The 137,201-nt window shown below is 37.5% G+C and overlaps 2 protein-coding genes across 3 annotated transcripts; one reads left to right on the plus strand and one right to left on the minus strand.

The window, feature by feature from the left end:
- Positions 1–1,164: 1,164 nt before the first annotated feature.
- On the minus strand, positions 1,165–32,800 carry LOC115443542 (guanine nucleotide-binding protein G(I)/G(S)/G(T) subunit beta-1). 2 transcript variants are annotated; one of them, XM_030168989.2, is made up of 9 exons: positions 32,549–32,800; positions 15,276–15,422; positions 14,703–14,848; positions 8,593–8,763; positions 8,081–8,203; positions 7,527–7,728; positions 6,599–6,815; positions 5,160–6,116; positions 1,165–3,945 (listed from the first exon to the last, which is right to left on the minus strand). In XM_030168989.2, the coding sequence occupies exons 2-8, from the start codon at positions 15,330–15,332 to the stop codon at positions 6,010–6,012; spliced, it is 1,023 nt and encodes a 340-aa protein (XP_030024849.1). In that variant the 5' UTR covers positions 15,333–15,422; positions 32,549–32,800; the 3' UTR covers positions 1,165–3,945; positions 5,160–6,009. The 2 variants fall into 2 exon arrangements, with proteins under 2 accessions (XP_030024849.1, XP_030024850.1); XM_030168990.2 differs by lacking the exon at positions 32,549–32,800 and adding an exon at positions 32,243–32,264.
- An 821-nt stretch (positions 32,801–33,621) lies between these two features.
- LOC115443552 (ATP-binding cassette sub-family D member) lies at positions 33,622–119,366 on the plus strand. Its single transcript, XM_037438626.1, is given in 17 exon segments — positions 33,622–33,856; positions 58,599–58,622; positions 93,969–94,228; positions 97,485–97,613; positions 99,479–99,680; positions 99,982–100,213; positions 101,205–101,344; positions 101,715–101,887; positions 102,158–102,329; positions 102,897–103,003; positions 103,478–103,637; positions 105,127–105,280; positions 105,467–105,619; positions 107,296–107,520; positions 114,452–114,577; positions 115,197–115,271; positions 115,273–119,366. Coding segments are annotated over 15 exon segments (2,430 nt in total). The 5' UTR covers positions 33,622–33,856; positions 58,599–58,622; positions 93,969–94,069; the 3' UTR covers positions 115,496–119,366.
- Positions 119,367–137,201: the final 17,835 nt, after the last annotated feature.

Here is a 137,201-nt window from a genome sequence, read left to right on the forward strand (position 1 = left end):
GCTGTTTCGTAATTTGTTACTTCCTGTCTTAAACTGAGCAAATATTTGGCCATATCATCAGCGTTTTGCAGTCAAATCAAAGTTAAAAGGCCAGGAGCTGTCCGCCGTTGATACGGTGTAAGATTTTAATATGGGTACAATGTAGTGACCGTTGGGATAGACGGTAATGTAGCTGGTCGGCCTCACGTTGTCGGTGATTCTAAGGCCGTCCTTCGGATGTGTGGGGCTTTGAACTTCCTGAACTGGAGACGGGCTGCCCCAGGCGACACGGTGCCGCTGCGATAGTTAAACACTTTTGCAACACAAGAACTTCGCAGCCGTCCCTATGCTCCGAAGATGGCCACCGCGGATTTTTAGTTTGTATGCCATGTGCAGGGTGTATAGCGTAACGAACTCGGCCTAGCGGTCATTTGACGTTTTCCCATCTCTCTGGTTGGTCAACGCCGGGTCGTAAGCCCGGTGAACCCAATATAATCGTCCAGTCGCCCCATGGAGACTGGGTAACAGTGGTAAATCACTTTCTCTGCGAATTAGTCTTATGCTGTTAACATGGATAGATTGCATTGTGTCCTGTGCAGCTGTCAAGAAGTGTTAAATGAAACTGAGTGTTAGCGTGAACATACAAGTTAATTGTATTCTAGAATTCCCATCGATATTACAGGGGCGGATGATTTCTGCGCATGCGCCTTCGTAACTTAACATAAAGCCAAGGAATAGGTATTGGTCATAACATGGTACATTCAGCCTATAATTTATCCCATGAAATATATTTGTATGCAACCCCTGGGGGAATATACAAAAGTGTCCCATATATGTAATGAAAGCAATGATCAAAATAAATACTTTGTATAATTTCGCTTTAATACCTACTTTGTTATGTGTTATGTTTGTATAAATAAATGTATGTCGATGATGCTCAATTCCTTTCCCGCCTATAAATGATAGCGAACTCACCCAATCAGATTTGAATAGATAGCAGAGAACTAATGTTGGAATTAAAATGACGAATCATTTATTACGTCTAAGCGAGCGATGGTATCATGGACTTCACCAGTGTCCCAGCCAAAGACAAAAGACGGTTAATTAATTACAATAGCTTTTACCTCACTATAAATAGAAGCCATATTGGCATCCATACCTATACTGGGAAGTCAAACGCAACAATTAAAATAAACAAATTTAATTTATTGATATAATAACTAAAAAAAAATATTTTACACAATACATTATCATTAGTATTACACCACTAAGAATAATTATATTTAAACATACATAGATGTGGACTAGCAAATAAAAATTAACTTATACAAATCATTTATATTTGTTTTTTTTTCAGTGAAAATGTCAAGTTGTGTAACCGGGTTCAATTCAGGTATCATTTTCGAATCTCGTATCGATTTAGGAATCTCTTCTATCCGTCGCCGTTCGCTTTCATTTATCGATTAAATTTCTTTCCACTGTTACACTGTCGCGTCATTCTTGAACGAGAACCAGCATCGCCAAAGACATCTGTATCCCTATTTTCTTTAATTATTAATAAGTTTAAAGTTAACGGTTAAAATATGGCAGTCCCTTCCAATAATACAATGTAAAAGTGAGAAAAATTGGTCTGAATAGACAAAAACAGAATAGGAGCATTCAAAACTATCCATTAAACATTATACATAATGCTAATATTATATTTACGTTATCGTACATCGATTTGAAAAGAAGCCGTTACAGTAGAAAACAATTACTTTTTAAAAAAGTCTCTTATCCTAGGCGTAAAACTAGCAGACCAGAGCTAACTTTATATTTATTTTTTATCTGTCCAATATTGTCAAAATTCGCGCTTTTGTTCTAAGAATGCGCCGTTCGCGCCAAAATCTCAGCGGCCATTTTGTATTGGACAGACAAATCATAAAATATACCCAATGATGCGAAATACCTTACGTATAGATTATATATTCATGCGTGTAGACACTTGAAATTGCTATAGAAAGTTTAAAAATCATAATAATATAGTTTAACCGACAATTTGACGAATAAGTTTTTGCGGGTACACAAAATGGCGGAGCTTTGATATGCCATATAATAAATCATGGTAACAGACTCACGCAAGCTACAAACGTGTACATTGTGATACATTACGGTGCAAAGATACAATAATTGAGCACAAGACATCTGAAATGATATTCGAATGGTCACATTACTGAAGCGTCCACATTACTCAGGCCAACTGTCGCCATATCAAACCTCGTCTGCCTTAATATAAACATCTACGTATATTATAACCTATCTAAGACGAAAAGGCTAAACGAAAAGATACATGTATAAACCGAAATAGCGCGACACCCATCCATCGACTGACAAATTAATAAGCCAAACGAATGTGCTCAAATCCGAACGAATACTGCAACAAAATATATCACTTAGGGAGCTCGTGTTGCCACAAAGAAAAAAATAGCGTTTATCAATAGTTTCCGATAATCAAGTTACAAATGCCTATTTTAATATTGTATATTTTAATCCTTAACTAAAGCTAGCTTACTTCTATTATGAACTCAGTGGGACGAACGTGCTGGTGTTAGCGTCCCTCAATTCTCTTAGTTCGTTATGATGTTAAAGGGTTTCAGTTCGAAAGCGTGTGATGTTTGCACCACTCAGCTCAATACGAACACGTTGCATTATAAACCCACATAGAAACGTCCATCAATTAAAAACGTTTTCTACCATGTCCATACGTAAAATTGGTAGAAATTTTAATTTATACTTTCCTACAAATTCAGAAATATATATGGTGAATGAAATTTTAACTTATTGTTTAAGTAGTGATCGTGTTAAATGAGAATAAGTACTATTTAAAAGAGCGAACGATTGTGCAAGCCTATATAAATGTATAAAAATTAGTGCGTCCCCACATAGTCAGAGTTTCAAACATGCAGTTTCCATACATTGTAACAAATCCGATTTACTCTCGAATTGTTACTCAACTCGGAAGTGCTACAGGAATGGTGAAATGAAATGCATCAATGGTTTCCGAAGGATTGTTGCTGTTCAACTAACTCCTCGTGACTTCCACACTACGTTACCAGCACATTGTATATGTACAGCGTACGTGAGAACTTTCCTTTACATGAAATCAATTGCTTCAACTTTTTAAACACCAAATATTGCTAGCAATATTTTCATGCAAACTGACTAAATTCAAGCCATGTTTAGTGCTGCCCATAATAGTAATTAGAAAATTGGGCACCGATTTCTATACTAAACAGATAAATCGCAGTTTAGTTGGTGTTTAACAAGCCAAATAGATTTTGGTGTGTCGAAGGCGCGATGTGCCCTGAGGCAAGTGTGAGGGTTCACTATTGATACCAGCGTGTGACAGTTAATAATCAATTTATATTGCATTCGTCAAAGTATAAATCACGGTACGCTTAAAGCCTATGATAAATCAAATCCCAGTAACAATGTCAAATACTTTTACACACGAATCGGACGAGACGCGCCGTTATTAAACGAGAAATATTCAATTGTCTTATATCGTATTAGGTTATGAATTAGGCAAAATTTTATACTCAGATACATATCGATATAGCAATACAGTTTCCGCACTAACAATACATGTGGAAGTGACGTCACTCATCAAAATTAATGTGTAAAAGCGTTCACAGTATTGTAACATCGCATTGTAAATTAACCACCGCCACACAGTATGCAGAGATCGCGGGACATCTCACCTAACATTCAAAAATGAATTCTACACACTAAACGTACAGTTACAATTATAAAATCATAAATTAGCTCCAACCGCGTTAGGATTACATTAGATCGACAAAAAAAAATTATAAACAAAAAAAAAATATTCTCATTCAATAAATTACACAAAACACATTAACAATAGTATTTGGTTCTCTGATTATAGGATTTCAGAACTCGTACCACAGTTGTGCGATGATGTAACACCTGGAAAAGGCGGAAAATATCATTTGAGTGTGCACTTATCGACTTGTGTATTGTGTGTGAATAGTGGCCAAATAGTAATAAGTTCATAGTCAGAATTGCATCTAACAAACGCGGAATGTTAACTTTACAGACTATCTTCTCCTGGAACCACTAGTTCCGATACAATCGACAATCCTATTTCCTTCTACACTGAGGCCCGTATTCACAAACGTCACTTAGCTAAGTACGGAGCAATGTTGTGATATTAAATCTGTTTAGTGCTTTTGGCATGACAGCTTCCGCGTTAGGCACAGATGCGCTGTGATTGGCTAATATTAAGATACAGCTATATGTCAACTGGCTGTCAGATAAACAAAGCTGAACAAAGTGAAATAAAACTATGAAATTGCTGACACAAACAGCCTTACTTATAAACTTGTTTTAGCATTAAGAGATGGTTCAGAATTGCTTAAATAGCTGTCAAAAACATCACCGGTTTCGTAGTTTAAACCTTATTAAGAGGCAAGATGGCGGGTTTTGACTTACAGCTGATCGAGCTTTGCGATTTTTTTATAAGACCGTGTGTTCAGGTGCACTGTGCGTCTTCGCTATTGTTTGTGAATACGGGTGTTACATATAGGTTTAATTACACTAATCCTAAACTGCCTCTTTGTGAACGTCGCTAATCTTTGGTGTGTAAATCTCGATTTCATATCTAGACTTAACAAACGGACAAATATCGAAATGGCTTTCTATTTTGGGCTTTACTCCAAATTCATTATTATTTGCGTAAACTATAAATACATAGAACTGGCTTTGAGAATGTGTGATACATTTTCCAAATTTATCGTTTCGTTTTACATTGTATTTTTTATCTATGGTTTGAATTTTCGAGATAGTCGCCCACTCGTCACTGTGCGTATAAATTACGTTCCCGACGTCAAAATACAGGGCTATCGAGGACGAAATCGTCATAAATCATAGACAATAAATATAGTGGTCACAACAAAAATGACTGGTAATATGGCCAATAAAAACTTGGCCCGGTTCGATGTATGCACAGCATGACAATCTTGGCACAAGTTCAACATCATTGAAATTACAGTTATTAAACACACGTGACAAATTTTGATTATATTTAGTCATAAATAATACATAAATCATTTTCGTAACTTAATTTATTTTGATAATTAAACAATATTTAATATTTGCTGTACGCGTTGATAAATACTCACCAAGTAACAGAAACTTATTCCCGCAGCGTGTACCCCTCCAGGGAAGGCGTTCGGCTACGCTATCATTATATATTGTGTACATTATCATATTAATATATAAAGTATGTATACAGTGACAGTGACGCGCACACACATACACACACGCACGCATACAAAAAAATTCTAACATACGCACATACACACGTCGGCGGACAGACGCACACCCCCCTAAGTCGTAACATTAAATGCTGTTCATAATTGTTAGAAATAAAATCTAAAATTAATCATATTTATAAATAAATAAAGCGGTTATGTGCGGACATCGCGTCGGTATCATAATAATATAGACGTACATTTTGTCGCGCTGGGTCATCGGTCGTACCGTCTTTAATCTAAAAACGTGTAAAGCAAGTATAAAAACAATTTGCGCGCTGATTTTTAAGAGGATATTGGCGGCAAAAACGACACAGACCGACAAAATCTGAAATATATTTGTGCTCGTCACAGAATGTACGCAGACTGCGATCACTCGATCACGGAACTGAAAAGAAGCGTCTACTGAACGACACACGCCGGCCCGCGCGCGACACTACACACGATCGACTCGGAGTTACTGTTGCCGGCCATATTGGACACGCATTGACGCGGAAGCAACTGTACTGATCATTGACTATTTTATCTCGCATATTATTCAAACGCTTCTCAATTAGATGTTTGGAAATGCCTTTAAGAGTTATATTGAGGCGATATCGATGTTCCTACACGAGAGCCGAGTACGGATATTCGGAATGCGGTATGAGTGTAACGTGTGTCCTGTGGTTGTGAGTTCGCGCGCGGGGTTGGGTGGCGTGTGTGCGGGGTGAGGGGGGGTTTAGTTCCAGATGCGCAGGAACGAGTCCCAGGATCCGGTGGCGACGGCCATTCCGTTCTCGGTCACGCCGAGGCACGACACGCGGTTGTCGTGGCCGGCCAGGATGCCTGCAAACAAAGGAAAACACAAATTAATAAAAAAAATGTTTTGTACAGGTTAAAAGATAGATATTTTTTTTTTATAAGTTTAAATCTTTATACTATCAGCCCTGTATTATATACTGTCCCGCTGTTAGGCACTAGCCTCCTCTACTACTGAGAGGGACTAGGCCTTAGTCCACTATGCTGGTCTGGTGCGGTTTGGTGGACTTCACACACCCTTAAAATCTTTAAAGGATTAAAAATTTATAATCAATAATATTATTCAAATATTTATACCCAGACATAACTTTTCATACAGTAGTTTGAGATAGTTCCAATCTTTAAAAATACCCCGCTAACAAACTGTACACTATTACAGCATGTATTCCTTATGTACATAGGCCCAGCTACACTCCATATTTACAAAAGGTAATTTCCAATACCAGAAACGTTCAACAACACAAGAGAGTTCAAGATCAAGTGCAAATGAAATATGAGAGTATAGTCACCGGCGCGCTCGCTCTTCATGGAGTCCCACACGTTGCAGTTGAAGTCGTCGTAGCCGGCGAGCAGCAGCCGGCCCGACTTGGAGAAGGCGACGGACGTGATGCCGCAGATGATGTTGTCGTGCGAGTACATCGCCAGCTCCTGGTCGGCGCGGATGTCGAACATGCGGCACGTCGCGTCGTCCGAGCCCGTCGCGAACGCGAACCCGGACGGGAAGAACTGCGGGGGGAGGGGGGTGTTGTAGTGTGGGGGTGTTTATAGCCATTACATGTTAATATATAAGATATTTTCTAAAAACGTCTCACGATACAGGCTTAGCCTAGTGTGAGACGTTTATTTAACAGCTATTAGTAATTAAATATACCAATGGTTACACATATTAATTTTATCGTCGATTAAGAGATCTTGTTTAAAAAAAATCAATTTTCTAACACCTCCTCACTGAGGGAATATTGGTTGAAAACGTGATCCAAGATCATGCTGATTACAGATATCGTTGAAGTTAATGACTAAACCAAATTGTAAACAATGTATAAGTTACTTAATAAAGAAATAAATAAATAAAAATAAATATCATGAGCAGAGTGACAGCTGTTTTACAAGTGTCAGTGTGAAGTAAACAAATTTCAGACTAGTTATGAATTATGGTTGAAGTTATGTTGGCCATTTCGAAGTTAGATACTTCACTTCCTAATTACTTTCCATTAAGAGTAGATGTGATACTGTTGTGATCAATTTTATAGCGCTTTATTAAGAGCATTCGTACTGTAATTAGTATATATTTTATACTGATATGGTAGCAAGACTAATGGTCATGTAAAGTAAATTGATCACTAAAATTCCAGGATATTATATGTCTTCCAATCTTCGTCAAAATTTAAAATGGTTTAAGATATCAGAGTTGCAATAGCATAAGTAATGCGTGCTGACCGTGACGGCGTTGATGTCGCTCTCGTGTCCGGGGAAGGTCTGCTTGCACTGGCAGTCGCGGATGTCCCAGAGCTTGGCGGAGGCGTCGCACGCGCCCGACACGAACGTGCGCTGGTCCGGCGCCAGCGACAGCGACATGACGTCGCCCGTGTGCCCCGTGAACTGCCCGCACTGCTGCCCCGTCTCGATGTCCCACAGGGCGCTGCCACGGAACGACTCGTTATACACTTACACATTTACTTAATTACTTCAACGGGCCAAAAATAGCTGTATTACATCTACACCTAACACTCTTTAACAATAGACAAACCATATTATAAAAAATATAGTACTAATAGATGACAAGAGAATAATTAAATACATTTTTTTTGCCAGATTCAATAATCTCAAAACAGACCAAGAATAAAAATATATTTCAAGTAGCACATAAGTTATTTTATTAATTTATTATAGGCCACAAGCCGCTTAGAGAATTAACTTATCCCTCTTTTATTTCCTAAATCATGATCAATGAAGTCTAAATCATCATTATATGTCATATTTCTCGTACTCACCAAGTCATGTCACCGGAGCTGGTGAGGATCTGGTTGTCGTCGAGGAAGCGGCAGCAGGACAGGTATCCCGAGTGTCCCGGCAGCTCGCGGGAGACGCGCACGTTGCCCTCGCGCGTCTTCAAGCTGCAACACCAAACGCATGGTTCATACCGACGCCGAGACATATTTATAATTTATAGAATTTTATATATTTAGTAAATACTAAGTCATTTCTATACTGCAAAATTTATAAAAAAATGTTTCACCAATTCCAACCTAGAGTGGTATATGAGTTTTTTTTTTACGTTCAAAACTTCCTACTACAAGTGAGTAATAGTGTACACTGTGATCTTCCTAGCATGATAAGGACAATACTATAATACTCATGCTGTACATAAAAGCTAAGACAAAAGTAGAAGTTAAATATAAACTACTTATAGGTATGATGCACCCATATTTAAATTCCAGCACATTCCATCTCATTTATAAACGGATATTTCAAAGAGCAATAATTCCAGCTTATTCCCGCTCACCTGTAGATGGAGCAGATGTTGTCGAGCCCACCGCACGCGACGTACGATCCGGACGGTGCGTACGCGCATGTCATCACCCACGAGGAGCGCAGCGGTATCGCGTGCACCTTGTTCGTCGTGTGGCTGTCCCACACGATCAGCTTGCCGTCCTGGCTGGCGGACACCAGGTTCCTGAACACAGAAAAAAGAAATAGATTTTATTATTAATTAATCCATTCCTATAACAAAAAATATTATAACAGGTATTAACTAAATTCAACAATGCTTAAATTGTACAATAAATGTGATGTCCTAAGTCCTTTTAATAGATATTGTGTTCAAAGAAGACCTAATGAATTTCACAGGAAATCGTTGGTTGCAGACTATTTTTGAAAATCCTTTTACTTTTCTGAATTTTTTGATACGTAGTTTAGTGCGAATATGGCGTGTGCGTATTTCTGACTGAAAGTGTAATGTTGCCGATGCGACAAATTCTCTTAGCGTAACAATAGTGGCACTAGAGCACGTAATTTTTTTTTAATAGATATTAATTTTGTTTGAAACTTACACTTTTTTATTTTACGTCTTCGGCTAGAGTAACAAACTATTGCGTTATTTCCAATAAAATAAGCATGTGGTGTCATTTAGTAATGTAATATCACAATGATCCTGTATAATACACGGCTAATATTTCCCAGAATCTAGTTCGCACGTAGAATCTATTACGCCTTTACCGTACCATCGGCACTTAATAAAATATGGTTCCGCGAACCGCTAGAGCTGTTACAACTGCCAGAACTGGGTCAGTCGATGACTCCCCGCATTAAATATACTCTACACAGTAAATCAATATTTCCATTCAAAGTACACTTCCTTTGTCTGATACTTCAAAGCGGAATTTTAAGAAAAAATAAAAAATTCACAAAGTAATTCATTAGACACGATATTTTTAGCTTTCCATCGTCTTCAACATGGGAAGATGACGTATAATTCGACGTTCATTGCCTGTTTTGTAACGTAAACGAATATTTAACTTCTTTCAGTAAGAAAATCAAATAAGAAAATAGGTTGTATGGATATAAAGAAACACATTACTTCCTTGTTAAAAACTGACCCACTAGTATGACTGAGCATCATGCCTACTCGAAAACAATACCAACCTCAGCTATAATTTGGAATAACCATATATTTAATGGCAGACGACACTATCTCCATAATCCACGCAAAGTTTAAAAATCCCATAATGTCCATTAATGAAACAGTATTATGTTTTTAATTAGACACATAATCACGCAATCATTATCGAAGGTATTCAGAGGCGCCCACTTTTCGCCAAGTTTGATCCGTCCCATGATGTGATGGACGGGGGGGAGGGGGACGCCTATCGCCATAACAGGCACAAATTTACTCCGGGCTGACACTGAGCAGAAAACCCAAATATTCGCCCAACCTAGGATTCGAACTCAGAGCGCTGCCGTACCGCGCATGAAGTACAACTAAGCCAGCGGGGCAATCTTTCATTAATAGACAATTTTTAATTATTACAGTTATACCTACAACCCCAGCAACCTTATTAGTGATTACACCACACACAATTTGTAACCAGCTTTACCAACATAGACTGAAACTTTTCATCCACATGCTCAGCGCCAAACACGGCTGTGAATTGAATCAGTAGACTACGCAATTCATCATGTAATATTCATGCACACCGTCTACGATTGAGAATAACTTACACTAGTTTTTATATCAAACTATTGCGCAAGGCAATGCTATCAGTTTTTACATTTTGGGCCCATTTCTTAATCCGAATTGTCAAAACTCAAAACACTACATTCGTTAGCATTTTCGGGCTTAATTCAATAGGATACCGGAGTAATTTTTTGTTTGCTATCAAATATTCACGTTTTATTTTTTCCTTGCACAGAAGGAATAATGAAGGAATAAATTAAAATTCAGTATAAAAGTTATAATTCTTTGATTTTCGGTAGATGGGGGCAACAAGAAACAGATAGAGTCAATGCACATGTGACGTCATCGGGAATTACGTCGCGTGCGAAAGAAAGCGATGAAGCGATATCTCCACTGCGTCCACATCAATATTTTAAATATGAATTAGTGGATCATTTTTAACTGACTTTTATGCAATTTTACGCAGGACTGCCTTTTCGTATTATTAACCATTACATATATACTTAGTCTGGCCATAAATACTGTTACACTTAATTATAAAAAAATATTACATTTGAATTTCGAATCTGTCATTTTTATACGATTGTTCATTGTGTTTTCTCATTTTGGCGCCAATACATTGTAAAATATTTTGCGATATTAAAATGGTGTGGGGTGATAAAGAGAACCGAATCGCTGTGATAGCATTACACAAAGTAGGTATGGAGCCAAATGCAATTTTTAAAACTCTCCATACACTTGGTATTAGTAAAATGTTTGTGTACCGGGCTATTAATAGGTACAATGAGACCTCCTCTGTTTGTGACAGAAAAAGATCTGGCCGTCCACGTAGTGTTCGTACGAAAAAGGTGGTCAAAGCAGTAAGGGAAAGAATTCGAAGAAATCCTGTCCGAAAGCAAAAGATTTTATCTCGGGAAATGAAGATAGCACCTAGAACCATGTCGCGTATTTTAAAAGATGACTTAGGACTTGCAGCCTATAAGAGACGCACTGGCCATTTCTTAACTGATAATTTAAAGAAGAATAGGGTGGTAAAATCGAAACAACTACTGAAGCGGTACGCAAAGGGAGGTCACAGAAAAATTTTGTTTACGGATGAGAAAATTTTTACAATTGAGCAACATTTTAACAAACAAAATGACCGTATTTATGCTCAAAGCTCTAAGGAAGCTTCCCAATTAGTCGACAGAGTGCAACGTGGACATTATCCGACTTCAGTGATGGTTTGGTGGGGTGTTAGCTATGAAGGAGTGACTGAGCCATATTTTTGTGAAAAAGGTATCAAAACATCGGCACAAGTGTATCAAGATACCATTCTTGAGAAGGTAGTTAAGCCCCTTAACATCACCATGTTCAATAACCAAGTATGGTCCTTCCAGCAAGACTCGGCGCCGGGTCATAAAGCTCGGTCCACGCAGTCTTGGTTGGAATCGAACGTTTCGGACTTCATCAGAGCTGAAGACTGGCCGTCGTCTAGTCCCGATCTTAATCCGCTGGATTATGATTTGTGGTCAGTTTTAGAGAGTACAGCTTGCTCTAAACGCCATGATAATTTGAGTCCCTAAAACAATCTATACGATTGGCAGTGAAGAATTTTCCCATGGAAAGAGTGCGTGCTTCTATTGATAACTGGCCTCATCGTTTAAAGGACTGTATTGCAGCCAATGGAGACCACTTCGAATAAGCTTTTTATATTTTTAATTGTTTTATATTTATGTATTAAACTGACACACTGTAAAAGTAATAAATGTTATTTGCAGTTAACAATTTTCTTTTTTCTTTATTACAATATTTATGGCAAGACTAGGTATTTACCTGTTATGAAAAAAAAAAAGTGCATCGACACGGTTCCAAGACACATACGGTCTAATTATATTTTTATCTGTTTTATAATCAATTGATCTACGACATGTAAAAATATTTGTATCCGTTAACATTAAATTCTGTTACTCATTACTCGAAAAAAAAAAAAAAACTTGCAAGAATATAATGAGAAACAAACATACAAAACGCTCGCTTCCTAGTAAACGCAAACGTCTTGTTATTTTCATTAAACATGTCGTTAAAACCATTTTTCCTGTTGATTAACTGCGGGCGTCCTTTATTCTAAACTTTGTCACGTAATAACAGTCTTTAAGCCAAGGACGTTGGGCGGTTATTCGCTTGATAGTTGGCTCATTTGAGTCACCTGCTGTGCGTATAAGGTTCGACTTCGTGTATTGTCCATTGATCCTAAAGGTTCATGGCTGGTGTGTCAGGATGTGATTTTCCTGTTCTATGAGATGACAGTCCCACTACGAGCGATAAGGGTTAAACTACATAGTTCTGACTTCAAAGTTCCCTCTTTGTTTTTACTTACTGTCGCGGGAATTTAATTTTTGTGTCATAGTTAACACTCCGTTGAATATTGCAAAAACTATAATTCGAAAGCTATAGCTACTTCCCGCTGTAGGACGGCTACCTAATATAGAACTATGTATTTCTAAAAGAATAAAATATATATTAAACTCACGTACGTATTAAAAGTACATATTTTTCTTGTACATAATTTTATCAGATAAAAACAAATACCTTTTCTTTATTTATATTATCTTGAATTAATAGAACGTTTCACACTATCATTAGAAAGATAAAACGTTGACGAGACGCATTATTAACATCGGAAGTTATCAGTAAAGCGGCTACAGATTATTAATTAACTAAAAACAACAACAAACAATATCGTCGCAAACAATCATGTTTATAGCACAGTTGCATTTACGATTTTAATACATTTTTGACCTCAAGAGAGCGATAAAACTAAAAACCGCCTTGGTCGGACGCCAAGCCTAAATATATTTGATATAGCGTATCACGACTAGTCATATAATGAGGAGCAACGAAGAACACGTGGTACAAGTTGCCTTGAATCTGTCAGAAGAGAAAAGAGGTAGAGGTCGCCCGCCGTCGATCCGGTGGTCGAATATAAAGAAAGGCCTCAAGACAGCCCAATTACCGGATTTAAAAACACAGGATAGATTAACCTGGCGTAAACTAGTGACAAGACCCGCCCCAAATAATGGGAACAGGGATTTTTTTTTGATACTGACCCCGTAGTCAACACCGGGGGAAAACAGCGAATGGGATACTATATTCACCGGATTTAGCGACTACAGAGCTCTTACATCATGATTTTGTCATCCGCATTGCTCTGGAGAGAAGTGGACAATTAATATTTCCAACTCCTCCCTATCTTTCTATTTGATTAATTTCGTTGCGGGATAATGACATATTAGTTTTCCCTGAGACTCGCCGAGCTTCACTGCTCGGTGTCATAAAATGCGTGCCACTGCTGATCCTGGCTTACAGGAGTTGTAGTGGTGGGTGTATAGAGTGTATAGTGGTGTGAGTATAGAGCTCTGGAGGAAAGTGGGAAGAGATAGTTGGGAAGGAAGTGTTGGGGAAGGATAAGGAACCATCTTAGGATGGGCGGAGAGGAAAGGGAAGAGAAATGATTGCGAGGCCCTCATAGGCGTCAATGTGAACTTACAACCATGAGGTATACACACACACTTAACTATGTGCCTAGGGCCGCGACAAATGTCCTCTCGTGCATTCAGTGTGGAGACCAAACGTACAAGAATTGCCTCGGGGAAAGGGGGGGCAGGGGTTGGTAATTGGAAATAGGGTTGGAGAAAGAAGAAGAGATAGCGTATCACAGCTAACTTTCAACAGATTTAATTTGTCAAGGATTTTATGGTCCAATTGCAGGGGCGTAGAAACATATTTTGAAAGAGGCAAGTGAATAGTGATATTCTAAAGTAGCAGTCCCCATAACCCTAAATAAAGATCAAATAACCTTCTGGGAGGAGACCAGGTGGGCATTTGTCTTTTTCTTGTCACGCTCATGAACTTGTTCAGGACCACAAGTGCACCTTAACCGCTGTAGTTACAAAGAAACTTTTTCAGACGACTGCCCATCGTTTTTGAAAATATTTAGATCTGGCTTAATATTCTCGTCTTGTTGGAAGGCGGTAGAAAGGTACAAAACCTTATACATTAGCACATATAAGATGTATATGCTCTTCCGGAAAGCATATAAACAAACATCAGAACAAAGCTGTAAAGTATCCACTCTATATCTTCGTGAGTGGTTGAATACAGGTCGAGTTTGATGAAGAAAGGCTTGTCAACAGCTGTGAGGCTTATCAATTGCACATTAGATAAGATAAGAGACTTCTCGTCCTCACACCCGTCACTGCAACTTAAACCGGATCGGCAGTTGAACGGATTTTATAACATTGAGCGTTGAGGCTCGGTGCATCTCATGGAACACTAATATTATGTCTTTTCCAAATTAATTAAATAAATATAGGGAGTTGGAAACATTAATTGTCCACTTCCTTCCACACCATACAAAATAATGAATTAAGGATTAACTAATACAAGTGATGGGTTACCTGGAGTCGCTGCCCCAATGCATTGCGTAGATCTTGGCGAGGTGTCCGCGCAGCGTGCGGCGCGTGCGCATCTGTATGCGCCCGATCGGCTCGAGGTTCGCCGTGGCCTGCGCGAGCGACGTGTCGCACGCCGCCTTGCGAGCATCCTGCACACAAAATCAAGTTGATATGCATTATTTAAGCAAGTTGAGGATCCATGTCTATCATAGCATTAATAATTACATATTTCATTTTAATAGGTACATTCCCGATGCCGATACAAAAGTAGCCATTAGGATTCTTCTTTGAAATCCGCCATTAATCATACTCTCTTTAGTGTACTGATCTAATACTAGGTTTAGATTAGCAATTTCTCACAGCAATATAGTGCGCAAAAACTACGAGATGAGTTTACACTAGCCACAATATTTCAATATACTCCCCGCAAGTCTTGGAACCATCAAAATTTTCCAGAATCCCAGTTTACCATGATTGTTTTACACGACAAAAATGCCTTGCGGAAGTAGACTTCAGCAAGTTTTCTTGCTCATCGACACCTCGTTTCAGTGTAAAAGCTGCATGATTTATACTCACTCTAATAGCATTCTTGAGGGTCTCGGCCTCCTGACGCAAGCTGTCCAGTTCGTTCATGGTGCCGCCGCGCTACCACCGCTGCACCGCCCGATGTGACTCGCAAGACAACCGCGCGCCGCCTCCGCTTAGCACGCACAACGCACCGACCTGCCAACAATGTTAACACACGTTTAGTCTTCAGTTATCCTTATCGACATATCAAATTTTGTTTATACAAAAGTGTAGTATTATGTAATATTGTTTTGTTGATACATATTTTTATTCTGGTATACATAATATAATACCTGAATTTGTTTTAAACTAGTCTCACACATTCAGGTCTTTGGTGAAGTATTTCAAATCATTGTGTATTTTTTATATTTAATAATTAGTAGAAACAACTGATTCGCCAGAATCTTACCTTAACTCTCTAAGACATATTAGTCCCTGACCCGATTTCGTCGACCCAAATATAAGAAGACAACAAAAACCCTCTTACGTCGTCACAAAGTTAGACATAATGTGTATTTATATCGAAATGAGCGGTAAATGATGTTGCATACGTCATCGTCTAGCGAAAACATTAACGTTTCGCGGTTTTTCCTTCACGCACTAAACTTTGCTGATTTACAGATTCTCGCACTATTGACGCTACCATAGACTAGATTTGCTTCTTGACGCTACGTCATGCAATTAACACGATCATCATATTTACCCCCTTTTTAAGTTATTGTATTAAACAATCTAAGTATTTGTAAATAAAAGAGATTTGTATAAATCCTCGGACAGTTACGCATGATATTCTTGTGTCTCTCTCTCGCAATACTTCTTGTATTAATCACTACGTATCGAGTACGTACGTATTTGGGTTTTTCTGCTCAGTATCAGCCCGGAGTCTGGAATTTGTGCCCGATATGGCGATAGGCTCGCCCCCTATCACATCATGGGACGGAAAACACTTGGCGATAAGTGGGTGCCATGGTTAAGCCTCTGCATACCCCTTCGGGGATAAAATACGTGATGTTGTGTGTTGTTGTTGTGTATCGAGTCAGGCATACGTCAACCGCTATGCCGATAGCCGCCCTAATTACGACAGCTGACCGCTAATTAATAGCGTATCATCGTAATGGGAAGTACCTGGGTTCGTATTGATAATAATTGTTAGGTATGTACAAGAGTTGCCATAAAAAAAAATGTCACGTCACGGTAAACCGTGTTCCTTTTACTTATCATTTTACACTCCCACTTCTACGATCGAAATAACAATCTTTGAATGTGTTGGAGAAATTCGGTGTTATTTTTACGATCGCTTGTGACGTCAGATCGTGTCATGATAACAGCTAATACGATAAAACAATGTTTCATTTAGGAATTTCAAGATCATAATATTGACGTGGATAAATATTAACAAGGCCGGTAGAAGAACGAACTCTTGCGACGTGTTTAAAAACATGTTAGGGCTTCACAAAGACGGGCATTAAAGCAGGAGGGTATGAAGTACCATGAATATACAAACCGTTTCAACCTCTAAAGTACAGTATCTGGCGGGTTTATTTCGAAAGCATTATAGCAAAGGGCATACGGGCACAATTACAAACTTAATCCTATCAAAATAGATACCATACAATTAATAATCCACAATATTAAAGTCTTATTTTTAAAATACAAAACATCAATCAATACTCTCAATAATCACTTTCATTAAAATTTTTGTGTAAAATTTCATTTATATAAGTCTTTTAGCAATGCCTCTATATCTGGGTACCAAATGGAAACACAATAGCCTCTTAATAGCTATTGGCACGGTAATATGCACTTCGCAATGATAACTAACCTATTTATACACTCCATAATCTAGACATTTTACTTATACGAGGTTCAAGGAAATATTGTAAGCGAGTTGCCGTGTTTTGATAAAATCGATCCAAACACCGGCCACGACCGCATTAAATATTGAAATATATCAAAGGTAGTGTGAAAGGCGAATGCGTATTATGCCGAGCGACCGTTGTGAATATCAATTGAGTTTCTTATTTATCCCTAGGGAGTGGTGAAGGCGATAGTTTTTACCGGTTTACAGAGCTCGGGGGTTAGCAAGGAATGAGTGTCAGCTACTGTTTTATCACCAAACGTATATAATATGCGTCACTTTATCACTATTGCCAAGACACTTTTTTATACGGGAACCACGAAGTAAACCCACTACAGCTGATGGTTAGTCGAGTGGGGTCCAATACAATGTCGACTCAACAGAGATTACCCCTCGACAGTGGACACAATTATTCGGCATATTGGAATCGGATATAAACAGACTGTTCCCGGAACGCGACACACTTACGTGAGCCACTATGGCGGGTTTTAACGCCCTGTGGTCGCTATCCGGGCGGATATAAAATATATCTTACCACCAGCACACATGTTATTACTTCTAATAGTTAGTAATCACTCTGGATAAGTTTTACAAACCGGAACACAACACGCTAGCGCACAGTTGCTTGGCGACGGTGTTGTCAACAAGGCCGTGGTAACTACACAGGCGGTCTTGCATACAAGAGACTTAGTGCCAAGTTCTTTAAATAGACTAACCACCTTTTCCCAGTCCCTTTTTTCGAACTATTACGAAAATGGACCACTCAAAACTATTATTGTTGATGTACTTATTTGAATTGGTTTATCCTCAAAATCCGATCACAGTTGAAATAAAACTAGTTTAAAGATTTTAACGCGGCTTTTATTATTATTTTTCTTCTTAGGGACAAAATAATCATATAAAAAACCGAAATACATCCAAATAATAGTCATATTTCAATGTCGTAACATTAGCGTAAACATAAGACATTATTATCGGACCGAAAATTATGATTGGGATAGCATATTCAAAATGGCCATTAAAGACTATTTGAAAACATGGTCGTACTCGTTTCAAGATAATGATAGCAACCCTATAATTGTAAGATTATTAGAAACATTAACCTTATCTTTACTAAAGATGTAACAAACTCTGTTGGAACATTTAGTAGACAAGATACACCTACAAATATCTTGTGAATAATTTTCATTACGTCAGCCTAATAATCAGAATTCGTAACTCCAAAAACAAATATTTTTCCCTATCAATGTTATTTCTCGGATAAATTTTGAAAGGCAACCAATTCAATACTTCGAATTTTGCGCAAAAAATAAAATGCAGTGCTCACATAAAGACAATTGTTTGATTAAAAAATCTCAAAAGTATCACAGAAAAGCCGTTTATTATTGCTGTTTAAAATTAAATTAAAAATTCTGATAATTCAACTAAACCGATGATTAGCAAATCTAATATGTGTACTTACGTTTCTCAGAAATTCGAATCTCGCTGTTGCGGCATACGCGTTCGTTCATTCAACTATTTTTTATACACTCTGCTGAAACTAGTAAACCGTCTATACCCGATGTGTGCCGGTTACGCCATAGACACCGGCGAAAATGTGTTCGTTTGTTTGTTTATTGTTAATTCTTTTTCGTACGAATAGCAAGTGTTTTACACGCGAGATCCAGGAATATAAACGATGTAATACTTTGACATCTTGCAATGATTCTTAGATTTCTATAGTTATCTCTAATACTTGAGGGATTGATTGAAAGGGATTTTGTTAATTTAATTCAATAAATTCTCTATAACGTAGCTGGTATATAATTAAATGCCAGTTTTGTGCATTATGAAAATATTCTATAGAAAATAGTTCCCTTAAATTAAACAAAGAAAAGGTGTAACCTATCTCGTTTTTCATGAAAAGATGACTAACTTCAGTATCTAAACACTAGCACAAAACAATATAAAAACAATGGAAGTGTCATGAATAGAAAATGAATAATCGAAAGTGTTCGTCGCCACGGTCTGTTGACGCTAATGTTTCTACACGCCTCGTTAGAACCAGAGATAATGTTCAGATTACCTAAGAAAATATGTATAACCACGCCTATGTCGCGGAAAAAGGCAGACAGAAGTGCAAAAGAATTGCAACTGAATTCGAGTTCTAACGTCGATTGTCAATCCATAAAAACCCTAATCAAAAATGGATAACGATAATCAATAAAAAATCCCAATCTTAATCTTCGATCCAATCCTAAGAATGAACCATCATAATAACTCATTTGTACGCATGTCAAAAAAGCTTTGTTCTGATTGGTCCATTTTCGCTATGTATTAAAAAAGTGATCGTTTATTGGTAACAGCTGTAAAATTATATAAATATATCTGAATATTTATTACAGTAGAAACAACGCTGCTCGTGATCATCTTCCGACTAGGCAACAAAAAAAAAATTGCTAAGGACATTGATATCATAACCCTGACATTTACCGCCACAGTCGACGGGTAATAAATTTTATTAATTTAGATTACTCTGTCTATTTGTGAAGCCTTACAATAGCTGAGACTAGACAGGGATCGGGGAATTTTCCCCCACACCCACGGCCATTTCCAACCCAGCGTGTTCCTTCACTCCACGTGAATCATGTTAGTAGCATAGTGACGTCATCGGATGACCAACTTTATTTTTATATTCACACTATTTTACGTTTACAATTTAAATGTAGAACAGAATACAGCTGTTACTAATCTTTGGTTAGAAGCCTTGTTTTTAAGCATATTTGTATAGTTTCATGTTACAACCTTGAGTGGTGGGACAGAAATGTTTTCAGTTACTGGTCTAAACTGGTATAATTATTCGACATAACATACAACTGTTAGTATTCTAAAAACTCTTTTGAAATTATATATACATCATAATTATACGTTCTACTTCTTTAATTAATAATAATAAAAAAAAATCAATTTATCAAAACTGTAAGGAATTTAAGGAACATATAAACAATTTACACACTTTAAAATTAGCAGTCCTAACTTCGTTTATTTTTGCAACTAAATATCATTGTGTATTGCTGAATTCCCGTTTGGAAGGCACAAAGGAATGCGCACATGAAACTTTAATAACGGACGTCATAGGGTGCAGAACGTGGTGCAATGATTTGAAATTCAAAGTTGTATAGCGTCGCACCCGTTTATGGACATGCGTGGTGATTACCATCTACGACCGACTTGCTTATATCTTCATTTAATTTCGTATAAGTCGCTCTCTTAATAAAATGATGACCTATTCCGAAATTGTTAATTCGTGGGAATCGTCAAAGAAACGAATTTGTATTTGCGACCTTTTTTTAGGTTGCTATAAAGTTTAAAGTATTAAAGATAGGTCAAAAATGAAATGCACGCACCTATAGCACGAAAAAAAGAAAGAAAAAGTAAAAGTCACCAACAGAAATTAACGATTCCCACAAGTTAACAATTTTGGAGCAGGTGATTATTTTATTAAGAATGCAAAGTGTGTTGTACTAATATTAAACTACCTTAAATATGCCTTTTGCAAGACTTTATTTAATATGGTTGATTGTCTTCAATAGGTCATAAATTAGACATTTAATACAGATTTTAAATAGGACCACGTCAAGAGAATTCGCCGTGCTCAATGAATATGACATTTTTCAGGTCAAAATTACTGTCTAGTACGCTGATTAGTGCTTCAATTATGTAGTATGGTACATAAACATAGCCTGACCTTTATATATTTTAGAACTCACTTTTTATCGCGGTTCTGACTGCGTGAAAAGGGATAAAAGTCCCGATTTATATTTTTAACGGGAGAAACCAGACGAAATATTTTAAGTTAAACCTCTCGCAACACATCGACGAAACTTACATTAAATTCCAAGCAGCAGCTTGCGCGTAATGCGTGTACAAACGGGCAAAAAACATTTTTTTTTTTGCTTCTGTTGCTCCAATAAAGATCGGCCAATTAAGTTTTTCTTCAATACCTAATATATAGACCTGGGACTGTTATTATATGTAAAGCTAAAATATTTATATTTTAAAATTTATGAATATAGTATAAAATTAAAAATGTTGCAATATAATTTATAGTTTAAGTTTCTATTTTCAACATTTGAGTACCAATGAGTACCTATCATCTCAATAACATACACACCGTTGATAAATGATCCAAAACTATACTATAATTTCCACATCCGTTCATATTCCACCTGTATACTTGGATAATAAAATGAATATCAAAACCCAGCCATTTCCAATTAAGCCTTATTATTTATCGATATTATATTTTACAACATAAAATGTATTCGTTACAAAATATGACCGAACTGCTATCGACACCCGAGATATGATAATCCACTAGAAAATCTTTAAAAGCTATACCTGGCATCAAATAATAATATTACCGAGATAATCGAATGACGATATCGTTATGGGAAAACCGTGTTCTAAAATTATTATAATACTAGGGGGTACCGGCAGGCGTGGTCCTGTTACGGACCTCATTTTATGTAAACCTTTCATCTTTTAGATTTCGACAACAGCGCCACCTATCGGGTTCAAAATTCTACAATGATTAAAACTAACTAACCAACTAACTCACAGAATTTTTCATTGAAATCGGTCAGGTGATTTCGGAAATTAGAGCGTAGGTACGAACAACATTTTTATACATTGCAACATATCTAGTTATTGATACAAACCTTGCCCTGACAATTATAAACATAAAGTAAAAGGATCAGTCAAACCGTTCCCGAGTTATGATGTTATATACATGTGGCAACTAGTTTTTATGTATATAGATATGTTAATACCTAAATAGGTGTATAATACGTTATTCAAATGTTATACAGGGCTTGTCCAAGGTACTGCTTTAGTTTATCAACTATAACAGATATGTCCATCGCGAAATGAAACATGCGAGAATCGAATCCACGGCCTTTTGGTTTCCAACCGACTACACGCACCTGTTATATGGAACGAGATTAAGGGACCTATTGAAAAGCCACGCGATCCATACGTCATCGATTGTCAACCTTTTTCGAAGAACTCTCAACACTTTCTATTGTTCGTTATAAAAAAATATCTACAAAAGTAAAAAAAATATTGATCAAAAATGTATACTAGAACTGCATAGCAGACATATTTAACCAATCTGCCGATGCCCAGTGACGCAGAGAGATCTATTTCGGTGCCAGCCGTCCCTAAATGGCTATCCCAACTATATTCGGCACATAACAATAGCGTCGCGAATTACATTCATACCAACGCGCGGTGAAATGCTTTAAGGGTATGTGTTTTACGTAATGGAATTGTATTATAATACATGCATCCTACAGTTGTACTCGGTTCTCTATTAATCGTGGGTGGAACACGTTATCGCTGCTGGCCAGCGTCCACCAGTGCGATAAGTGGAAGGGTTATGGTTTCACCGGTCTTTCGACTCGGCGTCATCGGAAATAAATTGACTATCGTCTATACACCCTATACTATACTGCCTGGGACTCGTTTTCGTAAGATCGGGCCTATAAAAGCCAAAAAGAAATATGGGTCTTAGCGTCTACGACAAACGCGTGGAACCACGTATCCGCATCGTCCTTCTCTAGTCACTAAGTTGCTCTCCGTCTTGAAACAACTTATTATTTTCAATAGCTTTCGGTCTGACAGAATCCAAATATTTGTTGGTCGTACAATACTTTGTCTTGCTCTAGATCTAGCTCTCATTTCGATGCACCCTATTGCCCACGGCACAACAAATGTGATAATACATGACTAATTTATGATTAGAAGACATACTCTATATTATAAAATGATAGAAATAATTAATCAGAAAGGTGTTAACAATTAAAATTAATAAAATTACAACCGATCAGAGACGATGTCAGTTTTTTGTCGACATTATACAAGTTTTTATTCTGAATTTTATGTTAATGTTTTGAAAGTGCCATTCGCCATCTTTTATAATTTCCAAACCAATAATAGTTTAAGTATTACTAGAAAATACTATTATTTTAGGACCTCTCACAAGCCACCTCGCTCGAGTCACATTTTCCTCTTGATCATTGATATACGCGATTAAACTATTATAGCACATAATTCCAGCGCAGAATCAGCCATGTAGCATTGTTTATATAACTAAAGAAACAACGTGTTGTTTTTCATTTGCATAACCTATAAACGATTCAAACAACGTTCTAGTACATGTGCGCGCTGTATGCGGTAATATTTAGTTTGATCGGTCATTCAATTATGGAAAATAATGGTGATAGCAATATTTGGTGACACCCGATAATCATTTCAGCCGGGAATCGTCCACTGCTGGACATAGGCCTCCCCATTGAGCGTCATAGGGACCGGTTCTGGGCCGCCCTCATCCATCGGACTCCGGCGACCCTTACCAGATCGTCGGTCCATCTCGTGGGGGCCTGCCTACGCTGCGTCTCCCGGTTCGTGGTCGCCACTCCAGAACACCCGATAATGTTGAATGATTATATTTGTTACCAATAAATGATAGAATATAAACACGATATTTTAGGCGTGTTACGGAAGGGATTGAAATGCGCGGCACTGTATTATACTCTTAATACTAAACTAGCTCTTGGCTGCGGTTCCGTTCGCGTGACAGATTTTGCGGGGTAAATATTTTCTTGTAATAAAAAGTACCTTATAGCAGGGGTAATGTAGCTTCTTTGAGTGACAAAACAAAGTGGTTTATTAGTTCCTGAGATAAGCGTATTCACAAACTCTTCAATTGTATATAAGTATATTTGTATGTATAGTTAATAAGCGTGCTGAAACGCAGGTTATGTCTTTTAAAACGTACGTAGTCAGATAAAATACTTCGCGGGAATACGAAGACTCAGAAGGTAAACTTTCGCAGACGAAAACGAAACAGATTAAAATCGAATAATTTTGTTTGATGTACGCATGACGCTTCCTTTATTTTCATTTCATAGTCTCACAACCAATTTTCGGGTATCGCCTACTCATAAACCAACCGGTAACAAGCCGATACAGCAAATCTCTCACTGCATCACTTATTTCGCACTAGTCGTTCGGCTTGGAAGTTGGTTTCACGGAAACATGTTTTCCTTGTTTTTCTTCCATTTTCAAGATAGTTTTGTTTGTACACCTACATATCTTCGGTTTACGTGGACGAGACAATATTGTAAACAATTCTGAATAAGTTCTGAATATTTCATGGCGTGCAGATTACGTATGTATGTAGGTTTTGCAGATATGAACTACGCTTGTTTATTAAAATGCATAAAAAACGAATATGATTAGAAAATCGACTTCTACAGACGGTATAGGTACGTACGCTCCTTTGCCCCTCCTGCCCCATCTCATTCCAACATACCATTCTACTAAAATCATCTAGTTTCTGCACATGTTATAAAAAAAATTGGCATACTTTTTCACGATCGGCCGTCTGGCTGACGACCCCCAGTGGGGGGTCACGCTCGAAATGAAGTTAACGGATACCAAAGGCGAAAATGCACAATCATGGTCTATACCATTGTCGCTTTAAGTCCAAAATTTGAATACGTGTTTACTATTCTTCGGATGTAAGCGAAAACGGAATGAGATATACACGAATCGCCAAATAATGCTGATTACAAGAATAAACGCAAATATTCCTTTTCATTTGTCTAATACTATTTATTATCTACCATAGTTTTACCGAACCAACATTATCTATACGACATGTTTGCTTTTATTTCTTTTTCTCACTAACCTACTTTATCATTTACTTTTTTTGTACTTTTAACCACTTGACGACACCAAGTCCTCACGTAAGTAATACAATAATCGATCGATACACAGCACTGGTACACGTCTGTAATATTCATGTTTCTATGAAGCGCAATCGATCGTAACCAGTGGTTCCTTCATAGCAGCCATGAAGCCGGGCTAGGTTATGTAATTTTGTTAACAAAGATACAGTAATTTAATCAAACCTACCACCACGTATGATGTTTTTGGAATTAGTTAAAAACTGAATCGACAGATCATAGTTTGCCTACTGGGTAAAAAATAAATTCTGCATTTTACTCATAATGTAGGAAAGTTTTGGCGCCCATTCCTTTTAAACATTTACTGGACAAATCATAGCAAATATCAAAGTACCCTCAAAAATCGACCTGAGCACTAACCAGCTGGTAGGAAACGTACACAACAGAAGACTTATATACAATTCAACATAATTGAGGTATAATAACAAAGCATGAACGTACGTACAAATTGCCTTGGACCGCCCAATTTCCTTTATATTCGGCTATTATTTACATTGTTAGCGTCACGAACAACATAAACATGCGATCAGATCTAGTGTTTATTTTACCGCAGCGTTGAAACGAGATTTCTTAGCGCGCGGCCACTCAGCACTAAACGTTACATTCATTTATTCGCTGATGGTAGGATTTTATATCCGCCCGGATAGCGACCACATGGTGTTAAAATCCGCCATAGTAAGCCACGCAAGTGTATCGCCTTCCGGGATCTGCCTATGTATATCTAGTTCCAACAAGTCGGCATAATTATGTCGACTGCCGAGGGGTAATCATCTCTCGACAGTCGATATGCTATTGGACTCTTCACTTCACTTACCATAAGGAGCTGTAGGAACGCTGTACCGCGCACGTATAAAAAAGAAATAAAAAATCAATTTTACTCAAAAACAAATGAGACTCGACCGGGACTGGAATTTTTTGCTTTATACGGTCAAACTATATCGGTCATCGACAGAAATGTTGCCACTGATTGACACACAGCTGACGTTTCGTGGCAGTTGTGCCATTACATTACATTTTTTACTCATGAGGAGCCTGAAACCCAAATTAATATCCCCAGTTCCTTTACAATGGCCGACAATTCACGACTGAACATATTTTATCTAGTGTTTGTAGAATAAAGTGATCATTTATTAAACGACCTAAATACTCATCCAACAGCGTTATGCTATAAAATAATCGACACAAAAGAATGTCTGCACTCAATGACACGCGCGTATCAACGGTATTGTGTATTACAATGGTAAATAAACGGATAACCGTGGCATTTCACCGGACGCGCGGCTCGTGACAATAGTTTCATGTCGATCGGCATCAGAAAGGACGGGAAGTTATCGTACACGTTACACTATTATTGAAAAGGGATATTGACTTTACATAATGGTCAAAATGTATCTTCTTATCGTCACTTGAATTTAATAGATTGCTTTGGATCATAAACAGTCAATACCAGAGAAATTAATGCAAATAATACTAAAGACATACATAAGTTGGCGACAACTCTAACATACTCATGTTATAATCTAAAATAAATCATCGCACACTAGGTTATCATTATATGCAATAAGAAAAACAAACATTTTACTAAAACCGCAATGACAAACGACACACTGATAACCTTTCTGCTTTAAGTCTAACTAGCCAATATACGCTTTCTTGATAACGAAAGCTACTATATCCTCAAATGGTTAGGCAGAGGCGAAATCAGTGCGTTCTTTTGTCGAAGCAATATTTCATGTGACAGGGAACGAGCCTAAATTTGCAATACCGGACTTTTAGGTATGTTTCGTTGAGTCACGAAACTCACAATTTTTTTGTTCTACCTGGAAATCGAAATCAAATTGATGATTCAAGTGCATATGGATGAGTTGATGAAATAAATGTTAGCAATACAAATATTATTGTCGTCATAACGCGTTGTTGCGTAAAGGAAAATATTAGAATTAAATATAATCAAATAAATATTTATATTTATTATAATATCGTGGTGATAAAAACCGTCATCAAATAGCCCCTTACGTATGTATTGTTTATAGAATTATTTTAAATAGAATTATTTTTTTAGAATTATTTTTTCATGACAAAGTGAAATAAATAAATATAATTATATCTTAAGTTGTATTAATGACGTGTTTAGCAAAAATAAACGTAACATCTGGACTATAGTGTCATGTGTTTCAGATAATCTAAATTAGGAGCTTTATTCGGAGACTTTAACGTATAAACATACATATACGCGTAGACTCACATTTATATAATACCGAAATTGTAGGCAGGAGGACATCAGTCGACCAATACATTCACGACTCATCTTCGATTAGAAAATTGTGATAAATTCATCCAACGTAGACTCAGGCCTACCACACAATTAAAAAGCCAGTAACCTAGTGTTTGGTGGTGGAAAATATCTAAAGAATTCTTTAAAAATATCGTGTATTAGGAACTCCAAGCAACTTTGATCACACAACTTAAACGAGATTGCGTACCATTTATCTCGGAGCAAGCATCGAAACCACGACCTCTCGTTCCACAGACAACTCACGTCCCGCTGCGTCATGGCATGTTGTGGATTACTTAGCATGACACTGCAAATTTTACACTTTCTCTCGTAAATTGTTCGGTACACACACGGCTACTTTCTTTAAACTGTTTAGCTGTTAAGTGCCAGCGATAAGAGTAACTCTCGTGAGTCATCTATTCCTTGTCTATAGGTAGGATTAGTCGGTTTGACCGAAGAGGTCATAAAGTATTATAATAAAATAGAAAATAGACTTACCGTTGTTTTTTTTTAAATAGCACAAGCTGCAAACGGGCAAATTGGCCGATCTCTGCCCTGAACACCAAAAATATTTTAAGCACCATGTGGCGGATTCGAAGCAATGGAATAGATATTGCGAGCTCAAATGACTCATTTGGTAATTTTTCGTCGTTTTCTTTTCTAAATATTTATATCGTTAGAATAGCTCCATTTAAAAATATATAAAAGTCTATTCATATAACAAATGCTCTTATCCACGTTAGATACAAGTCCACAAGTCACATTATGACTAAATCAAGAAACAAAAAAATATTTATTCCAATTTAAACCTTACGACAATACGGTTACGTTTCCACTGGCATAACCAAACGGGCCCTCACCGCCCATCAAACCATGTCATAACGCACTCGCAAACTAATTAAAGTTTAACGCCGGTCGCTCCAAACTGGGCACAATGGAACAATCAACCTGCATGCACACAATGCATTGAACCTTCCTTGAATAATTAAAGCCATCGATTCACGTAACGCACTAGCCAGACCAGCGAAGTAGGGTGGGTGGTTGTCGGGAATACACCCCTCTGCGTGGCGGGTTAAAAATGGGTGTGGCGCCCGCGAACCCCTTTGCAATGTCCGCCACAAATTTGTTTTTCCTCTTTATTTCCATGTTTGACCGGTCGTGTTTTTCTTTGTTTCTGTGGGTTTACGTGAATTCTAATGAATAAAGTTTCAAATTGTGTATTTGAGAAAATAACATTGTTGCAATAAACTTAACAAAATAGCATAGGTATATACCTTATATTAACTAATGTAACCACCAAAATATTTACCACATATTGTGTAGAGAATACAAATGTATCAACATATGACCATAGCTATGCCTAAAACATATTCAGTGTAATCTTATTATGTGATCTGATTTAGCTTATTTATTATTTGTTTTTATGTGTAAATTCAAGTCATATATGATTACTAGACCAAATTAATTTGCATGGCAGCTCAAAGCTGGTAAGAGACCCAGATCTCACCAAAACATCTTTCATTTATGAGATATTTGTAAAATAGATTCATGAGAACCAACATTCCTTATGAGAATAGACAAGTAGTCATATCAAAATTATGTTTTTGTCTAATCATTAAATGAAGACCTAGTTCCTGCTATGGCATATGGCCTAATTAATTTTCTATCCCACATATCAGACATAAATATGTTAACAATATGATTAGTTGAGTGATTAACACTGACAAACTGCCATTAGTCTAACAAGGCAATTACATACATAACTCTACCAGTTTATCACCATCCATATGAGCCTGTGTTTCTGTCCACTGCTGGACGACCTATTCTTTCAACCACTATTCAATCCTATATAAAGCATAATGAGACATACACAAATCATTATTTATCAATGTAATAAGCAATAAGACTGGAAACGTAACTTGAACATCTATCAATACATATTATAAAACAAAGTCCCCTTATCTATCTGTCTGTATGTTGTTAATTATCTCAAAATCTACAGAATGGATTTCTATGAAATTTGCTATGGAGATAGTCTAAGACCCTGGGAAAGTTATAGGCTACTTTATATCCTAGGAAAATATCTAGTGGATGTTTTATCCCGGAAACTCCGTCACGCCGGCGAAGCCGCAAGCAAAAGCTAGTAAACCATAAAGATATAGTCTTATAAGGAAACAGGCTTGCAAGTACTATACTGACTTAGTAATTAAAGCCGTATTAGACTTAATACAGTTAAGGCTGCTGAGCGGGGGCTACATGGTTATTCGGAACACCCCTTGACAGACTCAGCAACCAAAGGTTGAGTTCACAAATATATTTCTCTATATCTGTTAAAAACATTTATGTATGTTACATATAATCCTACAGTATTATGATGAAATCCTTATAGTTTTCACAAGTAACTTCATAACTTGTTAAATTGGTATAAATATTAGCCTCCGCACAATTGGGTCATATTATTCATTACCATTAAAGCTTGTAATACCAGATAAAAAGGATTATCACATGAGTGAATGCAATAGTAAAAATCTAACTAAGAAGATCTTCTCCCAATCATTTATCCTGCTATAAAAGAACAACCATTTTTGGAACACTATTGTCATCTATCATTGACTTGTGAGATGTGTTTGTATAAAAAATATGAGTAATCTCAAATCTTACCTGAGCCAACAAAAATCTATTGCTTTTGGCATAAGTCATAGAAACTGTAACAGACATTCAACAATATGATTATGCCTTTATGTTTTTATTTCATATAGATTTAAAAAAAATATTTATTACTTATGGTAATTTTGCATTAACTTGAAGGTTTATATTTTATAATTCTACATTAGATTTTACTAGTATTACATCTTTAAAATACATTTATGGCTTATTGCAGGCATGTCTATCGTTTCTATAAACTGCCTACCAAATTTGAAAATCTATGGCATAACACAACTAAAAAAAAAACAGGTTTTTTTTTGCTTTTGGAATGTTATTATGGTTAAGCATGATATTATGTCTTAAGCATGTAGGTTTACAAAATGCTGGATCATGCTTGTATTTTGTTGCTATGTGCCATGTTTATTTGTAGTCATCAATATATAAAATTTCACACTGTTAAGATAAATATATTATCTTCAACAGAGTCCAATTATAAAATAAGTAAATACATTTAACAATTCTAAGAACATAATTATCTTTGAACATTTACTAATTCTACATATCTCTTATTTATATGTGTTTAAAGTATTAGAAGCAGCTTTTATTTTATGAAATGAGATCTTTAGAAAGAAAAGTACTTTTTCATAGTGTGAAGTCCTCTGATCCATCAAAATTACAACTTATATTTCACAAAACATTAAAATCAATTTACTTTACAAACATCACAACCACTGTAATGAAACTGACACTTTCTTCTGGTTTATTACAAACAGAATATGCAATTCATTTACTCCCATCAGAAAATCAAAAACAATTTTAATACATACAAAATAAGTACATAATTCTGTCTCGGAATAAACTTGAGATAAAATTATATGTCAGATCCCACTAATGTTGCCATTGACTTGTCAATTTACAACATTATGTGTTGTGATAATAAGGTCATCGAGGACACCTGTGTTCACACCAATATGTTACTGTCGTAAATCTGAAAGTATGTGCGGCTATTCGGTGTAATATAGTTCAATTCTAGCATAGACAAATTTTGGCCTAGATCTATAATTTATTTATAATATTAATATTTAGGCATTATTGTTAAAATTCTATTGAATATAAGAAATTTTTTAGTTACTTTAAGAAATTAAGTAAATTTTTTATATTTTCTAAAAACTGCAAGGTTTTATACTGCATTCACCATCATGGGTCACTGATAGAATGACACGCACATATTTTGTTATAGTATCTGAATCCTTACAAGAAATGGCACAGCTTTATTGTATTTAATTGGATTTGTAATATTGACAAATTAAATGTTTATGCATGAAGTTTTTACTGTAATTTACTTGTAAATATAAGTACTATTATCATATTAAAACCATATGACCACATTCAGGGAAGGAAAACACTAAACTTATAAGTACCAACTTATGATAATATATATTATTTTTGGTGCAATTGATAAACTGTATATTTTTTCCATCTGTAGACACAGCAGCAAATACCTATTTTATATAGGAATATAAAATGTACTCAAAGACCACTATCACCAAGTTTTATAACCTTAAATTTGGCTTATCATTATGATTCAAACAAGCTGCATTATGAAAAAATGATAATTTTACATTGTAATGACCTAAATGAAATTAATGTAACAATTTTTTTTATACATAGCTCAAATGCTGCAAAATGAGAGTGTCATACAATATTTTATATCTTATCAATGCAGTTCCCGTCCAATGTAACCCAGGAATTAGTATACTTGTTAACTGGTTTCTGTAAGGTGTCATGCAATGATAACTATAAATGTGACCTGTAGGCCAATGAAGAAAATTGTAGCTAATCCAACCTTAGTCCAGAGGATTTTGCTTTGTAATGTTTTACAATTCAGTCCACACCCATTTTTACAATGGGCCACACAAACCACAGAAAATAGTATGAAAATGATTGCCTTTACATGTACAGCATTGCTTCCACAAGCGTTTTAGTATAAAAATGCAATGTCGGCCGTCCCTTTTCGGTGTTCGGAAACGACGCTATCTGTCTCCCTCACTTCCACATATCACGACAGGTCAATATTCAATTTCCATTACATCCTCATTTTGTAACACCATTTATGCATAATAACCACTAATAAATGTATTTTAGACAATTATAAAGGAACACACCCGATTACCCGAATGTACCACGATGGGGCGTATGTGTCCGTATCGAAGCCGATTCAAACGGAAAAACACGTTTAACACCAAAAATCACACATGAATCACCATAAATACACTTGAAAACGGCACAAAGGCGTTAACAAAGAATAGAAAAAGCTGATTACAGTATAAATCGATCTACATCTAGCAACAGGGCAGCGCCTAGTACATATCTCTATGTATATAGCTATAGCCACTATACGCACCCAGTTTCCCAATAAATGTTCAATATCCGTGCATCCGGTGGGCAAACTATATCTCCGAACACTTAGTACAACGTATATCTAAGCCTTCAACCTCCATATTCTGAACACAACGCTAATTGGTACGCATTTTACGCAACGATATAGCCGGCGAAGGGTATCACATACACCCTCCGAGTTATACTATTTACGAATATTGCTCACAATATGAAGCTTCGTAATAGCCAGCAACGCTATTTTAAATCAATATTACACAATGAAAGCAAAAGAATAACGAATGATTAGCAGCAAATGAAACTAGAACTTTACCCTTCTGTCAGCAATATCCCGTAGACAGTCGCTCCAGCGGTTTTCGAAGGCTTTCTATACCACCATTAAGACTGGATTCTCACTTTTTGGCACATTTTGTATATTTTTAACGGCACCACACTATAACAAGGATTATTCACAGGTTTTTATCACGGAACTATCCACCATTAGCTTTTCATACACCCTCAAGATCGGTCCTTTTCACGGCCATTTGCAAATTGCGTCAAAGTTCCTAGAACGTGATTGGTGTATTCTGCGCTGGTGTAGTTTGATCACTCTACGCCATCTGGCAAGGAAATCAGGAACTAAAAATTATGCCATACGAAAATAAACTCAAAGCCTTAGGCAGTGGATCTATTTATTAATTGAAATTTAACTACTTAGGGCCTTTTCAGTTGAACCTAATAGGGTGCGGTACGGTTAGTTCGAGAACCCCGTTATGTGACGTCAAACTGGGCGTGAGATGCAAATGGCGGCATATTTAAAATGAGACGTCAAGTAAATAAAATATTCATAACGGATAATCGTATTTATCGGGAATATAAAAAGAAAGTTCAACGTTTAACCTAATAACCCAACTATTTAAAATTAATATAAAAATGAATTACGATAATCATGATAATGATTCGAACTTTTCGAACAATTTACATTTCAAATCACGCAGTACGTTATTACGATTTTAAATAAATTGTTCAAAGATTTTTTTCTACTTATACAATATTCATTTGTCTAATACCACTTATAAATGAAGTTATTTAATAGTTAAATTAATATAATATCAATCTTTGTTCCAATTATTTATCGATTCGAAACAAAACTGTGTATCTAACCTTATAAAAAAATGCTCTTTAGATATTTTCAAGTCTGGCAATTAGAAACAAAGCTCTAGCGCTGATCCAGAGCCGTAATAAATAAATTAAAAAAGAAACGCGAGCGCTGTACTGTAATTGGCGAATACATTCATGCACGAAAATGCTACATTGCGATTTGTTGATTTAAATGATTTGCATACTGCTCTGTGTATACATTGGCTGTAAATAATGTGCAATTTTTTTTACTGATTTAAACCAGTAAAATCTTAGGAAATTGACGGAATTTTCTTCATTGGTGTTTCATTGTGTATTGTGGGGTAGTTGTATTGTTTATTATTTAAAAATAAATAATAAATAATACGCACTAGCTAATGTTTGTGTCGTGGATTTTATATTTGAATTAATCGTGAAACTCGCATTATCCTTTCCTCGTAGGATTTTACTGAAGTGTTTTTTTTTAAACTGCGGAGTAGTGCGAGTGCTCGTCATCGTATCGGTAAGTAATTATTATATTTTATTATTGCAATAATAGTTTTGCCACAAAGAAACTGTAATGTTTCTCATAAGTTTAAAACGTCTTATATATTCTTCTATGAATCTTGCTCCTTTGTCAATAATAACATAACTTTTTTACCCTTCTGGTCTGAACAAGAAGTTGTATAAATATTCTTTGTACTTTTTTATAAAGCAATTAAAATTGTGTCTTATTTAATAGTTTATTTACTTTTTTAAAATAGATTGAAAAATGTAGTAAATCTTAGATATATTCTAAAAATAATGCATTACGCTAACAATTAGGTAAAATAATATTTTTATCTTAGTTTTTTTAATAATTTAATTTATTAAAGTAAGTACCAGAATTCTGTAATAGAATACGGGGCCAATACTTAAAAAAATGTATGCCATTCATAACAATAGTTTTATTATACTAGCATCTATACTTGAGTTTTTTTTTATTATTGTTTGTCTTTTTAAAATTAACTTTTATTAAAAATACTTAGAAAATAAACGCCATTAATTAGCATATAATTCCTTTATAATTTTTTGAAAGGTTCCTTGCTCTATTATAACAAGACAAAATGTAAAGTTAATTGATATAGGAATGTATCACTATTATTTGGCTTTATTATTCTTGAATCATGTTTAATAATTGGTGGATTGAACACTAACAGAAGTTACAGATTGAATTGCTGTACATTGGACTTGCTTGAGCAAATCAGAATTAATTAACTTCAGTTACAACTGTAAAATATATGCTAGTATGTTTATTGATATAAATTGGTGAGGTTTTGTAATGAGAAAGATTGCAAGCAATTTTTGTGAGACATTCAAATGTATTTATGTCAGTCTTAGATTTTTTTGTGCATAATTAAACAACTAAATCTGTCTATATTTGATAAGACCAGTTGTTTTCCAGTTGTATCTTGATGTCTGGGACTTAAATGTATTATTTGACTATTACATGGTCAAAAGTAATAATAATAATTTACAATAATAAAATTTAGTTTGAATATTCAAAATATGGAAGTCTAAGAAAGATTATAGTGTTTTATTTTTCAGTTGATCCAATCTGGTTCTTTGGTCTGATTTGATTGGGTTTGATTTAAAAGTTTTTTTTTTATGAAATAACAATATGTTATGTAATATATATATACCTAAGTTTTAAAAGTCATTGAAAAAGAATTACATATACAAATCATAACAATTATATAATTTATTAAAGAATGTTAATTACTGGCATATCTGATAAAAAGTAATGATTTATTACTCATGTATCTAAAAAAATGACAAGCTGATTAGACAATATAACAATCATTGATATGTAGAAAATAAGAACAATATGTAGACTTGGAATTAAATGTTTAAAGGTTCTTAGGTCTATAATTTAACTAAATCTTGATTAAGTAACTTGAATAATAATTTCTCTGGCAATGTAATATTTGGCAACTCTTGTAAATAAATTTTAATAGACAGACATTTCTTGGTGGTAGGATATATTTTATATCTGCCCGTATAGCAACCACAATAGTGTTAAAATCATAGCCATAGTGACCCACGTAAGTGTGTCACATTCCGAGATCAGGCTATGTATATTCAATAGGCCGGCATAATTGTGTCAACTGTCGATGGTTATACATCTCTCATCATTCTACAATCTATTAGACCCCACTCTATTTACCATTGGTGTATAGGGTCAATTTGCTGTGCTAGCAAAAAAAAATATTAATACATATCAACAATATTGTAAATTTCTTAAAAAATTACGAATGCATTATGGCGAGTCTATTACCAACGGGATAATGCAATCATTATGAATCACTTTCATTTGCCACTTCTTTGTTAGTCTTGGTCCCTTTGTCAGTGCAGTTTTAGTGCATTTTCGGTGCGTGTGCACCGCGTAGTACTTCTTTCGACTGTTCGTCGCAAATATGATTATGTTGTTTGTTTGTAATAGATGTGTAATTACGAGATTTTTCATCACAAGCAGATGTAAATATTATGATTTATGATACGCTATATGAAATAATAATATGCAGTCATTTCATTAAAACAATTCATATTATGTCTGTTATAAATGATGGAACTATAGTACGTAAGTTTGAATAAATTTTAAATTTATACATACACAGACGCACCTATAACGCCTTTATTCCGGATGGAGTAGGCAGAGGTCCAACCAGGACACCCATTTATCGCCAAAATGTATTCAATTCTTTGATGTGATAGGAGGCGAGTCTATCGCTATGTCGGGCACAAATTCCAGACTCCGGGCCGATACTGAGAATAAAAATTCAAATATCAATTCCTGACCCGGGATTCGAACCCGGGTCCTCAAAGCAGTCAGTTAGTCTGTACCTATTTATTTTAACGATTTTTAAGCATAAGACATATTCTATATACAAATTATTAATCGTTGTAATGGCCGGCATAATAATCATTCCCGGAAAATAAAGTGACACATTAAATTATGAATATTATTACAATTAAACCATGTATGGACGTATAATTATATCTTAAGATTTATAATAATAATTTTGTTAATTTATAGATATTTTTATTACACATTAATATGAAATATGTGTTCAGACTTCAGACGGATATTTTACGTATTATAAACGTTGCAGTGTACATTTAAATATACGGCAATTGTAAAGTGAGCGAAGCTTGAACTATAAGTTTGAGGAAGTAGTTTGTGCAATCCGCGTGTTATATCTAGCTATTACTCTGGGTTGAAGAATTTACTTACCGATCCGTGGATTGTACCGGAATGGTCACAATTAACGTTACAGTGAGACTTGTTAAAAGAAGATATTATGTTAAATTAAGCGACATTAAACATACTTTTAATCTATGATAAAAAACATAACTTCTCGTAGCATCCATGTAATACAGCTGCTTATAAACCACGCAAACAAAAAACAAAACCTAAAGCCAATATATCACTGAAATCCTATCAAACATTTCTAAACCTCAGCCCATCATGAAACGCCGGCGACCTTGTGATACGCTCCCTTCACCGCGGTTAGACAGATGTTACAACACTCGCAAATATTTTAACAGCATGTTGCCAAACGACAGCGCTGTCCGTCAGCCCTTTAGTAATGGCTGTCTTATGCAGTTATGTTCAAGTTTTAGTGCCTATCTGATATATAATATATATAATATCAGCCTTGTACTGTCCCACTATTGGGCACGGGCCTCCTCTACTACTGAGATGGATTAGGCCTTAGTCCACCACGCTGGCCCAGTGCGGATTGGTAGACTTCACACACCCTCAAAAAGTCCTATAGAGAATTTCTCAGGTATGTAGGTTTCCTCACGATGTTTTCCTTCACCGTTAAAGCAAGCGATAATTCACAAAGAATACACACAGTCTATCTGATAATATTAGGTAATTCTAGAAATCTTTGGGTAGTGTGTTCAGTAGTGCGTCATTGTGGCTGATGATTGCCTCGGTGGCGTGGATGGTACGAGTACCACTTCCGCGCTGAGGTCCTGGGTCCGAATCCCGGGTCGGATCAAAATAACTGTGATTGAGTTTTCCCATCTTAAAATATTATTCAGTCGCAGTTTAAAGTCAGGAAGTTGGTTGATACCGCCGAGCCTCGGAAGCATGTAAAGCCGTTGGTCCTGCACCTGATCTTTTTCCGGTCATGTCGGAAGACAATCGTCTGCTCACCGGGCTATGTGAATGAAGGAACAGAGAGTGCACCTGTGTATTGCGCACACACTTGTACCCTATAGTATCTCCTGCGTACTTGGCTGATCTCCGTTCAGATTGGCCGCCGTGGCCGAAATTTGGTTAGGAAGGAATCAATCATTGTGGCTGATGGTCTGATAGCATGGATAGCATGCATTGTGAGTTAGACGTTCAAAGTTAAGTTATTTACACGGGCAGGGGAAACTAGCTTCATTGCACCTGATAATAATCGATGTTGCGAAAGATTATCAACTGATCTAAGGTAATTATCCCTCGCTAGTCGACACAGTTTTGCCGACTTGTTCATAACAGGATATACCTATGTACGCTGATACTATGCACTTACGTGGGCCACTATACCCGGATGTAGTCTTGTGTTTGATATTCGCAAGCTGGGTGGATATAAATATTTTACAATAAATAAAATCAGATTGTTGATTTATCATTCAACAGATTATGGTTCAGCGGATATGTATCCTTTTGTACATTTATATGTTGAGGATTTCACTCCCTTTACAGTTACAAATATTTGTCTCGGGTCGGCACAGGTGTTTGCCGGACCGCAGTAATGCCCTATTCATAGCACAATGAGTTATTTTTTAAAAAGCTGAACACGCGCGTTTTTGTAGCATTTTGAGCGCTTTATCTAGTTTGAAAAACATCATGTTCATAAACTCAGTATCATTCCGAATTGTTACTACTTTTACCACAAGACATCCTAGTAAAGTTAGGACTTTGTGTTTATTCGATTTTTTTTTTATTCGTAGTTTTCCCTCCATTACCATAAAATATGTCTAGCTACCGTCTAAAGAGGTTCTCAAGGTAATAGCAGCACTTGGCATAATGTTTCACGAATCACTGTAATGCTATAAAATATGCTATTTTGTGTATTGTCATAGTAGGGTGACAATGCGTATGATATTTGAGTACGCATCATACTGTCTAAATATTTCGTTTCAGGATTTTTTGTATAAAAAGAAGCTTCATGTGAGTCTCCTGATGGTCAATCTAGTTGAATTCCAGAAAAATCATATGCGCCTCCAGAATATACAATAATCATAGGTCTTAAAGGAAATTATACTCTGTCCACGTGTCAGAACTACGTGAAACACCAATCGGTAGTTTTGAAGATGTGCGCTGACAAATAAATTGAGAATTAAAGGCAGAAAGAGGTTTTTTTTAATCAAGTTCTATTATATTTTTTTAATGTGCTAACGCATTGGGTTCTGATGTTTCATTAATTTCATTTACACTTAAAAATATATACTTAACATTAGGTTTTGCCGGCGCGGCGGCTCCGTCCGCTTGAAAACGCTCGCGATAAAATGTAGCCTATAGCACTCGGAGTAATGTTCTTTTCTCTAACTGAAAAAAAATCTAAAGCGGTTTAGTTACTTAGTAGTTTTTGAGATTAGCGCCTTCAAACTAACAAACTGTAAACCTTTATAATATTAGTATAGATTTGCGTGTATTGTTTTGCACAAGAAAGTATGTTAGTAGAAAATATGCTGATAAAACATAGTTACATGAGGTATTGAATATTTCTCGTAATGAGCACGTGTACGTCGCTGTACATTCACCTGTGTTTACTATCGTAGCTGACGGGGCAGGTTTTTTATTGTACACATATTGATTTTATGCATGACTTTCAATCCTATCATGTGATTTTTAAAAATCGTAAATTTGTATATCGAAAAACAGCCTTGGATAGATTACGCCATAGTATTATGCCGAGTAACCTATCAGTCATAGCTAGACTCTAGGTACGTATAACTAATAGATTACTTTAGTTAATTAGTATGAGATATGTAAAAATTGTACGCTATGAGTCTGCGAATACAACTAAAATATTACTTTTTCTTCCCGTGATTTTTTTATTCCCGTTGAATGACGAGACGAGTATGTCGTTCGCATAATTCCTAGTAATTGCACCCTGACACGTATGATATTCAATTTCAAAAGGCCTAGTAATTATGCTAGAATATCTCAAAATAAACACAAACTATGGTGTCAACAAACAGAGTCGCGTGCTACCGTATCATTTTCCGGGGCGTTTCTTCGTTGCGGTGCCGGCAAGTGGACGGTTCCACGACGAACGGATGTACCGCCATTTTACATTGTAACCGAGCATAATGGAGCCGCTTTTACTATTGTGATCACGAGCGTGGCGGGTTTCTTGGGTGGGCTGTTTGTTATTGCTACTGCGGTTGGCATGAATATAAGTTTAGAAGAGCAGGATTCAATGATTAGCAGAAGTTCTACCCAGTTTATGGAAATGAAGAAAATCCATAAAATATAAAATCAGACCTATTGAGGTGAAATAATAATTTCACTCCTAGGTTTAGGGATGCGTAAAGTAATAGAATCCTGAGACATTTTTTGGTATAGGTATTATGTCTAATAGAGTCGAGTATTGTTAATGGCTCGGGTTGACCTGGAGACATTCAACATTAACTTGACCTCTTACTTGTACTGGGTACAATTGTGTTAAGGTATAATGTCCCAATGCTGGGCAAATGCCTCCCCAAGAGTCTTCCATGAATTGAGATCCTGCGCTATAGTGAATAAATTGGTTAGGCTCTAATCGAATCTTTCTAATATTATACTTTTATCACGGAAAAACTTTCTCACGCGGGCGATCCCGCGGGTAAAAGCTAGTAGATAATACGGAAAAAACAAAGTTATAACGAAAAAACTAAATGATCACATTGTAAGTAAATTTGTTTGACGCGCGGGATTTGATTGATTTCACGCGCAATCGGTTGTGAACTCGTAAGCCGTCGACCAGTTATTGCGTAGCTTTCTGTATTGTTGGTTATGTGTTCTAATGCCCTCGTCGCGTTGGTTCGATTTTCTGGGCAGAAATGTGTTAGTTCTTATATACTCGCGTCTTTTACCTCTGCAGGGATGGGAAGGTAATTGTTATACCCCCTGTCGCCATGTTTACTCAGTCCCATGGTGAGATACGGGGCGGGTCTTTCGCCTTAGTCACAAAAGTCGTACTGTAATATAGTTCGATTTTTATATTGGTACGAAATTCGATTCCTTGACACGGTGAGCGTTATGTTAAAGTTCAAAAAATATTATAAAGAAGATTTTATCACTCATCTTAATGACAGAGTTTTAAGTTATCAAACCTTAATGAATGAAGTCGTTAACATAAATACTTTTGTGTTCCAGAGGTCAGAGTTCATGAGTATTAAGAAAGAAATACTGTAATCGATTAGTTATCACTCCATACTCATTTATATGAAATATTAATAAACTACAAAATGGCGGTTTATCATGGAAACTAAAACAGTTTTATAACCCATTTATAGTCGTTTACATAACGATATATTGTTGGGTAATTATTTGTGTGCATTTTAAAATTCTATCATTAGGTTCGAATTAAAAAGTTAGGCGTTGAAGTAATTAGGAAGGGAAATGCGAGTACCTATCGAAAAAGGCAATATATTGTTTATAGCTTTTGCCCGCAGCTCCGCCAGCGTGATAAAGGTTTCCCGGGCTAAAGTTTTCCGTTATGAAAGTCACGCTATGTATTTTTTCGGGATCCCATGTTCTTCCCACGGTCTCAAACTATCTCCATACCAAATTTCATTTAAATCCGTTGAGTAGTTTTTGAGTTTAACGCGTTCACACAGACATGCGACGGGGGCCTTTTTTTTATTATATACATTTTTATAACTTTTTAGAAGGAACAATTCCGTCACATATATTTCTTTCGTAACTTCAACCGTTTCCGCAGCGCACGCAACATAATCTCTCAAAAGTAATAAATTTTCCCGTTTTTGCAACAGTTTTCATTATTGCTTCACTCTTATTGGTCATAGTGTGATCATAAATAACCTATAGGATTTCTCGATAAGTGGGCTAACTAACACTAAACTCACTTCGAACCAGTAGTTCTTGAGATTAGCGCGTTCAAACAAACAAACAAAGTCTTTAGCTTTATATAATAGTATAGATGTATGGTTGTTAAATATAGCTAGCTAGTGCAAACGGCAGGCCACTGGTCTAGACAGATCAAACAAAGAATATTTGCACGGACCCAACCTTTAGCCACCGGGGAGAATCGAACGACACCGTTTCAAACAATTATATTTTAATAGTGCTTGCATAGGATGTTCTTAATGTCGTATGTTTCAGAAGGACTAGTCACAAAGTGTATTGCATGGTTATTTTGTACTTGTTTTTTTCTTTTACTGGGAAATTCACCTACAGATTTTTGTTGAATTTCTGATCTAAAGTCGAAACAGTTCTACCGACTAAAACTCCACCACGTTGCACTTTCACCTTTATTTGTCAAAAGCTAGAGTTCACAGGTCGTGTATGAAAGAAGCTAGATGTATATTTCTAATTCTGTAACTGGTGAATACAGTAAAAGATTAAATACCATATTGACCGTATATTTCTCTTAATTTTTACTTTTGCACATTGGTTCAATACATGCGCAAGGCAGGAAATCTTAAGCAAGCAACACGATGATCCGTGATTCGTATATCCTCATTGCGTACGCTATTGGTCATTATCATGCCCTGATTGTAATGTAGGCAAATATCTAGCTGTATTTTAATTAGCGGATACTTGATAACCTCAGTATCCGATGGTTGTTGGTTGGAAATGGTAATGGAGACACAGTTTCATGAATGGGAAAGTTTCGGTTGCATTTGGCGAAATTGTCTTTTGATAATCTAGATTCCAGAACCATTCCTTGTGGAAGAAATATAATAGTAGTAATACACTTGGCTTACCCGATTTGTTTCTTTCGAGGGCTAAGTTCTTCCTTTAATGATACATCCAACGTTTTGTTCATAGCTCTGTGTTAAAGTCAGGTGTAAACGGCCTATTGAGCAATTTCCCGGTAAAACAGTCGGTATTGTAATCCAGGACGTGGGCCATGCGCATGGTAACTGCGCTTATTTCCATCAAATATTCAGACATGTCACAAAATTTTGCATTTATTTTAGTAGGATGAGCAGGGTATATTGAACGTGTTCTCTGAGAGATGGTTCTGCAAACTTTTGATGTTTACATGTGGTTGGTTTCATGTTTGTCTTATTACTGGCACACTTGACGTGTGGTCATCTGTGAAAGAGTAAATTTAAATAGCTAATAAAGGTTTGTAATATCTGTTTTAACCTTCTAGAAGTTTTTCCTTTCGGTATATAGAAACGATTCGGGGGTCAAAAAGAAATTTTATTGTGTTTTATTGATCAAACCAAACTCTTGACCCTATATTTCGTCAAATACTTTAAGTGTCACTGACCAACCTTATCATTAAGTAAACGAATCATAATAGTTGTAATCGTAAATATTTATTGACAATGTCCTATAAAATTTCTTCATTCACAAACAGGTTTTAGTTTAAATATATACGAATGAGTGTTTCTCACGATAACCTTGGGAGACTTGCCCTTTTGCGACAGATACTCTAGAGTTAATCGGTCAACGCTCGCCGAATTGAAGGGTTACCAATAATATCAATTAATAAAATTTGACTTCCTTAAAAAAATTACATACCGGGTAATACTGGTTACCAATTTTGGAGTAAATTAAATTAAACGTTGTTTCCGTGCACGTGTTTAACTGGCATAGCTAGTATTTTATTAGTCACCGACTCCAATGTTGGTAACACATATATAGGGTAGTATAATATTTTTTTGTTGAAAGCGATTAAATTTTTTGTTAAACTTTTTTTATATTAGTAAGAAATAGACTGTCTCGACGGTTGTGTTGCGTATGTGGTACGCGTATCACGCTGAAGTTTTACATCTTTGCCTACCTTGAAAAGGGAAAAAAAATGATCATATGGGTATAAGAATTATTTTGGTCAAAATTAGTTTGGAGGTATTTTGGTTTAAGAATTTTGACACTCGATACCTACATTAGTTCCGAATATTTCCTCCTACATAAATAACCGTACGAGTATTTTTATACCTTATTAATATTTATCGATTACGGTAATATTTTATATCACTTATAATAAATTTCTTTGAAGAACATTCAATGTTCTTATCTCCCTGCCAACCCTACAAATATATAGCACTATACAGACTTTATTGTATCGCGTGATCACTGACCAAGTTTTCGGAGGTCGAATGTCGATTGTCAACGCATTAAAACGTCGTTAGCGCCTCATTTGGCCCGACGATAATGCTGTAATTCAAATGATGCATAGAAGGAATATTTCCTTCAATACTGATGTTTACATTGCTGGTGGAAGGATATTCATGTACGTATTTGCAGCATACATAGCGCACACCTCATGTGTAAAACCCGAACTGTGTAATGTGTGTATATATGTGTACCTCGGTCCGCCCCGTGACTACTGACCATGAATAATAATAATATCAGCCCTGTATTGTATACTGTCCCACTGTTGGGCACGGGCCTCCTCTACTACTGAGAGGGATTAGGCCTTAGTCGACCACGCTGGCCCAGTACGGATTCGTAGACTTCACACACCCTCGAAAATTCCTATAGAGATTTTCTCAGGTACGCAGATTTCCTTACGATGTTTTCTTTCATCGTTACGTTCCATCATGAAGGCTGGGAGAAAATTAAAATATAAAAATTCGTGATAAAATCCGATAAGTAAAACTAGTTTTATTTCGATGCCTCACATTCGCGTTAACATAAATAATATTACACCTCTATTACATTGAGAAATAATTTTCAAGTTAGAACTACGTTGACTAAAGTTAGATTACAAATTTATTACATATTACTCCAAAAAATGTTACATTCATAGTTACCGTTGTATTAAAACACTATTGTCATCTCTTTAAGAGCGTGCCCAATATCTTCTCAACTCTTGCTCAAGTACTTCGTTCAGGATGTCATCAAGAGCATGCTCGATATCGTCTCAACTGTTTCTCAAGAGCTTCGTTCGAGATGTCAGTTACTGTAAATCTGAAGTACTACCAAATTTGAAAGTAACTAAAGTAACGGATGCTCGTTAATTCGGATAAGGATCTCGAAAGAGCACCGTATGGTGACCTCATGATAAATCTGTCAAGCATTCTGTAAGTGGGACGATATCGTCAAGGTCTCACGTCTGAAGTCCAACTACCAAATAAGAGCATAAAAGGTTAAATAAAACTCTTAAATTCGTTTAAGGTTTTTAATACATTTTCTAACATTATCCAACAATGCATGGATAAGAAAATTATGTCTAATAATAAAAGGGCAACTCTTTGACTAAGGGCTCATTCAAAGAGTTGTGTAATACCCGTGGGTTGCATTACGAAAGATTTGGATACTTGGGAGATTCGAAGTGGTAAAGGCGTGATTCGTTGCGCCTTATTTGTATACACATACACTCTCAATAATGGTAAAAGTAAACAAAGTACTTGTACTATTTGTACCAAGGTACAAATAGTACAAGTACTTAGTATAAATAATTTCGTCATCTTAAATTCTCAAAGCAGGGAGGGTGTCGCGCAAGCGCTCATAGCTTGAATACGACTTAAATTTTGTGTTTTTTTAAATACCGTTTTATGTAATGAAGTGATAGAGAAAGTAAAAACATTAAGTCGTTAAAGCGATAACTGATGATATAAAAAAATGTGCCCGTATTTTTATCTGTGTGTAGAGAGAAGTCGTTACTTAAAAAATGTAACAGCTTCATTATATTTTAATTTATTTTATACTAGTTCTCGCTCGCAGCTTTACCTTCATCAAACGCATTTTACGAGAGTCTAAAATTAACTGTTTTTTCCGAGAAATAAGCTAGGCGATGTCACTTGGTTTTAATTACATATTTTTTATCAATAGAGATAGATAATCATCTTGGTGTCTTGGTGAGAGAAGCGCAAACCAGCAAACAGACATGGACATGAAAATATTATTCATTGTAGTCCAAAAACAATAATGAAACCATAACCGAAATTCCAATCACAAGTCACTGCTATTATTTCTGTCCGATTCTAAATAATTCCCAAACGTTAGTTTACCAAGGTCGTCGTAATGATGGCGATTGTCAAGAAATTTTCACACCGAGACACTAATATTATTCTTGGACAGTTTAATGTTTTATATTTGTCGTCAGATCATAAATGTTCGTATTGTGTTATTTTTAAGATATTTATTTTATTCGGCGACGGCATAAACTTTATTTATTTGTATTCATATATATATATATATATATATATATATATATATATATGGTACATTGGTGCTGGGTCTCTCGTATACAAGGAGCCGTTTGGGTATGTACTAACAATCATCACATGTTTATTTCTACCGCCAAGCAACATTTTGTATGTACTGTTTTGTTCCGGTTTTAAGGACATTGTAGCGTAATTACTGGACATTATGCGACTTAGTATCATATGTCTCTTTGAAAAGCGCACTGGAGTACCAAGCAAAACTTTGTGCTCCATAATTCTGTGTGGTGTTGTTCGTACTGTTTATGGCGGTCGTATCGCCTACATACTATAATGAAAGAAAAATGGGTCATGATAGATTCCTGATATATGAAGGTCCTTTATTCTGCATTACCGTCTACCTAATATTTTGTACAATAGCAGCATTGGTCAAGTATTTGACTTTGATAGAATGAAAGCAGTTAGTGTTATTAAATATTATGTTTTTGTATATCAGGGCTTTATATTTAGACTGGTATTTAGATAAAAAGTATTTTATTATAAGGCAATCATAACGCCTATAATGTTTTTTGGAGTGGTAGTGTCGATTTGCTATTAAATATTTGAAAGGAAGCGTGTTGTGGCTCATATATTAATTAATCGTCTCCGTAAAAGGAATATGTACGTTTTATAAATTTATGAATATTGATCTTTTAAAAACGCTTACTAAAACACACAAACATCTCGCTTTTATTTCGAAGGGTTAAGCAGAGGTGCAACCGGACCCCTTTTAGTCATATGTATTACGAGCCATGATGTGATAGGGTCACCCCTATCGCCATGTCATGGATAAATTCTAGGCTCCGGGATTTTGAATGTTTACAATGTTAGTAATATTAAGGAGTAGTCTTTTATATACGCGTCTTTGGGCCCTGAAAAGACGCCTTTCTACAAACGTTAACGTTATGTATGATATCTTAACGATACACTTAACGATAGCATATTTCATTCCCATTCATTTTTTTTTTAAATAATTGGTAACGATTGTAGTAAGTAATCTTTGCTACAGCCCAGTGGCGAAAGTGAACGTTTCCGAAAAGAAATCTGCCAACTTACAGATATTAATATGCATCAGTTTGTGGTCTAAATATCGTTCTAATGATGGTTAGATTTTACATAAATTCTACAAAAAAGGAAGCCGGCAGGAATCTGGTTATATGGAAATTTCGCTACTTCTATAGTATCTGGTGTAATATCTCTAATTATTGGATATTAAAATTAAACTATTTTTCAGATTTTATCTCGGTTTTTATATTTTAGTTTTCTCCCGACGTTTCGAAGACTATGGAGCCTTCATGGCCTTCAAGTTCCTCCCCGTGACCTGAAGGCTGTAATGTAGTTTAATTTTAATGTCGTAACATTTGCGGAAACATAAGAAATCATTATTGGATATTGTAAGACTAAACATCGAATGTATCAAGATGACGCGCCTAATTAGTTTCCGCGAGATCCTGGCTGGTGTTGCCCCTGTGGCATAGCAGATCTTCCACCAATTAAAGACGAACAAGACCGTGAATATACAGATATAATATAGCGTTTGGTAATTCTTATCACGGGTTAGATACGGAGTCGTCAACATCTGCTCGCGCAATAAACTTGCCGAACGTGTTTTATTATCTTGATAAGCGAATTAATTGATCTGTATGGTTAATTTATTCTTGTAGACGCGGTCAAAATATTTATAAGTACATCGAATTTAGAGTTTGTTGGTTTTTAAGTAAGCGAATGGTGCGTACGGAACCCTGTCAGCGTACGTCATCTGTCTGTCACAATGACTAAATATAAAGAGGACAGGCCTCAAAAATTAGCTATATGAATAAGTTATATATATGTTAGGCAAATCGACGCAGAATTGTCAATATATATGTCTATCTCTTTTACTCAAAGCTTACTTGGAACGCAACAAAAAAAGACAAAAATAATTGCTTTCTTCGCATATGGGACTATTTCGTTTACTTCAACACACTGGGACCGCCTTGCGGCAGAAACGCCATTTGTTGCAGGCGAGTCAGCAAGTACATGTAGTGTCAGACGATGTAAACAAATCTTCATAAATATTGAATTTAAAGTAATATAATCATATTCTCAATTGTTCAGTGTGTTTATTAGTGTATTTGTTAAGTTTCGAAAATGACTCAGTGTTGTGTGAAAGGATGCAAATCGAATTCACGCAAGAAAGACCCCGAAATATCTTTTCATAGGTTAGTAACTGTTTTTACCGAAAATTAGCAAATATTTACTTTGTATATTTACTTTTTGGATTTGTTTTTATCAATTAAAATGATATGTGGATCTGGTTTGTTAAGCTTTGGACCCTTTTGGGCGTGATTTATACACATTAAAATCATTATGTTTGTTTACACACGAGCTTAGGGATGGGTGGATTTGTTTAGAAATTATTGATATCGATATTTTAACAGACGCCCGTTTATTAGTTACGGTTTTTGTCTTTGAAAGAATGTTAGAGCACACATCAATATTGTATTATCCAGAACGACAAACTAAGTGAAATTAGAATATTTTTTTAAGATAACCAAAAAATTTAAAAACCAAGGCAAAATGAATTAAGAATATTGAGCGACGTGATTGGAATCCTACACCAAATACATATTTCTTTACATTTTGAGAAGATATGCATAAACCACACGTTTAATTAACGCGAGTAAAGATAACTGTTTTCCAACAATATTCCCGATAAGTAAAATAGTAATGATTATTATACTTCACCTAATAGTAATATTACTTTAATATATTGCTATGAATAAAATTAGAATTGTTACATAAAAGAATAGATAAACATAAAAGAAACAACATAAAGATGAAATGTAAGATATATTTTTACACTTGGCGGTCTTATGTTTCGAGCAACCTTTGCATGCACGGAAATAGATACATAATCATATTGTTGTTATTGCAAATAATTATTATAATTCATTATCTTAACCACCATCTTTACGCTCATTGATTTTAGTTTGCTGAAACATGGTTATGTTTCTCGATCAAAGAGCATAATAATAAAATAAAATAAAACCAACCAAATAATTGCTGACTACGCTATCTTATTCCATTTATCATGTATTAAGTAAATATGTTAATCTGTAACTTAAATTTTTAGCAAGGAATAGTGCAACATACAAATATAGATCAAACACAACTGGATGTTTGTCACAACAGGTACTGCTTTCTTTAACAATTGTTACTTATAAATCAGTTTCAGTTTGTTTGTTTATATTATGGTTTGTTATATTTATATTATGGTAGAACCTAACCCTTTTCGTATTTGATCTTTTTGGGCTTGTTTGTCTCTCTTTTAATTCTTCGATGTCGATACAAAATTTTCGGTACTAGCATATCACTATTGTAAGGGGCGGAGTCGGCGCCATTTTATGCATTAAATGTGCCGCATGTCACGTGACCATATTACCCATCCTCTATACTCTTTAATCATTGGTCTGTCAGAATTAAGGGCTTTTTATTTTGAATTATAATTCCTTTTTTCTCATTGATTAATTCATTAAATATTCTCAGAAAAATTGGACCACTTCCTCCTTTAATGTTCACGTAATTAACCGATGCTTATAAAGTGAATTAAAATTTAATTGCAATCGTTATGTCGATTGCATCGTGAAAAAAGTTGAATAAAGTATTGGAACTTATGTAAAATCTGGCCGGCCGTTTCCTCATTGCATCGGTTACCACAAAACTGTTACGTGCCAGAACAGTAAAACGATGTTCTTACGGCATTGTTGGTGAGAAAAAAATTATGGATGCTGAATGAATCATCATATTATTAGATTACATTTTTGGGTTTTAGTAGCCTTCGGAGTCTGTATTTCTAATGTTAAAAAGTTTTCTAAAAATAAAGCCTTTCTCAGTCTCAAATCCGCATTTTCACTTCACCTAACTAACTAGCAAGACAAAAAGCGAGTAATTTGCTCGACGACTTTCAGTTGTACAAAATAATGTTTATTATTGATTAGACGGGACCACAATTTGACCCTTGTAGCCTGTTTCAAGTTTATCTGATAGTGCTGGTGACCCGATTTTTATTGGTTTATGTAAGTTCAAATTAAACGCTGGTTGATGGATAAGCAAATACAAATATGGATCGATAAAAGCCATACAAAAGATGAGACCGTTAATAATTAGTTAGTAAAAGTATACAAAAGATTGCTCCTAGATCTGCCCGCATTTTTTTATTGCTTTAATGAGGAGACGAGCTTGCCGGTCGCCTGATGGTAAGCGATACGACTGCCGATAAACAGTAGAAACACCATACATAACCTTGAATTACAAACTTTTGTCCGATATTCCACTGCACTCGCCATCCTGAGACATGAGAAGTCTGATTATGTCCAGTAGTTACACTGGCTAAAATGTCCTTCAAACCGGAAAACAACAGCGACTACACACTGCTGTTTGGCGGCAAAAATAGACATTGCGGTGGTACCTACCCAGGCGCACTCTCACATATGAGAGCCCTACCACTAGTAGTGAAACCTATTTCGTTCAATAATCCTAAATCATTATATTAATAATTAGACAGAAATAGTTAGTTTCTACTAACCGCCATTGCAAATAAATGATCCCAATCGCCGTATCTCAAAAATGTACCAATCAGAACAAATGTCTTTATTGATAAGCTTACTAATGAGTTATTTTGATTGGTTCATACACGGAATCGGATTAAAGATTGAGATTGGGGTCGCTTATTGAAAATGGCTGTATATAGAAAAGTCAATTGAGGTAAAAAAACCTTCAAAGATTTATTTAAATGCATAGTAAATACAAAGTTTATCTGAGTTATGTGCTATATAGTACTGAGTATAAAGTAAATTATGCGCGTAATGTTTACACAAATAGAACCAAGTTATATTCACATGTGTTCATAACATGACATAAGTTATGTTCGTGATGACACCGGCCTACGAGGAAGCCCTAGTAACCGAGTTGCAGTACTCTTGAGCAATACTGCGTCGTAATATAAATATCCTGGAACGGTAATGTGACTGTACTGAACCTGATGGTAAATATTAAAAACTTCATCATTATCAGCTGCATGATATCCACTGCAAATTAGGAACATATGGAAAAATGAAATGAAAATAACAAATGAAAACCACATAGGCCTTCACTAAAGATTTCCGAACGGACCTGTCAAAAGCACCCTGCATTTAACTGCACTGCCCGTGCCTCGGAAAGCCGTGCACGTAAAGCCGTTGGTCCTGTGTCTGATCTCACTTCGCTCAAGTGGAAATGCCGTCTCACGAGACTATGAGAGTAAATGAATAGAGTGCACCTGTATATTGCGCACACACTTGTGCACTATAATAACTCCTGCGACCTTGGCTGATCTCCGTTGAGATTGGCCACCGTGGTCGTAATTCAATTTTGAATAGCTACGGGAACACAGTGTAGGTATTTTATAAGCCTTGAATCGGTGTAAAATTAACGAAACCCAATTAAACTGATTACGACGATCCGATGATGAAGAAAAATCTCGTCGCTGTCCTAAAAGGAATAGTGCTGACAATGTAACTGAAAGTGCTGGCAATAACAAGTTTAATACGTTCAGAATCCGCAAGATGAATCATTAGACCAGTTTACAAGCGAGTTTGTCATTGCACGGTTATTGAACTCCATAACAGTATGATTACCATTGAAAAAATCTGGTCTGTTGTGCAGTAAATATAAAGTATACAGTTTGACAAAGCATATACGGTTTATGGAAATTTTATCTACATTATATAAAGCGGTAGAGTTTTTTAGTTTGTGAATTTGTTTGTAATCTCTGGTGATGAACGATTCTATTTAATTTTCAGTTATAAGTTAGTTACCACTTAGTAGCAGTAAAACAAGGAAAGCTGATCGCACCATTTGGGATGCATAACTTTGGAAGGATACTGTATGTTTGTACACGCATCACGCAAATTGTTTGGAATTACTAAATGTAATCTAAAAATATTTCCATTATAGAACGCTACATTGTTCGGACTAACACGGGTGACTAACGTAGACCACATTTCTTTTTCTTTTGTTTTACTCTGACACATTAATGTCGCGGACAAAACCGCAATAAAACAGAATAAGTAAAAACGCAGCGAACCTTAGAGCCGGGGTTGCACCGATGTGGCAGAGATGCGGAACCGGTCACTACTCCGCTGGCCACTTTCTACAAATGAGAGTATGTCGATGAACTAGCGCTTAACTGGCCTGGACTGCAATCCAACCTTACTGTTAACGAGATAATAAAAAAATCACATGTAAGTGAAATATCGAGAATGATAAAATATATTGTTACGCACTGCTATCCTAGTCGATAACATCGGGCGTTTCCGGTAGTAATCGGCTGCGTGGTCAGGCTGGCAGAAGAGAAGATGTGTCACGCGGCGACTATTCTATTATTCTCTCTGGTTGACGTTGTCAAAAAATGTCTAAAATTGTATTCTGTAATTATTTTTGACAATACATTTACTGTAAAAAGAGCGTTTAACAATATGCCTATAAGTGGTTGGACCGTCCTGTAACCAGTTTATTTTAAACTGATCTTACTCCATCCTTAAGTCACAGTTTCATACAGATGTGAACCTTAGGGATTTATTTTGCATTAGGTTTTCGAAGGTTTCTCGAGCGCTAAATACTCGTTTTTCAATGTCTTTAATCAACGATTGATAGTGATTGAATGAAGTTTTGGAATTGGAGATATCTTGAGCGTAATGATCACGCTTGGATAATCTAAGTCCAAGATGGATTCATTATTATTCCATAAATTTTGTTTTTTATTATCGCTCCCTGACCGCGTTCTACTTTCTGGTTAAATGTCTTGTTCATAGGGGACAATATAGCTTGTATCACTGCACACTCGAAGAGGGGTGTGATACGAACAAAAAGCAAAACTTCTCTTCCCCCTCCTACACCGCCGGTTTATTCACCGAGCCTGATACATGCAATTTAGATAAACATATTGGCGATTACCAGCCCCGGATTTATGGGGGGGCAAGCGCGGGCCCATGCCCCGGGCGGCGAATTCAGAGGGCGGCAAATCCAAACTTGGCAAAGGGCGGAAAATCCAAACTTTGACTACTGAGACATGCAGAACATTACACACATATATTATTTCCTGCGGGGCGCGAAATGATGATGATGATCATGACAAACTTAAAAATATAGGTGGTCAGGGGCGGCATTACCCAGATTTTGCCCCGCCTCCAAAAAATTCAAGAACCGGGACTGGCGATTACCTAAACATGTTCAATTGTGTAAATATCTGTAATATATTTATTGTTTATACTGAGCTGTATCTATTACTTACATCATGCTGTCTTGTATGCAGCCTCTTACCAAACCGGGTCAAAACAAAACAAATATGACGAACCTTTGTTGCTTCACCGTCTAGTTGATTTTCAGAACGGCTTACGCTGATTTAGATCTCAATTTTCTATTTTTATTTGCACAATAGATTGTAGATATTATCTGAATTAAGAAGGAAATGGTCTGGTTGCTTGGCTAAACACATGGTATTGCACATTGCTTGTTACTTTGAGACATAAGTCATTAACATTTAGTAGTAATTTACATATGCTATATTATTTATGGTGAAAACAAAGATTGGTCAAAAGCCGTTGAAATAAAAACGAAGCTGAGGAGAGGATTTTACCAGGTTTTAAAGTATTAAAAAATATATAATTACGAGCAGATAATGTTACTAGAAATAAAATTGATTCTGATAATGGTTTATAAGTTGACATTGCGATGTAAAGCTCTCACTTAAATTATCATTTTGTTAATAATATTTATAAATTATTATTTTGACTTAATTTTTAATGGGATATCTTCTATCAAAAGATTTAGAAGTTAAATAAAAACACTAGTTAAGTTTATATTTGAATAGGTATATGATTATGAATATTATTATGCCTAACCGAGGACATATTTTCAAGTGACATGCAAAAGCTCCGTGCATTTTGCTTATTGCATAAATCTGCCATGTGTTAATTCAAAACACATATTTTGCATTGCAATAGCCATTTGCGTTTATACAGTTGCGCAGTTAATACGTCATGTATTGCGTCGTTCGAGAAAATCCTGAAAACATTCCGATATAAACATCGTAGCATCACGCTTTTTCCTTTGCAGGGGTAGGCTAGGACGCATGTAGTAGATAAGCGTATTGGCATTAACCTTACACAATAATTGTAGATTGCAGGCTTCAGCCTAGGCATATTGAGCAAAAAAATCCAATATCGATTTGACATATTTATCAACTATTTTACTAGCTTCTTCACTTTGGTATTGTTCGTATATTTGTACGAATGTAAATGAGAAGTGCACTCAACCTAAAGGTGCTGCTTGATACATCCGGATGAACTAATTTTTAATAAATATAAATAATAATGTTAGTTATAAAAAAAAATCTACGAAATTTTCTGTGTTATCTATCTTTGTTTGGTTGCCATGATACATTCGTTCTATCAAATAATAATTTCATAAAATGTATTAAGACAAACAAAAAAAAAATGAGAAAAAATTCGTAGTAACATTTCTTATAAACTATATTTTCGTTGTGTACATTTATGAGAACTACTCAGGTACAGATTATGTGTTGTTATATACTGCATGAATTTGCTAGGTTTCGATCACAATTTGATACGTCAGTGTAATTTCTTATTTACATGTGTATTCTGATAACCTTTAACATTGCACAATGATATTAATATGTTTATCAAAAATTACTTGTCGGTTCTTAATTAATACTTACTATAATAATTTGATTAATAATATAGAAGTAGCACCGAGCTTGCCAACTGCCACATGAAACCTGCGTTTATAATTTGCAAATCACAATCGCACTTCGCTATGTACGGAACAGTACCTTAACACTTGTCTGGCTTCAGTGAGTGTTTCGCGAGACCTCAGTTTGGAGGTTTGTTGACACGCCTAGAGTGGGCGGTGTTACTACGAGAATTGTTTGTGGAGTTCATGAAAGAGTATTCGTTTACATTAGGCACTACATCATTGACCTTGTTAATAGTTTACTGATCAATAGACTGGAAATTTGATACTTGTACTGTTACTTGTACTTGTTTTTATTGGCTTTGACTCCTCGGTGGCATAGTTGCAGTACACGGTACGAGTACGACTACTGCGCTGAGGTCCTGGGTTTGATTCCCGAGTCGAGCCAAAATAATTGACTGGGTTTTTCCATCTTTACAAAATTATTCTGTCACAGCTTTGGAGTCAGGAAGTTGGCGGTGTGATATTCCCGTGCTTCGGAAGGCACGTAAAGCCGTTGGTCCTGCGCCTGATCTCTCTCCGGTCTTGATGGATTGCCGTCTCATTGGACTATGAGAGTGAAGGAACAGAGATGTGTTACTGTTCTTTACCGTTCATATATGGCCACAATATCAGAAGGATCGTGGATAGGATGGATGATGGATCATAAAGGGAACACATAGGAATAAGGGAAGGGAAATGGTATGTAGGCTATGATGTTAGCGCCATGTATGTCAATACTAAAGCAGGTTATTAGCTATCCATGCTATTACTAATTGGACGTAGATACGCAAAAATCCAGCCCACAAAATGACACTTTTGAAATAGTGAAGATTGAAGTTTAAATCGTATTTTTGCTCATTGATCTGTTTTATATTTTGTTAAAAAGTTAAAATTAAGATATTTTGACTAAGATGTTTTTACTAATGTAAAATATAGACCTTATAGTCTAGAACTAATTTGGCGTACTCGGCTCATTTTCGACCATATTTTAGAGTACGTAAGAAGTACTTAGATCCTTTTTGTGTATCTACGTCAAATTTTGAAACAGCAACCAATACTGCTAAGCAATCCCCGGCCCTTCGCCATTATTAAATGTTAATAGATTCCACTTAGTACATAAAGTGAAGTATGGCCGTTCGTTGCTGTTTCACAAGAATATTTCAACGTTTATGTTTGCAGGGCCGTAGTTAGAGGAAGGGGAGGGAGGCGGGGATTCCGGATAAGAAATTATTCAACCAATGCCGAGTATCGAATTTATGATGTTGAGATATATTCGTGGTAAAATAACTAACGTAAATAATACACTTAAAAATATAAAATTCCTTATTCTAATCGAAGTTTTAATTGCTCAGGTTGTTGGTAGTAATTATGACTGCTTTATTCTGATTGGCTTGTTCCCGTAACTCAGTCTCTGCAGTAAATTGATGTAACCAAGTCCCTTAAGATTCGATATTAGTTGTCGTTAGTTATTTAGTTCATACATTTTACCGAATCATTAAAACATCATAAAAATGTTGAAAAATTACAAATTGACATATAGGTTAAAATGTTTTTATTGCATAATATCCTTCTTGATGTTGAGTGGTTCTAGACTTCAATGGCACTTCTGACTGCGTCCCTGTATTCGTGTGTTTAGCAAGCAGCCGACGATTGCACGTGACTGTTGCAAGTTTCCGTAAATCAAAATGTGTTTTATATGCTTTTTTTGGGCAGATTAATGCGTTTTATTTTCTTTTGCTGCCTCGGTGGCGTAGTTGTACTGCATGCGCGGTACGGCAGCGCTCTGAGGTCCTGGGTTCGAATCCCGGGTCGGGCAAAGTGATATTTGGGTTTTTCTGCTCAGTATCAGCCCGGAGTCTGGAATTTGTGCCCGATATGGCGATAGGCTCGCCCTCTATCACATCATGGGACGGAACACACTTGGCGAAAAGTGGATGCCATGGTTGCGCCTCTGCATACCCCTTCGGGGATAAAATGCGTGATGTGTGTGTGTGTGTGTATTTGCTTTTGAGACTTCTCGTGTATTAGGGTTTGTTAACATCATTTTCTTCCTTGCTCTATTTCCCTTTCGTTCTGTACGGTTATAATTGCTACCGCCGGGAGGCCAATATCTCCTTACCAGGAAGCTCCTGGTGTTCTAAACAGGTCGATACTCGATAGGATTTTAAAATGTCTCAAAAATATTATCTAAACTTGAACACAATAATCTTCTTTTATGTTATGGCTGCTACCGTTTATATTTCGGTGATTTTGCCAATGTCGAGTAAGTAGCAGATACAAAACAAAAACAGACTATAAAATCAGATCGCCATTTTTGTACCTCTTTATTTATTTTTCAACACAATAATATCTTCGCTTGCACACTGCTGATTGACTTAAGGAGTGACAGTTGACACCCACCAAGATTGACACATCAAGATATCTATCACCTAAACAGTAAATTACGCATGCATCGTCTATGTACAAATATCACAGTAACTTCTCACAAATAGTCATACATTGCACACATTCTAACATTTCAGAATAGGTATTTATCGATATATTATATTACAAAACAAAATCCGTTTACTATCTAACCTACGGCACTATAAGGATGTGGTGTTGTGCAACGCAGGCCGTGTTGTGCCAATAATTATCCACTCAACACTAGGTCTTAGGGTCTTTCAGCCGACTAGTGTTGTAACTTACCCGTTTATTATCGATGCTCGATAATGTCTTGTTAAGGCTCTGTGAATTTTGAAATAAACGCGAGATATAAAGTGACAGCTATTCGAAGTGTCGACAGTTATTAATGATTTTTTTCGTTCTCTGTTTATTTCGTGTAGAGGCTGCTTTCTAAATATAATGATATTTTTTTTGTGATGGCCTCCATCCTGTCAAGCTGTTGGAATGCATATGTGTATGTTTTAATAATACTTTCTTAAAGATAAGTAATGAAAAAAAGGAATATCTTAATATGACTCACGGCAGTTGTAGTAAGCCATTATTATTTATAATTATAATATATTATATATTATCAGTAAAATTATCTACTTGCCTTTTGAAATATTCAACATTTCGCAACTACAGTCTATCAATTTAAAAATGACTGCCTTGATCACAATTCCATCATGGCTCGGACCTGGCATATCTTAATGTGGCTAAATATTTATCAGCAATTAATTCCAGATGCGGAGTTCGAAATCTTTACGAGCAACTTTTGACTGTTAAATTTAATTGCACCTAAATGGTGCCAATTGACTAAAATAGTTAGGCAATTGGTTGACGTTATAATTTTTGCTAGTTAAGTTTACGATAAAAGTGGCGATGGCCTAGCTGGTTGTGGAACGAACTGCCGCGCCGAGACGAATGTCAGCAGGTTCGAAACCCGAGGGCACACACCTCTGACTTTTATACAATTATCTATTCTTTGAAAATTATCGCTTGCTTTAACGGTAAAGGAAAAATGGATACCTGATAAGTCTCTATAGGAATTTCTAGGGTGTGTGAAGTCTACCAACCCGCACTAGACCAACGTGGTGGACTAAGGCCTAATCCCTTTCAGTAGTAGAGGAGACCCATTTCCTAGCAGTGGGAGTATATAATACAGGGCTATTATTATTATTTATTATAAGTTTATAGTCCTTTGCCCAAGGCGCTACTGATAAGCGACTTGATGTCTTGCACACGTATTGGTTCACTTGTTACTAGTACTATTTATCTATGTTTAGTTAATGCGTCGCGTCGTGTGCGGTCATCGGGTCAAACATCAAGTCCCTTATCAGTAGCCCCGTGGACAAAGGACTGAAGAGTGGCAAAATTGGCTGTGGTATACCAAACAATACTTGGTAATTCAAGACGTTAGATGGTGTTTCTACTGTTTGTGGTCAGTCGTATCGCTTACCATCAGGCGAACGGCAAGCTCGTCTCGTCATACAAAGCAATAATATAAAAATACTATTGGCTGGTAAAAAAAAATCCTTGTAATTAAGACCCCCCAGTATAAGAGGCGACAAATGAGCGTTGAGTACTAAATTGGGAGAGTTCAGAAATATGCAGTAATGCACATAAGATACCGCGCGTTTTAATTTTCAAATCCATTATTAACGACATAATATGTATTATTGTTTCAGATATGTCTTGGCGGTTAAAACAATGTAAGTGAGATTGTAGTGGATTTTACAAAAGTGAAGCCTGGGCCGTTTGCATACATCGCTTTTTGAAACCAGCTGTAGTTGAGTTTTATACACGATCTCTGGGAGTTCTTACCGCGAAAATCCATTAAATTACGCTAAAGATATTTTTAATCTCGCAAAATCCATTTTGTGACACTTTTGGCTTCGTCGTCCTACAAAAGCGTTGCGTCAGTGTTATGAGACGTTACGTCCACTCCCAGCACAATGCCCTGTGCTTTCGTTCCGCCACTTATGGACGAGACTGTACGCTAAAGAGATGGGAAAGTATCGATAAACTTGAAAATACTGTAAAACTTTTACACATAAACAAATTTAAATAAAAAAAAATTGAAATTAAAGAACTTAGATAGATTATTAAATTGTATCAAAAGGTATTATAACAATAAATAATTTACTTTCCAAAGATAATACTTTTAATTTAATAGTGTTTAAGGTATCAGTGCATTTTCTAGATGTTTACTGTTTAATATAGTCTTTATCTACTTACAGTATTATTGTTATTAGCAGATAAGATATTTTTCTGTGATTTACGAGTGTTACGTATTTAATGCCTTAACGTGACGAGGTAAGTCGTCATGTTGGATGCATTTTGTTGAGAAGCGACTTGACTGTACTTTTGCCGTTGCCATCCTTTATCATTGCCATTAAAATCCATGTAGTTAGTTACCATCAGTCGGACTGTTATGCCATTCGTCCATTCAGGCAATTTAAAACAAAAAAATCAACAAAAATAAAAACCAATTACCTATTTTTATAATTTTCCTTCAATAACAATTTCAAATAAAAATGTAATGCGTTATCTTATCCTTAGTATTTAAATACGTTATAGATTTTTGATAATTACTTACATCCGTGTGCTGATAGGTACTAATGATCTGTGCTAATCCCGCCTTTGGTGACTATCTACAATATACACTAATTATATTTGATAATTTTACAGTATAAAGTTCATCCGATGAAATGGGATATGTGTAGCTAATAGGTATAATATGTTTTTTATTGGTTAAGAATTATTCTGATGACGACATAGGATCATTCCTTGTTATTTTGTATGAAACCATCATTTAAATTATGTTAATATAATATATTGTAAATGTAGTACACACGTTCAATAAGCAGGTGCGTCGGAATCCAAGAATTCTTAATATTGTAATACGCTAATGTATGTGCTACTGGTGTGCATTTTTAAAAGAAATAAAAAAAAAATTACTTGCAGTGATGGATAAATAAGCAGTTAAAGGTTGTTTCATCAGTTTATTTACTGAAATTGTTTGTTTTCAAACTGTTAAATTTTAATAGCATTATTTTAATATTAAGTATTGCCAACCTACACAATTTAGTGCGATTACAATATGACATTTGATGCATTTCCGTATCCGCAAATTTTGATATTCGCGGACCTTCCTTTATTATGAGGACAAGTGAATTTATATCATTATGTTAATTATAATGCTAATAAAATCGTGTTTTAAATAATTCGACATATATTAGTGAATACTTAACGAATATTTATGTTCGGTGTTTCTGTATGTCACTCTTTGTCTCTGATGAATCGCTATACATAAACTGTTTAATGTATAGTTCAATGGGTTGTGAATACTAATTAATTCATAGCACCCTAGTGTCCTCGTTTGTGAATATATTATTTGCGAATATACGTGATTAAAAGATTGATTTTGGAAGAAATGATGTAGATTACGTTAAAACTCAGGAAACCACAGAGCATTTATAAGCAACCGTCATATTTGTTACTGAATAATAATCATAAAACATTGACCTCAAGACGCGTTTAGAGAACAATATAGCAATAATTTAAATATTAAATACATTCACACTAGTCATATTTTATCTAAAAATTGTGCGCAACACGACAGTGATTATAGTCTGAATAGAATTGTTTATTTATTTTCATATGCAACAATGTCGAACATAAAAAAATATCGATTATCGATGCTTCAGCGTTATCTCTCCCCTACACCTGTCGTCACATTATGAAACGCACTTTAAGTGACTTTTGCTTTCGTTCAGCTGTTTGGTTATTCAATAAGCGTATTTACCGCAAATCTTTATTAAATAGGACAAGTTAATATGTATTTGAAAATAAATATAATAAATGAATTTTGACACAGTTTACAAAACTAAATCCGTTCCGTTTTTCCTGTGTTTACTTCTTACGAACATACAAACATTCACATTTATATTATTAATACTTAAGTAAGACTAGATTGCCCTTTCAAAATATTTTCGCATAGTATATAAATAAAGTTAATTGAATTAAGTAATAAGTAGCATAGAATAATGCACAAAGGTAGGGACGATTTAATATTTTTTTAGGTTAAAAAAACTTATTTTGACTTTAATTACTTTCAACTTCCTCATGTCAACACGAAAATTGAAGTCCGTGATAGGCGAACTAGTTTTTATATCCACCCTCGAACGTTCAAGGCTAATGCATATGCATTAAGGCGATACCTCAAGGTCCATTTTCATACATTTTGTTTCACCTTTAATCTGGGTAACTAAACAAGTATTGACAAGTAAAGAATTTAAATTCACGTCTAGTTAGTGATTAGTTCTCGCAGTTGAAAGAAAAACGTAAAAATAATTAATAATCATGGATATTTCTGCCTTTAAAATTTAATACGACGAAATTTTAAAGGCCGAAATATCCATGCATATTATTTATTTTTACGTTTTTATTTCAACTGCGAGAACTAATCACTAACTAGACGTGAATTTAAATTCTTTACTTGTCAATACTTGTTTAGTTACCCAGATTAAAGGTGAAACAAAATGTATGAAAAATGGACCTTAAGCTATAACCTTAAGACGATTCGTATAAAACTTATAAATATTAACAGTGTGACCTTCATGGATGTAGTGCTATTGTCGGAGTACGAAGCGGGTGAAACCTTTCACAACCAGCTTTATAACGTGGATTATTAAATTCCTCACCTCTTCCATTTACTTTGTAAATGTGGTGGTGGTAGGTCTCTCATATGTGGGAGTCCGTCTGGGTGGGTACCACCGCTCTTTCTCTGCCGCCACAGCAGTGTGTAGTCATTTTTGCGTTCCGGTTTGAAGGACATTGTAGTCAGTGTAACTACTGGACATAAGACTTAGCATATCATGTCTTAGGATGGCGAGCGCAGTGGAATACCGAACAATACTATGTAATTCATGGTGTTGGATGGTGTTTCTATTGTTTATGGGCGTTTGTATCACTTATCATCAGGGGAACAGCAAGCTCGTCTCCTCATACAAAGCAATAAAAAAAATGTGGATTGCGCAAATTGTTTGAAGCGTATAGAGGGAATTTAACGCAGTTTCCATCAGGTGAAAAACTTCAACGTCTTAAGTTTTTTTACGGGAATGGGAAAGTGACTCCACTGCACCTGATGGTTATAAGAATGGCGTCAGAATATGTATTGACGAAAGATCCTTCAGTTGACACAATTATTAACGATCTGTTCGTTATCGGATATACTCATGCTACTCCCGTAACATTTCCGGCCACTATCGGCCGTTTAAACTATTTCAATTTTAATCTTCGATTCGTAAGAATAGACCAATCAAAACTCGTCGTTTCTAACCGTGTCAACTAAAACTTTGTTCTGATTGGTCAATTTCACGACGGATCGAAAAAAGCGGTTGGCATCGTTTAATAATGGCGGTATGAAGTTTGCGTTGGTTGTTATTCGTGCGGACACGATTATCCTACAGTGGCGAAAAGTGTCATTTTTAAAAGGTAAGCCGATGTAAAAAAATGCCTTAGTAATGATATCGAGGCCAAGTTAACGGATATCAAAAACAAACAGACAAACATATAATAATATCAGCCCTGTATTATATACTTGCCCACTGCTGAGCACGGGCCTCCTCGACTACTGAGAGGGATTAGGCCTTAGTCCACCACGCTGGCCTAGTGCGGATTGGTAGACTTCACACACCTTTGAAATTCCTATAGAGAACTTCTCAGATGTGCAGGTTTCATCACGATGTTTTCCTTCACCGTTAAAGCGGGCGATAAATTAACAAAGAATACACACATGATTTTAGAAAAGTCAGAGGTGTGTACCCTTGTGATTTGAACCTGCGGACATTCGTCTTGGCAGTCCGTTCCACGTCCAACTAGGCTATCGCCGCTTTTAAACATAAATAAACCTAAATGGGAAGCCTTTAGGAATCAGGTTGTATAAACGCTTCACTATTATACCAGCAATACACGATAACCAATTAAAAAACAATAGAACGTTCATAGCAGATATTATAAATGCTGATAATTTGTCCAAGAGCTTTGAGTTGATAAACATTGGACGTTGTACCGATGGATGTGCGCAATCGTAGCCAGTGCTGATGTACTTAATTGCGTATAAATTATCGGACATAGAAGTTTGTTCCACATTTTATTGTGTTACAAATGAATTTTGTGGGTAGTTTTAAGAAATTACTGTTTAGTATCTTGTTAATGGTGTTTGGTGATTCTTAAGGAACTTAATAACAATCAATGCTGCCTATAGCTTAATCGTGACGATAAAATTACTCATTTGGCGATACCGTAGTGATCTTCTTTTAACCGACTTCAAAAAAAGAGGTTCTGTTTTCAAACCGTACGTATGTATATTCGTATGTCCGCGATTTTCCTCAATTCATCAAATTGATCTGATTTGAATGGGGTTTTTGAAATTTTATTCCAATATTGATGTTTCTATTTTTTTTTTGCAGCCGTTGCTCGTTGTAATAGCAGGAAAATTGTCTGAATCTAAAATAATTCCAGGTCACTAAATTATTCTCATTTTCATAAACCACACGCATGTCAGTCAAATTTGACGTCACACGCGATAACATTTGAACGTTACCCCTGTGGAATATAGATAGCCGGCGCCCGAAGCCGCCATAGCGTGTGCCGCATACAGACACGGTAATCAGCATGAGATGTAGCTATTGACGTCAGGGATTGACGTTTATAACAATGGTTAAGGCCGAAGAGACCTCCTAGAGACTATGAGGCAGGTAGAGGTCATAAAAACTTACTAAATTTATAAATTTGAAATTGGTCTTTATTAGAAGTTGCAGAAACTGGTGAACGCATTTGGATGAAATAAAACACAGTCCTGTTAAATAAAGCTATGAAATTTCTGTATGCGCAGTGAGCAAACCAATTTTATGCATATGCCAGCCTCACGTGAAAAAATTATTGCGGTTTAATGTTGTGCCAAATAAAGTTCGTTTCAAGACACTGTTTTAGAGTTCTCTAAATATATGGTCATGCCAGCATCCCACAAGGCCTTTCTATAATTTTAAAACTATTATAAAATTCTCACAGTCTGAACTTTACGGCAAACTCTTTGAACCAATGAATGGTGCTGTTTAAAAACAACTTTCTAACAACGTTACTGAAGAAGTCATTGAATTTTCCATTCCACGAAGATGTATAATGGCGGCTAAACGTTAGTGGTAAAGTAATAAATACTAATAACAAACCGAAGTTCTTTTTGTTCATTTTATAGAATATTATAAACGAACGTGAAAGGTACTTTTTTGTGCTCTTTTTTATTTTTTTAAATCTTTATTTAATAATAAAGAGGGTTTGATCAGACATGATCATGCCATCCTCAACGTGAAAGGATATAAATGAGATATAATAATATAATATTTATTGATATTAATAATATAGGATCTTGTAAGTAGGTAGTATTGGTTGGTAAATAAATATAAAATAATAAATGAAATTCTGGTAAGTTCTACTACATATATTCAATACTGAAACCTCGTCATTAAGGTCCTAATTCCACTGGAGGAAGAAGGTTTCCACTACGAAATCGTAGAACATATTAGCCGTTAATAGCCGATTTTGAGACTCGTTACCTTTTTATTCATCTACAATGACTACAGTTCAGTTAATAGTTATCGAATCCTTCAAGGACCATAAACCAAGCATCATTGTCTCACCCATATCTCCGATATCGTAATCCATCAGGACGAGTAAAGTGCACAACCTTGCAACGACCTGTGATAAACGACAATCGTGTTGTTTGTACAGGTGAGTCTCGTTTCTGTTTGTATACAAAGAAGTAGGGCTCGCGTCTGGGTTCGTTAAACCTAGGTTTCCCAAGATGGGGTCCGCGGGTCCTAATGGCCGGTAAACTTATTGCAAGGGGTCTGTGTAAAAAAGAACACATAAGCAATGTAAAGTAAAGCCGGGCATAATTATTATATTTGTCGAGAGACGCAGCTTCTTTGGTAGACCTATATTTTATATGGCTCAATTTGTGTTTACTTACTATAACCATATGAGTGAACTACTGGCGGCAGGTCTCTCGTATGTGATACCACTGCAATGTCTATTTTTGCCGCCAAGCAGCAGGGTGTACTCACTGTTGTGTTACGGTTTGAAGAACATTGTAGTCAGTGTAACTACTGGACGTAATAAGACTTAACATCTCATGTCTCAGGTGTTGGATGGTGTGTCTAGTTTTATGGGCGGCCGTATCGCTTACTATCAGGCAAAGGCAAGCTCATCTCGTCATTCAAAGCAAGTAAAAAAAACTAACTGTAAGACGTAGTAGAATTGGAAATGGTAACCTAAAATAATTGACTCTAATAAAATAAATATGATACTTAAACCATTATTTGTTTATAAACAATTTTGGATTTTCGTTAGTCGACATGTCATTTGGACCCCACTCCACTTACCAGATGCAGTAGGCTCACAGCCGTGGCCGTCTAGAAATATGACGTCATAAATGCGAAAACCTACGTCATTAGATAACGGTACAAAGCTATGGTGACGAATTAAATACAAAAAAGACTTTTAAAACCAAACAAATAAACATAATAATAAAAATCTTTTAGGCGAAAACATATTTGGGCATTAGTCATCAATTCTTCGTCATATGTGTTCGTCAGACGTTCTAAACCGAAATAAGTCGTGCATAAATCCATACTAATATTATAAATGCAAAAGTAATTTGTCTGTTTCCACGGCAAAACATTGAAGCTATTTCGATGAAATTTCTTGAGCAAACTTTAACCTTAAAGAAAGGACATAAGATAGTTTTTTAATATTTGTCAGAAATTGAAATTCCGACAAAGCTGTGTGCTATTAAAAGCTATAATCGTGTAGTTCGGTGCACTGTTTCCTCGTTTTTCTCAATCGTATACTATAAATACATATACAGGTATTGAATGAACTGGTGGCATATTATTATCAGACCTTGATATCAAAAGATAACTCATTATTGTTTGTAAGGTTGTTAAAATTCCAGTTGATAGGGTGTTTTTCTATTTTTTTTATTGCCTTAATTGGCGAACGAGCGAGCGGTCCGCCTGATGGTAATCAGCATCTGCCGTCCATGGACTAAAGCAATGTAAGAGGCACAGTCAAGCCGTTGCTTACCGGAACGTCAGCACTCTTTTTAAACCTCGTTTGAACGGCAAGTTACAGCACTCGGGAAACACCGATGCGGGGAGTTCATTCCAAAGTGTACAAACTTTTCATTTACTACTCAAGTTCCGGCTTTCCTTGTAATGCTGATAATGTTAATACGACCCTTTACCTATGTTTCTGATATCACAATTCAGATGAGAGTGTTCTATTATTTTGATTATATATCGATTTTTAAGCTAGTCAAGTTGCCCTACTTAGTGTCTAGTTTCTAGTTACAGCTGGATAACCTTCAGTTTTAAATCGTTGTTCGCATTATGTTTAAAGCAATCAAGAATATACGAGAATGAATAAGTAAAAACGAAGCTGTAGCATTCACCTTTTGTGTCATCATCCATACCAATGTTAATGTTATCTACAAATAACAATTGTTATTAAATCGGAAGCATAACTTAACCTTTAGCAGTAAAAAATACATACCGTTGTCATCCAACTAAGTATTATCGAGTTTAGATGTTTATTAAGTTTCCTCTAACTCAGCCTTCATTGTGACGCCATGATTGCCGCCGAATTGTGGTAATCGTCATTCGTCAGAATCGTCAGTAGCTCGCGATCAGTCGACAGAAGCGCACGTCCGTTCCTCCGCTGAATTTAATCGAAGTTTTTAGTGTTTGTTTTTGTGTCGTGTCTGTGTGTTTTTTCTTGTGATTTGGCTGTGTCGCAACATGTTTTAAGTAAGTGGTAACTTTTTTTATTGAGTAGTTGTATTTTTAAATTATTTGCATTGAACATTTCTATTCGATTATAATACTTCGAGTGTTAGAATTAAGATTTCTTTTGTTCGTTATTATCTTTGCGTTGTAGAGCTCAGTTATATTTGTGCAGTGTTAGCGATTTAATAAGTTGGTCATATCTGAAGGTGTGATTGAAATTTCTCTTGCCCTCAATAGTTTAATTCGTCTAGCAAATATGAAACATGTTTGTACATTCTCTTTTGAATCTAGCGTACTTGCTTTTACAAATGATATTTCATCTCCAATAAGGATAGAAAAAACGGCTTCAAGTACCTATGTTTTGATAGATTTTTATATCATAAGTTTTATTAGTAGTTCAGCATCTACAACAGTCATGAATGCAATAGACCAACATACCTTATTCAAAATCAAAAGCAAATATTCTGTATTTATACCATCTATCTAATCTATTACATACAAAATTCACGTGACCCCTACATCGTACTTAAAGGATTATTGCGCTGAGTTATTGATAGGATTTAATTAAGGTCCATCGATCAAGTTGATTATGATCGAAGCGAGTCTCCGCGAATGTTGGAAAGTATTTCACATGCTTGTGTAGATCAGATATTTTAATGAATATGTTATCACGATTCGCCTATGAAAAACAATCGGAAATAAGAAAAAAAAACAAATGTTCAAATTGCTATTTTCTTCGCGAATTGTTGATGTTTTTAAAACAATTTATCTTAAATAATTCTCACCAGTTAAGTTTCTAGAAATAATGTAGTTTTGTGTTTCTTTAGTATATTATATTTATTATATATTGCGTCTAATTTTTCGATATGAATATTATATTCTTTTAATAAAATCATAATCGTACGTCAAGAAATAAAATTAAGAAATCAAATCTATCAAAGAAAAACATGACATGGGTTTAACGATGTTTTCAAAATGGGTGCCAGATTTGATCATGGCTGACGGTAGAGAAATGGGTGACTGCTGATTGTGGCTTACACGATTTCCTATGGCATATATGAGAATGACAAAATAATAATTATGGGATCTCGTACTTTGTAGTCTTTCATGCAAAATTCCTCCACTGCATCTGAGATTGTAGTAGGGTTTAGTTATTGACGTTAACGAGAGATGATTACCTCTCGCCAGCCGACACAATTATGCCGGCCTGATCACTAGACATACACCGGCTGATCCCGGAACGCGACACACTTACGTGGACCATCATGGCGGGTTTTACACATCGGTGGTCACTTTCCGGCCGGATGCAAATATCCTATCACCAGCAAAATTTAAATTAGTAACTAAGGTCTTGCACATAAGGCATAATGTTCATGCATCAGTGGTTATCCTTATTCAACGTATATGCACTACGATACAGAATTTCCTTCTACGTTTATCCTCGCTCGAATATTTTCAAGTACGAACGCGAATTTTGTCTTATCTAGTTGAATATCTAGGTTATTCCTTTTCTAGAGGACAACTGAGCAGCCTTTGGTCTTTGATTGAAAATAGTAAAGAATAGACTTATAAATCGTTTATTCACTTGAATGCCAAAAAGGTAATATGAAAGTACCAGTGGCGAAAGGTCCATATTACCCGATTCCTATCGGCTTCCCTTTATATAGAATTTAATTATCATTAGAACGATTTCAAGACCGCATCTATGCATATTAGTACCTATATTATGTCGAGTTACCTTTCGCAAAATTTCACCTTTCGTCACTGGAAAATAAGTCACCACATAATTAAATAATTTAGTCTTTTAATTAACAAAAATATTAGTATTTAAAATACACACACTCACGCCTTTTTATCCCCAAAAGGATAGGAAGAGGCGCAACTGATACACCCACTTTCTGTTGTGCCTTTTCTGTCTTATGATGTGATAGGGGGCGAGCTTATAGTCATATCAGGGGCCTTATTCTCTATCCCGCACGTTATTTTGACAGTGCGTAACAAGCACGTAACACATCGCATCATGTTTAGGACTATAGAAATTTGGCTTACAGAATACCATTCCACGCATATTTCTCGAAGATAACATGACACGGCCGCGTTACGCGTTTACACTATCGTACAGAATACGGTCCCAGCACGAATTCCATACTCAGGCTGATACTGTGTAAAAAATACAAATTTCACTGCCCGACTCGGATCGAACCCGAGACCACAGCATTGCAGTCGTTCCGTATACACCATCGAGGTATTATATTATAATATCTATTACACATTTAGCCTTGCCTTACCTGGCAGTAACAATTGATATAACAGATCTATATTTTGTGCAATTTTTTTTTTTAATTATGATGGTATATTTTATTTACAGAATTCACTGAAATGGCTCATAGATGTATTGAAATAAATTGTTAAATTTAAATCTGTATAACATCGCATTAGTATCAACTGTTATGGTGTTATAATATGTATAAATGAATAAAATAAAAAAAAAAATATATATAAATCGTAGAACTCACAGGAGGTCGCTGGATGCGGGCCCCTTCCAATAGGTTGATCTGGAAATCTTTTATGGGCTATGTTCAGCATTGTACATCCTGCTGCTGATGATATTTAATTTTTTGATAAAGATACATATTGGTTTCTATCATCCAATGCCTAATACCTGTATAATACGTACGTATTTTTCCTTTTCGAACCGGTACGCGGAATAGATTTGTTAATTTTGATGACAATTATGTATGCGAATACAGCTATTTACATAAAAATCGGACCAACGGCGACTCCTTTTGACTTTTAAGGCTACTTGGAATAAGAATTGACGTCAAGCGCTTATCGGAAAACTAAAGACGAATTACTATGTTAAGGACAGACGTTAACGGCGAAGATAAATATCGTGGGAAATCTACATATCTAAGAATTCTATATAAGTTTTTCAATGTGTACTGCCCACCGTACAAAGCCAGCGTGTGCTAACCTAAACCTTCTCAGTAATAGTGATGGCCCGTGCTCAGCAGTAGAATAGTTCTTCATATCTTATTTGTTACTAATATTATAAAATAAATTTTGTAAACATGTTTGGATATTTGTTTGAACAACGTAACGGATTTGGATGAAACTTAGCACATTGGTAAATCATGTCCTGGATTAGGTAACACATAGGCTACCTTTTATCCCGGTAATTTGCTCCCGTGGGAAGTAATTGTTTTTTTTTAAATGGCGCTGGCGTCATATAATATTTTAGGGACCTGTGTAGCGAGAAAGGCTTTTCAAGCGGGTGAAGCCGCGAGCAATACCCAGTATATAATATAGGAATGGAAACTGGATATTATATAATGTTAAATTATATCTATTTATTACTTTAGATATAATTGGAATAAGAACCGTAAAAAACCTTCGTTCTAATGAATACAATGACTCAGTATTTCTCAGGCATCATTAATTATAAGTATATGTTAATTGAGGACATATATTTAATTTAATACAAAATAATCTTAGTCGTGAATATACATATTTCGAAATTGGAGTCTTGTATTGGTAGCCTTACGGTACCTACTCCATTTACATGTATAGCATAATCTATACTAATATGAAATTGAAGAGTTTGAACGCGCTAATCTCAGAAACTACTGCTTCGAATCGAAAAATTCTTTAAGTGTTGAATAGCTCATTTATCTAGGGAGGCTGTAGGCTATATATCATCACGCTATGGCCAATAGGAGCAGAGCATTAATGTAATATGTTTGCAAAAACGGGGAAAATTTATTCCTTTTGAGAGCTTCCGTTCCGACAGAAGTGTTCCTCTTTAAAATATTATAAAACAAAGTCCCGTTGCATCTGTCTACTTGTGTGAACGCGATTACTTGAAAAGCTACCTAATTGATTTTGATGAAATTTGGTATGGACATTGTTTGGGACTCAGGGAAGGATATAGGCAACTTTCTATCCCGAGAAAATATTTAACGGGACTTTTATCCCGGAAAACTCATCCATGACGGCGAAGCCACGCGCAAAAGCTAGTACATATTGAGCGGAGTTTAACTTAGAGGCGGTAAGGTCGATAAAACATGACTCGATCAATGCAATGACAAATAAAAAATGTACTGGATACCTAAAAATTCCAGTTTTTTGCAGGTTGTTATACATACTAGCATGGGTATTGAGCATACATAAACTGTGAACGATGAGCCCTTGACATCAAGCCATCAATATTGCTTGGCACTTTTTTGAAATGAAAAAATATTCAATTATGTATGAATAATGATAGTTTTTATTATAGTTTTCAAGCATTTTTACGATTGACTTATGGCATGTCAGTTATGCTTGGAGTTAATTCGAAAATTATAATAGATTTAATTGCGTGGCTCAATGAACTGTACAGAACTCCACCTTTTTTAATAATTAGTGTTTTTTGTTTGATTCAATTGTTTCAAATTGATTTTCATTTTGAATATGAATAAAGTTTTTATGACCATATAACCCTTTTTTTATGGCATAGGCTGGCAAATTGACATTCGGCCATCTGGTGTCTAGCGATCAGATCAGAAAACAGTTGTGGATGCGCGGCTTTTATATGATAAACATTGTGGACTTTTGAAAAGGTACATTAAGGAGATAGACTCTTACCCCCTTATTCATAGACGTTTTTTATCGAACGATCGAGTAAGGCTGTGATAACAAGTCTGTTTCTCAGTGCTGACGGCATGGCAGTCTTCGCAGTGCGTAGACGTAGGGCCGTTGTGATTGGCTAATATTGAAATACAACAATAATTACAAATCACAACGGCCCTATGTCTATTTCTCAGTGCCGTTGGGCACTGAGAAACAGGCTTGTTATCACAGCTTTACTCCGTCCTTAGATAAAAAACGTTTATGAATAAGGGGGTTAGACTGTTAATCATATTTGTGAACATTAAGATCTGAATTCACAGAATTTGTTAACGATTAGTGCCAAGTAATCCTGTTGCTTATAAGGATTGAAAGACTCTATGCAAATAGATTTGAGTACTTTAATAGTCAGAAATTGCAAAAAACATTTAAATTTGCAAAAAAAATAAATCGTAAAGAAAAATTATTGTTTGTCATAAATTTCAGGTTTCGTACCAATAGTTTGTAGTTTAGAACCATAGGGCACTTCCTATACACTTGGTCTAGGGTGCTGTCCGCCGTAGGTTTTGAAAAAGGAAGGAGTTTGTTCGAGCTCCGAGAAATATCACTCGGCATATAGAAACCAACAGCTTTATTTTTTTTTCTATTTCTATGGTTTTGTGTAACTTGTTAAGCCAGCATTCATCCTATAGCCGAAGATGAATACAAACTGTAAAAAGCGGGTGACACAGAGGCTGGCATGGTGGCAAAAGTTTGCGCCTGTTAAAACCAACCTAAACCTTGATAAATATAGTTAGACCATAATAATAGCTCACATTATTGTTGTTTGCGTGCAAATCTTAAACGGGCCTTGGTTGTAAATGCACAAGAGTTTTCTAAATGATTACCTAACGTTACTTGACCCGGTTTCGGTAAGTCGAGATGCAATCTCGCCGTGATTACTGTTACCCGACGGTTACTGCGCGAAATAGCCGGGGGGAGGGAGGGAGGGGGGGGTTAGTTTTGTTTTTACCCCTGTAACGTTCAAATAGGCCTTACGTTAAGAACGGTGTTATTCAATTACTTTATCGCGCAATGTGTTGAGCATGCAGGCGTTTGTTGGCGATATCTACAACCTATTTAGAATATGTACCTGAATTTGTTTTTCAATAAGTTAACTTTTTTGTCAAAATTTAAAAAATAAGTATTTCCCAAATAGATAAGTCACACGTTCTATGGGAATAATTTAGGCTTGATTTTTATTTGAAATGAAAGGGTTTTCACTAGCAGTCTGATCCCTTTGTTATGACGCGATATAGGAAGGCAGGCAAAAGGTTCGGTAACTCATATCAATGATTTGCCAGTGTTCCCTTCTTATAACTTTGCATCCTTGAATCCGTGAATAAGCAATTATGCAGGCCGCCATGACTGTGCCGACCGTCCGGGGATGCTTGTATCTTTGGCCGGCACTCTATGAGCTCCACTTCGCTTAACATCAGGTACAGTGAAGCCACTATAAAAAAAAGGCGGACAAAACCGCGGATAAAACACTGTGATTAAAGTTTCCGCTGTTGTTTCCACTACCGTAGCGTTACTAATATTTTTGATACGCATTGCGGCAAACAGCTGCTACAACCTTGACTTCCTACGGCATTCGCTTAACTTTTTACCAACAATGACTCCGCCATTTGGGCATAACGGCTTTGTCATTAATCAAAGTCAAATTAATGAAATACTTCGAGTCTGGGCGTATTTAGATACGTTTAATATTTTTAACGACGGCAGTAAGCTATAAGTAATGGGTTTGTTAGTCCATTATATATGTACCTGATATATGAATTTGCTATCAGAAATTATATATACTGATGTATAAAGCTGAAGAGTTTGTTTGTTTGAACGCGCTAATCTCAGGAACTACTAAACCGATTTTGATTTTTTTGTCACTAATATTATGTCACTAATAGCTACTTTACTATAAGCTAATTTTTAATTTCGAAAAAACTAATTCATGCGAGCGGAGCCCAGACAAAGCAAGTAGTAATATATGTTTACTGTTGGTAAGATATTTGTAACTGCTCGGATAGCGACCACCGTACACAAGGTGCAAAACTCGTCATAATGATCCAAGTGTGTCGCGTTCCGGGATCAGCCTGTGTATATCCAGTTACCAATCAAGCCGGCATATTTATATCAACTGGCGACGGATAATCGGCTCTCGTCAATCGATGCTTTACCTGGAGCCTACTCCACTTCAATAAGGTGCATAAGGTTTCCTTTTTAAAAAAAAAATCTAATATATTGTGCAATGTAATTCCTTTCTAGATGGATTTTATAATTTTAAGTTAGGCGTGAAAATGAACGGCCGATTTCAATAAACGTCCCATTCACTATTTACGTATCAATGGTGAAAGTAAACCAATCAAAATGACTCATCTGTTATGTCAAATAAACTTTATTCTGATAGGCTCATTTCGCATTATAAGCCGAATAATTAATTACTGGTGGTAGGTCTCTCATATGTGAGAGTTCGTCTGGATAGCTACCACCGCAATGGCAAAAAAAAATAAAATAAAAAAAAACAATTTATAACTTACTTTTTACTAATGTATTTTTAAACTGATTATCGCAGGCTTGAGATTTTTTCATACTTATGACTTATAGACGTTTGTTGCTTCTTTGTAAAGTTTTCTGTTAAACTGTGAACAGTGTTGTTGGTTACATGTTTATTAATGCAGTACATGTGTAATTTTACCCGTTACTTATTTAATGTGAAACTGTTTTCTGTTCCTTTTGAATAAAATAAAATAAAATAATATGTCTATTTCTGCCGCCAAGCAGCAATGTGTAGTCACTGTTGTGTTCTACTATTGTTTATGGGCGGTCGTATCGCTTACCATCAGGTGAACGGCAAACTCGTCTCGTCATTCAAAGCAATATCTAAAAAATCTTTCTGCAATATATTGAAAATTTTGCGTCGACCATATTTCAGCACGTTATATCCAACCTGTTGTATAGAGACGAACCACAGTCCTTTAATTAGCTGTCCGCATTAATTATGACCTATGGGCAAACTTAACAAATGAGACTGTGAAAGTTTAATTAAATTTTAAGTTCTTGATTGAAGTTTCGCAGGTTCAAAGGGTCAAATTAATGCAATCTCATCGTAATATAAGGTCACGGCGATACCTCCGAAGAGGTCAGAACTCAGAGGATGCCATTGACGTATATTTTTTCAATTCGGAAAATTTATTAGTTGCTAATTGCGTGGCGTGGTTGAAATATTGCCACAAGTCGCTAAGTATAATATAGCACACAATGTATTGAAGTATATAATATAGTACATTTGCTGTGGTATCCTGGTCAGGTTAATTGATAGCTAGAGGGTCAAAGCCTATTCCAAATGTTTTCTCTTCTTTAATTTGCTAGTTAGTACTTAATTCATGTCGTTTGTTTTTACACAACATAACGCATTTATCCCCAAAAGAGTATGCAGAGGCGCAACCAGGGCACCCACTTTACGCCGTGTGTGTTCCGTCACTTGATGTGATAGGGGGCGAGCCTATCGCCATATCGGGCACAAATTCCAGACTCCGGGCTGATACTGAGTAGAAAAACCCAAATATCACTGGGATTCGAGCCCAGGACCTCAAAGCGCTGTAGTACCGCGTATGCAGTATAACTACGCCACCAAGGCGTTCGTTTTTGTTGCTATAATAAAAAAAATGTATACTCAACACACGTGACCGACTAATGTGCGTGAGCAAACACTGACACGTGACAATAAATATGCTAAAGTAGTTACGGTAGTGGAGTTTTTTCCGAGCCGGCGTTTTTTGTCTGCATTTTAAACCCTATTTTTGATAATTCTTTTAAGTATGAGTGAACAGCTATAAATATATCTATAAAAACGAGCGTATTTTTCTTACTATCAAAAATCAAGGAAGTCCAATATAAAAGCAAATATGGACATATCCTCAACTTTCTACTGTCGAGTTTCAAAACATGTGAGAAAAAAAGCAAAATAAGATTTGCATGGTAACACTCACCACGAAAGTGGCCGACCGTTGGTGATCGCGGCCCTCGTCTATTCAATGGTGAAAGTGAATGTTCGAATGTATTTTGGTGAGCAGTATTTTTTTATATATAGGCATTATAAATTATACAGATACTAGCTGACCCGACAGACGTTGTCCCGTCTTAACTATGAATTTGCAGCGCGCATTCTGTCAATCGCTGACAGTTATTTCAAACAATTGACAGTTATATAAAATTAATATTTTCGTTAAGTTTTCTTAAATTTTCTAATTATCCGCGCAATTTTTGAATGTTTTCTTTTATAATAACCTTTTCCTGATAATAACATACACAACAAAAAAAATAGTGAAATCGGTCCAGCCGTTCACGCGTGATGGTGTGACCAAGGGAAATAGGGATTCATTTTTATATATATATACGTAATAAATCATTAATATTTATTGTGCGCGAATGTTAGACATTGAAATAAAATTATTTCTCGGATTTAATTGTGGTTTTTTATATTACAAGTTTCTCCCCTGTCGAAGACTTTTCAGTTTTATGGTCACGTGGGGGACTGAGGTATTGGTTGTCCGAGAAGTCAGTTACAGTATCTACCTACATTTACCAAATATACAAATACATATGTACTTATAGATTTATACGGCGAATGTCGAGACGCACTAGTCAGCGTGGTGGAATAAGGCTTAAACCCTCTTAGCAGTAGATGAGGTGTGTTACATTAGGCAATATATTCTAATACAGAGCTGCTATTATTATACAGCCAATGTTCAGATATAGCCATGTTGTAGACATTGGTATTGTATGAATGGACAGCTTCAACAGAGGTATTATCGCTGGATTAAAACGATCATAAATCGAAAGCATGTTGATATTTGTAATTAAGTAATATTTTCAGAAGCCAAACCATGATGCGATATTAAATTTTTTCCAGTTTTTAATATCTATTCCTTCGCTTTAAAGTCGCTAGCGGACTATAGATTCCTCTCATATTACGAATAATAACATAATATAAGCCATAATTACCATCAAATGACCTACTTGATCTTACCATTCTTTTTTAAATATTCTACATTAGTTTTATCTAGATACTTTCTAATTACTAGTGCTGTTTATGGTTACCTCGCTCAGCTGTTGTACGGTAAATTTTTATAGCGTCCAGTCCCGTTGACTTTCGTATTGCTGTGAAGTTTCGTTGCGTTTTCTAACTTTAGATCTAAGTGTGTTAATGAAAGTAGGACATAAGTGTTGGAGGCTTGGTTAAGTACTATTTGAGAGAGTTGATGAAGTTTGACATACTCAGATTCGTCGGGTTCTGACAAATTCAATACATTAAATTTAAAAAAGGTACGTTCACGCCTTTAATCTCTAAAGAGGTAAGCAGCGGCACTGGTGCATCTACTGTTCACCGTGTGTTCCGTCCCATCATGTCATAGGGGGCGAGTCTCGTCATATCGGGCACAAATTCCAGGCTGAGGGCTGATACTGATTATAAAGTCCCAATGTCACTGCTCGACCCGAGATCGAAGCCAATACCTTGGCATTGCCGTCGTACTGTAATACATCTACGCCAGCAGTCGAATTTAAAGAAAAAGGACTTACAATAAATTACAAAAACAGTTTCTATTTTATTACACCAATGTTTTCATACATTTAAAATTCCGCAGTTATATGTATGGAAAGTAAACTAAGGTAGCTTATCTCGTGGTGTACAAATCGTAAAATCAAACCAAGACAAATAATGCTGGTCCGATACTTGTATCTATCAGGATAACGTACACACGGTGTTAAAATCCGCCACAGTAGCCCACGTGAGCGTGTCGCGTTCCGGGATCAGCCTGAGCATACGCGGTTCCATCAGACCGGCATAATTGAGAGTTGTCACTCCACTTGGACCCCGCTCTACTTAGTACTTACTGTCAGGTGCAGTAGGAACCAAGGGCAAAAAGTGCATAAACTCCGATTCCTGTCGGATTTTTGGATTGGTTTGCAAACCGCATTTCATACTCTTTATAAAATAATGACCTATTTCAAAATTGTTAATTTGTGGCACTCGTCGGAAAACTAATTTTTGTATGCTATTTTATTTGAAGTTGCTATAAAATTGAGCTTATTAAGGAAAGGTAAAAAATGAAACCTATAGCATGAAAAAAAGGGAAAAACCTAAAAGGTCGCTAACAGAAATTGGTTGTTTGACGATTCCCACAAATTGTCAATATTGGAATGGGTCATTATTTTATTAAGAGTGCGATTTATGACTATTAAATGTACCAATATGGTGTGTTGGGTTCTCTGTCGGAAAGCGTCGCCCTTCGCTACTGGTAGAGTCACTTTGCTGTGCATTTAAAAAAAAGTAAATTATAGTAATACAACGTTATCGCAAGAACTTGACATTATGCAGGTAATTTTCGGATGACCTCGTATAAATTTGACAGAGTAATAAACTTAAATTGATCATAGATGTTTATCTGCAAATGCGCATTACGCGTGACCTTTCCGAAGGTCACGTGGATGATTTCATCATTTCCATGGTGTATGATTTACGACATTGATTTGCATAAATATGAATTATTAAATCTTCTATATATATAAAAATGAATCCCTATTTCCCTTGGTCACGCCATCACGCGTGAACGGCTGGACCGTTTTCATTATTTTTTGTTGTTGTTGTGTTTGTTATTGTCAGGAGAAGGTTCTTATGAAAGAAAAAATTCCAAAAATTGCGCGGATGATTAGAAAATTTAAGAAAACTTAACAAAAATATTAATTTTATATAACTGTCAATTGTTTGAAATAACTGTCAGCGATTGACAGAATGCGCGCTGCAAATTCATAGTTAAGACGGGACAACGTCTGTCGGGTCAACTAGTGGCTTATAGAAACATATGTTACGATTGTGTTGTCATACTAGGTTTAACCTGCGGCTTTGCGCGCGTGAAAATCTTTTTCCGGGATAAAAGAAGCCTATAGCACTCCGGGATAATATAGCTTCCAATTTGTGAAAGCATTTTCAGAATTGGTTCGGTAGTCACAGAGATATAAACTTACAAAACCACTTTTCGTCTTTATAGTATTAGTATCGATTTCCAGTTTTCAATGAATTTATTACTTAAGTTTATGGTAATATATTATGTATTCTGACATTGTCCGCTTCATCTCGTAGTGTATATGTTACCTGCAATCAGTATAATCAGTTAGTCTATACAATACCTAGGCAAAGTATAGAATTCTTGAAAGGTACTGGTAATACTAAATATTATTCATTTTATACTTTTCCTGTATTATACACTGCGTTGACAATGACATATATAGTCCGTGGACTGAGTGGTCTAGGGTTCAATTAATAGACGGAGTAAAGCTAATTGGGTCCTTTTCGGGTTTTAACGTTTGCCAGGCAGTTGATTTCAACAACTTGAAAGGTGATGAAAGGTAGATAGTAAGAGAAGATAGAAGTAACAATGATGATGGTCAATTGTCATCAACGAAATAACAGTGTAAGGACCATACTAGGTACACTTCTTCAGTCCATCTCTACTATTATCTATTAGAATATCCGTACATAATAATACTTACATGTTCTGTGCCTAACATCTTTGTAAAGTTCGATTCAAGAGAGTAGAGTAGTAGAGTTCTAAGTTTAATAAAATATCCCGTATACGCATTTTATTCATGGAACGATTGAAGATAGCAAATGCTAAATACTTAAAATCATAATGTTAATACTTAAAAATCAAATAAACTAGCCTTCAAAACTACTAAGAATAAAAAAATACTTTATAATATATGGATTAATAATTTTGAAGTCGTTGCGTAACTTAAATTGAACTATGTTTTCGTATATTTTTTCGTCTATTCACTTATCTAGCTAGAAAATAAAAATTAATAGCTGACTACAAAAATTTTAATTGTATAATATTATGTTATTCTTTTGTTTTAGTGTTTTTTGAAGGCGATTTAAATTATTGTTTTTATTTTTTGCTTTTTTGGTGTGTGATAAAATAGACCCAACAGTACAGAACGCAGAAACATGACTGGAAAAGTAGCGGGAATGCAAAATACGCAATTACGTTACCCTGGATGCCATACTTATTTTAGTTATTTTGATTTAAAAATGGAACTACTGAATCGATTTTGAAAATTCTATGAATCTAAGGTGAAAATATATATGTATCTCGTATAAAATAAAAAAAATAAGTTTCCAAATCGGTTAATAAATGACGGAGATCTAATATGACAGACATAAAGAAATACATACACTTCGAATTGAAAATCTATTACTTTTTTTGAAGTCAGTTAAAAGGATGATTCAGCGTTGTTTTTTTATACATCGCAACACGTTATTATTCACGTTTTAATTGTTTCACAAAGTCGCACGTATTTACGTAATTATATTTGTATGATAGAAAAATTTGTAGACTTCTCGAGACTGGTACAAAAAAATACTCCCACACAAGTTTCGCATCAACTATTATTTGTTATTATCAATTTTATTATTTGACAAATTGTATCTTATTATGACTAATATTATAAATGAAAAGTTTACGAAAATGTTCGGATGTTTGTTAGAAGTAAACGCAGCATCAACTAAACGGATTTGGATGAAGTTTTGCATACGAATAGGTTATGTTTTGGATTAACACATAGGCTACGCTGCGTTCATTTAATTTGCTTCTATGGGAAATAATGGGATATTTTAAAGAGATGGCGCCAGCGTAGAGCAGATTGAGCTATAAGTAGCTATAGTCAATTAAAAATACGATTAGCGCGTCGTTTTGCTCCGCGGGCATGTTAAACGAGTGACAGTCATTGGCGAACATGGTAATCTATAGTATAGTAGTTATTGTCAATTACTAGGCAATTAGAAATAATTAGGTAGTAGGACATATTGTATATTCGCCCGGATAGCGACCACCGTACACAAGGTGTTAAAACCCGCCATAGTGGCCCACGTAAGTGTTTCATGTACCGGGATCTGTATATCCGGATCCAAGAGAATAATTGTATCGACTGTCGTGGGATAATCATCTCTCGTAATTCGACATTCTATTGGACTTTACTTAACTTACAATCAAGTGCCATCAAGTGGGGTCACTTTGTTGTGCACGTATGAAAATAACAGCTATAGTTTTACGTGGCAGCTTGGTTTATTGATCCCAGTCATCATATTGTGCAAAGTGCTAGCGTGTTACATGTATGATTGTGTTGAATTCTGCAATTGCACTTTACACAATAACATTGTCGAAATGTTGCGACATCATACGTAAGTAATGTGTTCCTTGTTCATGCATATCTCAGGGCGAATAGTTTACGAGTGTTTTTATACGATACACTGGTGGTATGTCCGCTTGGTGATGGGCTGTCGTGACACTTACCATCGGGCGAGCTGTTTGTTCGTCTCGTAGTTTTAACAAAAGCTGTTAATCTTCTTTATTTGGTATGACTGGCAGTATTTTATTTTGAAAATTATATCATTTACATTTAAAATTACCAAATATTGAATGGTATTTTAAAGTACTTTCAATGTTGAAACTCGTTAGCACTAAAGACGGAAGTATTAACTCTGCCTATACTTTCAGGGATAGAGTTTTAACTTACGTGCCGTGTTCTACCGGTTGTCGGCAAAAACACGTTCAATGTTAAATCTCAGTGTTAAACACGCGTCAAAACAAGGATAAAGGTGTTTCAAACGAGCTACGTTAGTTAATTTATACTAGTTCATTGATGAATTTTTGCACCATCATTAATTATTTTGTCGTTTATACGTCACTATTGTGTGTAATTGTTTGGAATAATTGTGATGTTGTATTTTTGACACTCATGACATGTATAAGCAATGCTCAGTGCGTGTATATTTTGTTCATTATTTTGCCGGCCTTAAATTTTTACTTCCTCGCACAGCAATTAATCACGTTTATTTTTAATAGCTTTTTGTCGCTGCTCTGCTGGTGTGTTAAATATTTTCCGTGATAAAAGTCTTGCTTTATATTTACCTGGGTTAAAAGTAACGTAAAGCACTCAGAAGAAATGTTATTTTCTTATAAAATATTTTATTAGTAAAATAATTTTTAATATCGGTTCAATAGTTCTAGACCTTGGCCCGTACGAACAAACTCACAAACTTTTCCTCCTTATAATATTAGTATAGACAACCTACCATAGATAATTTATTATGGTCAATTTGAATATTCCATAGGTTATAAAATTCACGTAACAATGTGACATGTATAAATCAATATGATCTATGGTCGGCTTTGATATTTTCAATGTTGATTGTGCGTAGTTTGTTTTTGCATTAAGGCTCCTAAGGCAAATGGCCTTGGGAAATTCATTACATATTTGGCGACACGCAAGTTAGGGGCGGGAATATGGAAATATTTAGGAATTGTTAATGTAAAGAAAAAAAATTTGGTCTTATTGAAAATGTTTAATTACCAAAATATCTCTTATTAAATTATCTATTTATACACTTTGTCCCGAAGGGGTAGATACAGCCGCAACTAGTACTCATATTTTTCGCCATGTGAATTCAGTCAAGATACGATAGCGGGTGAGTTTATCGCTACACTCCGTTATGATACTGAGCAGAAAAACCTAATATAACTTTGTTCGACCGAGAATATGAACCTGAGACTTAGCGGAAGTCATCGAGCACGTTATACAACTACGCTTCCGAGGTTCTTGTGCCTATGCCATTTACAAAAAATGTGTGTTAACTTCACTGGAAACAACTACTTATTTGGAATTGGTTAAGTGCTGTAGGGAAAAAAGTTAACCATATACGAAGGTTGCTAATTATGATTAGAAGGAAAATATTTTTGTAAATATTATTTTCTACTAAAATTTTTCAGGTCATTGCTCTAGCAAGCTAACAAAAGTACGTACTTATTTAATGCAACATTTCAAAGGATTGTTTATTATAACTGCAGATCCTGTTTAATTTTTACCTTCGATTGAAATTGCAAATATGTTTTTTTCTATTTCATTTCTGGTGTTCAAACACGAATTAGATTTTCTTTTACAACTCCCAGCATCCTATTCATTTTTATTTGATTGTAATTTAGTTTGACGATCATTTTTCTAGTAGAACACATATTTTGAAGTATGAAACTAGTTAGCCCTCTTTATATGCATATATGGCACACGTCAAGTTAATTTGGAAATGTCAAGGTCTTCCGGTGCATTGCAAAATGATTTGATTTATTTTTATTTCATTTGACCATATAACTCTTCTCGTTAAAGGTTAATGTATCGTATGCTTTAAATAAAGCAGTTTCTATGCACCGACTGGCTAATATAGTAGCTATTACTAAGCTTTGCTAGGTATATAGGTATACAGCAGTGTGTAGTCACCGTTGTGTCCCGGTTTGAAGGTCTTTGTAGCCAGTGTAAGTACTGGACATAAGGGTGTTTCAGGATGGCGAGCGCAGAGGAATACGAAACAATACTTTGTAATTCAAGGTGTTGGATGGTGTTTCTACTGTTTATGAGTGGTCGTATTGCTTACCATCAGGCGAACGGCAAGCTCGTTTCGTAATTCAAAGCAATAAAAAATAAAGGTTTATAGGAGGACCTTACTTATCTTCTTTTTCACTTAACCTCATCTTAATTTAACGTGAAGTTGGCATAACACATTGCAGGAACTTAGTTTTTACAAGTGTCCGTCCGGTTCTATAATATAATAATATATAATAATAATATCAGCCCTGTATTATATACTTGCCCACTGCTGAGCACGGGCCTCCTTTACTACTGAGAGGGAATAGGCCTTAGTCCACCACGCTGGCCTAGTGCGGATTGGTAGACTTAACACACCTTCCAAATTCCTATAGAGAACTTCTCAGATGTGCAGGTTTCCTCACGATGATTTCCTTCACCGTTCAAGCGAACGATAAATTCACAAAGAATACACACATGATTTTTTAGAAAAGTCAGAGGTGTGTGCCGTTAAGATTTGAACCTGCGGACATTCGTCTCGGCAGTCCGTTCCACACCCAACTAGGCTATCGCCGCTTCTTCTTCTTCTATAATAACACGGGAAAATATGTTTAAAACCCATACATTTCTACGCACTGAGCAGCCTTTTACAACGCATATAAGCTACCATTATATCACATTATTTTTGAAATTGTGCCAAAACACCATCAAAACCCATCAAGTAATTTACTCCCACACATTGACGTATATTCTAAAGACATGAACGTCCATATAAACTATTAGTTCAAAATCTGAACTAAAATGGCAACCAAAACGTCACTGTTATAACCTATTTATTCACTTGAACAACATATAATTTTACTTATTTGTCTAATATTTTTTATTCACATCCAGGTATACACTTAGACTCGAGTTCTTATATTATGAGCGTCACTCCGTACATAACCACATGCTGTCAATGTTGAAATCATATTAAAGTCAGGTCTACGGATTGCAGTACAGTCGATGAACACATTGAGTGTACGTAACGCCAGATGTAGTACGTAGTACATATATCGATGCTCCCACGTCAATTAATTTTATACATAAAATACTCATCTAATATCAAAGAATGTTTCATAACGTGCATTAGATATTTTTGGTTACGAAATAGCTATATTATAACAAACCAGCTCGGCTAATTTTTGGTTTCGAAAACTGTGTTCTGTTAAGGCCACATCAAGGTTGGCGTTGGATCGCGTGATTTGAACGCAGCCGTCCGACACGTTTTGTGTACTGTATACTCTAATGCTAAGTTTAGACTGGTAAGTTTTTGCAGCAATATATTGCGCATGAACTGCCAAATGCGTTTGGACGAGCGGCGATATTTTAATAGATCCATATTTTTATACTTTGACTTTTTGGACCATAAACACCTGAGTTCCTCTGGTGACCATTGTGGCTGCAGTCTTCGAAACGTCGAGAGAAAATAATAATATATGGATGAATTACTATGTGAGAACATGAATACTGTTGTAACGAAGCGTTGCAAGAACTTTCCTGTTTTTTTTTAATGGGTTTTACCTTAATGAAGTAAAGTTTAAAATATACCTCTTCAGCGTCAGGATACTTATGGCAACCCTATACAAGTGTTTGTACGCGACTGCGACCTGTAAGTCTCTGTCTCACTTTAAAAGTCAATCGTCAATATGTTTAAAATGAGAAACTAAATACCTTGTGAATCGCATAAATTAAACACATTCGAATATATTTAATAGTTTAACGTGCCGAATAAACTAATATTGGACTAGTGTTTGTGCGTGACTGCGTTCGGGAAGCCCCTGGGTCACGTGATCGGCTGTCAACACGTTTATATTGATTTTACAGTCGTAAAAATCTGTTATAAAATTTTATTATTTCACGCGAGTCATTAGAGTCGAGAGGTCGAGTTTAAATATAATTGTAAATTTTTTTGTTATTATATCAATATTAAATGACAAGTGTAATTTAGCGTAGACCGGCTTCCGAAACCTTTCTGAAAATCTAGATTAACTACGATACAGAAAAGTATTCCAAAACTATCTACTATACATAGACGCTAATTTGTTAAATATCTTATTGATAATCTTGTTCGTAGTCCCTATTGCTCTACCATAAAGGTGTAGATGCAATTCCTCAAACTTTGAGGGTATTTTTGTGCGATAGTAAATATTCAACATGATATGGCGAGTTCAAAAGGAAACAGACACCTTTTTTTTCAGTAATATTATATTATATTGTATTATGTATTTATTTGACAAGCTAAGAAACTTTTTGCATGGGCGCAACCACTTGCGTTTTTTGCGCAGTCACATCAAGGTACATACTAACATTCCAAACATTTTTTACGCAGTAGGAGTTTAAAATTTATGTAATGATTTATTGCCATTTAATCATATTTGACCTTACTTGTTGTTATTTTTCCAATTACTTAATCATAATAAGTTTGATTATATTTATGATTTAAATTGTACTTAAAGTGGGATACAAAATAGTGTGTTTACAATTTAATAATTTAAAACAGCAAAGCTGTTAATTGAATTATTTGAGAATCGAGGCACACATACGCGCCCAGTGCAATTGCCTTTAACAAGCAGAAAAATAAACTGACTACAATATTCCAACATTTAATTTTTTACTTTTATTTAAGTGACTATAATTTATTGGCATATGTTTTTAATATGTGTGTATATATATATATATATATATATATATATATATATGTATGTTTGGATATTCATAAGACCTTATATCTTATATTATATCATGCACTTACAAATCAACTAAAAAAAACAATGCAAAAATTAAATATTTATCTGGAAAATCCAATGTCAAATTTCGCAAACATTCACGAATAGAATTAGCAAAATATTATGCATATTGTTAATAAATGAATAATATTATTGCGGTGACTAAAGAAGCTTTAAGGTGGTATTACACGATGTTTTGAATCGAACAGACAATGCGCGTATACCGTATGTATAAAGGACTTCGTAAGCAGGTTTGTCTAGGTAGACGCCGTCGATTTTTATTTTTATGCCAAGCAGGAAATTGTAAGCGCTGTTACCTTTTGGTTTGAAATACGTTAAAGTTTATTAAGGCACTTAGAGGCTTACTATCACATTTACAACGCAAATAACTTAGTGCTTAGTCGTTTGAAGTATTAGGTGATGTTACATGCCATCGTGGTAACAATCATTACATAAATCATCTCATTCCATTGTGGATTTTCCAATGCCGGCACACGTTGATGCATTTGCAGAATTTATACATACACAGCGTTAAGTCTTATCTGTTCAGAGGTAAACAGAGGTGTAAAACACATTCAATTCGCAACTATGTGAGGTCCAACGTAACACGGAACAAGTCTGTATGTTGTACAATTTATTCATTTATTTTTACAACATGACCACATCTCTCGCACAATTAAATAAACATCAAGTCTTATCTTTTCAGGGGTAAAAACAGAGGTGTAAAACACATTCAATACGCAACTATGTGAGGTCCAACGTAACACGGAACAAATCTGTATGTTGCAAAATTTATCATTTATTTTTACGATCCGACGACAACTCTCGCGCCGTTAATTTTTTTTTCTCACATTTAAAATAAATGCGATTAAATTCCAGCGGTAACGTATGCATAATATCGATGATGTAAAACTGTTAGATGGCATTATGCCGGCCGGTGGTGCAACAGTCCGGTGTCCGGTCAAGGCAAACGCGATCCGCTTTCGTGATCTATCGCGTTCGATTCTCGACGTGTTTGCCGCGTGAATTTGTATTTTTTTAATGGCAATGGTACACCGGACTGCTTGACCGTGGTGGAACCACTGGCTGATGTGGCATTTCGTGTGGTTAATGAGTTTTCTGGTGCCAGAAAATGACTGTATTTAAGTATATTGTTGATTTTTCTTTTATCTGACCCTGTTCTGTTTTAATGTGAGACGCAGCACAACATTTTGTGGAGTTTGATGTTTAAACGATTTATCTTAATTTTTATGACCGGCAGCCTTCCTGGGGGATTCTATGCTGGGCTAACAGGTAGAAAAATCCACACAAATTTGTGCCTAATCGGGAAATGGAATCCAAGATTATGACGTTAAAATTTTCAAGTCAATTTTGTAAGAGTTTTTATGTTAAGGCGCAGCTATGATTGCTCGTTAGTAAATTAGTTACCTTTATTTATTTTGTGTCGTGTTTATACAGGTATTGCATGCGGCTACGCGTTTCCTATACATTTCTCGAAATTAAAGCACTATTTACCGTCTACATTACTAGGATATACAGTAGCCTATATTGTTAATCCTGAACATGGTCTATGTGTGTGCTAAATTTCATCTAAATTCGTCTAGCGGTTTTTGTAAATTCCAACAAACACCCAAACATCTTTATAAATTTCCGCATTTATAATGTTAAGGTCCTATCTCAAAACTTCTGAGTAAATGCAATTCACCACGTAAATGTATAACCCGACCAAATATAAAAGGCACGCTATAATCTATCCTCCGAAATAAATGGTAATAAAATGAGTACTATCTACATTAGCTGCTTAATACCGTCAAATAAAATTGACTTGAATCTTGTGAAACAGGCTGTACTATTGTCACCATTCTGGAAGTATTAATATTAGAACCAGTCCATATTACATAACGAAACATCGCAGAAGGGTGTCGTGCGGTATGTGCAATTATCGATCAAGTTTACAGTACCATAGTGCCGGCGATTAGACGCTTCTAGAACACACAACGTGCTAATAGAATCGCTTTGTAAATATTTAGCGTCGTTTGTTATGACTTGTGACTCATATCTAGATGTCAGAGGTTATATTATGTTTATTGTGGAGCGAAGGAGTAGAGAGCAGTGACAATAGCAGATTCTTAAACGTATGTGTAAAATCTATATACAAAATGAATCCTTATTTCCCTTGGTCACGCCATCACGCGTGAACGGCTGGACCGATTTCACGATTTTTTTTGTGTTTGTTATTGTCAGGAGGAGGATTTTATGAAGGAAAAAATACAAAAAAATGTGCGGAAAATTAGAAAATTTAAGAAAACTTAAGGTGGTAGCTCAAGGTCCATTTTCATACATTTTGTTTCGGCTTTAATCTGGGTAACTAAACAAGTATTGGCAAGTAAAGAATTTAAATTCACGTCTAGTTAGTGATTAGTTCTCGCAGTTGAAGAAAAACGTAAAAATAATTAATAATCATGGATATTTCGGCCTTTAAAATTTAATATGACGAAATTTTAAAGGCAGAAATATCCATGATTATTAATTATTTTTACGTTTTTCTTCAACTGCGAGAACTAATCACTAACTAGACGTGAATTTAAATTCTTTACTTGCCAATACTTGTTTAGTTACCCAGATTAAAGCCGAAACAAAATGTATGAAAATGTACCTTGAGCTACCACCTTAACGAAAATATTAATTTTATATAACTGTTAATTGTTTGAAAAAACTGTCAGCGATTGACAGAATGCGCGCTGCAAATTCATAGTTAAGACAGGACAACGTCTGTCGGGTCAACCAGTGCCAAATAATAACCACTCATAATATTATGTATAAAGTTCTTCATGGCACTGAACTCCGCTCAGTCTTTCATCAGATCGCTGGCTTAAAATTAAAAGGTGCTATGTTAATTTTTACTTATGTTGGTAAATAAAATTTAAAAAGCTGTTTCCTCCTTTATTTAAATTTCAGGAATATTTTTTTTACTTAGTAAGACATAGCATTATGTCATATATTTAATTCAATTTGTGCAAAAAATATGACAGATCATCGCAATAGTGAGCTAGTGGTGCAGTGCCGTGAAATAATTTATAATTCAAAGTTATTTTCTTCCATGTTACCGACATAGTCATAATTAACTCAATAAAAAATACTTGCATTACTAATGTTTATAAGCGAGGATGTTGCTTATAAAGTGAGCGACCTTCTCATCTCGTCAGCTCTATAAAAAAACAATTGATTGATATTATGAATCCTTACAGATTATACTTTCGTGATCGAATGACGTTTAAATGGGTTCGTGTAATAAAAAAATCCTTTCCTTGTAGATATAAATGTCTTAATATTAATTAAATCGCAATTCGCAACGTATCTTAGCTAGATTATGCAGTTTCGACGTCCTGTTAAGGCAATACTTTATCTGGGCTTTTCTAACTCCATAGTAGTGGCGAAGGGTGAAGTTTTCAGAAAGGTAATCCGACATAAAATATAGGTAATATGCATAAATGTGGTCTACAAATCGTTCTAATGATAATTAGATTTTACATAAATTACGAAAGGAAAGCCGACAGGAATCTTCGACACCGCTTCATAGAGACTAGATGACTGTAGGCAAATCTGTGCAGCAACATGCGTATATAAGTATGTTGTGTTGACCCCACATTGGAGTGGGATTATAAAAGCAATAATTATTGCTGTTAGATTTAAAATCACGTGTCCCGTCGGAGTTGATGCGTGGTTACTCACTCCATGATTGATGCTATTATGTTTATTTTATGCCATTCTTATGGTGATGGGTTCACGTAATTGGCTGTGATTGTGATAAAAATAACTTGTGAGATGCAATAGTTATTATCGCAATTTACTTTATAAATGATTGCAATTAAATGTCGAGAGTAGGTTGGTGAATCGCTCGCCTGTTGGAAGGTGTACAACTACTTATACTCTTAATCACTTCTGAGTGAATGCTACTCATCACATAAAAGTCGACTAAATACAAAAGTCTCATCATGCTCCCACATACACACGCACATAAACGCTCCTCTAAAATACTATCTTATTTTTGACTGCATGTTATTTAATGTAAACAAAATGTATATCCGTTATTTGTCTTAAGATATGTCTATCAGATTATATCACTCTAGTATTAAGTACTGTGGATTTTAACAAATAAATAAGCAATAATAAAATGAGTACTATTTACTTAGCTGCTTAATACGATAACTGGTACATAAAATTAGCTGTGGAACATTCTCTTAGAGCATAAACGCGAAAGTTTGTGCAAAATATTAGGGATTTTTGTTAAAGGTATTTACGCAAAACTACTAAACAGTTTTGGATGGAAATATATGTCATGTAGACACACCCATGTTCTGACAGATTAGTGTTAACAAAACTCGCCGAGCTTCAATGCTCGGAGCCATAAAATGCGTCCCACTATCAACTTGGATTCCAGGTGTTGCGGTGGGAATGAGGGCGGGATTGTATCCACCCCTATTCCCGTGGGCATTTTGAATCGAGGCAAGATACATTCAGGCACAATAGCTAGCAATAGTTGTTATCATATTGTACAGTTTATCCATTGGTAAGAGATGGTTTTCCTTAGTGTCGATGCCAAGTGCCAAGTGTGACTCATTTCACGGTCAAGGCACTACAGGCAAGGAAACCGCAACGCATTGTGTTGTTTCCATGTTTGTTTTTGTATTTATCGTATATGTTGGTTTGTCATTATTAATATATGTTAGTGAGAGATAAATTATAAAGGAAGATAATCTTTCTATAGGACCTATCGTAGGTTTAGGATTTGGTAGACCAAGGGTCCCCAAAGTATATTTTTCACGCTATACTACAATCTAAAATAGAAATGCCCACGTTCCCCTTTCTCTTCAATGCAGTAAAGAGGAAGCCAGGAGCTCACCAAGCATTACAACTAAAATTATAAAACAGAGTAAGTAGTGTGTATATCGACGCATTTACGGATTTCATATTTAATCGGATGATCATTATTTTTTGCATATACGTTAACAGGCGGATATAAGACACCTTTCATCCCGAAAAAAATACTGTTTCCGAGGAATAATAGAATTTGATTTACAAAATCTATATTCACGTCCAACTTTACGTCTTGTTACGCTTCATTAGTCATAAAGAAAAAACATTACCTGCCTTTGTCATTTGGGTAAAATACCCCGTAATGATCTGTAGCTCAGAGCCTAGTATTAAAGCCACTACTGGCTGTTGCCATTATCATTTTCCTACTAAGCGTGTGTTTAGGAATACGTTCATAATCATGGCTTACAATACAACAATGATAGGTTTTGTTATAAAAATTTTCTTACCTCATCATAATTGTTCAAAGCGTGACCGCATTAAATATTTCATAACATTCGCGATCAGGGCGCGAGGCCTTTCGTGCATTTCGAAAATGTCATTGACTCCAACTGAGTATTGAAATTTATCTCGTAAAACCGTTTAATTTGTTGCTCCGATGAGGTTATTTGGGACATTTTTTTTCTGTATAGTAAGACGCTTTGTACAATAATTTTTGAAAAGGTAACCAGAGGATAAAAAATATTGCCTAAGTTAACATATCGCCAGTTTATTAGAAACGCTATTTGATACGTCTGTCCCCCCAAGTCTAAGGACGTTATTGTAATAGTAGGATAATGAAAGACCTGTTAACTTGCAAAAAGGTTATTGGTTGGTACTTTGGCACCATGGCATGTCATGGAAAAAACTTGACAGATCTTATCAAGATGTCAAAGCTGTCGTTAACTTTTAATTAACATTTCGCTGGCATTGTTGGACATCAGTGCGAGTGCAGTAGTGACTGCGGAACAATGAAAAACTGTGTACACATTATTATGTATTTGTAAAGATACTTATACTCAACTAATACTACTAATATAATTTTAATTACTCACACATATTACGTATATTACATTATACATAATCCAAGTTGTGGTCACGTTTGTCCAGTTTTTTGCCGTTATAATATCCAAAGTCTAGTAAGTCGATAGATTGTTGTTAAGGCGTGTACTGGAAATATATTGACGCTTTTTTTTAAACTAACAGTGACATGTTAATTGGCGCACATTTGGTTACGGATATGGATAATAAAAAGTGGTATGTAATACACTAGGTTTTATTATACGAATGAATGGCCACCCAACAAAAACTGATATGATATATCCACTACATACAGACATATAAGATACTATATAATATAATTTTACTAGTGGTAGGTCTCTCATATGTGAGAGTCCCCCTGGGTAGGTATTACCGAAATGTCTATTTCTGCCGCCAAGCAGGAATGTGTAGTCACTATTGTGTTCCGGTTTAAAGAACATTGAAGCCAACTACTGGACATAATAAGACTTAACATCTCATGTCTCAGGATGGCGAGCCCAGTGGAATACCAAACAATACTTTGTAACTGAAGCGGTAGTATCGCTTACCATCAGACGAACGCAAGGCTCGTCTAGTTATTAAAAGCATTAAGAAAAGACATAATAACAAAAAAATCATAGCTGTGCTGCCGGGAATCTTCGTCAAATATAATTTAAAGTCCTCTTCAGTAATTAAAATCCAAAGTCTTAGAGCTATTAGACTCCATATTCACTAGAATTAGATTAATAATAGCCTTTTAAACTGTTAAAGCCATTGAGCAATAAAATTTCCAACATAATAACTGCCATTAGTATATAATAGTTGACCCTGGTCGGAGATCATATGTCAAACTCTTGGCACTATTTAACCGCAATCTAGTATCTTAAGTAATATTTTTAAATTAGAGCTTTTAAAGCGCGCACTGCATCAATTAAACACTTATATTATTTTGTGAACAATTTCTTCATCTGTGCCAAAGCGATTCAGGATCCAAGTAATTCGCGTACAAGCCGACAACCGCGGGTTTGTGTTGTACGTAATTAGAGTACAAAAAAAAGTATTATGAACCTTATAAACACACGTTCTGATGACGTTGCAATGGACATTGCTTAACATTGAATTTCTTAACATTTTCGCTTATAACTTTTTTATTTATAGTTCTACGACAAAAGTTACTGGACCAAAGTTGTAGAGAATTTAATTTGCAACAAAAAATGTTTATAATTTTTTTTCTCAGATAAATAGTTTAAGAGATACATCGTAAAAACTATTTCAACCCCTATTTTCAAGATGGCGGCCGTGGGACAAGGGTGGCGACCCCACAAACTTGGTTTTAGCTTTACACTGACACCCCCCTACACTTCAAAAAAATAAAATTGCGTCCTCTAAAAAACGCAACCCTAAATGTAATTTTTCAATGGACTAAATAGAATGTCGACTGACCAGAGATGATTACTCCTCGGCAGTCGACATAATTATGCCGGTCTGTTGGAACGGGATATTATTTACGGTGATCGCTATTTGGGCGGATATAAAATATATCACTAGTAAAATCTATACAGCTTTACGTTGTGTTTCGCTCTCTAAAGTGAGTGGTATTACGATTTAAGATTACATATCTCGGACCAGCAAGCCCATTCATGCCTTTGGCTCTATGAGAACTCTATTGTAATCATGGATTTAATTCATGCCATACAGATTAATAGGCATTGTTGAGTGTCTCCACTGAGAATTTCAATTGATATCACAACATTTATTTTCCCAACTATCAAACAAGGAAAAACATAGTAGGTAATATGTTTTCTTCAATTCATTTTTTATTTCTCGAGGTTATTTATTTACATTGTTTATCTGAATGTCGTGTCGGACGTGTTCATTTGTCGTGTTTTTTCATGACCTTCGGGTTTGACACGGGTTCTCAGGCATGGCGGGAAGGGTCAAGGACGGGTTCGGAGGGTGACATGATTTGACTCCGTGTGACCTTGGGATAAGTAAGAAAAATCGGTCAAGTGCAAAACAGTCACCCGATCTCAGACTTGTGGAAGCATCCAACCATTTTCTTTATTGAAATTTAGATGCATGAAATTTCATCAAATCCGTTGTTTGTTTCTGTGTTTAATTTTAACAAACGTACCAACATCCAAACATTTGCACAAACTTTTGCATTTATAATATTAAAAGAAGATAACAATATGGCTAGGGTTTCTTATTGTAGGAATCGTGCCGACTACCTTACTGTAAAAATATTGGCAAAGATCATCGAACTGTCAATCAAGTGGAAACAAAGAGGCGAGTTATGAATAAAACAACGCGTTAAACAAAAAAAAAAATCTGTATTGTTCTGTATTTTTAACGTTAACGGTAAAAAGAAAAATACTTCAATAATTTATGCATATTTTGCATATGCCTTGCGGATAAAAGATGTGAATGAGTGTATGTATTGAATGAATGTCTTCTTCATTATTAACTTGATAAACACATTAATCTAAATATACCAATCTCTTTGTTACAGAACAAAATGGACGAGCGACAACACAACACAAGTTAACACCAAGCCCGTTTGAAATCTGTGATTATTTAAGAAAACGATCTCATAGAACATTAGTGTAAGAAATGCCTGCGATATTGACGAAGATCAGGGAGCAGGCGTCGCGGGTGCAGCCCTCGATCGCCCTGGGGGTTGGAGTCGGTGTGGCGTTGGCAGCGTGTGCGGTGTACGGTACAAGGGAGAAAAAACAAGTGCCTCCGTGCAACAATAATAATAATTATAAGGTGAGTATTTTTTTAAAAAAAACCAACGAAGTGCTTTGCCCCTAATTGTAAGCGCAGTAGAGTCCAAATAAAGTATCGGTTGAAAGATGATTATCCGTCACCGGTTAATATAATTAATGCCCGTTTCTTTGAACCGGATTTACACAGGCTGATCTGAGAACGCGACACACAAATGAAAATGCCAATAAAAAAATGTATGGACGCAGTGACAAGTCCTAATTTAGATTACAAATAGAGTGGTAATTTTTGTAGGCATAATGATTTTTTATCTTTATGCGAATGTTAGACATGGAAGTGAAACTAGTTTTCGGATTTTATCGCGTTTTTTTTGTATTTTGTTTTTCACCCAACGTTTCAAGCCTGCGGCCTTCATGGTCGCAGTTCGGACTGGGGTGTTGGTCGTCCGAAAAGTCAAGGTTACAGTTTCTATCTACATATTTTTACAATTATACATTTTATTTATAAAATTTTGCTTTTGACTGTTGAATTTACGCAGGAAGAGTTCACAGTGTCTTGAACTCTGGCAGCTGGTCTTTTGGGTTCCGATTCATTTAATTTTATAACGGAATCTCGATTTGTGCAAGCTTCCAACCAACTTGAAATTTATATGTTTTGAATATAAATAGCCTGGAGAATAGTCCCAGGAAGAAATTGGTTTACTTTGGCGAAGATTTGTAGTTTGTCTAATCAAAGATAATGATTGGTACCATCTTTCAAATGTTCAACAATTGCGGACTACATAGAGCGTCGCTGTTTCATGTCAGCTGTAGGTTTTATAATTGAGGCATTGGATATTAAGTCTCACAACGTTCAGCAATTACTCTGTTTAGAATATATCCCACAACTAAACGTAAAGATGTCTGCACATTGCTTTTAGCTGCAAAAATAGAAAGCACGTTGTTACTTTTAATCGAATATTGGCATATAAGAAATCTGCTATGGAAACTTCTAGATTCTTTACATTTTTCCTTTCTACAACACCATGTATAGTAGGTATGGACTACAAAGTTACAAGGGTTTTTGTTGATCCACAATAAAAAATGTCAAGTTACATTGTAGTTTTTTCCAGTTAATGATCATTAGAAAATAATATACTGAGGGCAATATTGACAATTATATTGCTCAATCAATGATAAAAATTGCACGTAGTTAATTAAAATGTAAATCGTACGTTAATAGTTTTTCAAGCAATGAGATCGCATAATTCTAAGCTCAACAAACCGCTGGTTTCCTATTACGAGGTCGTGTTAATTAATTATGTCGGAAAAATGATATAAAAACTATTCACGTTGCTGCCAATTTGGTTCCCTATATTTATCTTTCGGGATTACTGGAAATGTTCACTAAATAAATATAGAATTATATTTTATACATAATTCAATATGTGCAAGATATATAACGTAGAATGGTGATCCAAGGAAATGTCATGTCCTGGAAGAGTGAATGGACCATTATAGTCTAATGTTACCAGTGATATCAATCTTACCAGTGTCAATTTTATTAGTCGTGTATAATAACTATAGACAAAGAGGTGCCACGCGTGGAATTAGCCTAGTTGGTTATGGAAAGGACTGCCGAGGCGAAGTCGGCAGGTCCTAAATCCAACACCGCTGACTTGTAAAATTATGTGTGTAGTCTCAGTGAATTTCTATAATTACGGGTGTATTCTTTATGAATTATCGCTTGCTTTAACTGTGAAAACAAATATCGCGACGAAACCTGCATACCTGAGAAGTTCGCTATAGGAATTTTGAGGATGTGTGAAGTCTACCAATCCGCACTAGGCCAGCGTGGTGGACTAAGGCCTAATCCCTCTCAGTAGTAGAGGCCCGGGCCCAGTGGGACAGTATATAATACAGGGCTGACTGCCTCGGTGGCGTAGTTGTATTGTATGCGCGGCACGGCAGCGCTCTGAGGTCCTGGGTTCTAATCCCGGATTGGACAGTTATATTTGAGTTTTTCTGCTCAGTATTAGCCCGGAGTCTGGGATGTGTGTCCGATATAGCGATAGGCTCGTCTCTATCACATCATGGGACGGATCACACTTGGCGAAATGTGGGTGCCCTGGTTGCGCCTCTGCATATCCCTTCGGGGATAAATACGTGATGTGTGTGTGTGATATTATTATTTCTTATCTCCACAGATTCTAAAATAGGAGGTTGAGACGTTTCGGTCCATTCATCCTGCGAAAACGTGATCACGATTAATTAAATGCAAAAATGGCATGTTTATTACTATTGTTAGTTTTTATTAGTTTATTATTGTTTTATTGCGGTGCAAAGGTCTCCTAACCTGTAGAGGTGTAGTTCATAGTCAATGACGTTGATGTAGAGCTGGTTCGTATGTCGTTTGAAGAGCTTAAGAGAAAAAAAAAATAGAAGTGGGGCTTGGTAGTCCCTAAATATATAGGTACCGTCAGTCACAAAGGTAGCTGAACAAATTAAATTTTTCTAATCACCTATACACGTTAAATTTGATCGAATCATTTTATTTTCTTTGTGTGAAGCAAATTAAATCTGAATTATTTTATTTTTTGTCAGAAAGTCAAAGTGTATAGGCGATTTGAAGTTTTGAACTGTACCTGCAGTCACATATTTTGAAAAGGCCTAGTTAACAAGATGATAGACAATTTACGCAATAAATATTTCAATCCATTCTATTGCTTCTACGGATCAAAAGACTTTATGAGACCATTAGAGGGCGAGGTTATTGCCATATCAGTCTCATATTTCGGACTCCGGGCTGATACTGGTAGAAAACACAATAACACTTCCCCACCCAAGATTCAAGCTACTTATACATTAGTAAAAAATTACATCCAAGTCATATATAAAACGACAATATAGATACCTACATGTTTTTATACTGGAATAAGTTAAGTGTCCAATGTGTGTGGTTTTTGTTACATTGCGTTTTTAGAATAGGCAATTCTAACTGACGTCAATGTGATATATTAACACGAGAAACGTGCAGACCAAAGTTTAGTTACTAAGACGACGAATGGAACTTGTTTGCGAATCCTTTAACTTTGCCCTTACAGTCCATTGATGTTAGAAAATAAATCTAAATTTGTTATTCTTATGGCGGTGTTTTTCAATGTGTGATGCAAATCCTAGAGCAGGAATGGCGAATGTTTAATGGTGAACCAAAATCCATTAGATGTAAGTCACTGCCGAGCCTGTAATATCGAGTATATAAATTTTATATGGATTGTAGCTTATTGTTGAAGTAATATTCGTCTGTATTTACATTCCAGGTAACTAAAAATGGCAACCTCCACGCAGTCGACAACGGGACGACCAAGGAGACGTGCGGGGGCCGCTGCGGCGCCGAGCAGTGCGCCCTCTGCCGCGGCGAGGTCGACACCGACAACAAACAGAATATTGTGAGTTAACGTTACATAAATATAGAGAGTTTCGAAACGTCTGCTTAGATCCAAAATAAATTAACAGACCCCCTCCCCTCCACCCTCTGCACCCTACAGTCCTTCCAATATTAGAGTGTGCGACACACAAAAACTCTGCTTTTTTTATTGCAACCGAATGACGGGACGAGAATGCCGCTCGCCTGATGGTAGTCAATACGACCATCCATAAATAGGAGCAACACCACACTGAACTTTGAAATACTAAGTAATGGCACTCCATTGCGCTCGTTATCCTGAGTAACTATCATCCCCAGTAAGATTACCGATTTACATTTAAAATCGAATTCTAAAGATAACTTATACGGTGTGTTTTCGCTCTGGCTTTTTTCCGCCCGAATAGCTAACGCCAGTACTGTATAACACCAGGCCCTTTTTCCTTGAGCAGTAAACAAACACAGATGTTAGTACAATAGGATAGCCTTTGCGATGTGGGCCACTCACTACCTTAATATTATATTTTATAAAAATTAAGCCACAGTGTCGTTTAACTACAATACTAAAGGCCTGTTTTACAAGTTGTAAATAAATGTTGACAGTTTTGTATTAAACGGCTAATTTAGATAGTGCTAATTTTATTATAATATTATTTATTCGTGGTGAGAGTGTGACTTTTGTATTTGGACTACTTATAGATTTACTCAGAAGTTATGAAACAGAACTTCAAGAGAATGTGAGTTTATTCTGCGTAGATAGGACCACCAACAGCTAAAAATTTTAAAAGTTGTGTAATATGGGTAAATATTGTAACTTTCACTTTGCGGATGATGAACACCTCGTCCCCCCGTGATCACGAAGGCTGCAGTCTTCGAAACGGGAGAAAACCAAAAAATTAAAACGGCGATAAAATCCGAAAAATTGATTTTGAGGACTTAAAACTTTAATTTCTTTATTAAATAAAGATGTAATAAATAACAATAAGTTTGTTCAGTCATTATTCGTCAGTTCGTTAGTGTTAATATTAAAGGATTTTCATCCCATCATCTGGTTATTCTTAAATCATTTCCTGGACCCACGACGGTCGCCTTGTTGCTGCATATCAGATACCACTTCCTACTTCCTCTGAAAATAATTGAATACTATGAAATAAACAAAAACCAGTTTTAAAATCAGATATATATTTTGTTAATGCATTATTAATTCATATTGTGTCTAGTTTCCGATCTAGATTTTACGTGGATTTGTTTTGAATGTAGAAATGGTCTCCGGATGTTTTATTGAATGACAAATATTATTATTATAACGAAAAAAAATGGTCTAATTATAATTTTTATGTTTTAGCAATTCAATGTTGTGCGGTCTGTTCCGGTTTGTTATTCATTTGTTTGTATTTTTATTTGTGTTAAAAGAAAATGATTAAATATTATCGTAATTATGAAAATCGTATCAAAATCAGTCTAGTTAGAAGTATTAAGTCAATTATTAACAAAGTACTAAACATTATTATTTATGAACAATGATGTTTTGTATTATTTTATAAATTACTTTACACGTACTGATAATTTGATCCTCCTGGGTCATTACACCTTAAAGTAAGCGGAGTGCGATTATGATAGAGTGTCGACTGACGAGAGATGATTATCCCTCGCGAGTCGATATAATTCTGCCGGCCTATTTCAAAAATATTCACAGGCTGATCCCTGAAGAAGACACACTTACGTGGGCCACTATAGCGGATTTTACGTCTTTTATATTATGGTGCCCTTTATTCGCCCGGATACAAATATTCTACCACCAGCAAATACGAAATCCAAGCACAATAGTTAAGTAATAACAACCCCACTTTACAAAGTAGCACAACTAAAATCCCACTTGTAAAATTCCAGGAAGATGCAGACGAGACCCAATCTGTGGAAGAGCACGTGCCAGGCCTCAACCTGGAGTTCCTCAGGCAGCTAGTGACGCTGGCGAGGATCATGGTGCCAGGGTTCAGAAGCCACGAGGTGGCGCTACTGTCGGTGCACACGCTGTGCCTGTTCTCGAGGACATTCCTGTCTATATATGTCGCTTCGTTAGAAGGTTCTATAGGTAAGACGAAATATCGCTTGTTTTAGCGGTGAAGGAAAATATTGTGAGGAAACCTGCATACCTGAGGAGTTCTCTATAGGAATTTTGAGTGTGTGTGAAGTCAACCAATCCACACTAAGCCAGCGTGATGGACTAAGGCCTAATCAGTCAGTAGTAGTGGAGGCCCGTGCCCAGCAGAGGGGCAGTATATAATACAGGCCTGATATTATTATATTATATATGTACTAGTGTTCCTAGTATCTAGCATTCCCTAATATGAATTAATGGAGTTAATTTTATTTTTTTTTATTCTCTCCCACAGTAAAACACATAGTCCAAAAAGACATGCGTAGTTTCGCAGCATTACTCCTCCAGTGGTTCGGGATAGCCATCCCGGCCACCTTCATCAACTCCATGATCAGATACCTGGAGAGCAGGCTGGCCCTGGCGTTCAGGACTCGGCTCGTCAACCACGCGTACGAGCTGTACTTCAAGAACCAGACTTATTATAGAGTGGCTAACCTGGATGCCAGGATAGAGAATGCAGATCATAGGTTAGTGGTTAATTTGTTTTTTTTTTTTATGATATGTGCACGGCAAAGTGGCCCTAATGCACCTGATGATAAGTGGAGTGGGGTCCAATAGAATGTCGACTGGCGAGAGATGATTACCCCTCGATAGTTGATACAATTATGCCGGCTTGTGTAGCCGGTTTTACACAGGATGATTTCGGAATGCGACACACTTACGTGGGGCGTTATGGCGGGTTTTATGCCTTGGGTAGAGTGGTCGTTATTCGCCCGAACACCAATATTCTGCCACCAGCAAATATGAAATCCAAACATAATACTTCACTAAACCTATGTAGAAAACTTTGTGTACGGTGTTCGGTATCTGGGCGGATATAAAATATACCAGCAAAATGGGTATTTATATGAGCCTACATTTGTGTTCTGGTCTTAAGGATATTGTTGTATCTAGTAGGATATCTTATTTATCTGTGACTAGCGCAGTGGCATGCCACGCAGTCACTATGTCAGTTCACTAAGATTTGCTAGTGTTCAGTGCGGATGCCGGTGCTATTGCCAACCATGGCGTCTGCAGTAGAATGGTTGAGTGTAGGAGTCCATAGGATTTCCATGTTTGTTCTCAGAGCAATATTGCCATTCAAATAAACTACTACTACTTTGTAAATCAAAGTTCCGTATGGTTTTGCATGCTGTATGGTGTGTACCACACAGTCTTTTAATGTTGTGGTTGAGTTGAGGTTAAAGACGATCACTTAGCGATCACGTTGCTTATTCGAGTTCACAAAAGTTGATTGTTAAAAATAGTTAAAATATATGTAATGTTGATTGCACGGTGGCGGTTGGTGATGTGAATACATTGATATAATGAAAATGACATGTAACGTAAAATGCTGCCTGCAATTATAAGTACATGGCGAGATACAATGTGCGGTTTATAATGAACCGTACACCAGCAGAAGCGGAAAGCTCGTTAGTGATCTCCAAAAATAATACATATTTTATACTCTGCCCCCAGGTTAACAGAAGACGTGTCAGTATTCACGCAGTCGGTGGCGCATCTGTACAGCTCGCTGACTAAGCCGTGCTTCGACCTGCTCCTCATAGTCTTGACCCTCGCCAGTTACTCCAGCAAGATGAAAGGAAACATATTTATTGGTAAGGTCCATTGTGATGAAATTTGTGAAGTTGTAAGGGTTTGCGTCAGTAGGTCGTAAGTGGGTACACAGTAATATGTATAGGAAAGTTATTTGTCATCCTCCTTTATATAATTTTGATGATGATGAATCCTTTATATGATGGAAATTTCATCTTAAACTCATGTGACCATTATCTATCCCTTATTCCCGTCATTGCAACATCTGTAAGCCAGAATCGCCAGTCTCAGTACTAGTTTTTGTCTTTTCGCAACAAAATTAATCAAATTAATAGATAAGGACGGGTTCGAAATATATCCTTAATTACCTTCTTAAAATAGAAATGCTGTTCTAATATAAATTTTGCTAAAAATATGTGCATTCGTCCCCAGGTCCCGGCATAGCGACGGTGGTGATCTGCCTCACCGGCCAGGTGCTGCGCCTGCTGAGTCCCAGGTTCGGCGCGCTGGCCGGCGAGGAGGCGCGCATGAGGGCCAACCTGCGCCACGTGCACTCCAGCCTCATCGCACACGCCGAGGAGGTCGCCTTCTACGGAGGGCACAAGGTGAGGGAAGACTCATTACATTGTGAAGGGAAGACATTGAGTTGATAAATGAAACCGCGTACTCGTCTTCTCTGATACTAATTTTCCAAAAATGATCAATTAACCAAAAATTTTAACCAAAAATCCAGGTACTATGTGTGTGATTTTAATTTTTTTTAACGTTATATCGTAGTGTGCGTGTGATGCTGCTCACGCGCACTAAGCGATCAGGGAAAGTAGTGGGACGCGTGTTCGTGAATCAATCTAAACCTTATTCTTATGATTGTTAAGGTGGAACTCGGTCAGCTCCAATCAGCGTACAAAGAGTTAGTGGCGCAGATGACGTCGGTGTTCAACAAGAAGCTGTGGTACGTGATGCTGGAGCAGTTCTGCATGAAGTACGTGTGGTCCGGCACCGGGATGGTGATGCTGGCGTTGCCGATACTCACGGGCACGAGAGACGGTGAGTGCGGGTTCCGATCCGTTTCCTATAGGGACCATTCTGGAAAATAAGGGCCGGCGCATATATAGCGCAGAGCAAAGATTTTTATAGTGTCAAACTATTATCGACATTGTATTCATTGAAATAATAGTCGAAATCAAACAACAATGTAATGAAGTTTATTGTATATATAATAGAGTAAATTTCCATTTTGATTATACATCATTTTATATGTAACAGAGTAGAACAGAAATAATACTAAGAAGAAATTATTCTATTAATCAGCATCAAAATTAGTTGAAAAATAATGGAGCTATTTACATTTGAAATATTGTTGTGAGCAAATGTGTAGGCGTAGTGAGGTTATCGCGCTATCTTTTTCTGACGCGCTTAGCGTTATGGCCGGTGACACTCGGTGACGTCACAGTTTGTTATTATTTGATGGCGACCTCTTCCACCAAACCTCAAAGCTTTAACTTGTTTATTATTGCGTGGATTTTGAAAATTCTTTTTCCTTTAGATTTTGGATAACACATATTTTTGATAAATGTATTTATAAAAAGTAGTTAACCGCCGTATTATTTTCAGGTTCCACAGGAGAGAGTATAAGCGCCCGCACGGAGTACATGACGACGTCGCGGAACTTGCTCAACTCCGCCGCAGACGCCATCGAGAGGCTCATGTCTAGTTATAAGGTACGATACTTTGTAAAGACTAAATTGCGAACATAGCTTTTGAAAATTGAGAGTGGATGCACTTCTGCCTACCACCAGAAAGGTAAAACACGAACTGTTATATATTAATGTCAAATAATTCCGTTAAAAGTCCTTATTTTCATAGATAGTCGGATTTAGTTGTTTCATTGTGAATTTATTATTTTGTTCGTAATATGATGACTTAGTTATGTACAGGAGGTTTCTTTTTTGTGTATCGGGATACTGAAATCCTCGACTTAGCGACTGGAGGGGTCTGGAGGAAAGTTGGGAGGTCATATCTGGGGAAGGAAAGGAACGCTCTTAGTATGGGCAGAGGGGTGAAGACCAGGAAATGTTCGCAAGCCCTCATATTATATGAAATATAGATAATGGACTGTGTGCCTATGGCCGTGACAAATGTCTCTCCATGCTTGGGCGCCTCACAATGATGTGTGTGGTGTAACGCGTGTGCAGGAGGTGGTGACGCTGGCGGGGTACGCGACGCGCGTGTCGGACATGCTGGTGGTGTTCGGCGAGGTGGCGCGCGGGCGCTGCGTGCGTGCCGTACACGCCGCGCCGCAGCACCACCACAGCTTCCAGGTCACCTTCCGCGACAACCGCCCCGTGCCGCAGGGTGAGGCTCTCTCCTTCTCTTACTTCTCACGCTTCATTCGCTTTCAGTTAAATGCGACATGGAGTTAGTTTGAAAGATATAGAATACTTTTTATCCTGGGAAATAGGTACTTATACCGACAATTTTATACAGGAAACCTTTTTACACTGGTTAAGCCGCGTGCAAAAACTAGTTAATCTTTCTCTCTCTTTAGTGTATTTATCTACCTACTCTGTACTATGTTCACTAGTCGACCAGCCGGCCTAGCATGCGCGTCACGAAATATCTCGAAAACGAGAGTAGACAAATTGTCGATGTCAATTAATATCTCGTTTTCTCTAACATGCGCACCACAATCGACAAGTTCCTCGTTGAAGACATAAGTTTACCCGTGAAGACAAACCGATGTTGCTCATTGAAATATATATTCTAAACATTTTATTTTCTAATATAGCTACAATGGTTTTGTTCATCCCATTTTTATAGATCTATGATTCAATTATGGTTTTTTGTGACGTTTTATGACAGTTTATGTCATAACAAAGAGCATAATATAAATAAAAAACGTAAATAAGTAAACAAAGTCAAAATTAATAATAATATTGTACAATATAATAAGGATTCTAACGCAAAATAACAGCTCCGCACTATTTTGGAGTACGAAGTAACAAGACACAAATATATAAAATAAAATCTAACAAGACAATTATTTGTACGAGTATATGGTGCCTAAGCCGGACTTTACCTCGGGTGACTAAACCCCGCCGTAGGAACGATGTAACATAATGCGTAATGGAATCAGTCCAATCGGAACGGAGATGGCTGTGGTTTTGGGCCTCACAAAATACCCAATTACATTACATATACAATGCCATTCGTTTTGTATCAAAGGGATCCCATAAATCAATTAAGTATATGTCTTCTTTCCACTTTACACGCCTCTCGTTTGTCGTATATTGCTATTATTTTACTATAGTAAGATGCCACCACCATGTTTTAACGAATAAATTAAATTGCTAGTTTTCTCAGTTCATCTCTTCGTACAAAATCAATGAAGACATATATCTCGTTTATGTGTCAAAAAACGATAAAATTATTTGGTCATGCTAGGGTTTGTAGACAAAAATACCACAGATTAATAAAAAATATAGAAAAAGTATCGACAAAATTTTGTCGTGGCGCGCATGCTAGGCCGGCAGTTTTTATCGAGTTTGTACCCTAAAATTTAATTGAGTTTACTCTCGTGCTATGCATAATACGACAAATAAAAAATAAGTTTTTAAAACCTCTGGAGGCACGAGTCGTGAGCACACACGTGATTGGTTAGTTCGGCGTCCTACGCGTCGATGTTTCGCGTGATCGGTACCTCAGTCGATGCTCGTTGTCTATTGGCTGTCGCTACTATACTTTCGTCCAATTTGTACATACGCGAGCCCTGCTTATGACTTGTACCCTGTTTATACCTATAGATACTACGAATCAAACTAACCGAACAACGATTTCATTCCAGGTACGATAATCTACACGGACGACCTGTCCATCCACCTGCGCAGCGTGCCCATAGTGACGCCGGCGTGCGACGTGGTGGCGAGCGGCGTGACGCTGGACATCGCGCCCGGCACGCATCTCCTCATCGTCGGACCTAACGGCTGCGGCAAGTCTAGGTACGTGGTGGTTTTTATTCGATTAATCTGACCAGGAAAATACGATACCACGACAAGACACTTTTTTTTTCTTAACGCAATTTTTTAAACATTTTTGTGGCAACATTTAATTTGAAAGAAGAGATTGTGATTGTGTATTATTTAAGGCCGTGAGTGTTTCTGAAATATAGTTTTTTATGTTTGCAGCCTGTTCCGCATAATCTCCGGGTTGTGGCCGGTGTTCGGCGGCGAGCTGTCGGTGCCGCGGCCGTGCGCCTGCGCACACTGCGCCGACGAGACCAACCTCGCTAGCGACAACCACTGCACCTCGCGACCCATCATGTTCTACATACCGCAGAGGTCAGTGGACATGGTTTACGAAGTGATCATGTTAGGGTGCAGAGAATTTATTTTCTGTAAGGGGGTTAAGATATGTAAACTCAATTTTATTGCCACTTTAAGCGTCAGGCAAAAATAATATAGGCATTCTTCTTTAACATTTCTCACGTAATAAGTAGTTTGGCCTATGGTCATCTGCACAGCGGTGTCATTATCTATATCTATCTATACTTTTAATAAATCTGTAGAGAGGTCAATTCTGTACATGAAATATATTTCCAAAATAACTATCAGGGGGTGATTAGGGATCGATACTGATGCCAAAAATGCAATTAGTAAAATTTTTGTCTGTCTGTCTGTCTGTCTGTATAACCGTTATAGAAACAAAAACTACTCGACGGATTTTAACGAAACTTGGTACAATTATTTGTCATACTCCTGTGCTGGTTATAGTATACTTTTCATCACGCTACAATTAATAGGAGCAGAGCAGTGAAGGGAAATGTTAGGAAAACGGGAGAAGTTACTCCATTTTTTAAGCTTCCGTCGCGTGTGCAACCTTAATGGTTAAAGCTACACAGAAATCATGTATGACGAAAATATTCTCCTTAAAATTATGTAAAAAATATCCCACGACAGCATATGTCTATCTTTTATGGTTGACTCACAATAACACGTGTAACTCCCGATAGCTTAGCAGTTCGAAGCTTTCTCATTATATTTGTCTACTCTTACGTTTATAACACTCTCAGTCATCCCTAATTAAAAAAGTTAACATTATTAAATATTCCATAAAAAAGAATCATCAATCAAGTACGCTAATAATAAGCCATCACACGTGAATACTGAATCATGCTATAAGGATTATTTTTGTATATATATAAGGTCGCGAACGCACAGGCAGGCGGCTTACTTGGCACCTAGACGCTAGCGAATCACCTAGCGAGTAGCTTCGTAAAACGAACATTCTCGAACGTTCGCGACCGGCTCCATTTTTGAAGTCTGAAATCCACGCGGGCGACGCTGCGGGCGGAAGCTAGTTTTAAATAAAAACACGATTTCGTGTGTAAAATCATAATTGATATCAGGCAAACATACTTCAACAGCAAGAATTTATATCGTTAACATTTCAACAGCTGTCTTATTTATTTGATATTACTGTGCTCTGTTTTTAAACCAATATCGATATTTATGAAAAAAAATGATATAGGTTTTCCTACCTACTGTAAATTATATTTTCAATTATACTTTATATTTTACCAAGAATTTAATTGTACAATACCCTGTAGCTATCCGCTAACCGCCATCTAGTGAGCGTTTTGTATAACGACCAAGGTCAAAGCCTTAGGGCATTGACCCTACTTCCATTCTTAAAGGGTCTCGAGTTGTAAGAATGAGGGTACGCGTATGTCGGCAAACTATTTCGAAACTTAATGATGTGACAAAACTATAAGTAATTTTATGTATGAAGATGCGTTCCACCACCGTTTGAGCAGGGGTGTTGCGGGGTGACGTGGGGTAAGGGGATTGATCTAAGTATTTTGTAGTGTGTGTGTGCCCGTATGCTACGCACACTGTAAGTGATCAGGGAAAGTAGTGGGGCGCGTCTTCGTGGATCAAAAGATCTATATGTTTGAAACGTTTTGTGCGTGCTGGATTGCAGACGTTATGTTTTAGTATTGATGTCCTCCCCCCAGGCCGTACATGTCGGTGGGCTCGCTGCTGGACCAGGTGACGTATCCGTCGCGGGCGCCGGCGGCGGACGCGGCCGCGGAGGCGCGCGCGCGACACATCCTGCGCCTCGTGCGCCTCGACGCATGCGCGGCGCGCCACGGCGGCCTGCGCGCCGTGCGCGACTGGCGCCAGACGCTCTCCGGCGGCGAGAAGCAGCGCATGGCCATGGCGCGCATGTTCTACCACAGGTACACACTCTACACTCTCCTCGACGCATGCGCGGCGCGCCACGGCGGCCTGCGCGCCGTGCGCGACTGGCGCCAGACGCTCTCCGGCGGCGAGAAGCAGCGCATGGCCATGGCGCGCATGTTCTACCACAGGTACACACTCTACACTCTCCTCGACGCATGCGCGGCGCGCCACGGCGGCCTGCGCGCCGTGCGCGACTGGCGCCAGACGCTCTCCGGCGGCGAGAAGCAGCGCATGGCCATGGCGCGCATGTTCTACCACAGGTACACACTCTACACTCTCCTCGACGCATGCGCGGCGCGCCACGGCGGCCTGCGCGCCGTGCGCGACTGGCGCCAGACGCTCTCCGGCGGCGAGAAGCAGCGCATGGCCATGGCGCGCATGTTCTACCACAGGTACACACTCTACACTCTCCTCGACGCATGCGCGGCGCGCCACGGCGGCCTGCGCGCCGTGCGCGACTGGCGCCAGACGCTCTCCGGCGGCGAGAAGCAGCGCATGGCCATGGCGCGCATGTTCTACCACAGGTACACACTCTACACTCTCCTCGACGCATGCGCGGCGCGCCACGGCGGCCTGCGCGCCGTGCGCGACTGGCGCCAGACGCTCTCCGGCGGCGAGAAGCAGCGCATGGCCATGGCGCGCATGTTCTACCACAGGTACACACTCTACACTCTCCTCGACGCATGCGCGGCGCGCCACGGCGGCCTGCGCGCCGTGCGCGACTGGCGCCAGACGCTCTCCGGCGGCGAGAAGCAGCGCATGGCCATGGCGCGCATGTTCTACCACAGGTACACACTCTACACTCTCCTCGACGCATGCGCGGCGCGCCACGGCGGCCTGCGCGCCGTGCGCGACTGGCGCCAGACGCTCTCCGGCGGCGAGAAGCAGCGCATGGCCATGGCGCGCATGTTCTACCACAGGTACACACTCTACACTCTCCTCGACGCATGCGCGGCGCGCCACGGCGGCCTGCGCGCCGTGCGCGACTGGCGCCAGACGCTCTCCGGCGGCGAGAAGCAGCGCATGGCCATGGCGCGCATGTTCTACCACAGGTACACACTCTACACTCTCCTCGACGCATGCGCGGCGCGCCACGGCGGCCTGCGCGCCGTGCGCGACTGGCGCCAGACGCTCTCCGGCGGCGAGAAGCAGCGCATGGCCATGGCGCGCATGTTCTACCACAGGTACACACTCTACACTCTCCTCGACGCATGCGCGGCGCGCCACGGCGGCCTGCGCGCCGTGCGCGACTGGCGCCAGACGCTCTCCGGCGGCGAGAAGCAGCGCATGGCCATGGCGCGCATGTTCTACCACAGGTACACACTCTACACTCTCCTCGACGCATGCGCGGCGCGCCACGGCGGCCTGCGCGCCGTGCGCGACTGGCGCCAGACGCTCTCCGGCGGCGAGAAGCAGCGCATGGCCATGGCGCGCATGTTCTACCACAGGTACACACTCTACACTCTCCTCGACGCATGCGCGGCGCGCCACGGCAGCCTGCGCGCCGTGCGCGACTGGCGCCAGACGCTCTCCGGCGGCGAGAAGCAGCGCATGGCCATGGCGCGCATGTTCTACCACAGGTACACACTCTACACTCTCCTCGACGCATGCGCGGCGCGCCACGGCGGCCTGCGCGCCGTGCGCGACTTGGCGCCAGACGCTCTCCGGCGGCGAGAAGCAGCGCATGGCCATGGCGCGCATGTTCTACCACAGGTACACACTCTACACTCTCCTCGACGCATGCGCGGCGCGCCACGGCGGCCTGCGCGCCGTGCGCGACTGGCGCCAGACGCTCTCCGGCGGCGAGAAGCAGCGCATGGCCATGGCGCGCATGTTCTACCACAGGTACACACTCTACACTCTCCTCGACGCATGCGCGGCGCGCCACGGCGGCCTGCGCGCCGTGCGCGACTGGCGCCAGACGCTCTCCGGCGGCGAGAAGCAGCGCATGGCCATGGCGCGCATGTTCTACCACAGGTACACACTCTACACTCTCCTCGACGCATGCGCGGCGCGCCACGGCGGCCTGCGCGCCGTGCGCGACTGGCGCCAGACGCTCTCCGGCGGCGAGAAGCAGCGCATGGCCATGGCGCGCATGTTCTACCACAGGTACACACTCTACACTCTCCTCGACGCATGCGCGGCGCGCCACGGCAACCTGCGCGCCGTGCGCGACTGGCGCCAGACGCTCTCCGGCGGCGAGAAGCAGCGCATGGCCATGGCGCGCATGTTCTACCACAGGTACACACTCTACACTCTCCTCGACGCATGCGCGGCTCTCCACGGCTCCCTGCGCGCCGTGCGCGACTGGCGCCAGACGCTCTCCGGCGGCGAGAAGCAGCGCATGGCCATGGCGCGCATGTTCTACCACAGGTACACACTCTACACTCTCCTCGACGCATGCGCGGCGCGCCACGGCGGCCTGCGCGCCGTGCGCGACTGGCGCCAGACGCTCTCCGGCGGCGAGAAGCAGCGCATGGCCATGGCGCGCATGTTCTACCACAGGTACACACTCTACACTCTCCTCGACGCATGCGCGGCGCGCCACGGCGGCCTGCGCGCCGTGCGCGACTGGCGCCAGACGCTCTCCGGCGGCGAGAAGCAGCGCATGGCCATGGCGCGCATGTTCTACCACAGGTACACACTCTACACTCTCCTCGACGCATGCGCGGCGCGCCACGGCAGCATGCGCGCCGTGCGCGACTGGCGCCAGACGCTCTCCGGCGGCGAGAAGCAGCGCATGGCCATGGCGCGCATGTTCTACCACAGGTACACACTCTACACTCTCCTCGACGCATGCGAGGACGCCCACCCCACCTGCGCGCCGTGCGCGACTGGCGCCAGACGCTCTCCGGCGGCGAGAAGCAGCGCATGGCCATGGCGCGCATGTTCTACCACAGGTACACACTCTACACTCTCCTCGACGCATGCGCGGCGCGCCACGGCGGCCTGCGCGCCGTGCGCGACTGGCGCCAGACGCTCTCCGGCGGCGAGAAGCAGCGCATGGCCATGGCGCGCATGTTCTACCACAGGTACACACTCTACACTCTCCTCGACGCATGCGCGGCGCGCCACGGCGGCCTGCGCGCCGTGCGCGACTGGCGCCAGACGCTCTCCGGCGGCGAGAAGCAGCGCATGGCCATGGCGCGCATGTTCTACCACAGGTACACACTCTACACTCTCCTCGACGCATGCGCGGCGCGCCACGGCGGCCTGCGCGCCGTGCGCGACTGGCGCCAGACGCTCTCCGGCGGCGAGAAGCAGCGCATGGCCATGGCGCGCATGTTCTACCACAGGTACACACTCTACACTCTCCTCGACGCATGCGCGGCGCGCCACGGCGGCCTGCGCGCCGTGCGCGACTGGCGCCAGACGCTCTCCGGCGGCGAGAAGCAGCGCATGGCCATGGCGCGCATGTTCTACCACAGGTACACACTCTACACTCTCCTCGACGCATGCGCGGCGCGCCACGGCGGCCTGCGCGCCGTGCGCGACTGGCGCCAGACGCTCTCCGGCGGCGAGAAGCAGCGCATGGCCATGGCGCGCATGTTCTACCACAGGTACACACTCTACACTCTCCTCGACGCATGCGCGGCGCGCCACGGCGGCCTGCGCGCCGTGCGCGACTGGCGCCAGACGCTCTCCGGCGGCGAGAAGCAGCGCATGGCCATGGCGCGCATGTTCTACCACAGGTACACACTCTACACTCTCCTCGACGCATGCGCGGCGCGCCACGGCAGCCTGCGCGCCGTGCGCGACTGGCGCCAGACGCTCTCCGGCGGCGAGAAGCAGCGCATGGCCATGGCGCGCATGTTCTACCACAGGTACACACTCTACACTCTCCTCGACGCATGCGCGGCGCGCCACGGCAGCCTGCGCGCCGTGCGCGACTGGCGCCAGACGCTCTCCGGCGGCGAGAAGCAGCGCATGGCCATGGCGCGCATGTTCTACCACAGGTACACACTCTACACTCTCCTCGACGCATGCGCGGCGCGCCACGGCGGCCTGCGCGCCGTGCGCGACTGGCGCCAGACGCTCTCCGGCGGCGAGAAGCAGCGCATGGCCATGGCGCGCATGTTCTACCACAGGTACACACTCTACACTCTCCTCGACGCATGCGCGGCGCGCCACGGCGGCCTGCGCGCCGTGCGCGACTGGCGCCAGACGCTCTCCGGCGGCGAGAAGCAGCGCATGGCCATGGCGCGCATGTTCTACCACAGGTACACACTCTACACTCTCCTCGACGCATGCGCGGCGCGCCACGGCGGCCTGCGCGCCGTGCGCGACTGGCGCCAGACGCTCTCCGGCGGCGAGAAGCAGCGCATGGCCATGGCGCGCATGTTCTACCACAGGTACACACTCTACACTCTCCTCGACGCATGCGCGGCGCGCCACGGCGGCCTGCGCGCCGTGCGCGACTGGCGCCAGACGCTCTCCGGCGGCGAGAAGCAGCGCATGGCCATGGCGCGCATGTTCTACCACAGGTACACACTCTACACTCTCCTCGACGCATGCGCGGCGCGCCACGGCGGCCTGCGCGCCGTGCGCGACTGGCGCCAGACGCTCTCCGGCGGCGAGAAGCAGCGCATGGCCATGGCGCGCATGTTCTACCACAGGTACACACTCTACACTCTCCTCGACGCATGCGCGGCGCGCCACGGCGGCCTGCGCGCCGTGCGCGACTGGCGCCAGACGCTCTCCGGCGGCGAGAAGCAGCGCATGGCCATGGCGCGCATGTTCTACCACAGGTACACACTCTACACTCTCCTCGACGCATGCGCGGCGCGCCACGGCGGCCTGCGCGCCGTGCGCGACTGGCGCCAGACGCTCTCCGGCGGCGAGAAGCAGCGCATGGCCATGGCGCGCATGTTCTACCACAGGTACACACTCTACACTCTCCTCGACGCATGCGCGGCGCGCCACGGCGGCCTGCGCGCCGTGCGCGACTGGCGCCAGACGCTCTCCGGCGGCGAGAAGCAGCGCATGGCCATGGCGCGCATGTTCTACCACAGGTACACACTCTACACTCTCCTCGACGCATGCGCGGCGCGCCACGGCGGCCTGCGCGCCGTGCGCGACTGGCGCCAGACGCTCTCCGGCGGCGAGAAGCAGCGCATGGCCATGGCGCGCATGTTCTACCACAGGTACACACTCTACACTCTCCTCGACGCATGCGCGGCGCGCCACGGCGGCCTGCGCGCCGTGCGCGACTGGCGCCAGACGCTCTCCGGCGGCGAGAAGCAGCGCATGGCCATGGCGCGCATGTTCTACCACAGGTACACACTCTACACTCTCCTCGACGCATGCGCGGCGCGCCACGGCGGCCTGCGCGCCGTGCGCGACTGGCGCCAGACGCTCTCCGGCGGCGAGAAGCAGCGCATGGCCATGGCGCGCATGTTCTACCACAGGTACACACTCTACACTCTCCTCGACGCATGCGCGGCGCGCCACGGCGGCCTGCGCGCCGTGCGCGACTGGCGCCAGACGCTCTCCGGCGGCGAGAAGCAGCGCATGGCCATGGCGCGCATGTTCTACCACAGGTACACACTCTACACTCTCCTCGACGCATGCGCGGCGCGCCACGGCGGCCTGCGCGCCGTGCGCGACTGGCGCCAGACGCTCTCCGGCGGCGAGAAGCAGCGCATGGCCATGGCGCGCATGTTCTACCACAGGTACACACTCTACACTCTCCTCGACGCATGCGCGGCGCGCCACGGCGGCCTGCGCGCCGTGCGCGACTGGCGCCAGACGCTCTCCGGCGGCGAGAAGCAGCGCATGGCCATGGCGCGCATGTTCTACCACAGGTACACACTCTACACTCTCCTCGACGCATGCGCGGCGCGCCACGGCGGCCTGCGCGCCGTGCGCGACTGGCGCCAGACGCTCTCCGGCGGCGAGAAGCAGCGCATGGCCATGGCGCGCATGTTCTACCACAGGTACACACTCTACACTCTCCTCGACGCATGCGCGGCGCGCCACGGCGGCCTGCGCGCCGTGCGCGACTGGCGCCAGACGCTCTCCGGCGGCGAGAAGCAGCGCATGGCCATGGCGCGCATGTTCTACCACAGGTACACACTCTACACTCTCCTCGACGCATGCGCGGCGCGCCACGGCGGCCTGCGCGCCGTGCGCGACTGGCGCCAGACGCTCTCCGGCGGCGAGAAGCAGCGCATGGCCATGGCGCGCATGTTCTACCACAGGTACACACTCTACACTCTCCTCGACGCATGCGCGGCGGATGCGGCCGCAGATTGGTAAGAAGTGTAAATACACTTCTTACCATAAACATACTATGTTTAAATAAACTGTGCAAAAAATGGCTACTTGATGCAATACCCGTGCCCGCACCGACGCCCGCACGTTTTCTTCGCCGCCGCGCGCGCCACAGTGCGTGTGCGTTTGGTAAATTATTGCCGCTTCAGGATACTGCTAGCAGTTCTTCCAATAATTTATTTACACATTATCACTGGTCACACATCACCTCAACTAAAGACAAGGTATGAGTTACAACCCAGAAGATACTTTGGTTTGATTTCCTAGTCCAACAACATTTTATGTAAGTTTCTCTCACACGATTCACCTAGAATTTGATTACCAACAAAGTTGACAAGCATAGCAACGGTCGTAAAACTAAGCGACATATAGTGAAGATGAATTAACCTTTAAGAGAAAATATTATTATCATCTTAGTAAATAATATTTGAAGATATCCCTATACCGAATTGATTTAAATTTGATAACCAAAGAAGTTGACAAGCATACGGACGGTTGTAAAACTTAGCGAAATATAGTGGAGAAGAATTATATTACAAGAGATATTATTATCATCTTAGAAAATAATATTTGATTAGTTCAATCCCATTACCGGAATGAATATGATAAAATACCATTACTAAGTTTAACTAATTTAAAACATTATTTTGTCAGGCCGGTATACGCTCTGCTGGACGAGTGCACGAGTGCCGTGTCCATGGAGACGGAGGTCGTCATGTACGAGGAGGCTGTCAAGGAGGGCATCACCCTGCTGTCCATCACGCACAGGCCGAGCGTGTGGTGAGTGATTTGTTGTGCTGAGGGAAATTGGATCTTATGCCAAATGATTTCGGTGGTGTAGTTGTATTATGGTATACAGTGCTGAGGTCTCGGATTCGATCCTCAGGTCGGATAAAGTAGTGTTAGGTTTTTCTACTCAGCGTTAGCCCCATTACATAATGGGGTGGAATACACTCGGCGGAAAGTGGGTCCTAGTTGCGTCCTTTTGGGGATACAATTTGTGAGTGTGTGTGTGTTTGCCCAAATAAACTACTTAACTTATATAACAATTTTGAGAATTTGAACATAAGATTTATATATATTTTTTTTTTATATTTATTGCTATGAATGGCGAGACGAGCTTGATGGTAAGCGATACGACCGCCCATAAACAGTAGAAACACCATCCAACAACTTCAATTACAAAGTATTGTTTGGTATTCCACTGCGCTCACCATCCTGAGACATGAGGAGTTTAGTTATGTTCATTAGTTACACTGGCTACAAATATTTGTGTAACATTGATGGTACTCAAATATATAATTTAAAAAAATAATTATGCTCACAAAAATAAACGAGCAGATACTCTAGCTCACGGCACACAGTAGCATATTTTTAAATTCTCAATATCTTTTTCCAGGAAATACCACACGCACGTGCTAGAATTCGACGGCGCTGGCAGCTGGTCGTTCCGCAAGCTCGACAAGGACGCGCCCACCATCACCACCGCCCTCACCAACATCGGGCCCGCCACCACCATCGCCGCCGCCGACGACCACTGATCCCGCCGCTGCGATGTCCATCTCTGGTGCTGCAGGTGACGGCGCCACACCCGGTAATGGACAGTGTATAGTGAACTGTGTTGTGGATGTGGCTGTGTGTTCGATAGCACCGGTTTGGAGCAGTGAGTCTTCAGAAACTCGTGTATTCAATTTTTAACATAGTGATACTTCCAAATATATGAATAGACATGAACTATTGATGGTCTTTAGTGACGTGTATATAAAATAAGGTAAAGGCGGTTACATATTGGCATGTGAGCGCATATGGGCTCGTATTGAACCTTATTTGTATACCAATACGGAGGGTAATGCACAGGCTCATTCGGTCTAGAGTAGGAGTCGTGTGAGCAGGTCCCGTGAATACGAGCTAACACGAGTTAAATCTATACTAATAGTAAACTCTTTTGAGGATGGATCCATCAGCAATTACTTAAATAAATGTGAAATTTCTAGCGAGACTTATACACTGTTGGTAATTGCGAATTAATATTACAGAGACTATAGTTACGTACAAAACTCGTACATACTCGTGTAAGTGGATTATGAACGAATGGTTTACATGAGGTATTGTTGATTAAGACGAAATAAACCTGGGCTTGGTAACTGGACAAATACAGTCAGACACGAAAGTAGCTAAACAATTTCAGGACTTTATATTTTTGCTTTATGTTAGTGAAGAAAAAAGATTGTTAATTAGGACATAAAAGTTTAAAAGTGGTTTGAAATTTCGAATTCGTTCAATTACTTTTGTTGTCGACTACATTATACGTACTCATACTGAGATGGAAGTGTTTTGAAGGATTTTAGAGATATCTTTGCCTTATAAATCTTCTGAAGTGGAATACATGTTAACTTCTGCAACATTACTATATCAAATATTATGAGGCAATTGAAAGAAATATTGTGTATCAAAATGGAATAATAAATGGTATAAAATCATTTGTCCACCTCGTTTACGCTAAATTTACGTAAGTAAGAAACTATTAAAGTTGCCGCCATACAAGACAAAGAGTTTGCGATGAACTGCTAATTTCTATAGTGTTGTGCAGTTATTTTGAATAATCAAGGGTGTTTTAATGGCTAAAACTATAACCTTGTTATGTATTTTTTATTTCTAATAAGTTACACATTAAAAAAAAACTATTTACGGTTTTTATCGCGATTTTTTACATTGTAATTGTTTCCCGACATTTTGAGTACTTTGCAGACTTCTATACATGTTCTTTTACAAAATTTTGTATAATTAAAATATAGGTAGATATTATAACTTTGACTTATGTTGACTATCACCTCAGTCGCCGTGACAATGAAGGCTGTCTTCGAAACGTCGGGAGAAATTTATAATATAAATAATATCGCGATAAAATCAGTAAAAAAAATATTTCAATGTCTAACATTCGCGTAAACATAAGAAATCATTACAATTAGTCACTGTTTGACAGCTTGCACAATAAACTGCCACGTCGCAAACTATTTGTCTGTGTTCGTCAGAAGGTAGTCCTTTGTAGCATATTCAAATAAGATCGGTATTAGTTACAAACTTTTTCACCAGGTAGCAGCACGTTAGACTACAAATAAGAAATAGAAAGTTTACTTTACGCGGATGTGGGTGCGTTGAAGTATTTATTGTAGATTGATCCCTAAATTAGACAACTTTATTAATAAATGTGGTATTTCATTCCGCTCGGATAATGACCACCGTACACAAGGTGTTAAAATCCGCCAGAATGGCCCACATGTGTCGCGCCCTGGGATCAGCCTGTGTATATCCAACAGGCCGGCATAATTGTGTCGACTGTCCAAGGGTAATTATCTCTCGTCAGTCGATATTCTATTGGACCCCACTCCACTCACCATCAGGTGCAGTGGTCACTTTGCCGGGGCAATTAAAAAAAAGTAAGCAAATGGTCACCAATACGGTCCACATGCACGCTCCTATGAGCTATCCCTACAAGCTCTCGCGTTCTTTTCATCTGTACCCGCCATAACACACCCACATATGCGTAAATCAGACACCATAACAATTACATTGGTGCACGACACGTCGTCCCAGCTTTCATCAACTGGACCATGTTGTGAAGATACCGACCCACATAATACTAATATGAAGCAATCATTTTAAACTATCGAAAATGATGCGTATTCCTGGGTAAAATGTGTTATACCAATGCGTTTTTAAAACTATTAATAGTATTGTTAGAGTGAAATGAGTCTTGGTTACATAAGAATACAAATTATTTTCGTTGGAGCCTATACTTCTTTTTTACACTGTGGGTGGCATTATATCTGCATAACATAGTCCAATTAATGGATGTAACCATAGTTGGAATGTTGGGGACGCTAGAACCATAAGAGCTAATTAAATTAGAGGAAATCCTGTATAATAAGAGTATGACTCTCACAGCCAAAAAACATTCCCATTCGCTATCTTTCGATCGATCGTGAACATACACCAATCAGAAGAGATTCTAAGCCGGCATAATTAAGACTGACGAGGGAAAAACACCTCTTGTTAATCGATATTCTATTTGGACGCCATTACGCTTCCCATCAGGTACAGTGTACAGTGGCTACACTTTGGCGTACCTATATAATTGTGTCCAACATGTTGAAAGGCTTATTTTGATTGGTTATATCTCTGGATTGAACCGAAGATAGCGTTCGAGATCGATTATGCGGCCGTTAGTGTAAGAAACTATGAATTCTTTGTGGATATTGTGATTTTATGAAATCCTATACCAGTTTTAATTTAGAAAAATATTACCATTAAATGTTGTTGAGCAGTATTTAATCAATGATCATGTTAAGTACTGTTTAACAATGTTTTTTGGTAATTAGTTTTAAGTGACACGATGATTTTATATGCAACGGAGTGATGTGACGACATTTTGAATAAATTTCAATTTAGAATCTCGCGCTTTCAAACCAATAATAATATTAAAGTCATCCAATTATTATGCTTCCAATAATATTTTATAAGGAGTATTTATTCTAAAGTCTTTTAATATTTATTTTTATTTATATTTTCGATGAAACTTTGAGGGACAGTGATTTATATGATTTTTGATCTTTTTTTTATCAATTTACAAGATATGGAGTTTCCACACTTTGTGTATTTCTGTTTGTATAGTTTATTATGTTTGGAAAAATGCTATAAAGGTGCTTACACACGGAACTATTTAACGGTAAAAATGATGTATGTTAGTTGTTTTTTGTATTTTTAAGCACGTAAGCTGTTGGTTCTGCGCCTGATCTCTCTGGTCATGTCGGATTGCCGTCTCACCGGACTATGAGAAATTCATCTAGGAGAGATTCATGTTAAGGAAAGTTATTATCACTATTGTAAGCATTTTAGTCTTATTAGCCCAGAATATTTTTAAGGAGGCCGATTATCATGCCTAAATTTTCTAGAACGTTCCGAGCTAACAATTAATTGCGTGTAAAAAGTATTTACAGTGTTGTTTATTTTTATAAGTATTTTTATTATTTTTATCACATATGTTTAAATATATTTATAAACTTATTTTACAATTATATTCTTGGATAATTCCGAGAGGTATTTGATGGCTGAAACACACAAATAAAAATAACAAGAATAATAAAAATATCAAACATTTTGCCTTTAAAAAAGGACAAGGTCCCTAAACAAGACACCAACAAACAAATTTTAATTTCAAGTTATGACACGCGAATTATTTTATTTTATTGCACTTCATACAAAACATGTAAAGGTGGACTTAATGCAAGAGTCATTCATTCTCTACCAGTCAACCTGTAGTGGTGCAGAGATGAAACAAAGAAAGAATTCCAAACTGTCGTCACATTATTCGATAATGATTTTATGTTTACGAGATTATCAATATGGCTGTTGTTTATTATTTTTATGTTTGTTTTCGTCCATTATCAAAGGATACATATCGTATGTAAATTTATATTTATTTATGCCGCGGCATCTTGTGAATATTTTAGTTTTATCGAGAGGTTATTATGGAAATTAGAAGAGAATAAAGTGGGTTTTTTTATTTGTATAATTGTTTTTTTATTGGGTCAGTTCAGGATCAGTTTTATTAGATCATTAGCTTTTGTCTGCGGTTTCGCTCGTGTAAAGGATAAACATTTTCTCGGGATAAGAAGTAGTCTATAGCATTCGAGAGTAATGTAGATTTCTATTAGTGAAAAAATTCTAAATAGGTTTAGTAGTTCCTGAGATAAGTGCGGTCAAACAAACAAACTCTTCAACTTTATAAGTTTAGATATGATCTCGACATGAGCAGAAATGAAGTTATTCCTACACTAGAATTATACTGGACTACCTTAGAATCCTGTTAATTATTTTCCGAATGTCACATTAGTCTCTAAAAAAATATATTAGACGTTAGTGCCATAAGACATAGATCTTAAAACTTGTGAAATTAAAACTAAACGTTTTGAAAAAATATAGATATATTTTTTCCTTGTATTTAGTCATTACTGATTAGAAACCATCATTTAAAAGTATCGTGCTCTCATATAACTCAGGGTCAAATGTTCAAAACAAATAGATGCACACATCACGCCTTAATCTGCGAGGGGATAGGCAAGGATTCAACCAGGGCACCCACTTTTTGCCAAATATGTGCCATATCGGCACAAATTCCTGACCATGAGCTAATACTGAGCAGAAAAACCCAAATATCACTGCACGACCTGAGATTCGAACCCAGGACTTCAGAGCGGCGTCATATTGCGTACACAATGCAACTACGCCACCAAGGCAGTCAAAACAAATAAGGTAAAAATAAATCACTGCGTCGAATTACCGTGTCAACCGTCAACACTAGTTCATTAGCCGCACATTCGACAACCTTGATGCATAATTATCTAAATATTTTAATACACACGAGTTAAAAATAAACTTATCATAAAACTGGCAAATAAATATAACAGGTCCAATATTTAGTTACACAAATAAACAAGCTCAAAGTTGCATTTTTTTTTTTTAATTATTTAACAAAAGGCGTTATTCAGAACAAAATTATTATTGACAATACTTATATTATTATACTTATGTCCTACTTGAAATGAAACTGCGGAAACGACTTTTGGTAAGCAAATGCATTTGAAGATTATACTAATAAGGCATTATAAAACTTTGGGGGACGGGAAGAGAAAGAAAAGAGAAAGAACGTGGTGAGGAAAAGATGGTAAGGCGCTATTTCCAGCAAAACGGCGCGCTAACCGTATTTCTAGAAGCTATTCGAAATTTAAAATAGATATTATATAAAAAGAAAAATTACGTCACATTTCTACAATATGTATTTTGGTTTCATATTTTTTTTTTATAGTGTTGACCTTCATAATGAAAATGCCTCTTAAATATTGATTCCGTGCATTATTAACATAATTTTAATTTGTGATCAATCTGATAACCATTGAATAAGGAATATTTTGGTACTTTAAAGTTAATAAAAAGATCTGAAATGCAGCAGTAATTAAAGAAATTATTCGATATTTGCATATGTCCGCCCGAAACTCATGCGTCGTAAACGTATCGAATAAATGCTCAGCAATAGCCCGGGGGAGGATTATAGATTTAAACATTATATTTAATATCCGCCCGGATAGCGACCACCGTACACGAGGTGTTAAAATCCGCCATAGCGGCCCACGTAAGTGTGGCACGTTCCGCGATCAGCATCTGTATATCCGGTTTCAACAGGCCGGCATAATTGTGTCGACTGTCGAGGGGTAATCATCTCTCGTCAGTCGACGTTCTATTGACCCCACTCTTCATACCATCAGGCGCAGTGGAGTCATGTTGCCGTGCACCTATAGAAAAAGTAGTGAAATGTAACAATTATCCTATTACCCCTATCTACTTCACCCCATTTGATGCATCACTATCATCAGCCATATGAAGTCCAATACCGAACTGCCTCCCCTACATATTTCCAGACGGACCTGTCAAAACCGAGAGCATCGATATATACCCAGTTCACTGTTACAAAGATCTATGTTATATTTGAAATGAAAAAAGTCTTTTTAGTGAATATTTTCATTAATACCGAAAGATAAAGGGGAAATCATGAATTATGGTCATTTAAAATTTTTACCAACTTATGATTTTTTTTAATCTAATTTTGGCAATATTCAATAAAACAAACATAAAACCCTGTTTACATAGAAACAAAGAACCGTAGTTCGTATGTGTGCACCACAAACAAAATAAAACAATATATTTAGATACTATTATAAGAGGCCATAAAACGACGCGACTTCTTGCAATATTGCTTTTCATACAAAACAAACATGATTTTCTAAGTTCAACGAAACTGTCACCTTGGATGCTGCGAAGGACGACGAACTCTAGATAACATTGTTGTTTTTTCTAAATTATGTATTATTGCAAAAACAATTGCGTGATAAAGGCTGGTAAACACCTTAAGGTGAGGTTACACTGTTGAGCACAAACTAAGTGTTCGTTATTTTTCAAGTTGTAAAGTCACGCACCATTTAGGTCGAAATGTATCACCAGCAAATTCATCATTGCGCTCATCACCCTAAGACATTAGAAATTATATCTCATAAGGTCCAGTAATTCTTTCAATATTCGTCAAACCAGAACATATTTTGGAACAATGCTTGACAGCAGAAATAAAGACTATGGTCCAGTGGCGAAGGGTGACATTTCTCAAAAGGTAACCAGAATAAAAAAAATGCCTTAGTTAACATATCGCGGCCAACTTAAGAGAAAACAAAAACTAAGACAAACGTAGATAAACCTAAAAGGGAAGCCGGTAGCAATCGAATTGTATGGACGCTTCGCCACTGCTATGGTCTATACGGTCGGATTCGCCGATACAGAAGAATTTTTAAATCTATTTAAGCAGACTAGTCATTGGCAAGCATCAGACATCGGTAGTTGTAAATCTATACAGTACGAGTACGGCCACTGCATTGAGGGCCTTGGTTCGAATCTCAGGCCGAGCCAAAATATTATGTCTGTCTTTTTCCAGCTGAGAGTCAGGAAGTTGGTGTGATACTTCCGTGCCTGTGCCTGATCTTTCTCCGGTCATGCCAGATTGTCGTCTCACCAGACTATGAGAGTGAAGGAAAATAGTACACCTGTGTATTGCGCACACACTTGTGCACTATAATATCTCTTGCGTATCTGGCTGATCTCCGTTGAGATTGGCCGTCGTGGCCGAATTTCATCAGGTTGGAACGAGTTTGACATAGCTAAACGATTTGATTTGAATCAAACAATATTGTTTTCAGAGTATAATGGCTATTTGCGATCTGAACATGCTATCCTTTCCTTTTAAATTTTTCTAATGGCGTTGCTATTTTTGATAGGCAGGCGCAACATTGTTTATAAGGTCTGGCGCCCTCTGGACGGAAGAGTAAAGGATCTTTTGACACTTTCACGCAACTAAGGATCGAGATCCCGTCCAAGGTCATTCAACAGTCTTCTCCACGAGGTGCGATTTACGCAAGCATGTACCGACTAATAATTCCATTTGTTGTATTAGCATATAATATTGGACAGAGACTTCGCCAAGATCGTTCCATGAATCGCGATCCTGTGCTCTAATGCCATTATTTATTTATTTCAATTTCGTATTACAATACATTTTTCGTACACCTTGAGTTTTAATATACAGGGTAATTTTGACATTTATAAAAAGATTTAATATGAAATATTTTATATAATTATTGTAATAAAGGGTTATACTTATACAAAGAAAATTTGTAATACCGTTCCGTCAGTGGAGCCGGGCTTTACATCACGAGAAAGCAATGCACCTTCTCCTGTGTACTCTAGCCCTAATAACATGGTAATGCTGTAAACAGCATAGTTCGCCGACTCTCATTGACACATTATCAGTTTTTGGGTTTAACCAACCTAATATTACTCACTTAATTACGATCTTAAAATAAGTATTTATTGAAAAAATAAAATGAATAATGAACTTTATTTGCTTCAGGGCTTGTTTTACAAGTATCAAGTAAGTTTTATTTGACAGTTATAGTATTAAAGAGCTAACGTAGATACTATTTTTATTACCATGTATTTGGTAGCATCCCTTTACCTAATAAGTACCTAACGCCTTCAAAAAACATTAGCAACATCATCGGCAATTGTCAAATATTGCAATTATACAACCTTTTTCTTATTCTGCCACGACAGTGACTGCACTACACCTGATGGTAAGTTCGATGCCGTCCAGATAAAGTATCGAATGGCTACAGAGGGCTATTTCATGCCATTCGACATAACCATGCCGGCCTAACAAGATGCTTCTTGACGCTACGGCGGAAGGACCCAGGAATACCCTCAAATATTAATATGACTCATGCGACGTAGGTACACACAAATTCCTGATCGATCCCACCAATGTCTAATGTCCTTAAAGAACAGTGGATACTCCCTGATGTTAGGCCACAAAAACACGGTAACACGTACCTAGACTTTGGCAGATAAAAATACTGCCACTTAGAATGCCAAAAACCGTTGAATTTGAATTCGTGGCTTTACAAAACACATATGTCAAAGAAACGAATATATTTTCATACATTTCGCTGCTAAATTTTCAAGGCGAATGAACTATAGAAAGGTAACTCAAGTTCATATTGATAATTTCGACTTTTGGAGGAGTGTCAGTTCTTCGAGTCATGATACCACCACGTGGCTTCCAACCGCAGCTGACCCTAAGTTATTTATATAATTAGCAATTTAATTACACGAATTGATATTATTTTGCGTTGATAGGCTTTTGAAAGGTCATTTGTTCTGTGTGACAAGCTTGGGTGAAGTAAGTGCCGCGGCTACCCAAAAACAGCATATTATAAAGTTTAATTATAAACTTACCTACTGCAGGGCATTATTCAACCGAGAATTTAGTTGTTATGTCTCTGTTAATAAGCCCTGGTTTTAATGCCTTTCAACCTAATTATAATAAATTATGTTTGACCGCAAAATACGCATGCGAGTACTAAGTAATTACAAAATTCATTCGGACGTGTATTTAATATGTTTTAGTTAATGCTAATTAATTTTAAAGTTATAACTTTTCACTAACTATAAAACAGTGAAAATTTACTTATATATTAATACTCAATAGATATTATTGAACTTTATTTTACCTAAAGGTTTAGTTATTTGCAAAATGTAAGTAAATTGTTTAGTAATACGAACCTTTTTTGTCAATATTGATATTAACGAGATTACCACTTATTACTACACTATATTGTTCATGGTTGTTTCCCGCCATTGAAGTGTCACGTGGTGTCCGCGTGGGAATGCCACTCTTCCTTTACTTAAAACTCTTATCTATGAACTTGAGTTGCCTTTATTTTACAAACGTATATAATTAAAGTAAGAAAATATTTTAGTAAAACCCTTTAAAGAAATAGAACATAATACCGATTTCACTATAAATTCGCAATGTGTTAATATAAACGGCGTAAATCAAAACTTGCCAATTGGTAGGTCTAGTTATAAGTGGCAAATACCGGACAGATTCGAAAATGTACTTTAAACCCGATGATTGAACTTTGAAATTTATCGCCATTTACAATTTACTTTTGAAATTTGAAACATTGTTATAATATATTGTGTAGATACAAGCATACTACACACACATATATACACAGCGCTCTAATTAAATAAATGCTCGTTAGTTATTATTGCATATCTAGATATAAGGAACGAATTATTATTATCCTAGAAAGGTATGCCGATTAATGGAATATGAAAATGAAATAAAAAATTCAAATATAGACGTGGATTCTAGATAAATATTTTCAGAAACGACAACGCTAATATATAAAAAAGATGAGAAGCAAGAAATAAACGATTACCTAACTACAGTGGCACTATAAAAAATTGACCTGTTAATTACGATACTCTTGGAACAGATGCAAACGATAAAAATATATATAACAATTAAATAATTTCTTATTCGTTAACATGGCGATAGTTTACGTCCTAGGTTAACATTAAGAATGCCACATCACTCGTGTGTTATCAAACGCAAAATAATTTGCAACAATCATTATTTATATAAAAATATTAATGTCTGTTTGTAAACGATTCTTGTTACTATTACAGGGGTTAACAAAGTTCAGTCATGTTGTAGAGTTTTGACGTATTTCTCTTCAGCGTGAATGGGCAGACTTTTTGATGATAATTGGAGTGGGGTCCAATAGAATGTCGACTGACGAGAGATGATTAACCCTTACAGTGGACACAATTATGTCGGCCTGTTGGAACCGGATATGCATAGACTGATCCCGGAACGAGACACACTTGCGTGGGCCACTATGGCCGGTTTTAACATTTTGTGTACGGTTGTCGCTATCTGGACGGATATAAAATATATTATTATCCTACCAACAGGAAATAAATACTTGATAAGATAGTGAAGGTATTATTATTAATAAGGTATAATTTTCTTATAGAAAATCAACTTGATATCACAGCTTGTGTATATTGCATACAATGGGAGGCTTAAACATATTATCTAACCTTCTTTTTAGGTTTAGTTAGCGGTAGGAATAGTCAAGGGGATGGCTATAAATAGAGGCTTCCATAAAATGCCTACTCAATCTACTATTAATTATAATTATACTGGCATTGGCATTAAGTCTTATAGATAGTAGGATATGCGAAAAAGTAAATACTGGTAACCTGTACATGTAAACTATTTGACTTACAATATTTTTTATATGTGTTTACCGTGATGTTTTATTGGGTATGGAATTAATATTTATAGCGGTCATATGAGTCTATAAAATGGGTTCATTGCTTTTCTGCGAACTGTTTTATGATGTTACTTTCTAATATGGCTTTCCTTTAGGATCAACACTCTCTCTGGTAGGTATGCGAAATGATTTTTCATTGGCAGAAAATATAATTAAAATGTATGATTGGACACGTGATTTTCTTTTTATAATATTAAATATACCTACTAATTTTTAGTCATATTATTTTTTAATTTATTAAAATATTTTTGTAGAACTTTACGTAATAGAAACGTCAAGTCCTTGATTCAATCAAATTTGATACACTTCTCCTGATAGTTTTGTCTAATCCGATAAAAAGATAGAGTGCAATATACAACATTTCTTAATGGTCGTCACAAAAAACAAACATTATACAATGATCTATATTCAAAAACCAATTTCCTTAACTTTTTATGAAGCAAAGGCGCGGGACAAAATGAGTGCCAAAGACTTGTAAGAGAGCTACGACCTTTACTCCCGGTAATGTGATATGCTGCCACCCATTATCCGTGATTAAGAGTAAAACACGGCCCAACAGAGGCCAAAGACCCCACTTCCAGATAACAACACAGATTTGACTCAGAAATTGAAAGAATAGAAAATACTACTATGTTCGTCTTCACATACTTCGCAATTAAAAAAAAAAAGACAAAAATTGCCAGCAATAAAAATATCATACTATTGGGTAATATTTTATTTAAAGTTTTTTTTGGGTGAAATATATGTATATACTTTTAAAGTGATTTGATAAGAAAAAGAAAATACTTCAGCAACACATTTTTATCAATATTTAAAATGTTTTCAATGAGAAAAACGTTTACATTATTTTTATGCAACAATACTTTTTTAAAGTATCTACGTACATAATATTTTGTAAGCAAAATTTTATTAAGGAGTTATATTGATTCGTAGAAAGTCAATAAGGGTCGGAAAACTTTAACCTCTTATACAGCTTGAAAACAAGTTAGTATAGGTACGTGCTCCTTTACAATTCAATAAATAATAGGTAACTGATGCAAAGGACACTCGTATCACTACGCATTGGTTTGTTTCTTGTAAAACTGATTCACTAACCCTAAGGTTAAGTTATTAAACCGTAACAGAGTTGAGAGATTATGAGGTCACTAACCGGCTATTTTTAAGATATGCACGACTTACACACAGATTATGTTTCAATACATTTAACTATAAATTAATTATATTTGTTTTAAAGCAGCTTTATTGGAGTGATGTTATAGAACTTTGTGTTTTTATTAATAAATGTTATGTTTAGGCGATGTTTCCATGATATTTTGCCTTTAATTCAAAATGGCGCGAAACGTGCACTTGGCGCCATTTTTAAGCAACCGCTGTCCACGCACTGTCGTAGTACCGCCAAATAAAGTTCTTTATAATTGTGACTATGTACACAGTATTGTAATATTCCCTTATTAACGGTTTCTTATACATTTAAAAGTTTAGGAAACGAAGTAGCATCACATCCCAAAAACAAAAAAGTTACCTTCAATATAGACTTCCAACAAAATCAGCTCTTCATTTCTTTTAAATTAACTTTCTTAAATTCATCAAAAATACCTAACATGAAATTTTCCGTTGAAAAATATTGATTTAAAGATATTTGAAGTAGTGGTAGGGTCATAGGGGTGTTTTTTTTTTACACGTAACCGAGCTGGTTATGGTCGATCGGGATTATACCGACGCTGAAATCACACCTGGCGGCTAATTTTGTAATTCGTATACATAAATTCAGTTTTGTACCAAAAAAAAGACACTACCTAGATGTAAGCACTTTGCTAGCGTGATATTATTTTGCGATAATGACGTACAGATACTTGCCGCCATTTGTTATTAAATACATTATTTTATCAAAAAAAATCTTAACGACGCATTTCCCGCTATCAAAACGTATGTACGAAGAGACGCAAGGACAGGATACTGTAACGGTACCAGTGGAATAAACCTATGTTGATAATTATACATTTATTATTAACACAAATTCCGCCATTCGAATTCATTCAATGAAATCGAAAGTCATTATTCGTCATCGTGCCTTAGAACAAAATAGTGCAGATAGACCATTGTTTTGAAATGATAGGAATATAAGGCGCTGCGCAGACCTCCACTTTATTATCAAAACGGACTGCACAATGCGAATGGAAGAGCTTACTGTCTTGCTTATAAAAATTTCGCAGCCATGCTTAGTTAAAACACAAATTTACTCAATCAGCTGCAAGTCAAAACCCGCCATCTTGCCTCTTAATAAGGTTTAAACTAGGAACCGGTGATGTTTTTGACAGCTATTTCAGTAATTCTTAACCAGCTCTTAACGCTAAAACAAGTTTATAAGTAAGACTGATAATATATTGTTCAACTGTCAGTGTGTGATCCTTAGTAAGTTGACATTTGCGCAGCGCATTAGCAAGGTATAAATTTCAATTTTGTAGGAAGTTTCCGTTATAAACTATAAAGGCAAAGAAGACAATATAAAAATACGGCGATTACCAGAACTTATAAGAGTCCTGCGCAGAAACAAAATATAATAATAGGTAATTATCAACATAGAAAAACAGTGGTTTATTCCTAAAATATAGTACATTGTTTACGAATAAATAAAAAAAATATAAAGGCGACTCCACGCAAACACTTCCCTGAGGTTATCACTACCTCGAGACCTTAACCGTAGGGCACTCTAACCCATGTTGTCGGGTAGTGGTTGGCATGTCTAAACAGAAGGGCTCGGATTGTTTTAATTTTTTTAGTTAGTTCACGTTCTGGTATCAGTTTTTTTGGGTGTTTGGCACGTGAGATGTTGGTTATTCCGCATGGTTACTTTTATCTTGTTGTTTGTTTTATTTGAATTCTGGATTACGAACCGTCAGTTATTATTGAGTCGGAAAAGACTGCAGAACCTGCCTTTTCAGTTCTGAAAAATACTTAGCACTTTTTTGTTTAGTAGTTGATGGATAAAATGATAATAATATTTTTCTGTTAAGCGTTTTTTTGTAGATTTTGAAGGTCAAAACAAGCATGCGCTTATGATATCCAACAAATTTACATTATTAAAATTAACTAGTGAATTAATAAATACAATTTATCTGCCTATAAACATCGCGTAGGCAGAAACTAACGCGGTAGATCTATACACGGGTTGTCCCGTCTACAAGGCATGCATCGCGGGCGGATCACACTCCAACCACGTGCTCGGGCTAATTGTGTGACCGCGCGACACCGAGATATTAGGTTGTTAACATTATAATGAGACCCATTTTTATATTTCACATTTTATTATGCTTCATACTGTGAAATTTCTACGAATGTGACGTGGCCTTCATGAGGGAAAATACATCTTTGTAGGTAAAAATTTTAACTTTATAAATATCGTACCTGTGCACAAATAAATGTAGATTTTATAAACTAATACTTCGTATTTTTCCATAAGGGTGAGCTACGAGCCGATAATGACGTTAACTAAAATTTCTGACAGCAAAATACTGTATTTCCCAGAACAGAGATGAAGTCTAGGCCCAGGTCAAGTATCCACGATTAAAACGGGAATCAATGTAAAGTCCCCCGATGTACCCTTCATACTTGATAAACTCAGTCAAGAATTGGAGGCAATTTTGTGTTATTTCGTTTGTTCCACGTCTCCGTCGGCAGTAGTTATATTTACGACTAGATTTAAATCATTCATCGTTATTTTATTTTTATTTTTCATCTCCAAATTTGCCAAAGATAAATTATTACATTTACATATAGTCCAGTTTACATGCGTTGTAATAGGATAGGATCTTTTCCATATTAAGGAATCCGCTCACTCCACCGTTTCATAAAATGACAGTTTGGAACGTGTCCAGCAAGAAATCTTTGTATTACAAGTTATGAGTGTCCTTTAAACCGGTCCGTCACTCTTTTTTTATATACGTGCACTGCGTGGCCCCACAGCACCTGATGGTAAGTGGAGTGTGGTCCAATCGAATGTCGACTGACGACAGATGATTACCACTCGACAGTTTAGTATAATCTCATACTTTACATTACAAATAATACTTTTTTGCCTGATATTATTAGCACCAAACAGTATAATGTATAGACTTAATTAACCAAATTTCGAACCTTAAGTAAACACGGGCGTACCTATTTCATTTCCCATTACCCATGACGAAATGTGTATTACTTTGTTGTCACAGAATCAAATAAATTGTAATTACCAAAAAAATATAACCTGTGACCCCCGTTCAATAATGCAATGTTTACGATATAATTGCGCGAAATCTTGACGCCTCCGTAATATTAATTAGTCAAATATGATAGTATTATCTATGCTAGTAGTTAAAATTATACTGATTACATCTGCATTTATTCAATTAAATAGTACATATTTAAGTTTCTAGATTGCTAGTTTGTTATTGATGAAAATAGTACCAATTATAATGATTTTATATCGCATGGGCCGGCAGATGGTCTGGTCTTTTCGGTAAGATATAATAATATAATAATATCAGCCCTGTATTATATACTTGCCCACTGCTGAGCATGGGCCTCCTCTACTACTGAGAGGGATTAGGCCTTAGTCCACCACGCTGGCTTAGTGCGGATTGGTAGACTTCACACACCTTCGAAATTCCTATAGAGAACTTCTCAGATGTGCAGGTTTCCTCACGATGTTTTCCTTCACCGTTAAAGCGAACGATAAATTCACAAAGAATACACACATGATTTTAGAAAAGTCAGAAGTGTGTGTGAATCCCTTGGGATTTGCACCTGCGGACATTCGTCTCGGCAGTCCGTTCCACACCCAACTAGGCTCTCGCCGCTTAGAACGGTAAGATATACTTAATAAATTTTTGACAGGCACGGAAAAATTACTCCAGTGTACCTGGTCGTAAGTGGAGTGGGGTCCAATAGAGTGTCGACTGACGAGAGATAACCCCTCGACAGTCGACACAATGATGCCGACCTGTTGGAACCGGATATATATACTGATCCCGGAACGCGATACACGTGGGCTACTATAGCGGGTTTTAACACCTTGTGTACGGTGGTCGCTATCCGGGCGGATGAAAAATATATTCTAACACCAGCAATACATACCTCTACATCTAGAGTCTGATTACTTCTTTCATAAAACAGCTCTGCATAAACCCCTCCATTTTGGTTTAACCCTTGAACTAAGTATACTAAATTTAACTTTTAAGGGTCCTGAACGACAATCATTGTTCAATGCCGTACATAGCATTATACTTTAAAGGTATGGACGCTTGCTTACAGGCGGTTAGGACGCTTACCGTCCAGAGAGCGTAGTCATTTGAGTAAAAAGATATTTGCATCAGAATTTATAAAATAATCAGTTACCTCTAATAGGTAAATATTCTTATAAACACTTGACTTGTGACCGCTCCAAAGGTCCCTGTGTACTTATACTTGTTTACCTATTTTTAATAAGATTTCCCCGGCATAATATCGTCCACAATTGAAGCGTAAATTCCCTGATAATGAACAGTTAGCGACCCCTCTCTAAGTTACCCGCAGTTCAAAAAACTTTGCCAAAACGATAAACAGATTTTGACCTAAATATTGGTTATTGACTTTATTTCTGAAGTTCATTCAACCGTTGATAAAGATGTTTTTAATGCGAGAGGGACAGATGATCCTATGACGTTGCTGGTAGATTACTGAGATCGTTAGTTCATTTGCCTTGCAGACGCCAGCGGGGACGCGGTAGAAAAACAACTCCGTTATTTAAAAAAAAACATATTACTTATGCCTAGTTTGGGTCAGTCAGAAATAAACTATGTATGCCTCGAATTAAGAGCATTTTTAACCGGTGGTGTAATATGTACATGGCACTTAGGCGTGGAGACGGAAAAAATAGCGCCCAAAAGTTTTGTATAAAATAGAATCATACTTTTTTTTTACGGTGAAGCAAAACATCGTGAGGAAACCTGCACATCTCAGAAGTTCTCTATAGGAATTTCGAATGTGTGAAGTCTACCAATCCGCACTAGGCCAGCGTGGTGGACTAAGGCCTAATCCCTCTCAGTAGTAGAGGAGGCCCGTGCTGAATAGTGGGCAAGTATATAATATAGGGCTGATATTATTATTATTTATTATTATACTTTTTTGTGGGGGATGCGCAGTTTGAATTTCGCAGGCGGCTTATATGGCTGAGATATCTCTATGTAGAGTCTGGAAATGCTAGTCAATTCGTTATTAATGTGCGGTAGGGGGAAATTGTTGAACCTATAGGAATATTAAAGGATATATGAAAACATAAAGATACTTTTACTTTCTGTTTGTAGTCTGGAATTTGTACCCCATACGTCGATAGAACACTTATTACACCATGGGACGAAACACATTTCGCATATACATATGTATTTTCGATAAGCAATAGGCTCGCCCCTATCACATCATGTGGCGAAACACATTTGTCAAAATTTGTTTAAATATTCCATAATACCTATTTTCGATAAAGTATTTAGTAATCTTGTTTTCTTGGTGATTTTTAGTTTTTTTTTGTTATAATAGAGATTTGGCCTATATTGCGGGCATTTAAGGTAAAAATAAACTTATTCTTGAAGGTAATCATCGTAACAATCCAAAAATGCCAGCAGCTTAATTTCTAAAAGAACGTTAAACAATATTATATTGTCTATTCCAATAATTTATTTTATGTATTCCAAAAAACATCTCTGTGGAAATAATCATATATAGCAATTATTGTTAAAGTAATAAGTAGTTAAAAAAATATATGAGTTGGTCTGATGATATCCTAATTTCAAAATCCCAATTTAGCTACGTAAATAGTTCACCTGAGAAACATCAGAGAATAACCAATTTAATCTCATGACTCATATTCGTTCGTATCAACTATCAATGATTTTTTACAATCTCGTGGCTTTGAAGTGGCTTAACACTCTAATCAGATGACTAAGTGTTAAAGATGATATTTATCAGAAATATCGGAAAAACCGCTACATTTTTCACTACGTTCTTCCTGTTAAGATATTGTGAAAACTAGTGTAAATAGATCTTATTTTTTTTATTAGAATGACATGAGTCTCTTGCGATGAAAACAAATGCCTATTAAATCAACAACACCGCGTACAACTTACTTGTACTCAACCTTTATAATTATAAAAGTTTAAAAAAAACGTATTTTATAACTATTAATGTTATCTTCATTTGAGATACTGGATGTTAGGTTATTAGCACTGTATATACTGTCCCGCAGCTGGGCACTGGCATCGTCTACTACTGAGAGTGATCAGGCCTTAATCCACCAAGCTCGCCTAGTGCGGATGGGCAGACTTCACATACCTTCAAATTCTTATAGATGTCTCAGATACGTAGGCTTTCTAGATGTTTTCCTTCACCGTTGAACTAAGCGGTATTTTACAATACATACATAACTTTAGAATAGTCAGAAATACATGCCCTTAGGTTTTGAATTTGTGTATATTCATTTCGGCAGTCTGTTTCACACTTACATAGGCTATCGCTATGCAATGTCTAATAATCACTGGCTTTTATTAGTTTATTTTTTCCCCTGGTGTATCAGGCTGATGACACAGGATCTGATGTTAAGTGTGGTGAAGTAACTGGATGTACCAAGTTGCTATGTCTCATCGGTAGTATCTAAGTTTGTTTATAAGTGCTAATCTTTGGAATTAATGGACCGATTTGTATAATTCTGTCACTAAAAGATATTTGCATTATAAATGAATGACAAAGATTATATTTTATTTCAATTTTGTTACCTCTGCTCCAAGAAGAGACAATTACATTAGTAAATAACTAAGAAAACAGATCTGTTATCGTACATGTTAGAGCAGAAAAAATATCACTAAAACAAATAACTTGAAACAGATTTCCACGAGTACACAGGCTCTAAGTGATTGATGACTCAATAAATCAGAATCCAGCGGTATGCAGTTTAACAAAAACTTAAAAAAACTCATTCAAGCATGACACCGTGTAATATTATCAATGTGTATTAGGGTTGTCATCTTCATCAAATAAGTAATTTAGTAGACGGCAAGAATTAATATCTTTACATGTTTTTTATAAGTGCACGCTAAAGTGATCCCTCTGCGTGTGATGGCGAGTGGAGTGGGGTCCAATAGAATGTCGACTGAGAAGAAATGATTAGCCCTCGACAGTCGGCACAATTATGCCGGCCTGTTGGAACCGGTTATACACAGGCTGAACCCGGAACGTGACATACTTACGTAGTCCACTATGGCGGCTTTTAACACCTTGTGTACGGTGTTCGCTATCCTGGCTGATATAAAATATTATGTACCATCAGCCTCATTCAGACTATAGGCCAATAACTTGCTGAATAAATTGTGCGCAAATGTGTATCTATTACATGTTTATGAATTATGATTAACGAATCTATCTAAATAAATTGTTTACACACTTGTATTCATGAGTAATCACCTGTACCTGACAAGTATCTAAATCAAGTTTTAAGTATATAGACCTTATAAGTAAAATTTATAATTTAAATTATACATGGAACCTTCGAATATATAAAGTACACGAGTATACTAATACCCGATGTCCAATGGCTACAAAAATAAAGATATTTTTGTAGCCATCAGACATCGGGTATTAGTAATAGTTACAGAAAACCTCGACTAAGTATACAACGGCATCTAGCGGAAACCGAACATCACTTTGTTCGCGCAGCCCTAAAGGAATCATATCGGTCGTGCCTGCGCAGATCTTAAAAATGATTGTGCAAATAATTTTTATAATCAATCATCAATTGACCCGTATATCGCGGATCTTAAATACTACGTTGTTATCTGAGCACGTGGTCGGCACGCTTCAGACCGCCTGCCCGACGAATGATCCAATTGTTTATTTTCCCAAATAAATTAAATATGGCGTCATTAAGGCGTTCCCCGATGATTTGCGTTTTGTCATCTCAATGTCTCATTTCAAGGTTTGTCATTTAGTTTTGGCTACTTGCGTAGTTATGTTTGTTTCATTTTGCACTTGGCTTAGGTCCGTGCTAAAATGCTCGTTTTTTTTCATGTTTGTATAGTATATTACTCTTAAGAAATGGTCGACTACTACTGAGAGGATTTGTACTTAATACAGCACACTGGGCTGGCGCGGGTTGGCCTGATTTTAATGTTATTTTTTTAATATGAGGCTGCCTAATCAGTAATGGTCGGTGAAGGTGTAAAATCCGCCATAGTTGCTTACGTAATAGTGTCCCATTCCGAGATCCGACTGTATATATTCGGTCTCATACATAATTATCAACTAAAGATCATCACTCGTCAATCGATATTGTATCTCAACATTTCGCTTACCATCGAGTGTAATGGAGTAAATTTGCTTAAAAAAAATACATAAAAAAATTATGTATGTTATTCACGTGCTAAAAAGTTATATTATTTTTTAAAAAATATTCACGAAGTCTTAGAAGTTGCTTGATTACCCACCTCACCCTAAGCTATAAATAATCTCAATTTAACATAGTTAAACACGGTTAATCCGATAAATGTATATAATAATGAAAGTGTAATATTGTTCGGTTGATGTAATCTGTTACGTATATTACAACTGATTATAATGGCACATGTAACTTGCAACCTTGGACAATTTCGCTTCACTTAGTTATTCAAATAAACTTATTCATGTCTCCACCGCAGTTCCGTCCTCGCCATTTCCCCCTGTCCCCTCGACCCTTCTAACAGTCCCGGCCCGCGTGCCGAATACGGTAATAATTAGATTTTTAGTTCGCTACGACTACGCAGTTATAATCTTTGATGTCCCTGTTCCAGAGACCGTTTGAGCCAAGATTCGTAGCCCGCTAGTTGCCCTCAGCATGGTCACTTAATTTCCAAAGGTCGCGAGAGCCTATAGCGGTTGTATAAGCCGACCCTTGTCAGGCTAACAAACGTATGTCAAGTTATAAAAAACAAGTTATTCTGGACTTACGGGTTTTTTTTTTACCTTTTTTAAGTTTTAAAATAGACTTTGTTTTTGTTGCCATTTATATATGGAATGTTTAAATTTTTCTAATCAAATTAAAATAAAATATTACTTGAGCTCTATTAAGTAGAAATGAAAAAGGTTTCTTATTTCTTCTCCACTCAATGCTTGACATGTTAGCCGGCTAACATGACAGCTACATGACAGTTACATGACATTACGCGTGTCACGGAAAAATAACCTTATTATGTAATAAATAAGAAGGTTATATTCCCGTGACAAGCGTAATGTCATGTAACTCTCATGTTAGCCGGCTAACATTCCAAAGGCAAATGAATTAAACTAGAAACAGACTCAAAAACCATGCTTTAAGTACTTATTTACAATCATAACAACCCACCCAAACAAAGAGACTTATAGACTTCACGCTTCACTTCTTTACACTCGTAGAGCTTAAAGCTACAACGAGCTTTATATAAGCGTTGAATTTCAAGGAATAGTCCATGATTTACAAAGAAAATGAAGTGTGTGACAAAATAAATTTTACAAATTCTTAGAATGATACAAAAAATCAACTACTACAAAATATTATTCTTTATTTAGTAATGTTACCCAGATAGCGAAAAATGTTATCCATGAAGACATTAATCTTCATAAGAAGGCATAGTATAAAGAACCTAATAAAAATAACTGTCATGCTTCTTTTAAATTGGTAGGGAGATGAACGTCGTGTATGCTTCGCGTGTACCTATAATATTATCGGTTGCATGACAAAGTTCGGTTTTTATACGGTGCTTACTTATAATGTTCAGGGCTAAGATTGTTATATATACATTTTCTTGTGATATTTTGAAATTGGAGAATACATGCGGTAACGTAGGCTTTGCTTATATTAAGTACAAAGATACTCGTAAAAACATTTGCGCATCTTACTGTATTTATTTTACATGACGAGCATTTTTTAAATACCCGTAAATTTTTTCGGACCTGGGTGTTGTGTCGCAAGTTTCTAGTTGTGGTGAAGGTTGAAAATTTGCCGAAAGGGAAACAATACAACACGTCCATAGGTACTTATATGCGTTAATGCTGGCTGCAAATCGTTCTAATGATAAGATTTTATATAAATTAGTAGGGCAGCA

The sequence above is a fragment of the Manduca sexta genome, chromosome 3 (assembly GCF_014839805.1).
Source record: "Manduca sexta isolate Smith_Timp_Sample1 chromosome 3, JHU_Msex_v1.0, whole genome shotgun sequence".
NCBI lineage: Eukaryota > Metazoa > Arthropoda > Insecta > Lepidoptera > Sphingidae > Manduca > Manduca sexta.

Bases quoted from the DNA above. Each gene is read 5' to 3' on its own strand.
- LOC115443542 (XM_030168989.2), bottom strand. From the start codon at position 15,332: ATGAACGAACTGGACAGCTTGCGTCAGGAGGCCGAGACCCTCAAGAAT. The intron at 14,849-15,275 runs GTGAGTATAAAT...TTTTGTGTGCAG, and splicing joins CCCTCAAGAATGCTATTAGA to GATGCTCGCAAGGCGGCGTG. The intron at 6,816-7,526 runs GTCAGCACGCAT...CTCCCCCCGCAG, and splicing joins GCGACATCAACGCCGTCACG to TTCTTCCCGTCCGGGTTCGC.